Source organism: Desmodus rotundus, chromosome 12, assembly GCF_022682495.2.
Source record: "Desmodus rotundus isolate HL8 chromosome 12, HLdesRot8A.1, whole genome shotgun sequence".
NCBI classification, from domain to species: Eukaryota; Metazoa; Chordata; class Mammalia; order Chiroptera; family Phyllostomidae; genus Desmodus; species Desmodus rotundus.
In genome coordinates, this window is record NC_071398.1 from 78,568,169 (window position 1) to 78,693,116 (window position 124,948).

Consider the following 124,948-nt stretch of genomic DNA (forward strand, 5'->3'; position numbering starts at 1 on the left):
CTAGACAGGGGGAGGGTAAGAATAGTATGGGAAATGGAGAAGCTAAAGAACTTACAAGTACGACCCATGGACATTAACTAGGGGGAGGGGGATGCTGCTTTGAGGGGAATAAAGGGGAGGGAAAAACGGGACAACTGTAATAGCATAATCAATAAAATATACTTTAAAAACAGAAAACAAGACAGGCCCCGGTTGGTGTGGACCAGCGGGTTGAGCATATGCCTGTGAACCAAAGCGTCACCGGTTCGATTCCCAGTCAGGGCACATGCCTGGTTTGCAGGCCAGGTCCCCAGTTGGGGGGCAGTCAATCTGATGTTTCTCTCCCTCTTTTTCTCCCTTCCTTTCCTTCTCTCTAAAAAATAAATAAAAATAAAATTTTAAAACAAAAGACAAGAAAACAGTATGTCAAAATACAATAAATTTTTTAAAATGAAAAAAAATTGTTATATAAAAAAAGAATACATGTCAAGAAGTACAGGATTTTTTATTTTTTAAATATATTTTATTGATTATGCTATTACAGTTGTCCTATTTTCCCCCTTCATTCCCCTCCACCCTGCACACCCCCTCCCACCCACAGTCCCCCCGCTTTTCATTTATGTCCATGGGTCCTACATATGAGTCATTTGGCTTCTCCATTTCCTATACTTTTCTTAACCTCCCCCTATTTTCTACCTACCATTTATGTTACTTATTCTCGAAGTACAGGAGTTTTAAAAAATATTTTATTTATTTATTTTTAGGTAGAAGGGGAGGGAGGGAGAAAGAGAGGGAGAGAAACATCAATGTGAAGTTGCCTCTCTCGTGCCCCCTACCTGGCCTGCAACCCAGGCATGTGTCCTGACTGGGAATCGAACCGGTGACCCTTTGGTTCACTTTCTGGCTGGCACTCAATCCACTGAGCCACCCCAGCAAGGGCAGTACAGGAGGTTTGTTTTTAGGAGGGTGAAACGATTTTGTATGACACTGTAATGGTGGGTGTGTGACACTGCATTTACCAAAACCCATAGAACTTTGTAATACAAAGAGTACAACTTAATGTATGCAAACTAAAAACATAGATATCATTTAGGAAGTCAGGAGGTCCCAGGATGAAATGAAGAATGTAGCCAGAGAATCTAACACAAATGTACGAAACAACTTCTCTGAGCTAAGCAACTTGGAAATGAGTGCAAACTGTAAGACTAAAGACAAAAGGAGCCATCCACAAACACTGCAGTCTGCTTGATACAGTCAATCCTGTGTCTAGGTGACATATGTCCCATGTGGACAACTGTGACACCCCTATACACACGTACATGGGATTGAACAGTTAAGTTGAAGTTGATGGCGGGCGCCAGGTTTCTCGCTGTTGGAGTGGGAGTTTACAGGTAAACAGGATGAAGCTGGAATGACCTATGTAGTAATGGGTCGGAGGTAGAAACATGGTAATGAACTCATGTTTAGCTTAATGCAGATACAGATATTTACAAGTAGGACTATTTATAGATACGGGTTAGTCCACACATGTTTCCGTGCTTTGTCAGCTGAGAGAGCCTAGGTGTAATGACATCTAGTGGCAGCAAGCACACCTAGTACCCAGATCTGGGTTTCTAATGTCATTCTTCAATAAAAGGAACCAGGGCTCCTTCAAGAAATGGCTGCTTTTAGGACTCGGGCAGGGAATATACAAGCTATGGCTGGCCCACCTTGTAGTGTGGAAAGGAAGGAAGTGATTTTTAAAAAAATTACAGCCCTGGCCCGTGTGGCTCAGATGGTTGGAGTGTCACCCCATAACTTAAAGGTTGTGGGTTCGATCCCCAATCCCCAGTCTGGGTGTGTCCCAGAGGCAACCAATTGATGCTTCTCTCTGGCACTGATGCTTTTCTGTCTCCCCTCTTCTCTCCCTCCCTCTCTCTCTAAAAGTGATGAATAAATATCCACGGGTGAGGATAAAAAAAGTTACAATGATGGGGGCATGTCAAAGGAACAGAGGAATCACCGAAGGAGCTCCCAATGGCCAAAGATGGGACAATTCGAGCAACAAAATAAATAAAGTATTATAGTATAGGATCATAATACAAAGTATAAAATAAATTCATATTAATCTGTGCTGATATAAATAAATAATTGAATAAATAAAAGGTTGACGAGAGACAGATCTGTGCAGAAAATTTCCAAAACACTAATGTAAATATTCTGTCCTCAAGAGGGTGGAGTATAAGTCCCGATTCTCAAGTGTGGGCTGCACATGTCTTCCAAAGCATGTGGTGTGTCAAGGAGGGGCAGAGTGTAGAGTGGACTCTACATCAGCCAGGCAACTAAGGTCAGAGATAAGTCATCCTGATAGAATGTACTCTTGAGATGATGTGATGAAAATGGCATTTTACCTCTGTTCTCTTTCTTTTTAAAACCCTTGACCTGAGTCTAATCACGAGAAAACATCAGACAAATCTCAACTGAGGGACAGTCCACAAAATACCTAACCAGTGTGCTCTGAAACTGTCAAGGTCATCAAAAACAAGGAAAGTGTCACCCTGACTTGCGTGGCTCAGTGGTATGGGTCCTCCTGCAAACCAATAGATCGTCAGTTCAATTCCTGGTCAGGGCACATGCCTCGGTTGTGGTTCATATTCAATCCATTGCCACTTACAGAGTGCCCTTCCAGCTTGCTTATGCCCATCTGAGGCCCCTCGATCTGGCAGCAAGGCTCTGCTTCTGGGTTCCTGCCATCAGCCAAAAATCAGCTTGTCACTTCCTTTTCAGCTTAGCCAGATACTCTTTTGGTTGCCTTCTTGTTGCAGATCCCAAAAGAGAGGTCAGTAGGAAGCTTGAGCTCTTTTTTAAAAATATTTATTTATTTATTTTTAAAGAGAGGGGACAGGAGGGAGAGAGGGAGAGAAATAGCGGTGTGTGATTGCTTCTCACGCATCCCTTACTGGGGACCCACCGCAAAACCCAGGCATGTGCCCTGATTGGGAATTGAACCAGTGACCCTTATGGTTCACAGGCCAGCATTCAATCCACTGAGCCACACCAGCTGGGGCTCTGTCTTAAATATTAAGAAACAGGTTGTGACTCTTCCCAAAAGTGGCCAGCAGTAACCTCTGAAAAATAGTTCACTATTCACTTGACCCAGAAACCTCCCCCAAAATCATGAAAATCAAGAGGTTCAAATCTTCATGTTCACTGTAAGAACACTTGTGACACTGCCCAGGCCATCAAGGGTATGCATATTTGAAAAGTCACCAAGCATCTGCCCTGGCTGGTGTGGCTCAGTGGATTGAGTGCCAACCTGTGAACCAAAGGGTTGCTGGTTTGATTCCCAGTCAGGGCACATGCCTGGGTTGTGGGCCAGGTCCCCAGTCTGGGGTGTGTGAGAGGCAACCACACATTGATACACATTGATATTTCTCTCCCTCTCTTCCTCTCTCTAAAAGTAAGTAAATAAAATCTTTTTTTTTTTTAAATAAGTCACCAAGTAGCTGAAGGATGTCACTTTAGAGAAGCATTGTGTGACACTCTCATTGCAGTGGTGGAGTTGGAGGTGGTAGGTGTGCCCAGGCCAAACAATGGGGCTGGACACAGGGTTAGGGGCCCAAAAAGAATGCTAAATTTTTGCTGTACATGCTTAAAATGCAGAGAGTAATGCTGAACTTAAGGGTTTAGATACAGATTCTCTGGTCACTGAGCACATCCAGGTGAACAAAGCTCTCAAGATGCGGCGCGGAACTTACAGAGCTCATGGGAGGATTAACCGGTACACAAGCTCTCCCAGCCACATTGGGGTGACCCCTCCTGAAAAGACCAGCTTGTTCCTAAACCATAAGAGGAAGTTGCACAGAAGAAAAACATATCCCAGAAGAAACTGAAGAAACAAAAACGTATGGGCCAGGAGTAAATTCAGCATAAAATAAATATTAATAAAGGATTAAAGAAAAAGAAAGAAAGAAACACGGCATGAAACCAACAGCACAGAGTGGGCACCCTAGGCAGCCTTTCTCCGGCTCCGTGTGCCTCCGCTCCTGGCACACAGCTCCCGCACGTCCCACAAAGTTCTACTCAATCTCTTGGTTTGGGGTCCCCTTGAGGATGGCAGAAAGCAGTTGTATTCTTTCGGAAGTCTTTCAACAGCAACATTTCCCTTAGCCACAGAGTCTCCATATCTCTCCTCTAGTCAGAGTAGATGCCAACAGAGACTGTAGACAGAGATGACGGACCTCCATGCCTTGTCTGGGACTTTCTGATCCACAGTGGAATACAGCGTCAGGGTCCCAGGGGCAAAATGGTCTATTGACACAGCTTTCTCCTGGGTTCTCTCTGGTTCTAGAGAAAGAAAGAAAAAAGCAATCTATACTAATTCCAAAGGGTTTTTCTAGGCAATTCACTTGGATGTAGGTCATTTTAGTGAAAATGTTTGCTAATGTTTACACTTGGGTCTGGGTATCGGTCATATTTTGTTGGGTGTCATGTCCTTCCCAAATGTCCAAAGTCCACACGTGCTTCCCAAGGCACCAAGAGCCAGTATTTCAGAGGCACACTAACTGCTTTGCAAGAAAACATTGTAACTAAAGTGAAGACCTCTTATTTATCAAAAGGACATCATTAAGATGATTAAAAGACAAACCACAGACTGGGAAACCACATGCCAGCTTCTTTCCCATCACTTAGGACAGTGTCAAAATAATCTGTTTGTATAGCCCCTCCCAACCCTAATTCCGGCAGAGTATAAACTCTTCCATGTCAAGTGTTGCGTCTTATATGTATTTGTTTACCCAGAAACTAGCATAGTGCTGGTGAGAGTATGTAGTTAATAAACATTTTTGAACTTTAATAACTTGCACTGGTCAGAAGTCTGAAAATGAGAAAGGGGGCAGGAGGGAATGATCTGTTTGGCCAAAGAAGGGAGAAGGGATGTCAGTGAAGGGCCGAGTACCAGACAAAGGAATTGCATTGAATTCCATCAACAATGGAAGCAACTGAATGTTTTGTTTGTTTGTTTGTTTGTGTTTGAGGGGTCACTAGGTTCTAAACTGCAGGAGGACAGACACCACATCTTTTATCTCCCACAGTGACTCTCGCAGTGCTTGACACATAATCTGCACTCAGAAAACGAATGCAAAATGTATCAATAAATGAACAAGTGCCTCCCATGGATGGGGTAGAGGCAGAAGAGTCAACATGTAAATGGGTATGGTAAGGATGAGGACATTTCCTTTCTAAATCCACAGGGGCTATCTTATAGGGTGTCTAGACTGCGTGCTGAAGGCAGATTCCTTTTTGATGCAGCTGCGTCGGAGAACCAAGAACACCCACACTTCACATTTTTCTAATCCTGGGGAAATTACTTGGAAAACAATGCCTTGGAAATGAATGAAAATTTCTGCCATCAGGTGTTTCTTGAGCACCCCCTGTATGCTCAGCACCTGGTTGTATGTAGGGCCTTGGGTAAGTGTACTCTAGAGAAATAGCACCTCATCATCAAGGTAGATTTTTCAGGCCAGAAACAATGGGAAAAAAACCATACTAAGTGTTAGATCTAGGCAGGCCTAGGAGGAATGAAAATCACCAGGCAAGAAAATGGCACCGTGGGAAGCTGCCTGCAGACCCTACCCAGGAAGATTAGGGTCTGGGGTCCGCTTATCCGGCACAACAGGATGCAGCTTTCACCCAGCAACCAGCCCTAGCCAATCAGACTCTAATACCCCAACCGCAGGTTTTTGCGTTTAAAAACCCTGATCTAAGAACAACCGAGTGAGTCTCAACCTCCCTTGGTTGGCCCCACTTTCCTCTTAACCTCCCTTGGTTGGCTCTACTTTCCCTCTTATTCCCGCTAATAAACCCTGCTCTCCTTAGCTCGCTGCGTGTCTCCGGTTTCTTGAGCAACTCCGACCTAACACTAAGCTGTGGTGCTGTGAAAGAGCAATGTTGTCTGGCAAAGCCAAGGAAGGCTCCTCAAATGGGATGGGGATGGATGGAATTTGCATAAGGAAACAGAGGCATTTCAAGGAAGCCACACAGAAGGTTGGAAAAGAGCAGATTGGTGGTTGCATGTAGAGAAGTTATTTTTCACACCTGGAGTATCTTCTGTATGCTCAGGCATGACACTAAGCAATGGAAAAACAAACAACCTGACGTGGCTCAGTGGATTGCGTGTCAGCCTGTGAACCAGAGGGTCTCTGGTTCGATTCCCAGTTGGGGCACATGCCTGGGTTGCAGGCCAGGTCCCCAGTGTGGGGCACACAAGAGGCAACCACACATTGATGTTTCGCTCCCTCTCTTTCTGTCTCCTTTCCCCTCTCTAAAAATATATAAATAGATCCTGGCTGGTGTGGCTCAGAGGATTGAGTGCCAGCCTGTGAACCAAAGTGTTGCCGGTTCGACATGCCTGGGTTGTGGGCCAGGTCCCCAGTGAGGAACTTGCAAGAGGCAACCATACACTGATGTTTCTCTCCCTCCCTTCCCCTCTCTCTAAAAATAAACAAATAAAATTTTAAAAAATATATAAATAAAATCTTAAAAAAGGAAAACAGACAACCTGTCCTCAGGGAGCTCTAGTCTGGGAGGTGGGAATGGAGGAAGATCCAAAAACAAATACAAGTCATAAGTATAAGACTGTAAGCCCCCAGAAAGTAGAAACCTTATCTGTCCTGCTCATCACTAAATCCTCAGTGCTGAGGGCAGTGCCAAGCACAAATTAGGTGCTCAATAAATGCAGGCTGAATGAAGAAAAGCTACAATGGAGATATAGAAAGAGTAGTATTGAGAGTTACCATTTATTGAGCACATACATGTGCCAGACAATATGCTGAGGGTTTTACACACATTATCTTATGTGATCCTCCAACATTTTGAGAGTATTATAATTATCTCATTTTAAATATTTGGGAACCAAGGCTTTATACAAGTAACGCTTGCCTCAAGGTTACCTAATCAGCAAGTGACAGAACTGGAACTTGAATTCATGACTTCCTAAATACACAGTCCAACATTTGCACCTGGAGTCTGTTGTTCAAAATGCTGTTTGGGGAAGTTTGTCTGAAAAGTGCAGGGAAAGATCTCAGATAGGGAGACTACTGCATACAGTTATGAGTATGAACTAAAGTCGTTATAGTGGGAATGGAGAAGAAAGGATTAACTATTTTGGCACCTCAAAGGGCTTGGTGCCTTACTGGATGTAGGGGATGACTAAGTGTCTTGCCTGGAAACAGAAAGAATGATGGTAACCCTGAGAGAAATAGCTTTTTTCAAATTCCTAGATCGACAGTACACTCTACAATCTAGATACTCGATCAAAATCTCTTGGTGTGTCAGTTCCGCAAAGCACCTGGTGAGGCGCTGGTCGCAAACGGTAAGGGCGAGACAGCTTGAAAACACACTGAAGAGGGCAGAATAATGACAGCGTTGGAGGACGCACAAACAGACAAGCTGGTCTTAGGTGCCTCGCACCTCCGAGGCCTGCGAGCACTACAAAGGGAAAGGTGGGGCTTGTCCCAAGAACTACAACTCCCAGAAGGCATCGGGCGGAGCACTAAGGTTTCTGGCCAGAGCTTATTTCCGGTCTTTTGGATGCTGACGCTCTCTTCCGGTTTTGTTTTACGCTCCCCCCCGCCCCCGGCCGCCCCACGGGAGAAAGGCTTTTGGGATGTTCACGGTGAGTCCAGTGGATTCAGGAGTGCGAGCAGGAGAGGGGATAGTCTCATCTCCGCACGTCAGCCAGCGGCTGAGGGTAGCTCCGACAGGGGCGGGGGAGAGGGCGAGCGGAGGGCCGACGTGTAATTTTGGCGAGAGGGGGCAGAGGGCAGAACGGACTGAGCCCCGGGAGGGACCCAGAAAGGGATGTGGGGATGGAGAGAATGGGACCCGGGGGGAAGGATGGAGGGTGGGATGCAGGTGCGTAGGGGAGGACCCCGCGAGCGCGCGGTGGGGTCTCAGTGGGGGTGGGGGGTGGGGGTGAGGGCCACGTTCCAGAAGGCAGCAGCCGAGGGAGACTCCTGTGTAAGGCAAAGCTGGAGGCTGCTGCAGGTCTGAAATGGGCAGAAATGGGGCACCACAAGCAGAGCCCTATTTTAGCCACGTGGTGTCATCTCAGAAGACCCTACCAGTTGGGGAGTGCCCCGGGGCCCTGGTAGAAAGAGAGTAGCGGTGTGCTGGTGCTTAGATCGATTTTCCGAGGGATTGCAGGGTCATAGAGTCTAGCAGATAGTCCAGTAGCTTACAGACTGCTCTGTGCAAGGGCCTGTTGCTTTGATAAGAACGAGGAGCTTCGATAGACTTTGTCATGGAGGACTATCAGGGAGATTTTGATTTTACACGTTTGGGCTGAATGCTCACTTTGCTTCTTTCTTCACAGATGAGGCTGCTGGCATTTGTGGTGGTTCTCTTTGCCGTCACTCAAGCAGAGGAAGGAGCCAGGCTTTTGGCCTCCAAATCACTGCTGAACAGATATGCCGTGGAAGGGAGAGACCTGACTTTGCAGTACAACATCTACAATGTTGGCTCCAGGTGGGAGGCTCTGGGGCTGCAGGCTGGGTACTCCTCAGGCTTCTTCGGTTTCCCAGCTGAGAACAGGGACTGGTAGTGGTTTATCTTCAGGAGACCTCCCGTGACATATCATAGGTGAATGAACATTCGGCTGGACTTGATTTTGGAAGAGGAGGACATTCTTACCTAAGTTCAAAAAACCGCCTTCCACGTTTTTGAGTTGGGAGAGTTTTAGGGTGGGAAAGAAGCAAGAATTGTGAAACAGGGAGAGGAAGATGAGAAGGCGTAAAATGTATGATCCTTTGTTACCTCGGGTTTAAAGTTGCAGCTGCCTTTGTTTCATTAGCCTATACACATTTTTGTTGCCCTGAATTGGATTTTCCATATGTGTCTTGCTCCTCTTCCCCTACCCCCAACACACACATGGAGAAATTCAGGCAAGAATGGGTTGGGGCCCATTTCTTCCCAAATACTTGAGTATTTTGGTGCTTTAAGGCGTAGAATCTAGTCCTTGACCTGGATTCTTCAGTGCAAGAAACCTAATTTACTATCTGTGTGACTCATGTCTGTCTCTGTAGTTCTGAATTTCTAGGACAGGCAGGTGGATGGGGTTGCTGGTTGCTTTCATTTTCGTATCCATGACGTCGTAACCTTCCCATTGCCTCTGTCTTCCAGTGCTGCGTTAGATGTGGAACTCTCTGATGATTCCTTCCCTCCGGAGGACTTTGGCATTGTCTCCGGAATGCTCAATGTCAAGTGGGACCGGATCGCCCCGTATCCTCCTGACACTGGGTGATGGAGACTGGAGTGGGGGAGGGAACAGTGCCAGCAGAGCAGCAGGGTCACTTCGAACAGTCCAGGTGTGCGTGGCCGTTTTTCTGTCTCTCTTTGGATGACATGGGGCAAGAGGTGCTGGTGACAGTTGCGGGAGTGTGATTTAGAGGAGACCTGAGGCTCTGGACAGGTTAGAAGGCCCTAAAACATACTCTGTTGGGAAGATATAGACATGTACCGTGTTTTGCTATGTATAGTGAGCACCCATGTCTTTGGCCCAAACTTTCAGGAAAAAAAAACTTGTTTTAACTTTTCAATACAATTATTTATTTATGTATATTTAGATACTTGGTTTTTAGTATTATAAAGGAATTTTAGCATTTTTTTTGAACATATTATGGTACAAGAGATTTTCTGTAACAAATAATTAGAAAACACAAGAACAAATATAAGGCATTTCAGACATCAACCCATGTATAATGTGCACCCATATTCTTCCCTCAAAAATTTGGGCCAGAAAGTGCACATTATACATGGCAAATAGATGTTTGTGCTGTGGCAAAGATGAGTAAGGTGCTTTTAAAAGGAATTCAGCTGGATGCCAATGTGGAGGGCCTGGTGACCTTTTAAGTCTCTCTTTAGTCAGCTGGTCTCTTATTCTGGCCCGCCAGTTATTTCCTGAGTGTTTTGAATTAGACTTTTTTCCCTCGTGATTTAAAGTATGTTTAGATTTTCTGATGAGGGTAAGTGTTCTCTTTGTGGTTTTTTGTTTATTTTTATTTTGTACTTTCAAGAATTTCCTTCAGTTACAGTCAAAGATTTTCTGTGAGCTTAATTAAGTGACTAATTTTTCATCCATAACATATACTGGTTTGAAAGTTTACTTCAAAAACCTTGATACTGAGTACATTATGGACCTAAAGCTTGGCCAAAAAGGCATCATGTTATATCACACACTTTAGGCTTAGAAAAACGTGTGTGTTTATCATTCTTACGGAGCATTGCAAGTATGAAATCGCCACATGTGTTGGCAACTTTGTGTGTGTGAATGGTGCATTGAGTTTACAAGTTGAAAGGTAGTTACAACTTTAGCTTCATTTTTTTCCCTTCCTTAACTCTTGGGCCAGTGCTAGCAACGTCTCCCACACCGTTGTCCTGCGCCCTCTCAAGGCTGGTTATTTCAACTTCACCTCAGCCACTGTTACTTACCTGGCCCAGGAGGATGGGCCCGTGGTGGTGAGTTGCCCAGATGCTTAGCTGCAGCGTGCGCTCAGATCTGCCTTTGAAAATTCTTGCAGAAAATTTTCAAAGCAGCCACTAAATTCTGAGAAACATAAGAAGGACCAGAAACTTGGGATATTGTCCTTAGGAAGTGTGTTTCAAATTGTAACGTTCCAAAATAAAGCAGTTGAAATGGATGGGAAGGGAATACTGTAGCATTCCCTTCCCCTTCCTTCCTTTTGCTTAGCTTGTAATCTGGAATGTGTCATTTACTGCCCAGTTTATGGCTGTCCTTGCCCTTCCAATTCATCTCCTGTGTTGTCAGATTATTTCCTATCTTCACTGTTTCTGTGTCTTTCCTTTGCTTCGAACCCTCCTCCTCAATGAGTCCAGGCCAACATTTCCGCCTCTCATTGCATGCCTTCCAGTAGTCCAGCTGTCCTCTGCCTCTCCAGCTTTCTCTTCCACTCAACCCAAGGTGACCCTCTGCCCCAGGTCGGCAGGCTCCTTCCCGTACTGCCTGCTCCTCTCAGCGCTCTTCGTTCCACCTGGCCGTTGTTCTCTGTCTGAAGTATTCTGCTCCGTTATCTGAAGCCTTCTCAAGACCTAGCTTCGAGCTCCAAGTCCTTGATCATGTCTTCTGCTTTACAGTTCACATTGCTCTTTCCTACGCATTCTTTCAGTAAACATTCAGCTCATGCAACTAAACTTCTGTAGCTCTTACGTTGTATGCCACTTGAACATGTAATTATTTACTGTCTTTAGTAGTTCTCTCTCTCATGTGTAGTTCTTTTCCCCACCCTCACCTCCCAGTTTAATGTAAACTCCTTGAAGCCAGGACTTCGTCTTAGATTTCTGTTTCCCACGTGTAATAGAAACACAGCAGTAAACAACCTTTGACTGATGTGAAGGTCAACAGACATTTATCGAGCCCCTGCAATACGCTAGACTCTAGGGAATACCAACATTAAGACTGTCCCAGCCCTCTAAAAGCTTAGGTCATGAATTCATAAAGGCCTGACAGCCGTGCAGATGGGCCATAGGCTACTTAGTACACGGTAGGAAAGGGACTTGTTTTTTAAAGATTTTACTTATTTTTACAGAGAGGGGAAGGGAAGGAGGAAAAGAGGGAGAGAAACACCGATGTGAGAAAAAGATTGATCAGTTGCCTCTCTTACTCCCCTAGCTGGGGAACCTGGCCCACAACCCAGGCATATGACCAGGAATAAGCTGCTGGCCTTTGGTTCGGGGGACGACTCCAAACCCACTGAGACACAGCAGTCAGGGCAGGAAGGGACTTTGAGCAGAGTCAACCAGAGAACTAAAAGAAATCCGACATTCTCTAACATTCAGTGCAGTTTCTGAATTTTATTTTTTTATAAACCATGTGGAACCATATTTTTATAATCCTAGTTACATTTCCACATCTTGTGTCACTTCTGCTTTCAGAACCAACTTCAGAAATAGTCATGGGGCCCTGGCTGGTGTGGATCAGTGGATGGAGCACCGGCCTGCGAACCAAAGGGTCGCCAGTTCCATTCCCAGTCAGGGCACATGCCTGGGTTGCAGGCCACATCCCCAGTAGGGGGCACGAGAGAGGCAACCACACATTGATGTTTCTCTTCCTCCCTTCCCCTCTTAAAAAAAAAAAGTCACGGGGATGTAAAGTATAACTCTTCCCTAGTTATAGGGAATATAACTAGGTGTGGTGCCAGGTGGGTACTGGAAACATCAGGAGAAACACGGTAAAGTGTAAAGTACACGACTGTCTAACCACTATGCTGTACACCTGAAACTAGTAATATTGAATGTGAACTGTAATTGGAAAAAAAAAGGAACCAACTTCAGTACTCTGTGGTTCTGCAGAGTATTCGATGGGTTAAAACACACAAAAGTGAAGGCTCGGCTGCCACTTTAGGACAGAGTTGTTTGCAGTGTGCTCCAAAGTCTTGGCCTCCTCTCCAACGCAAAGGAATGTGGACCAGACTCAGCCCCTCTAGTAATGTACATCTGGGTAGGGCTCTACTTTCCAGAACCCTCCTCATTTCATTTGAGCCTCATGGCACTCAGCTTAGAAGAGTATTTCCACTGGAGGGATGAGGAAATGATTGCCAAGGGCAAGTCGTTCCATTATGTACTTGGCCCTGCAGAGGGGCCAGTGGTGGTGAGCAGCTCTTCGCAGAGTCTGAGACTAGGAAGGATTTGGTTTGAATTTGAGCTGCTCCCCTGGCCTGCCTTGTTTAGTAAACGTTCATCATGTGTTTCTCAAGTCTCGGCTCCTAATTTCCTCCTCTTTACAACACAGTAAGACTCATCCAGTTCTCTTTAGTTTAAAAGCTTTTCCTCTTCTCGAAGCTCTAAAAATACAATGCTGAGAACCGGGTTGGTCGGAACTACCCTTTCTCAGATGAGAAAGCGTGGGACTTGTCTTGATGCCCTCCTTTTGTGCTTTTCAGGTCGGCTTTACCAGCGCACCTGGACAGGGCGGAATCCTGGCTCAGCGGGAGTTCGATAGGCGGTTCTCACCTCACTTTGTAAGCTGTGCGGTGTTGTCTGGGATGAGAGTGCCCTTCTGGTTCTGGGACCTCTTACCCTTATTAGAAGATTTGTTTAATTGGTTGGTTCTTGCCATACCTGTTTTTTGGTGTCTGATACAGCCATCAAATATCCTGATTTAACTATGATTAGAGATTTTTGGTAATGAGATCACAGTTGCCAGAACCAAAACACTGCTTTTGTCCTCTACTCAGCTTTGAGTAGAGCCCCATCTTGGAGTCCCAGTCTATTTGGAGATTTAAAACAAATATCTGCTTGAATTCAAGAGTTGTGGAGCATTGGGAAGGTGAAGTAGGAACTTTGCTGTGGTCTGGCCCAGGAGAGAATTTTTGAAGATTTATATAAAGTACTGAATGAGGAAATTCATTTACTCATTCATTCATTCAGTAATTATGAAGTTCCTAATTATGTGCTCAGTTTGGTACTTTGCTTTGAGAAAGAATGGTGACCAAGACACAGTCCCTTCCATTAAAGATCTTAGGGGCTGCCAGGTGACTCAGAACAAGTCAGTGGGGAAAAGTGCTGTGACAGAGATCATACACAACGTGCTGGAGGAGCATGCAGCAGGAACATCGAACCTGGTCTCTACAGGTCAGGGAGGGCTTTCTGGAGGAGGTGATGTTTAACAAATCAAAGAGGAGACTAGGAAGGATGGACATTGTAGGAAGAGGGAGCAGCTCAGAGTGAGAAAAAGCATGGTGAATCCAGGAGTGGTAAGTTCTGTAATGAGCCTGGGGGGTAGACGGGGGTGGGGGGATGGGAAGAGGGGCTGGAGGCAAAATTGGGGTTAGATCACAGGAGGCCTGACTGTCAGGGCAAGACCTGGCCCTCTCCCTCAGGTATTGTCTGGGAGAGAAAAGCTTCTCTTCCAGTCTGGGTTGGGTCAGGTGAGGCTTTGGTCTCAGAGTTTGAAAGATAGGTTTGTCTTCAGAGAGGCATTCTCTCTCAGGCGCGGTCAGAGAGGAACCTTCCTGTCAAGGTTTTTGCCAGATACTGAGGTGGGCTACCGCCTTTCTCATTGGAGCCCTCCCCCCTGGTCCTCTTCTGTGCCCTACTCTAAGTTTCTAAGCAAGGCCTTTGTTGTCTTCTACAGCTGGACTGGGCAGCCTTTGGGGTCATGACCCTCCCCTCCATTGGGGTGCCCCTGCTGCTGTGGTATTCCAGCAAGAGGAAATACGACACTCCCAAAACCAAGAAGAACTGAGTGGGGTTTTCATGGCCCTCCCTTCCCAAGAAATCCAGGTGCTTTCCAGACTCCAAAGGGTATCTGAGATGCAGTTGCCTCCCTGAGCCCTGGGCCACCTTCTCCTGGATCCTGCCCTGCTCTCACCAGAGTGACGGACTAGGCCTAGGAGTCATTGAGAGCCTCCTTGGTTCCCTCGAAGCCATACAAACAAGAATGCCTTGAGCCGAGAGGGCCCTCCAATGTGCCACTGAGGCAGCCCGTGGCATTACTGCTGGTGGTGTGAACCCTCAGGGGTGCAGAAGGGTGCATTCAGAGACTGCATGACACCACCCCCATCTCCTGCTCTCCCCTCCCTGAAGAGGATAGAAGATAAAATGAAGGCTGTGGGACTCCTGGAGGTTACCCAGTCTCTGGGTTAGGGAAGTGCTTACCAAACGGGTTTTCTAATAAAACAAATGCCACACTGACTTCGTCCCTTTTCTCAACAGCTGGGTAAACGCAGGTCATCAGGCTCAAGAGCCGAGGCTCCTGGGTGGTGAGGGTTGTGGGTCCTGTTCCCATGGAGATGTCTGTCCCTTTCTGAGCACCTTTGCTTTCATTTCTAGTTCCCTCTCTATTCTCACCGGTCACCACATACTACCCTAAAAGTCCTAAACCTTTCTTGACTGTTAGCTCTTCACCTCAAGGAGGTAGGATGGGGAAGCTGTTCTCTTGCTGGGGAGATTCTGGTCTGATTTATTTACTGACTTGAGAAGCTATCTCTTACACCTGATTGTACTCCTGTTAAGCTTGACTTTAATTGGTTTTAGAGAGAAACGTCGATTCTTTGTTCCACTTATTTATACATTTATTGGTTGTTTTTTTGTATGTGCCCTGACCAAGGATCGAACCTGCAACCTTGGCATACAGGGACTATGCCCTAACCCTGAATTTATTTTTTTAAATTTTTAAAAATTTTTATTCAGTTACAATTGTCTGCATTTTCTCCCCACCCTTCCACCCCACCCAAGCCAATCCCACCTCCCTCCCCCACCTCTACCCTCCCCCTTGATTTTGTCCTTGTGTCCTTTATAGTAGCTCCTATAGACCCCTCTCCCCACTATCCCCTCCCCACTCCCCTCTGGCTATTGTTAGATTGTTCTTAATTTCAACGTCTCTCTGGTTATATTTTGTTTGCTTTTTTCTTTTGTTGATTATGTTCCAGTTAAAGTGAGATGGTATCACCGCCTGGCTTATTTCACTTAGCATAATGCTGTCCAGTTCCATCCATGCTGTTGCAAAGGGTATAAGCTCCTTTCTGTCTGCTGCGTAGAATTCCATTGTGTAAATGTACCATAGTTTTTTGATCCACTCATTTGCTGATGGGCACTTAGGTTGCTTCCAGCACTTGGCTATTGTAAATTGTGCAGCTATGAACATTGGGGTGCATAGGTTCTTGAATTTATTTTTTAAAAGATTTTATTTATTTTTAGAGAAAGGGCAAGGGAGGGAGAAAAATACCAATCTCGCAAACCGCCAACTGGGAACCTGGCCACAACCCAGACATGTTCCCTGACCAGGAATCAAGCCAGCAACCTTTCAGTTTGCAGGTTGGTGCTCAATCCACTGAGCCACATCCGCCAGGGCTGAATATATTTTTAATGCCTCTGCTTTGAGCTCTGGCCAGGCAGAAGCACCTGGATGCCCTGAGTTGTCCCCTAAGCATGGTCTATGGGAAGGCAGTGGTTTCTGCTGCAGCAGCAGAGGGGAGAAGGCACTCTGAGCTGACTCTGGCCAACCCAGGAATGCCGTGGTCCGAGAACAGCCTCCCAGGCAGGGGAGAAGCCCAACAAACACCCGCTTTGTTCCTGCTACCGAGTTTCCCAGTTTAGATTCTGTTGGGGATGAGGAAGGGAGGTTGCTGCCCAACCGGTTTAACCTTTCCTTTGCCCAGCAGTGGAGCCTCTGGGCCCCAGGAAGGATGAAAAGGACATGGAGACAACGGGAGACTCCAAATGGAGTATCTCTCCACCAGCTCACATCCCTCCTTCACGGGCTGCGGCTGGGACACCCCCGGACCGGCCAGGTGAGAGTGCAAGGAGGGTGTATTTGCTCTGTGTTTCTAGTGGAGACCTGGAACTTGCTCGGGAGAATGGGGGAGAAAGCAATGGGTCAGAAGCTTGGGGTTGCGAAGTGTAGGGACGGAAAAGGGAGCTAGTTTGATATGTATCCTCTTGCTCTCTCAGGCTATGAAGTATTAATCTTTGGAGGAGGGAGCACGCTTTCCCTTCTGTGTGGCCTCCACTGAAACAGAGTGAGCTAACCTGTAGGAGGAGGTGTTCTGCTTTAGAGGACAGGATAAACTCTATAACCAGAAGGTGATGGAAGAGTTTTCTTCCTCAGTCCAACCCAGAGGTGCTCCTTTCCCAAAAGCTGCGGCAATCCTTCCCTTCCCTTGCAGAACTCAGCATTTGTTGTCCTGGCCCTTGTTAGAATGGAGGAGACTGGGGAGGGGGTGGGGGGAGGCCGGACAGGTAACAACAGAAGCATTGTGAAGGCAGCTAGTGTCACAGGCACCTTGAAAAGCAGCCAGAACCAGATACTTCCTCTCTGAAGAGATCCGCTTCCACTGGTCGGGATGGAATTTGAGCTTCCCCTAAGTAGTGGGCTTGGAGAATGTTAAGAGCCTCTAAAATCTATAGACGGACTTAGCTGGAAGAGTTGGCTTTATGATTGAACTCTGGTAACTTCTTGAGGTAATGGAACGGGAGCAGGAGTGGCAGACAGCAGTCCTTTGCTCTCATGGAAACCACCCTAGGAAGGAGGGAACTCTGATCTCCAGATTGCCTGCAGATCTGCAAGGGAGAAGGAAAGTAAGCCCTGGCCCCATGTCCTTCCTGGAGGTTGGATACCCAAACGGAGGGGCTCCTCCCTAACAGGCAATACCGAGAGTAACCCAGCTGCCAACACATTCCAGATCCCACCTGGGAAACCAGCCGTCAATTTCTCCCACATCGACCACACTTTCAGCTGGCACCTGCTCACCCACAAACCCAGCCCTGGTACCAGGAGGAACCAGGTGCCCAGGTCTTCACCTCCTTCACATACTAGGCCTTGGGGCTCTACCTGAAGAATCAATGGGAAACAGGTGTAAGAATTTCCAAGAAACTGGAGTAATGCATCGGCTCAGGGTGGTGGAAACGGCACTGACCACAGACGGCGGCAGAGCTGGGCGTCCCCACCCCTGTCCACCACTCACTGGCCTCAGGTAAATCACGCTCCTCCCAGAGGCTGTGTCTGAGCAATCACGAGCTGGTTTACTGAGAGGATTTCTGAGGAACCCCCATGCCAGTAAAGTGAGGCAGGTGTTTCCCCTGTTCCCTTGAAGTGAGAAGCTCCCCCTGTCACCCATCATGTGATTTGGGGCCTAGCTAGGCAGAAAAGGTGCACGGTTTTCACATCTGGCAGCACTGCCCTCCTTTCACCCCAGAGTAAGAGTTTTAGAGCGAACCCTCTCATTTAGTGGGTCAGGAAAGGCACAGACAGAGTGGAGTGGCTTGTCCAAGGCACACGGCCAGTGGCAGCTAGCTTATGTACTGAGCCACCAGCACAGGCCCGGTGCCTGCACATCACCCTGTGCGTGTGCCTCACTGAATGCCCATTTTACAGACAAGACGAGGACACCAGGCGAACAGGTCACTTCTCCAAGGCCCCATAACTAGGGAGCTGGCAGAGCCACGCAAGGCCTTCCCACTCCAGGGGGGCCGGCAGGAGGAGGACTCCTCTTTACCTCAGGAAGTCCAATGTCTGCCCAGCTTTCCTCTGCCCTAGGGAAGAAGTGAGGGTGAGTCAGTCTCCCCAAGCTGTTATCAAGGAATGGGTGGGGAATGGGCCAGATATCCGGTGCCTGGTATCCACCACAGGGCGGAAGCGGGAAGGGAGTGGGAGCCGTGTGTATGCTGAGCTGCCTGGTCACCATGGACTTGTGGGCAGGAGGGAGGGCCCTCCTCAGATGTAGCTGCCCCTGTTCAAGCTCCTCCCTGTATGTATTTCATCACAGAAAATACAATCTTTCCTCCTCTACCCCCCCGCTGTAACCTGCCTCTTAAAGGGACTGACTGACAAGCAGTTTTGAAGACAAATTTGAAAGAAGGCAAAGGGCCTCCCTGACCCCATCAGAACCTTGCAGTTAAGTGTCCAGCTGTGGATCTTTCCCTGAGATGTCCCCTTTCCCCCCTCATCTTCACCCTGTCCCAACTGGAGGGAGGGTGAAGGTTCCCTAGGATATCAGGTTCCCACATACTCTCCCCTCAGCGTGACCCCAGCTCGGCTCCCTCTACCTGTTTCCACATGAGTCTGAAACCCAAAACGCCCTTTGTCCAGGGAATGCTGGGCATGGGGAACCCAGGAAGCCTCCAGACCAGCGATGGCACCCAAGGGGTTAAAGGCCCGGGAGCACAGCACTGTCGAAGGTGTTTGAAGTAGGGCGGGGAGGGAAGTGCTGGAGGGGTTTAAGTGGCAGCTGGTCTGGACTGGAATGAGTCCCCCCTGTCTCCTATGCAAACTTCTGGATCATGAGCCCTTCCCATAAAAGGACCAAAAGAGAGGCACCCCCATCAAGGTGCTGGACTGGATTCTTAGAGGCACTACCTGAAGCAAGACTTTTTCCCATATCGAAGTCACCAGCTGAGGGCAGGGACAAGTTCCCCATCTTTGGGACATCTCCCAGGTCTGGTGAGTTTCCTCCTTCCCTAGTCTTGGGGCCTTACCCTATAAATCCCTATAAATGGGTATTCCCCCAGAAGCAGAGATCTTCGAGTAACCCCTGCACCCCAGGAAGGGGCAGAGCAGTTTGTAGCTTCTCTACCAGCCCCCTGCTTTCAGCTCCCATTTTTAATTAGGGGACTGTGTGTGTGTGTGTGTGCACGCGTGCAAATAGGGAATCACAATTATGGCCAACAACACTTAACTATTTGTGCGACAAGTGATGCTAAACTGTTCATATACATTCTGAATCTTCCCAACCCTATGTGTTTGACATACTATAATCGTTATATTAAAGACGCAGTTTAGAGAAGTTAAATAGCTAACCTTGTCAAATGAGGTAAGTGCAGGACTGGTGTTCAGACTCAGGTTCCTCTGACACCAAAGTAGATGATGTTGTCTTCTGGTGTCGTTTCTTACTAAGGAGGTATGGACAGGAAGATGGCTCTGGGATTTTTAAACCTTGATATCCTAATTCGTTCAGGGTCCCCTTCCTCCAGTACCTACCATTGTCCCTTTATCCCTGCGGGTTAATTATGAGATTTAAAAGGCCACCAACTCATACCTGGAGCCAGGAACTTCCTGATCCCAATGACCCATCCATCAGATTCAAGATTCCCTGCTCTGCACGCTACACTTAGCTGTCCCCTGGGATCTGATGGGTTAATTCCCTGAGACACAGTGGCCAAAGTCTTCTCAGGTGTGTCCCTCTGAACCTCAGACCCTCTCTTGCCCCACCTTTCTGGCACAGTACCCATAACACGTGCCAAGAAACCGGCAGGAGGAAGTAGAAGAGTACTGATTGGTCTCTCCCTCTCTTCTGTAGTCCCCACACGTCAAGGGCTTCCCTGGGTCCCAACAAGCATTAAGGTCCAGCAGAAAGAAAGGAGGTGATTTTGCAAACCTAAGTTCGGTTTGCAAACCAATTAAAAAAAAAAATGGTCACACTCGGAAACCCAAAACAGCAAAATTTCTGGATAATTTGTCAGCCTAACGTTTATCAAAGGGGTGGGGCTATTTGGGGCGGTTGTTTGAGATGCCTGGCTGCTGGCTGAGTAGAAGATGTGCTTAGGTCAGGGGCTGGGGATGCCTGACTCTGTAGCTTCGAGCTTCGGAATTAAGTCGTAACAATAAAATCAATAACTCTGCCCCATTGGCCCCGGAAGCAGGTGGGTGCCTCTCAGAAGTCAGCCTGGAAGCTGGTGTGGGCAGATGGCTTTTGCCTGGACTTAGCCCAGTCCCACTAAGAGACGGCTCACACGCGCCCCCATGGTGTTTGCGCAAAGACCCTTCCGGGTGCTCTTCTCCGGTCTGACACCTGAAGGAATGAATCCTCTCTCTGCCCTTTGCCTTTCTTTCTTTTTTTTTTTTTTTTTTGACAGTTAACAGGAAAGTCAGAGAAGAAAAGTGAGTGCCAGGATACCCGTGTTCAAGACATGTCCAAATTTCAAGTGTCTCACACTGAGAAACGTAGTAATGGTATAGCCAAATCAGGGTGAGGAGGGAGGTATCAGAGACCTGGGTGCTGTGACCACTGTAGAATGGGGTGTCCAGGGTCCAGGGCAGGAAGGAGCTGTGGTTCCTGGGACCTTCTTTGCCTGAGGATAGGAGAAGTCCTGATTTAGCCCCCTTTGCAGAGGCTCTTGGATTAATGGTTTACGGGAAAAAAGCAAGGTAGGTTAAATTTTGAACCATCAAAGGGTTTTCTGTGACCCTGTCCTCCCAAGGCCTAGGAGATCAGGAGGAGAGACAGCAGGCCTCTCCCCTCCATTCTTTATTATCTGCTTCTTTGGGTCTTCCACGTTTTTGCCCCTCTTCAGGAGATTCAGGACCCCAGAGCCAGACCCAAGAGGCCCCCACGCTACGGAAGGGCTGTGTGGTTGCCAGCAGCAGTTACTGTCCCCAGTGTTTGCTGGCAGGGAACACAGGCAGAGAAGCCTGCCTGCCCCCATAGCCTCATTCAGATTTGTAAGGGAGCAGAGGAAGTAGAAAGAACAACTTTAACTTCTTTGGAGGCCCCATCTAATTTGTTAAGAAGTTTCTTCTTTTCTTTTGGCGGGGGGGTGGGGGGGGTTGGTGAATAACAATATTGCCAGATTTCTTTCAAAACTAGCCACTTGTACTCTTTGATGGCTTCTCTTCTGGTTTCAGAAAAGAATTCAGGCCTGGCTGATGTGGCTCAGTGGATTGAGCATAGGCTCCGAACCAAAGGGTCACTGGTTTGATTCCCAGTCAGGGCACATACCTGGGTTGCAGGCCAGGTCCCCAGTGGGGGCCATGTGAGAGGCACCCACACATTGATGTTTTTCTCCCTCCCTTCCCCTCTCTCTAAAAATAAATTTTAAATCTTAAAAAGAAAAGAAAAGAACTCAGGCCCTATAGTGTGATGAATTTGCTTTGAAAACTCAGCACAGCACCCACCCCCCCCACCCCCCACCCCCCCCACCCCCCGCGGTAGCCCTGTGACCTTGAGCAGGTTACTTTACCTTTCTGCCCTGCCCATTTCTTCTAATGAAAAGTAGGGATAATGAGGTGTTTAGAAATGGTGAGGACCCCACAAGCTGATGTGGGCACTTACGGGTTAACTTCCCCTGTAGGCTGCAGAGGCTGTTTAGGAAGTGGGTAGATTGGGGTCTTCAATGTCCCTTCTCCCCCAGCTTGTGGCAGAATGACTGGTTGGGTGCAGGGAGCCTTGAGGTCTGTCTTTGATCTCTTTTTCCTCCTCCCTGAGGTTTAGAGACCCAGTTGCTCTAAATCAGGAGTCTGCAAACTTTTTCTGCAAAGACCCAGGTAATAAATGTTCTAGGCTTAGTGGGCCACAGGTCTCTGTTGCAACTAGCCGTTTTGCTGTCGTGCTGCAAAGATAGCCCGGGAGCAGCTCTAAGAGGATGAGCGTTGCTGCGTTCCAGAGGGACTCTATGAGCACTGACCTTTGAATTTCGTATCATCCTCATGGGTCACACAGTAGTATCCTTCTTTTGATTTTTTCCAACCACTTAAAAAAGATAGCAGGACAGTCTGGCCCATGGGCTGCAGTCTATCCACCCCTGCTTCAAAGTGCTAGGGCCACTCTATCCCTCCCTGCTGTTTGGAGAGGACAGCTTCATCAGGGTTCATCAGGGGCCCAAAGGACTGAAAAGCTGTTTCTTCTTCTTCTTTTTTAAGATTTTACTTATTTATTTTAGATGGGAGGGGAGAGAAACATCAATGTGTGGTTGCTTTTCATGCACGCCCCCCACTGGGGACATGGCCTGGCCCGCAACCCAGACATGTGCCCCAAATGAGAATGGAACCATCGACCGTTTGGTTTGCAGGCCGGTGCTCAATCCACTGAGCCACACCAGCCAGGACAGAAAAGCTGTTTCTTGTTGCTCCGTCTTGCTTTGGTTGTGTGCACTCTATTTCTATCAGGAGTTATTTATGATAATTAGTTCCCAACACAATTGTGACTTGTTGGCCTATGGGTTATTTATTCTTTCTCTCTTATAAGAGAGGATGGTGGAGAAACCATCATATACCTATTCAGCTTCTGTTTTGGGCCTTCCTTTCTCCAGTTCTCTGTTTCTCTATGCCCCTGATAAAAAAACAAACCAAAACAACAACAAAAAAACCCCCAATAATAGTAGCATTTATTAAGTACCTAATATGGTGCAAGAACAATCTTGGTTGTATAACATATATTAGCATTTTAAGTCTGTCAACATCCTTATAACCTTGGTATTATCATTGTCATTTAAAAAAAACCACTTATCTGTAGAGAGAGGGGAAGACAAAGAGAAATAGAGGGTGAGAAACATTGGTGTGAATGAGCAACATCAATCAGTAGCCTCTCCTACGCACCCTGACTGGGACACTACCCGTAACCCGGGCACGTGCCCTGAATGGGAATTGAACCATCCACCTTTCGCTTTGCAGGACGGCACCCAACCAGCTGAGCCACACTGGTTAGGACTCATCCTGTTTTACAGGTGATTCTGAAGCTCAAAAACATTAAGCAAGTTCCCAAGTCATGTGGCTTTTGAAGGTGGCAGAACTAGTGAATCTGATGGGCTTCAAATCCACTATAACATCATACAAAAATAAAAAATTAAAAAAATATATATATGGTCTCAGAGTTTTGAATAACGGATGTCTCTCTCTATTAAAATGTTATTTGCTCCCACCTCACCACCTAGAATCAGTTGGTGGAGGTTACACACTCAGAGGTGGGGCAGAGACACGGAGGGTCTGTGCTAGTGGGGAAACCATCTAATCCAGGAGCAGGAACATAAGTAAAACGGCCTTTTTAAAGAAAAATTGATTTCAAAGAGAGAGGAAGGGAGAAAGAAACACCGACTTGTTTATGCATTTATTGGTTGATTCTTGTACACGTCCTCACCAGGAACTGAACCTGCAACCTTGACGCAGCAGGACAATGCTCTAACCAACTGAGCTAGTTGACCAGGACTTCAAGAGGCTTCTTAGAGCTCTTCTTGCTTTCTTCCCCTACCCATTTCAGGCTTTGGTTCCCAGACCTGTGGTATTTCAGCACCTTCTGTCTCTCTGCTCAGCAGAAACAATGATGTGATGTGATCCCATTCGGGAGCTAAATAAAACCAGTGTGTGAGACCCAGCCCTCCCTGGCTGCTCCCTTGTACAATTTCCTGAGCTCAAGAGGATAGGGGAAGGCAGAAGGGGAGCTGGGGGAGTCAACACAAGAAGAGGAGGGAAGCCCTGGTCAGGTAGCCACGTGGTCAGAGTGTTGTCCCAATAGGCCAAGGTTGCGGGTTCAGTTTCTGGTCAGGACACATACTAGAATCAACCATTAAATGCATAAGTAAGTGGAACTACAAATTGATGTTTCTCTCTTTCTGCCTCCCTCTCTCTAAAATCAATTTTTAAAAACTTTTTTTTTTTTTAAAGAAGAAGCTATAGTCAGTGTGGCTCAGCTGGTTGGAGCACCCTCTTGTAAACCGAAAGGTTGTGGGTTCCGTTCTGGTCAGGGGACATACCTACGTTGCAGGTTTGGTCCCAGTGCATATGAGTGGCAGCTGATCAATGTTTCTCTTTCACATCAGTGTTTCTCTCCCTCCCTTCTCCCCTCTCTAACATCAATAAGCATGTCCTCAGGTGAGGAAAAACAAATTAAATAAATGAATGAATAAGAAGAGGAACACAGCAGTGGAGGCCCCAGCTTGAATTTCAGGAAATGGAGGAGGGGATATCTCTGGGAAGGAATTGAGAGAACCTTATCTCTTTGCAGAATAGAATAAAATTATTGACATTATATGGAGGGGTTGAACTTAGGAAACACGAAAAACTTTCTGAGAAATGGAATGAAGATATGAAGGAGAAGGAGCGGAATGGATTCCATTTTCCCAGAGGGCAGAGACTGTGAATGAAATGGCAAAGATGCTGGAAAAGGGGGGATCTTTCAGAAGAGGCCAGAATCCCGTTGTTCTGAGGTGGAGGAAGAAGGGTGAGATCTCAGATCGTAAAGATCTCAGGATTGGATCTGTCCACCAACCAGGCCAGGGTAGCAGGGTACCATCTCCAGCAGGTGGCATCTCTGGGGATAGAGGCAAAGGAAAAAGCTTCAGGTCACTGCGCGTCATTAATCTTGCCAAATCCAGCCTTGTGGGCAGAACTGGGGCACGGATAACAGATAGAGACTGGGTACAAGCGGTGTAGCTCAAGCAGTGTTTCCTCTTTCATGAGGTCACTGAATGCCAGACCCCCTCAGTGCCCCTCAATTTCTGTCCTGTTCCCAGTCCCCACTCCACAATTCCTAGTGAGCACTGCCAGTTGCTACTCTTCCCTCCACTCCTGCTTCTCACAATCCTTTTGGTGAACCCCCCTCTCTCCCCAAATCTTAGCTTTGGAAACCACTGCCTGGCAGGGACTGGCACTCGGGCTCTGTCCTGCTCCCTGCAGATCTGCACATCCTGTTTACAGATGGCAGGGGGCCCAAGTCTACAGACAAGGAGAGAGAGGGTCCCTCCCGATGGCTGCTGAGGGGTGCCCTCTTCATTGCTCCCAGATGTTGCGATCATGGATGGGCAAAGGGGTTTCCTAGGCCTGTTTTTATCCTCGAATCTGCCCATCAGGGCAGCAGAATGCTACTGCAGAGGCCTGAGAACTTGTCTCCTCCCCCCTGTGGGAGACAGGTGGAGTGCCTTCTCAGCAGTCCTGGTGGGCATGGGGGAAGTGCACAGACTGAAGTGAGAGGCAAAAGTAGATTGAAGGAACGATTTTTCAACAAGCTGGAGGCTCCTAGGTGGGTGTGGTAATCAGATAACGTGAGGAGGCTTGACACCCTCCTAGAAAGCCTGGGAGGAGGCAGTTTTCTGCTTCCCTGGTTCCTGGTCCTCCTGGGTACACCCACCATCTCGGCAGCCGGGGGTGGTCCTGGGAGAAGGGGAACCTGGGACACTCATTTTAAGAAGAAGGCCCAGAGTGACTGGACCTGGAAGTGAGGTGTTCAGAGGTTGCAGTAAATGTGAGCTCCTTCCCCACCCCTTCACCACCTTTGCACTCTGGTATTTGGTACTTCTTCCTGGAATGGGCTTATCATTTTCAACTTTAGGAGCACCTGAGGGTTCTTATCTTTGAGACACCCTGTGGCAAGCCCTGGTGGCGGCCAGAAGTGTTGCGCAGCGTGAACAGTGCCTGCCTGGGAAAGAGAAGGAACTGCCTCATGTTTGAATTTGAAGCCCTTCTCGCTGCTCCATGGGAGACGTCATAACAGTGCTCTTACTCCCCATATAACCAGCTCTAGAAGAAATCCTAACACTCTCTTACTCGTGAGCCTTTTCTCCCTACTGTTTTATCTGTCTAGACTCCTCTCTCTCCAACTTGGTCAGTCCTAACCACTCCACCCCTCCAGGCCCGTCTCAAAGGCTGTCACCTTCCTTCTGTCTCCCTTTCCTGAGTCCTCCAACCGGAGGACATTCATTCCTTTGATAGCACAAGGCCTTTTGTTGAAACTTCTCTTGTGGCATTTGGCATCCTCTGGCCCGTTAGTCATTTGTGATTTGTGCTTTCGTCTGTGTTCACACGTGCGCAAGCGCATGCGTGCCACTCACTTGAAGGTAGGAACAATATTTAATTCTCTTTGCTCAGCTTAGTTTTCTGCCGCAGAGGTGCTCACCAAAGATATAGTAGTGAGTGACCCAGGGTGTCATTATGAACGGGAAAGGCCACTAGGCTGGGACTCAGAAAGCCCAAGTCCTGGACTGGGCCGTACACATCCCTGCTGTGGTCCTGAGCCAGACGCTCTCCAATTCTCTGCCTTGGTAATGGGAGGGTGACTCAGCGCTCTAGGCCTGGCTGACTGTGACACCTTTCTAGTTCTAAGGCTCCAGAGTTCTAGAACCCTGCTCACCCTTCTCTGTCTTCTTGACTCAGACTGGCCTGCGTGTGCCCCCCATGAACAGAGACGCCCCAGAGGTGTCCATCACAGGTGGAGACCTGGTGTCCCAAGACCACATTCACTGCTGCCTGTCTGTGGTTGAATCCAGAGAGCAGCTGGAGGAAGAGGAGGAAGAGGAGGAAGAGGAGGGGGGGAAAAAGGAGAGAGATGGCTTCCACGCTGTGCCCCTCCGAAGATCGGGAGCATTCTATTCCCGTAGCCACAGCTACGACCCCTTCAAAAGACATAGTTGGGGGCCAGACAGGGAGCACCAGGATCCACTGAGCAGGTAAATCCGCAGGGCCTCCTGTCCCTACTTCCCTAAGTCCTAGACCTGGTTGGAAAATAATGACAGGGGTTAAAGAGACGCGGCTTCCTGGTTCCTTCCCTGAAGGCTTAGAACCCAGACCTATGGTGAGCGCTTGGGGAAGATGGACCCTGCCTTTCAAAGTGTGGCTTTCCCTCATGCTTCTAGCTCCTCCTTTCTACCTGGTCTCAAGGGCAGTGGGCCGGAAATAGAGAGGGGGAGCTACAGAGTTGGGGTGAGCGTCAGGACTCTTGGGTCTTGTTCCCTCCACCTCCTACTTTGGGTTCCAAAGAACATACAGTGGTGCGGTGCTGGAAGGGATTCAGGGATCATATGGCCCAATCTGCTCATTTTACAGATGGGGAAACTGAGGTCCAGAGAACTGGGAGGTTTCTTGAAAGAACTGGTCCCAGGATCGGGGCACTGAACTCACCCCTTTCCCAAACTGCTGCCTACTTGCTACAGGCTGAGGCAGAGGGCAGAGGGCAGAGGGCAGTGGTGGTGATGTGTGTTTCAGGAGCAAACCGCAGGCCCTGGGCTGTGCAGGCCCCCAGGAGGCTCCATTACTGCAGAGCCAAGAGGACCTGCACACCTTTCTGTCCTTGTCCGAGATGTCTTGGACATGTCAGTGCCACCCTCAGTGGGGGGAGCGCGGTCTTGCTCAGAGGGCAGCGTATGCTTCGCAGATGGGAAGAAAGGGACCCCTCTCTTCCTCTCTCCTGGAAAATCCCTGACCACTTCCTCAAAGACAGAGGAACTCAGAAAGAGAAGGCCTGGGGGTCAGCATAAAGAGTTCAGTGTGGGTGGCTATTCTGAGGGCCTGCTAGCGACGCAAAGGCCCTGTCTCTCTGCCTTGGCGATGGTCTTGCACACGGTTCTTTAGCTCTGGTGAGTGGACTAATCTCTTCTGGCTCTCGGGCAGGGCTGGCTGAGTGGGTGAGGGGAGAGGACCCTGTGCCTCGTCCATGAACTGGCTTGGACGGAAACTCTAGTGAAAAGCCTTGGCTTATGGCACCTTCCTAAGAGCAGCCTGTTGAAGACAGATGCCCTGGGTACCCCTTATGTGGTACCAACTGTACCACAGGTCTTCCGGGTGTTACCTTTTCCTATCAGGCATTAATTATGCCCCATGGGTAGAGAGAAGGGATCCCTGGTCACACCATTTAGATGAATAGGGACAAAAGCTGGCTTTAGAAAGCACGCAAGGAATGAGAATCCAGCTTGCTCTTTGCCTACCCTGAACACTAGCTTTCTTCTGGAGGGCAGTACTGCCTTTTGACCACCAGAGGCCACCCTTGCCTGCCGCCAGCTCTGCAAGCACAGCCCCAGAGGGAAGGAGGCCAGTTCGGGTCTGGGCTGCACCAGTGCCAACAGGAAGGGCTGGGCTGGGCTGGGGGGCAAGCAACAGGGCTGGGCTGAGGCGGTGTTCCTCTCTGGTGCCCGTCACTGGCCACTGGATACAGAGGGCAGTGGTGGCAATGTGTGTTTCAGGAGCAAACTGCAGGCCCTGGGATGCGCAGGCCCCCAGAAGGCTCCCTCACTGCAGAGCCAAGAGGACCTGGACACATTTCTGGAACTGCAGCACCAAAGTGGCCAATCTTCCGGTGTGGTATGGACAGACAAATCCCCAGGAAGCCCCCCACCTCCTCCCCTTACCTGTCCAGCCCTCACTCTGCGCCTCTTCTGTTCTGCCAGCTGCCGGGTCTCTGTGCCCAGGCATCACTCCAACTGCAGATCATCCCACCCAGTCTGAGTCTATTGTCTGTGCCCCTCCGTCTGCTCCCTGGGTCTGCGTGCTCAGGCCCCCACTCTGGGTCTCCTGTCTCTGCCTCTTTTCTCTTAGACTCTCTGTTCCTTCCTTCCTGGGTCTGCGTCTCTATGTTGATGTGGGAATCTCTGTTCATCTCTTATTAAAAGGCCCCTGTTCTCCTAGTTGTTACAACCACTTCTCAGATTTGAAGCTGAACTTATTATGGGATGCAACTAGGCATCTGGTACCTGAAGGACAGTAGTTCTCTAGCAAGATAATCAGAGGATTATTGGATGAGAAATAGAGATTGCCCAGCCTTCTGGCTAAAGGGTACACAGCTGAGGGATTTCAAAACAAGACCCGTGGACCACTGAGGGTACACAAGAGCTTTAAAGATACCCCTTGGTTGGCCAGCTAAGGGTCCCTGAGTACACAGAAATGTCTCAAGCTTGGTGACTGAAAGGCTTCCTCTCTTTGAGCTCTTCTATTAGCTGGCCAGGGGAACCAATCCCAGCCTGTTCTGGGTGCCTGTGCTTTGGGGGAGAGGCTGAGAGAAGGAGAATGTTACATGTTGCAGCCCCCAGGGGAGCAGCAGGACCCGTCCTGCCCGTTACCCACTTGTCTCCACGAGCATCTCTGCCTGGCTTCCTCACCTCCCTTTCAATAGGATGTGGTAGAAAGAACAAGATTTCAGAATCAAACTGACTCCTAATTCTTCACTTACCAGCTGAACAATTTATTTCATCTTTCTGAAAGTCAGGATAATAAAAACAATCTTTTAAAGTTGTGATTATTACATGAAAAACAATTGTCGAAGTACAGAGGCTGGCGCACAGCATAAGTGTGAGAAATGAGTTTCTTTTTCCTCTTCTCTCCTGCATTCCTTCATACTGCTTTCCCCCTTTCCTGCCTTTCTCTTCTCCTGCCTACTTCCTCCCTACTGGGTACTATGTGTTTACCTCTTTCCCCCCTTTCCCCAGTGTTTCTCTCTGCCTTCCTGCTTTGATTCCCCTCCTCTCTCCATCTAGTTTTTAAGCAATCTGCTTAGATTTCTCCTCGTCTGTATGTTTGGGGTTTTTGTTTCTTCTTGCAATAGCAAGTGCGTTTAAGTCCTCCACCAGTCTACCGACGGAAAGTCTGAGACTCATTAAGCTAGTCTGGGGCTTGCAGACTGAGGACCCACAAGCCAAGACTAGCTCCAAAATTTATTTTGTTTGGCTAGCAGGGTGTTTACACTTTTAAAAATTCAGATGTCCTGAAATGGGACCTGTGTTCTCCAGTTTGCCAGAGTTGCTAATACTCTCTATTGTGTTTTTCATTTGCTTTTTATTTTTATTTTTTAAAAGATTTTATTTATTTTTAGAGAGAGGAGAAGGGAGGGAGAAAGAGGAAGAGAAACACTGATGTGCAAGAGATACATGGATCGATTACCCCTTGCACCCCGCTAACTGGGGATCTGGCCTGCAACCCGGGCATGTGCCCTTGACTGGAAATCCAACCTGTGACCCTTTGGTTCGCAGCCTGCGCTTAACCTGCTGAGTCACAACAGCCAGGGCAACTTCGAGATTTTGAATGGAGTTACATTAAATCTAAAGATTACTTTGGGGAAATTTGACGTCTACAACATTGCTTCTTCTTACTCATGTTTTCATGGTATACGTCTCCATTTCATGTCTTTCGTTAGTGTTACAGTTTTTTTCCATTGAGATATTGCAGATATATGTTAGATTTATTCTTAGGTATATTATATTTCTTTTGGCAAGAATTTTAGCCATTCTTGTGGATGTCTTAGAGGTATCTCATTGTGGTTTTAATTTGCATGTCCCAGTTGAAAAATTTTGTTATACCTTTTTATATTCTTTTAAAAAATATAGTTTTTAAAGATTTTAATTTGTTTTTAGAGAGAGGGAAGGGAGTGAGAAAGAGAGAGAAACATCGATGCACAAGAGATACATCACTCGGCCGTCTCTCACAGGCCCCGCAACCCAGGCACGTGCTCTGACTGGGAATCGAATGCTTTGGTTTGCAGGCCGGTGCTCAGTTCACTGAGCCGCACCAGCCAGGGCCTTTCTTATCCTTCCAGGCCGTCTGAACATCTTCTTTTGTGAAAAGTCTATTCAGGTCTTTTACCTAAATTTTAAAACAGCTTATCTTTTTCTTATTGATTTATAGAGTTCTTTATATATTCTGGATTTGAGTTCTTTGTCAAATATGTGTACTATGAATATTTCTTCCCAGGCTTTGACTTGCATTTTTACTTTAATAGCGTATTTTAATGAGCATGAGTTTTGACTTAGATAAAGTTCTGTCTATTAATTTTTGATAAAGTTTAAGTGCTGATGTTTAAGTAGGCAAGATTTCTTAAACGTGATCAAAAGCACTCGATCATGTTTAAGAAATCTTGCCTACTCCAAGAATGTGAAGATTTTTCTCCAATATTTCCCTTTAGAAGCCTTCACATTTAGCTCTATGAGCTGTCTGGGTTCTTGTATGTGCTGGAAACCAGGTTTTGTGGTGGTTTTCCTATATAAATATTTAGTTGCTCCAATAAAAAAATCCTTATTTTTCTCATTGAATTGCTAAAGTGCCTTGGTTGAAAATCAAGTGACTATATTTGTGTGAGTCTATTTCTGGGCTTTGCTCTCTGTCGCATTGATATGTTTGTCTGTCCTTATGCCAATATCACATCGCCTTAATTAATGTAGCTTAAATGTAAGCCTTACAAATGTAGTAGCGTAAGTCCTTCACTTATTATTTTTTAAAAGATTGTCTTGGCTATTGGAGGTCCTGTGCATTTCTATGTGAAATTTAGAATCAGTTCGTCAACTTCTAAAAAACAACATTCATGCTAGATTTTGATTGAGATTGTATTGAAGTCAAAGATTATTTTAGGACAAATTCACACCCTTCTAATATTGAATCTTCCTATCCTTAAAAATAATATATTTATGGAGTTAGGCTTTCTAAAAATATATATATGCCTTTTAATAAAATATTAGTTTTCTTCATACAGGTCTTGTCAATATTTATTAAATTCATTTCTATAGTTTTTGTTGCAATTATAAATGCTTTCTTATGTGTAAATCACATTTGTGGTTTATTGAAATGAAATTGGATTAATTACAGTCATTCATTTTTGTAAGCAGACAATTATGTTATCTTTACATAAGCTTTGTTTCTTTTTTTCCCAATATTTAATCCTTTCATTTCTTTCTTTCTTTCTTCTTCTTCTTTTTTTTTTGCCCCACTATGCTGTCTAGGACTCTAAGGCAGTGCGGAATAGAAATGGTAGTAACGCGGGCAGGGGGTAGGTAGAGGTGGGACGAAAAGAGACCTTGCTTGAGACGACTGGGTGCGCGAGGCAGGGTGCAGATGATGTTTTACTGAGTTGTGCACTTGAAACTTGTATGGTTTTGCAAACCAATGTCACCCCCAATAAATTCAATTTTAAAAAATGACGATAATAGGTATCCTTTGTCTTGTTTTTGATTTTAGAGGGAGTTTGTCTTATGTTTCACTACGGGAATTGATTTTTGACTGTGGATTTTTGAAAGATACTCTTGATCAGGTTAAGGAAGATTCTTTCTATTCCTAACTGCCAAGGCTTTGATTTTACAATGAGTGAATATTGAATTTTATCTAATGCTTTCCTGCCTGTACTGAGATGGCTGTGTTTTATTCTCCTTTAATATGTCATTGAGGTGCCCTGGCTGGTGTGGCTCAGCTCCTTGGAGCATCATCCTGTAAACCAAAAGTCATGGGTTCAATTCTAGGTCAGAGCCCAAGCAAGAAGAAGCCAATCCATGTTCCTCTCTCTCTTGGTTTTCTCTCACATCAGTGTTTCTCTCTTCTCCTCTCTCCCTCCCTTCCCCTTTCTCTAGAATCAATGAGCATGTCCTCTGGTGAGGATAAAAAAAAGGTCATTGAGGAAAATTACATGGAAAGATTTTTCTTATAGGAAACCACCCTCGTATCCTTAGGATAAATCTGACTTTGTCGTGTTGGGTTAACTTTTTTTTACGTTGCTGGATTTCTTTTGTGGATCGATTACCCACTGCTGCATAACAAATCAGCCCTAAACTTAGTGTTCTGAAACATTAGCCTTTTTTTTCTTCACAATTTTGTGGATGAGTAATTTGGACTGAGTTCAGCTGGGTATTCTGCTGCTGGTTTCACTTGGGCTCACTCGTGCGACTGCAGTTTTCTGGTGGCCTGAATAGGGCTGATGGTCAAGGACGGCCATACTCGTGCCTGTCGGTTAGCAAGCTGCTAGTTTTGATACCTTGGTTCTTACCACATAGTCTCTCCGGGAGGCTTAGGCTTAGGCTTGTTCATGTGGAAATAGTATTCCCAGTGAACAAGAGTGAAAATTTTAAGGTTTCTCAAGCCTCAACAATCACATAATGCCATGTCTGCCGCCATCTATTCATCACAGTAAGTCACAAGCCAGCCCAGAATGAAAAAGTGGAGAAATAGACTCCTCCTTGATGGGAGCAGCTGCAAACAGGACATTTAAAATCTATTACAGTTTGCTATGAGCTATTTGCTATTTTGTTTGGGAATTTTGTGCTTATGTTCATAAGAAGGATAAGCCCATAATTTTCCTTTGTTGTATTATCTGTGTGTAGTTTAAGAATCAAGGTTATACTCACGTTATAGAAAGAGTTAAAGAGTTTTTGTTTTTTAGGCTTTGGAAGAGTTTGTAACCCTAAAAAACAAAAACTCTTTAACTCTATCTGTAAGATTTCAGTGACCTATTCCTTAAAAGATCTGTCCCTTGCCTATAAACCTGGTTTGGGCCTGGTGTGTTTTATTTATAGAAAGATTAACTACTGATTCCATTTCTTTATTAGGACCATTCAGACGTTCTATTTCATCTGCCTATCTATCTATCTATCATCTATCTCTCTCTCTCTCTATCTATCTATCATCTCTTAAAGAATTTGTCTTGACTGCCTGCTACTTGAACTGGAGTCTCAGCTTCTCACCTTCCTCCTTGAACATGAGCTTCAGCACATGCTTCAGCTTTTCCACAAACTCCTGGACCCTGGGCTCCGTGCAGTCTTTCAGCCACCGGGTACCGGCTGGCCAGCAGCATGGCCAGCATCTATGCAGGCATGGGGGGCTCTGGCTCCTAGATCTCTGTGTCCCACTCCACCAGCAGGCAGGGCAGCTGGAGATCTAGGTGCTTGGCTGTGGAGATGGCCGGGACTCTGGTGGGCACAGGGGCATCCAGAGCGAGAAGGAAACTATGCAGTGCCTGAATGACTGCCTGGCCACTTACCTGGAGAGGGTGAGAAGCCTGGAGACTGATAACTGGAGACTGGAGATCAAAATCCAGGGACACCTGGAGAAGAAGGGACCCCAGGTCAGATACTGGGGGCATTATTTCAAGACCATTGAGGACCTGAGGGCTTAAATTTTTGCAAGTTCTGTGGACAATATCCACCTTTCTGCTGAGGACTTCAGAGTCAAGTATGAGATGGCGCTTGCCACACGCCAGTCTGTGGAGAGTGACATCAATTGGCTCCAAAAGATCATTGATGTCACCAATGACACCAATGTCACTCAGCTGCACCTGGAGACAGAGAATGAGGATCTCAAGGAGGAGCTGCTCTTCAAGAAGAAGAACCATGAGGAGGAAGTACGTGGTCTTTAAAGCCAGATTGCCGACTCTGGGTTGACTGTGGAGTTAGACACCCCCAAATCTCAGGACCTCAGCAAGTTCATGATGGACGCCCAGGCCCAGTATGATGAGCTGCCTCAGAAGAACTGAGAGGAGCAAGGCAAGTACTGGTCCCAGCAGACTGAGGAGCACACCACTGTGATTGCCCCGCAGACCGCTGAGATAGGAGCTGCTGAGGTGACATTCGCTGAGCCACGACACACCAGTCCTTAGAGATTAACCTGGACTCAGTGAGAAATCTGAAGGCCAGTTTGGAGAACAGCTCAAAGGAAGTGGAGACACGCTATGCCAGGCAGATGGAGCAGCTCAGCAGGGTCCTGCTGTACCTGCAGTCAGAGCTGGCCCAGACCTGGCCAGAGGGGCAGCGCCAGGCCGAGGAGTACTGAGATCTGCTGAACATCAAGGTCAAGTCGGAGACTGAGATTGTCACTACCACTGCCTGCTGGAAGAAGGGGAAGACTTCAATCTCGGTGACATGCTGGACAACAGCCAGACCATACAGTCATTCCAAAAGACCACCACCTGCGGGACTGTGGATGGAAAAGAGGTTAACGACACCAAAGTTCTGAGGTGTTAAAGGCAGCAGAAGTGGGGCACCCCTTGGAGGTGTGCAGGAAGCCAATAAAAAGTTCAGTGATCACCCTGGCCAGGTGGCTTGGTTGGTTGGACTGCCATCCCATACACCAAAAGTTTGTGGGTTCCAGTCTGGGTCAGGGCACATGCCTAGGTTGCAGGTTTGATCCTTAGTCCCTGGTTGGGGTACACACGGGAGGCAACTGATGGATGTTTCTCTCTCACATTGACATATCCCTTTATCTCTCTCTCTCCTCCTCTCCCCTGCTTCCTGTCTCTCTAAAATCAATAAATGTATCCTTGGGTGATGATTTTAAAAAGAAGTTGGAGATCATTAAGAAAAAGAATTTGTCTTGTGTGCATTTTCAAAATTACTGGCATTAAGTTGTAGGTAGTATTTCCTTTTTTTAATCTTTAAAAAATATTTTATTCCTTTATTTTTAGAGAGAGGGGAAGGGAGGGAGAAAGAAAGGGAGAGAAGCATCAGTGTGTGGTTGCCTCACGTGCTCCCCCTACTGGGGACCTAGCCTGCAACCCAGGCATGTACCCTGACTGGGAATCCAACCAGCAAGTCTTTGGTTTGCAGCCGGAGCTCAATCCACTGAGCCATACCAGCCAGGGCTCCATTTTCTTTTATCTGTCTCTTTTTTTCTCTTTATTATTCTTATTGCCTATTTTACTTGCCTAAAAAACAACTCAGCTTTATTTATCTTATTTTATCTGTTTACTACTTCACTGATTTCTGCTTTATCTTTATTATATCCTTCCTTCTCTTTTCTTTGGGTTTGTTTGGTTGTTATTCTTCTAACTTTTAAAAAAGATTTCATTTATTCATTTTTAGAGAGAGGGGGAGACAAGGAGAAAGAGAGGGAGAGAAACAATGTGTGGCTGCTTCTTGTGCACCCCATGCCGGGTACCTGGCCCGCAACCCAGGCATGTGCCCCAACTGGGAATCAAACCGGTGACCTTTTGGTTTGCAGCCTGTGCTCAGTCCACTGAGCTACACCAGCCAGGGCTATTCTTCTAACTTTTTAAGTTGGCATAGCTCATTAATTTTTGAGTTTAAAATTTTTTCAGTATAGGCATTTTACGGCTACAAATTACCCTTGAAATACCACTTTGGCCGTCTCCCACAGGTTTTGTTCTGCAATATTTTCTTTCGTTTTTTAAAAAAGTTTATTTATTGATTTGAGAGGAGAGAGAGAGAGAGAGAGGGAGAGGGAGAGAAAGGAAAACTGATCTGTTGTTTCTCTTATGCATTCACTGGTTGATTCTTGTATGTTTCCTGACCAACCAGGAATTGAACCCGTGACCTTGGCATATCAGGACAACACTGTAACCGACTGAGTGACCTGGCCAGAGCTGTTCTGTATTATTTTCATTATTGTTGTTATAAGCTATCTTTAAATTTCCATTATAATTTGACCAGTAAGTTTATTTAAAGGGGTATTTAAAAATATCCTTTTTAAAAAATTTTGTTTGTTTTTTACCCTGGCTGGTGTAGCTCAGGGGATTGAGTGTGGGCTGAGAACCAAAGAGTCACCGGTTTGATTCCCAGTCAGGGTACATACCTGGGTTGCAGGCCAGGTCCCCAGTGGGGAGCACGTGAGAGGCAACCACACACTGATGTTTCTCTCCCTCTCTTTCTCCGTCCCTTTTCCTGTCTCTAACAATAAATAAATAAAATCTTTTAAAAAATTTGTTGTCTGTCTTTGATGTATTGACTTTAAAATATATTTTTATAAGTAACAGTTTGGAGAAATTTAGGAGAATATCAAAAGGGTAAAGGGGTTCAAAGACGTGGTGGCGGAAGGAGATTTGGCTTTGGGCGGCAAACACACAGTGTAACACACAGGTGACATGTCAGAATCGTACACTTGGAACCTGTGTAATTTTATAACCATTGTCACCCCAATACATTTAATTTTTAAAAAAGAATACATTTGCATTGTTACGCAACACACACATACACGCATATATGAAACAAAGAAGTTCCGTGATCCCGTGCCTTCACTCTCCTCACGCCATGCACTCTGGTATTTTCCTCTTCCATTCAGTTCCACTTCATTATTTTTCTTTTTGCAATTTTTTAAAGTATATTTTATTGATTATGCTATTACAGTTGTCCCATTTTTTCTCCCCTGTATTCCCCTCTTCCCTGCACACTCCCCCCACATTCCCCCATCCCCTATAGTTCATGTACATGTGTTGTACATATAAATTCTTTGGCTTCTACATTTCCTACACTATTCTTACCCTCCCCCTGTCTATTTTCTACCTACCATTTATGCTACTTATTCGCTGTACCTTTCCCCCCTCTCTCCTGTTCCCACTCCCCCGCTGGTAACCCTCCATGTGATTTCCATTTCTGTGATTCTGTTCCTGTTCTAGTTGTTTGCTTAGTTTGTTTTAGTTTTATTTTATTTTTTTTTTTAGGTTCAGTTGTTGATAGTTCTGTTTGTTGTCATTTTACTGTTCATGGTTTTGATATTCTTTTTCTTAGATAATTTCCTTTAATATTTCATATAATAAGGGCTTGGTGATGATAAACTCCTTTAACTTGACCTTACCTGAGAAGCACTTTATCTGCCCTTCCATTCTAAATGATAGTTTTTCTGGATAGAGTAATCTTAGATGTAGGTCCTTGCCTTTCATGGTTTTGAATACTTCTTCCCAGCCCCTTCTTGCCTGAAAGGTTTCCTTTGAGAAACCAGCTGAAAGTCTTGTGGGCACTCTTTTATAGGTAACTGTCTCCTTTCCTCTTGCTGCTTTTAAGATTCTCTCCTTATTTTTAGTCTTGGCTAATGAAATTATGATGTGCTTTGGTGTGTGTTTCATAGGGTCCAACTTCTTTGGGACTCTCTGAGCTTCCTGGACTTCCTGGAAGTCTATTTCCTTTGCCAGATTGGGGAAGTTCTCCTTCATTATTTTTAAAAATAAGTTTTCCATTTCTTGTTCTTCCTCTTTTCCTTCTAGCACCCCTATGATTTGGATGTTGGAACATTTAAAGTTGTCCTGGAGGTTCCTAAGCTTCTCCTCACTTTTTTGAATTCTTATTTCTTTGTTCTGTTCTGGTTGAATGTTATTTCTTCCTTCTGCTCCAAATTGTTGATTTGAGTCCCAGTTTCCTTCCCTTCACTATTGGTTCCCTGTATGTTTTTCTTCATCTCACTTTGCATAGCCTTCATTTTTTCCTCTATTTTGCAACCATACTCAATTGTTTCTGTGAGCATCCTAATTACCAGTGTTTTGAACTCTGCATCTGATAGGTTGGCTATCTCTTCATTGCTTAGTTCTATTTTGGGAGCTTTGATCTGTTCTTTCATTTGGCCATATTTCTTTGTCTTGGCACTTATTTGGTTGTAAGGGGAGGAACCCTAGGTATTCGATAGAGTGGGGCAACCTACATCTCTGTGTTGTGGTGCTGTATGTGGGGGAGGGGTCATAGAGGGGAAAAATGCTGCTTGCTCAGCTCTTGCCCTGCTTTCATCACTTCTCCCACTACCCACAAGCAAATTGGGCCCTTCTGGTGCAGATTCCCCAGTGGGTGGGTTTGTGTACATTCTAGGACCCTGTGGGTCTCTCCAATGAACTTCCCTGTAATTTTGGGAGTTTCTCCCACTGCTGAAACCCCCACAGGTTTTTATAGCCAGAGGTTTTGAGGCTTTCTTTTCCCACACTGGAACCCTGGGTTGTGTGGTCTGTCTCACTCCCCAGTTGTTCATCCCGGTTTATCTGCACACAAATGTGGAACTGCCTGCTCTGCCAGCCACTGCCTCAGCTACCTTGTCCTCCAGGGGCAGCCTTGCCACGTGTCCTCTCTACCCTGGTTGCCTGTTTCCACTCCTCCTACAGGTCTGGATGAATGTTTCTTCTTTATCTCCTTGGTTGTTGGACTTCCATACAGTTTGATTTTTTGGCAGTTCTGGTTGTTTTTTGTTTTTAAATTTGTTTTTGTGCTTTTTTAGTTGTGCCAGGTGACAAAGTCTATCAACCTATGCCTCCATCTTGGCCGGAAGTTGGTATTTTAAGATTTCTAAATCAGAGATTTTTCAAAACTTTAAAAAATTTTGAAATGTTACATACAGAAAAGCATATAAAACTTACATGTACAATGTAATGAATAGTTGGGAAGCAAACACTAATGTAACCAGCGAGTAAAAAAAAAAAAAAGAGTTTCACCAATATCCAGACACCCCTAACAACCCCCCTTTACAACTCTTTTTCCTAGCAGAGATGATTACTTTCTTGCCTTTTGAGATTGATTTTCCTCATAGATTTACCACCTTTATATGCATATGTCAACAATATCAATTAGTTTTGCCTGTTTTAAACTTTATAGGAATGTAATCATACAGCATGTAAATCTTTCGTGTCTGGATTCTTTCACTCTGCATTATGTTTGTGAGCTTCATCCATATTGTTGGGGGAGCTGTGGTTGGCTCATTTTTATTGTTAAATAGTATTTTGATGTATAAATATATCACAGATTCTTTATCTGTCCTATTGGAAAGGGACTTCTGGGTTGTTTCCTATGATCTCTTTGACACAGATTATTTGAATTATTAAAATTTGCCTTTGACCTGACATGTAGCCAGTTTTGTAATACTCCATGTAGGTTTGGGAAAAAAAGTATTTTCTAATGGTTGGGTGGGTGGTTTATAAATATTTTTATTCCTTATTATCTTAAACTCAGACAGGCTCAGTTTTTTTTCATTATCTCTCTGGCCTTCATAGATTGAGTTTGTCACCTCTGTAAACTGTTCAGGGACAATCTTTTCTAAGATGTTTTCTATATTAAGGAAGCCTGCTCAGAGTAGTGACTGGTAACTAGCAGGAGGAACTTCCCAACTATTTCAAGTGGAATATCCCAGGTACGGGTCCTGATGAGGGGTAAGAGGCCTGAGGCCCTGAAGAAGGGTCAGGCTGTAAGGGAAAGTGAAAAGATGGGGGAAGATGGATGAAGCCTAACCCTGTGTGAGGATTCTTGATGTGATTCTAGGGTCAGGGTTCCTGTCATCCGTCTGCTGGCCCTTTGGACCACTCAGCCACTGGCATGCTTTCCAAGTCTGTATCCATGAGTAGCATCAATTGCTTCTTGGGCAGCTCAGACCCAGCTGGTGAGTCAAAGTGGGGAGCAAAGCAGGGGTAGCCCTTTCTCCTGTCTGTCTCAGCACCACTCCTCAGGTCCCGCTGTGTAGGGTTCAGCTGTCCTAGGTTGTGTCTAACTACTATTTGGAAACCCCAAAATGCCTTTATTTAAGTGAGAGATCTGAATTCAGGACTCTGGCATTCTGACACTCTTCTTCCAATGAAGGAGAACATAGGACAGCCTGAAGCTCTCCAACTTTCCTTATTGCCAGAGATAGGACAGTTAACTGCAGTGGACCTTGTCTTCAAGATGAGGCATTTAGAGCTCAGTGCAAAACCTGTGTTCGCCCCATTCACCAAAACCAGGACTGAGACGATTGGGTCCACAGCCCCATTCTCCACGTAACCCTTGTGCTTTGTTTCTCTGGCTCCCAAGTTCTTTAGCTCTGCTCAGACCCCGCCCTCCCTCGCTATTCCCCAGAGCTTGCCCTGCAGAATGGCGTCACCTGCACCTGCAGCTTGGGAACCTGATCCAGGTGGAGGGGGTGGGGGCAGCAGCCCTGGACGCCTTTGTCAGGCTTCAGCCGGACACTTCTCATCTCCTTTTGTGTTGGCAGGGAATTTATCCCAGTCCTCTGCTGCAGCCGACCTTAGCCAAAGGTGAGTTTGGGGAGACTTGGAGCCCTTCGAAGACCTAGTTGGGGGAGGAGCAATGCTTCCTAAAAGACTGCTCCCCTTAACATTTCTGATCTAAGACGAATACCCTTCTCCCTGAATTGCATATAATTGATCCCCTTCTCAATGGCCAGGGAAGGCACCAGAAGGTTCCTCTTAGCCCATGGGATGGGGAAGAAATTAAGGAAAGAAAAGGAGTATTCAGACCCCAGGGTGTCAGTTAAATAAAAGACAGTGGGAGTTGTTTGCTGTTGTCAGTGCCGCAAAGCTGAGCAGGCAGATGGGCTGTTGGACAGCCTTAGGGAAAGACAGTGACCTAGGACCAAGGATCCGCTTTGGATGGCTCAGATGATTGACCAACAGGGAGTGGCTCCAAGGAGAGCCCCGAGGGGAGAGGTCAGGGGCTGAAGGCATAGTTCAGGAATCTGGGTAGAGACTGGGACATTTCAGTAACTACAGTTGTCAATAAGCATGCAAAATCAGCACCTGTTTATTTGGGTTTATTTGGCTTTTACAGATGAAGCCTGATTAGAGTTGGTCAGACCTCTAAGATGGTGTGGTTGTATGAACTATGAACGGGCCCTTTAAGATATCAAGCTCTGATTTGTGGTCCTGAAAATCTCCAGCTGACACATCCTCCTGGCTCTGGGCTTGGGATTAGCTCATGGGATGGGGCTGATGAAATCCCAGGAAATTCAGTCCTTATTGGCTTTAGGCCCAGAGGCCCTTTCTGAACAGCAGAGAGGGAATAGCAGAGAGGGTCGTAAACAGGGCTCTTGTTTTACTGGGGAAAATGCCACCCCAGAGGGCCCCCATCCCATACCACTTCCGTTGGGAGCAGCATGAGAGAGGAGATTGGGACTGGATTAAGTAGGGGGTTGGGGTGAGGGTGGCTCTGCATTTATCTGGGAGGAGCCTAGAGTTTTCCTCATAAATAGAGTGGCCCGGGGAAACCATAGTGTCCACATCCAAGAAGTCCTGGGAGGTAGGGGATGGGAGTACCTTCCTCTCCAAGTCTTTCCTCTCTCTTCCTCACCCTTTCTCTGAGTATTTCCCCTCATCCCCTCTCTCTCTCTTTCTCCTTATCATGGCACCTTTACTCACCATCTCTCTGAGAGTATTTCTTCACCTTTTCCTTCTCTTTCCGCAGCTGTAGCCAACTGGAAAGGGGCTCAGGGAGCTGGGCAGGCTCCTCCCTGCGACGGACCTTCAGCTTCCTCTTGGGCATGACCGGAAAGGCCAAGGTAGGAGTCAGCTGGGGAAGTAGGAGGCCTGGGACCCACTGCCTCCCCAGTTCCCTTCTTCCTCGCTCTACCATCTGCTCGCTCCCCAGCTCCCCCTGGTAGACAGAGACTCAGGGCAATGTTCAAGTTTCAAGGGAACATATGCCGTCTCTCCCTATATTCTAGTAAATCACCTTTCTTCTGTTTCCCCCATGTCTGCAGCTTAGCAGCCAGCTGTGGACACCTGGAAGAGACAGCCAGGAGCCTCAGCAGCTGTAGAGTGCAGTGGGCTAGCCCTCCCTTTCTTTAGCACTCACATAGCTAAGAGATGGGCAGCAGAAATCATAACCACTGAGCATAGTAATAATTACAGCAGTACTTTTCACTTCTTCATACAGTCTTAAGGTTTGCAAAGTGCTTTTCACACTCATAATTTCATGGGTGGGTACAGCAACAGCAGGAGTTGGAATTAGACTATAGGCAGAGGGGCAGCCAGGGAAGTAGAGGGTATGAAAGCACACGCATCCTGTCCATGTAAGGCCAGGACGCTGGGCAGGTAAAGGCACATTTCTCTCTTCCTTATTACCAACCTCTGGGCTCCGGTAAAACCAGGAACTCTGCCTGCTGCTCGAATTCATTCCACTTTCTCCATTTACTGGCAGAATGAGCCACCCCTCTTGCTCTGGTGCCCCCCCCCCCAATCATGCATGTACTTTCCACCCCAGGGCGGCTCCCGAGCATTGAGAGACACCCCAGAGAAGGCATCTCATATTCACCTGGAAGAATCATGGGAGTCTCACCAGGAAGGTTGTCCAGGCTCCTCCCAGCCCCACCCACAGTGCCAGGGCTGTCTCCTCTGCCAGCCTGTTAGCCAAGATTCCCCTTCCTCTGGGTGGACAGGGATGACAGAGATAAAACCAGGTCATTAGCACCTTCTCTCTACAGGCCAATGTCGGGGGAGTTGAGGCTTGAGACCTCCTAGTCTTGAGAAGAGGAGGAGTAGCTGGAGAACCCTAAAGCTGGGGTCGGGGGAGGGCAGGTGGGCAGCGGGGCCTGCCTTCTACCATGGGGGAGCAGAGCTCTCCAGAGAACAAAGCATATTCAAGGCTTTGGGTCTGAGTCCCATCTCCCCACAGGCTGTCTGGCTCAGTTCAGGATAGGAGAGTCTGCTGGCAGAATCACCCTCTTTTCTTGGGGTGGGAATGGTAGGGGAGTGGTACTGCCCAGGGGCCACCCAGGTCCCAGTCGGTCTGCATTTGTCCACCCTTGGCCTAACAGTTTGGTGAAGGGCTGAGTAACCTGGTGTAGGGGGATGTGGGCAGAGACTTTAGAGCCCAGACAAGAAGCAGGAAAGAGCCAGAGTAAGTCAGGACATCGTCCCACTCGACCTTTCCACGCCAGCATCTTTGGTCCTGGCCTCTTGTTCTCCTCTCCATCATCTCCTGGCCCATTTTCCTTCCATGCTTGTGAATGTGTGTGCCTGCCTCACCACATCTCTTCTTCCCCTTCCTCCCAGCTCAGGACAGGGGCCATAAGCAGGTACACGTCAGGGGTGGGGCTGGAGAGAAGTTCGGTCAAGCAGTGAGAGAAGGAAGGGCTCATTTCTTCCTGTCTGATTAGCATTGTAGAGTGGACAAGACACTTTTCCAGAGGTCATTCTATTTGATTCTTGTAACACTCTGGGAAAGATAAACATTTTAACCTCCATTTTTAAAGACAAGATAACTCCGAGGCTAAGTTACTTGCCCCAGATCCCATAGCTGGTAAGAGATGGAGCTGTATTGCAAACCTAGAGCTGTAACTATATAATGTTACCTCTGCCTGTGAGTAAAGCTAACGTAATAAGTTATCCCCTCTCTTCCCTTCTTCCACCATCTTCTGATGGATGGCCACTGGAGTCAGTTATGTCCTAATCATCCCCTCCCAGAATGTACAAGGTCCAGAGTAATGAGAAAAGCAGGCATCCTCCTGGGCACTGAAGTGCTTGGGCCCGGGCATCCCTGTGGCTCTATCTGTTCACTTATTGGTCATGACTCTGACTCTAACAATGAGGTTCTTCCCTGGGATGGGTTCCTTGCCCCTGAAATGTGGGGGACACATCTGTTAAGTTAAATGAGCTAAAGAAGGTGGTGGCCACTTTTAGGTTCCAGCAGAAATTAGGGTTGGGTTTTATTTTGTGTATCTAAAAAGATAATTTCTGAATATCTGGGAGATATCACTGGATAGGAGTAGAGGCGGCTGGGGTAAAAGTGGTTTGGGTGGAGGGGCAAGGGATGCCGAGGAGAAAGGGAAAGTGCTCACCATTCCAGAGGACGCAGAGAATGGAAATTAAGTCAAGCTGCAGGTCTAGCTCACAAAAGCCCAGGAGATTTGTTTTGTTTTTTTAACTTGAGAATTTTTTTTTAAAGGTCTTATTTATTTATTTTTAGAGAGAGGGGAAGAGAAGGAGAAAGAGAGGGAGAGAAAATCAATGTGTGGTTGCCTCTCACGCACCCCCTACCAGGGACCTGCCCTGCAACCCAGGCATGTGCTCTGACTCGGTATTTAACAGGCAACGCTTTGGTTCACAGGCCCACACTCAATCCACTGAGTCACACCAGCCAGGGCAGCCCAGATGTTTTAAAAGGTAGACTGGTTTCCTTTTTCCAATCCCCATCTCCTCTTCTGTGCTACTCATCTCCTAAGATGGAGAAGAGCACAGGGAAAGTAGACTGAAGACTGGAGTGGAAGACAGGAAAGAGTTGGAAGGTTAGGTAGGCCCTCTTTATACAGAGACCTCTTAAGTTTAATTTAGGGAATGAGAGATCCCTCAAATAACTTTGGGATTCAGGTCTCAGGTTTATTGGGTACTCAGACTGGAGTTGGCCCTTTAAGGTTCTATCCATAGCTTGCAGAACCCTCCCACCTCAAGGCCTGGGAGAAAAGCTGAGGTCCCAGCCCACCTCTAGTCTCTGGGCCCCCAGTGGTGGAGCCATGAAGCCAGGGTTCTGGCTTCTGATTGTTTTTAAATTTAGTACATTCTTCAGCCTTGGCTGCCCTCTGGGTTGGGGGTAGGTAAGCCTGGGGCTCTGTGCCTGGGAGCCTCTGGATGGCTGGTTTGGGGGAGTTCCTAGGGCCTTCCAAGAGGTCTCCCCAGCAGGTGCACTCCTGGAGGAATCAGTCTCTCTCACCATCCTGGGGAAGTCCTTTCTGCTTTCTTCTTTCCATCCATTGTAGAACAGGCATGGTGCTTTCTGCTCCTTTTTTTCTGGTCTTTGCTATATAAGGATCCTAACAGGGGAATGGGTGAAGAAGGAGGTGAAGGAGTTGCTAGGCAGGAGGGGAAGTCAGAGGAGCAGTGTGGGGGTGGTGCTGGGGGTGAGGAGCCCAACCAGCTCAGCCAGTGGTGAGGCAGTAGAGCCCAAAATAGTGGCAGAAGCTAAAATTGGCACCTACAAGAGGGCTGAGTTGGGCTTGAAACCTGCAGCCTGGCCCTGCTGCCCAGCCAGCTGGGCCAGGAAGCCACTAAATCTGGGTTGGGCTCCCTTTCCCTCCCTCTTCCCCCTCACCTTTAGGTACCACAATTGGGCAAAACTCTGCAAACATGGGATACTCTGTCTCAGGCCATTCTGTGCTTCTGGTTTCCCCGGAGAAATGGGAGACCTTGGAGGCAGAAAGGAGCTGCGACGTGAGTGGGTATAGCTAGCGAGTGGAGGAGGAATTTTCCTAGGAGCAGGAAGTTCACCAAAGGTGGAGGTTGCCTCAAGGGCTGGGCAAAGAGTCCAGAAAGAGCCTGCCCCACCCACCTCCCTGTGGAGAGATTGGCCTCGCCCCAACTGCCCCAAGTGATCGGGCAGGCTTGTTTCTGGTCTGCTGGTTCTGGCCTAATTTGCAAGAGAGAAGTAGTTAGACCCAAGGAAGGACTTCCTCAGCTTCTTAGCTTTTAGTAAAGGTGGCGAATTCCTGTCGGGGCCCCACAAAGTATTTCTCTTTGGCAAAGTGGAGGCCAACGGACAGGGACAGAGTGAGGTCAGGAACATCCCAGAGGGGCGCGGCATGCGGGAGAATTCTCTCCTCTCCCCGTCTGTCCTCTGGAAGTAAATCCTCTCCTTAACGCCTTCTAAAGACCCTTTGACTTCCTCGCTTTCTCCTGCTTGTTTTGATGGGCTTGAGGGCCGGGAAGGAACTGGTTGCCGGTTCCCTGGAGAGCTGGGGGCGGCTGGAATCCTCTGGCATGCGGGTCTGTAAGTCCTGCAGACTGGGAGGAAGGGTGAAGGAGGACCCGGGCTGGGGTGAGGGCTGCGGGGCTGGGCAGCGGTGGCTCTTTGGAAGACCAGAGCTCAGAGGCCGGTCTCTGGGGCTACAGGACGGCCCAAGCGCTGGAGGGAGCCCTCAACTTGCTTGCACAGAACCGCTCTACTCCTCCGAGCTGTCCCTGCACCGACCAAGCAGTTAGTCCCGCGGGTACCCGCCCTGCTCCGCCCCGCCTCCCCCTTCCTGCGCCCGGGCAGGGGGGTGGAGACTCGGGTTTGAGGAACTGGCGCGGGTGCCGCGAGGGGAGTCAGACTTCCTGTCCCCAGAGCGACGTGTGCTGGGCAGCCCGTTCCCTCCTCCCCCACAATAGCTGGACGCCTGGGTCCCTAGTGCCCCTCCGGCAACCCCCCATCGGGGGATTATGTCTCGGATCGAATCCCTCACGCGAGCGCGTATCGACCGGAGCAAAGAGCTGGCGAGTAAGGTGGGCTTTACAATCCCTCTCCTCTGCCCACTACCCCAGGGTGCCCTTCGACCCCCTCCCGCAGGCACCCTCCCCCCGACCCCCCCCACCTCCCGCCGGTCTCCCGCACGGATATCAGCGGAGCATCTGCCAGGCAGGCTGCGGGCCGGGTGGGTGGGGACTGTAAGTGGGGAGGGGTGGGGGGCAGCAGACCCGACCCTACCGCGGCTAGGGTCCTGGGAGAGAGCGGACCCGATGTTGGTGGCCTCCGATCCGGTCGGCGGGATCGGGTGTTTGGGGCCTGGGCATTTGAGGTCGTAGGAAAGAAAGTTGCTCTGGTAAGGGACGGAGTGGGAGGGAGGGGTGTGTGTCAGGTTGGGGGTGCCAAGGGCTCTGTGGCACCCTTTCCTCCTGGCTCCCATCGGCTGGCTCTCGACCTCCCCACACCCTGCAGTCGCTGGCTTGGTCGTTCCCCCTTTGTCCCCGCCATCCGGTGGAGGGGGCGGGAGGGGGTGGTTTCCCGGGCTTCCTCCCACCATCACCTCCGAAGCCACCCCTCCTAGACAAAAGTCAGCTCCTCCTTGCAAATGGACTTTCCAGCTGTGATTCAGTTCTCTCTGGTAGGCGGGTGGCTGGGGTCAGGGAAGGCTTAGTTTTCCGCAAGCCCGTTGCTCTCAGGTGAAGGGAGCAGAGGTCTTTGTGTAGCTGCTATCCTTTCCTTCATCCTTAGGGGCCCTGAGCACCTCTGTACCTGCAACACAGGATCCCCCATCCCTACCGGCCCCACCAGCTTCTGAACTCCTTGTTTTAACAACCCCAAACAACCTGAAACCATTAGGCTGACCCACTGGGCACTGTGCCCTCTCTGTCCCTCCTGCCCCTCCCGCCTGCCAGCTCCCTCATCTCTTCCTTTGGGCATGTTCACCTACCATTTTCAGAGTCTGGGAGTATAATTTATCGTCTCCCCCACCCCTATCTGACCACTCCTTTCCAAGTATCCTTTATCCCTGTCTGTGTACCCAGGCCCCCTCCCAAAGGCCATTACTACCCCACGGGCCCAGGAAGTGATTCAGCTGACTTGTAGGTGAATAAGTGAGAGATGGGAGGAAGGTGGTGCATGCGGACAGCATCTCCCAGCCACTTGGGGCACCCACACTGGAGCCATTCTAGGAAAGGCCAGGGTGCAGCCCATAACTGGTTTAATCTCTGGCTTCTCGCCCACCTCAGGACCCTGGTGCCCTGCCCAGGGCTCCCACCATATGCTGGTCACTACCAGCAACTTCAGGCAAGGAAGCAGAACCCTTTGGAGCCCTCAAGGATGGTGGAAATCCACCCACTCCTAGCTCCTAGCCTGCCTACCTGTCTTGAGGCTAACTTGGGAAAGGTTTCATCCTAGAACTTTTCCTTAGGGGGTTGGGATAAGCTTCTGCTAACAGGAAAGCAGCTTGGGATTCAAGTAGGGCCTGAGACAAACTGACGACTGGGGAGGGCTGAAGTGTGGGGGAACAGTGGGATGGCAGGCAGGCTCTTCTCAACCCTGTGCCAGGCCAGGCCCCAGCTCTGAAAGTCTGTTTATTTTTCAACGGTTTGAGCTGAGACCCTGGAGTAGAGCCAAGGGGGGTGGAGAGGTTTTTGAAACCACGGAAATTTGGTTCCACCCTGAAAAGGAAAGTCACAGGGGAGCCAGCGGGAGACAGACCTGGAGAGAGAGGCTATAGACAGGGGTTCTGGGAAGATACTGGGGATCCTTTTTCTGTTATTGGGAGGGGCTGGGGTACCAGACACCTGGATCCTCAAGCTGGTTTTGTTGGTTTGTTTCGGGGGTCTTGCCACTCTGCTCTTTCTAACCTGGGGTGGCCATAGCAGGGGAGTGTTGGGGATCTGGTGGGGCCCGAGGGGTGGGTGGCTGAGTGGGTGGACTTTTGAGGGCAAAAAGGCCACTGGAGGAGAGTGGTTGTCAGTTTGGGCTGATCGGAAGGGGAGGGCCACCTCCGGAAAGCTGTGGTTACAGAGGGGGGAGTTGGTTCTTAGCCAACAAGCCCTGGATCCCCTCTCCCCCTCCCCCATGCACACCAGCTGTCTCTTTTCTTTTTATACTGTGGTGGGAAGTGCAGGGGGGCCTGTGGAAATGAGATTATTTGAGGAAGATGGTCTCTCCTGCTACCTTTTGGGGGGGGGCTCAGAGCTAAGCCTTGACCCCCATTTCTTTCCTTATTCCTTAATACCTCCTTGTAGAAGAAGAAATTGAAGTCAAACCTTTTTTCCTTCCCACCCTCACAGAGCCTTTCTGTGTGGCTCCCCCTCCTCATGCTTCTGTTTTCCTTTCAGTCCATTTTTATTCTTTCAGGCTGTCTTCAGCCCTCCACCCCCTCTGTTCTCTCTACTCTACTTCCTACCTCCACAGGCCCAAATCCAGAGATCCCCTCTCTCTCTTTAGCACCCCCACCCCGTCCTTCCTTTTCTCCTCCCCCAAACCCTAACCTTTATTCCTCTCACAGAACAAAGGGCCTTTTCCTGCCTAGGAGCAAGCAGGGGCCAGAGGTCCAGAGATGGCTGTGGAGGCTGGGGGGTCCCCTTGGAATCTCTAGGACCCCAGCATTGGAGTGTGGTGAGCAGGTGGAGTAGGAAAGGAGAGAGGCCATTTCTTTGTCCTGAATAATGGAGAGGTGGCTGGCTTTGTGTGCAGGACTGGGAGTGGAGCCGCAGAGGAAGGCTGGGTGAGCCCAGGAGAGAGCTGAGGGGGGTGGCAGTTTGGGGGGAAGTTGGAGAGTTTGGGATCCCCAGGAAGCTGAAGCTTTTGGGGTCATAGGAAAAGATTCTAGGGGTCATGGAGGTGAGGGAAAGAGCTGAGGGGGAGGGGAGAAGCAAGGATGGGGGAAGGGAGCCGAAAGCTTAGGGAAGTCACTGAGCGCAGTGACGACAGAGAAGTTGGATGAGCCTAGAGAGGAACCTTCTGGGGCTGACCAAAGGATTTAAAGAGGGGTCTGATCTCGGTTCCCCTGGCTTCCCTGGATCCCTCACCTTGGAATCAGGGAGGGGACAGGTCTGAATGTTTGAGTCCCATGCATGCACATGACCTGTGTTGGGGTATATATGTGTGTGTCTGTCTGTCCATCCCCAGATGTTCTGAGTTACTGCTCTGAATGGTGGTCGCCAAAGCAGGACATGAGAAAACTGTTCCATTCTTAGCTTCAGTCTCTGTCGTCCAGGAGCTCGAGTGAGCAGATCGTTCCAAGTTCCGGGGCTGATAAGAGAAATGGCTGAGAGGAGCTGGCTGGGCCTTTCTGGGTTTGTTTATGTCTCTTGGGGGAGGGGGCCTGCAGACCGCAGCTGCCCCCCTCCCAGCTCCACCGGCCTGCCTTGTGCCAGGAGGGCAGGGAGCCCTGGCACGGCTATTGTTCGCTTGCACAAATGCCTGTCTGTCTGCATCACTCCCCCACCCCTCCACTGGGCTCCCTCTCCTCACCCGACAGGTGTGGCGGGGTTGGGGGCAGGCTGGGGTCCAGGATGCCTGGGTCTCAGGGTCTCTAGCCTGATTTTATTCCCAATAGCCCTTAGCACCCCTCTTCTGCTTCACCAGTGTGCCCACCCCCATTGCCCAGTGTCTCATCCTCATTCATCAAGCAAGCATTTATTAGGAGCCTTTGTGTGCTCAGCGATATTTTTGCGTGTTGTGTGTCTGGCTTCAGCGTCCGTGTTTCAGTTGGCTGCCTTCTCCTGAGCCTTCTTTATCTTGTCCTTGGAAGCTCATAAAGGACAGAGCCTTGCGGAGACCATCCTAGCCCTCCTCTCAGTCCCATGGCAGGACTGCTGCTCATTTCCCAGCCCTGTAGCTCATCCCCGTGACTCATGGCCCTCGCGGCCTACGACTCTGCACTCCTACTGGCCAGAGGCTGAGCCACAGATGATTCAAATCCCGGTCAAACTCTCCAGGGCCTCTGGTTGCCATACAGAGGACCTAGACAGAGGCCTTCCCATCTTGAGGAAGGGGCAGCTGCCAGTTGCAGCCGGAGCAGGGACAATTTTGAGTAGCCCGTGGCTCCCCTAGAGCTCTTGGTTTGGACACACACGATGCAGGAGCAAGGGCAGCTGAGAGCTTAGGCTTTGCCTTGGAGAGGCCCTGGCGCCTCCTGGCGCCCCCTGCCGCCCCCTGCCGCCCCCTGGGAGGGCGGGATGCCCAGGTCCAGGCTTTGGCAGAGCCTTGTCCTTCATTTATGTTACTGTTTTCCTCTTCTCTCATCTGGGGAGACAAAGTCAGACAAGTGGGGAGACTGCCTCTGCCTTGGGTTTGGGGGCCACCAGCCACAATGCCCTCTGCCATTTACCCTGTCTGTCTTTCTCCAAAAGTGGCCAAGATCTGGGAGGACAGTGCAGGAAGGTTTGGGTTGGCCGCCTTCTGGCCCCCAGGTCTAAGCTCAGAGGAAGTAGGAGGAGGGGCGGAGCCATCAGGAGGAGGGGCGGAGCCATCAGGAGGAGGGAGGAAGGAGAACTGAGGGCCCTTAGGAAAGGAGTGAGGGTGCTGCTGGGAGCCTTTGTCTGGGTGTCCATCCATCTATCTGTCTGTCTATCCATCCACCTATGCTTCCTTGCTTCCTTTCTGTCCTTTCCAAACCTGTATTGAGGGCCTGTTGTGTACCATCCATTGTCCTGGTTGCTTCATTCACTTTATCTTTGATGTAGCTGTGGTGTGGATGGAGGCTGTGTAGCAAGAAGGACCTGCCCTGAGGGTTTCTGAGAAAGAATGACTGTAGACCCTGACCAGCAGGGTGTTGAATTCAGCAGGAAGGGCCTCTGAGGTGCTGGGTGTTGTGGAATCTGGTGGGGGGGGGGGCGGGGGTGATGGGCCCTTGGTGGACAGGTTGGGGCATGGAGGTGAAGGGCTGTCTTGGTGGCGGGTGAGTAAATGGGGGACCAATATGATTATCTTCAGAATACCTGGAAAAGAGTAGGACCAAGAACCAAACAAACCAATTCAGTCCTTCTCCGGAGCAGGCACCCCTGGTGAGCAGGCCCTGTGTCTTCCTGTCTTCACCAGCCTGAGCCCTGGGGCGGGCACAGTCTGCCTCCAGGACAATAGTGCTGGGCAGTGCCAGGGCCGCTCACTGCTGGGCAGTGCCTGTGTTGGGATGTGCTGTTGCTGTGGCTGCTGCCCGCTGCTGGCCCACTCAGAGAGGGGGTCACTTGGAGAGAGGGTGAGTGTTGGGAGGTCGAGAAGCCTGGACACAGAGTACCTAGGTTGTCTACTGGGGCACTGAAGCCAGAGAGGGAGGACCACTATGGACCCCCTCCTTGGCAGCCCCAGGCCTCTCCGTCCCTGCTCCGCCTCCTCTGGGGGGAGTGCTCCTGGAGGCCTAGGGTTGGGGGGCAGGGGTCCAGGGAGGGCAGGGAGAGTGGTGGCCGCGTTAGGGTAGATCTGTAGCACTGCCCATGCTGGAGTTGACCTTGATTTAGATCTTACTTTAAAAAATATGATTATTATATCAATACTCATGTATTTGTTTGCTTGCTTTTAAGTCCAACATAACAAGTGCTCAGACTTTTTGTTTGTGTCCTAGAGAAAACTGGGCGGGCAGGTGAGGAGGGGAGGTTTGAGTGTGTGTGGCAGGGAGAAAGGAACATTTGGCCTTGTTCTTTGAGGTTCTGTAAGGTTATTATTATTCGGAGAAGGGTTTGATCTAGTAAAGAGCAAGACAGATGGAGGCTGGACCAAAAGGAGAATCTTCTAGTAGTCCAGGTATCTGGGTTCCAGAATAGAAAAAGGGGGGTGCCCTGGCTGGTGTGGCTCAGTGCATTGAGTGCGGGCCTGCGAACAAAAAGGTCGCTGGTTCGGTCGGGGCACATATCTGGGTTGTGGACCAGATACCCCAGTTGGCGGGTATGCAAGAGGCAACCACACATTGATGTTCTCTTTCTTTCTCCCTCCCTTTCCCTCTGTCTAAAAATAAATAAAATCTTTGAAAAAGAGAAAGAAGAAAGGAGGCTTAGAATATTGGAGGCTAGAGTTAGAGGCTGGTCAGCCTTCTTAACCAGGCCCAGGAGGAGGAGCGGGGAGGGAGAGGGCCAAGAGCAGTGGAGGGGAAGCCAGGGTGAGAAAGGGAAGGCAGAGGTGGAGGAGTAGAGAAGGGAAGGTATGGGGTGGGGAGGAGAGCAGGAGATAGGAGGAGAAAGAGGAGGAGAGGAGAAAAATGGATGATCTGGGTGGGGAGTGACTTAAGAACTCTCAGGAGGGGGGGCAGGGGAGGGAAGAATTCTGGGCCACCCAGTCTGGAGGCTGAGCTAGGGCACTGTGGCCCAGTGCCCCCTGGCCCCAGTGGTGTTGACTCAGTCCCTCTACACTTCCCTTTTCTACCATAAGCACCAGACCAGTGCGTCCGTGGCCCTCCACAACCTCTTAACTACTAGTGTGCCTGGACTGAGAGGCAGGACTGGGCCCCTAAGGTCCATCTTGAGAACTCTTCCTGGAGTTCTAATTCTCTGTCTCAGGCCCCACCCGTGTCCTCCAATTTCAGGCTTGTACCCTTGGCTTCAGCCACATGATCCATTTGTTGGTTCTGAGAAGCCAAGAAACCTTAGAGGGTGGTCTTGTTGGCACCTATTCCTGCTCAACTTCCTCTTAAGAATGGAGGGAAAATTCCAGAATCTGAGGTGACCGCCACAGAAGGCCCTGGAATAGGTGGGAAGGATGATATCCCATCTTCTCACCTTCTCAGGCTTTCAGGGAAGTCAGGGGCTTACAGAGGGACAAAAAGAGGTGCAGAGGTCGGAGCAGAGCAGGAGAAGAGAGCTGAGATGGGAGCAGCGCACCTCTGAGGTTTTGAGGAAGGGTGCACAGTGGGCCCCATCTTGGGAGACCAGAGCCGGAGAAACTGATGTTGCAGCTGGAGGACGGAGGGTGGTTGCCGGAAGGTACTTCTGGGATGGAGGAAACTCATTGGGTGAGGAGGAATAGAAGGAGCTACCCTAGGTTTTGGAGGGTTGTATGAGAGAGGGAAAAGCTACACTGCAGGAGAGACTTCCTGCCAGAAGTGACACCCAGCCAGCTGGGTTTCCTTCCTTAAACCACCAGAGGAGGAGAGGGGGAGTGACCCAAGGCCAAAACCAGGCTCCTCCTCCTCCCTCAGGGTGAGCAGAGAACTCGCTGCCTCCTGCCTCCTGCCTCCTGCCTCGAGGCTCCCGTACCTTGAGTGTGTGTGGAAGACTCAGAGCTTTGGGACCCTGCCTCTGGGTTGAAGGTGGTAGTGGAGGCATGCTGCCCCTTTCCTCCGATCTAATAAGGGAATCTCCTGCCCCCCCACTGTGACTGCCTCAGAGACAGACAGCGACTCCAACCCCAACTCCAGTTGTCATGGTGATAAGAAGAGCTAACTCCCATAGATCTGAAAGCTCTGGTGAGCTGGCACCCTCTGCTTCGCCTGCTCTCCCTTTCTCTCTGCGCATATTCCCCTGGCACAGAGAAGAGAGCACAGCAGCTTGGGGGCGAGCGGAGCTAGGGCTGGGAGGTAGAGTGAGGACGCCGAGGTCTAGAGCTGGGGAGATGAGTGGCAACAGGAGGCAGCCCAGCCGCAGGGGCCAGGTAGGCCAGGGGCCAGCCAGGCCCTCGGGGCTGGCCTGGTCAGGCCTGGACGGCTGCGGCGGGCTCTGCTTCCAGCAGTGGTGTCTTTCCGGCGTCTTCCCTGGCCTGTCTCTCTGGACCTCTCGGGCACTCTGGCGTTTTCCAGCTCACTTACTATCTCTCTCACCCCTTCCACAGACCCGGGAAAAGGAAAAGATGAAGGAAGCCAAGGATGCCCGCTATACCAACGGGCACCTCTTCACCACCATCTCCGTTTCGGGCATGACCATGTGCTATGCCTGTAACAAGAGCATCACAGCCAAGGAGGCCCTCATCTGCCCAAGTAAGTTGGCCCCGAATGTCACTTTGACTTGGTGCCCACTGACCCTAATCTTCCCATCTGTCCTTTCCGCCCTGGATCCATAGGGGTCGCTTTCCACTCAGAGTCCCAGCAGGGACCCAATGCCGGGGCCAGATGCTTGATCCCTCGCTCCCTTCCTCTCGAGGACGGGCAGTGGCTGTCGGAATACAGCATGAGCAGGACTATCTGGGAGCAGAGGCTGGGATGGCTCCCTGTGCAGCTGTCATCCTCTGGGTGTGTCTGGCTCCCTGAACAGCTGCTGAGGGTTAGGGGGACTGATTGGAGAAGAAGCAAGAATGTATGTGAGGGCAGGTGGGGGGAGGATAGGAGAGCTGGGTGGCAAGCTACCGACTTTGCAGCTGTCTCTGCCTATCTTCCGGCAGAACTGGACATTGAGGGCTTCAGGGACCCTCTGCCCCTCCCTTTCTGTTCACTGTGGGTGGAGCATGAAATCTCTAAATCTCTGGGAGATTTAGAAAAAGAGGGCTTAGGACCCTCTGTTTCACATTCGAGACTAACTGACACGCCGTGGGAAGAGGGCACACAGCAAGGGTGTGTGTGTTCCGGGGGGGTGAGGGTTAGGACTCCTGACCTGCACCCACACAGGGTAGCCCTGCATTTCAGAAGTACAGTTTTTCCTTCCCCGATGCCTGTGTGCCCATACAGAGGGTTCCTGCCCTGTTCCATCCCCCACCCCCAGTTTATGGCCAAGAGCTGCTTGTGATGAGAGCAGGGCTGAGGTGTCGTGAGCTGCTGCTGAAAAGTGAGACTGCAGTTCTAGCCTCTGAGTCCCTCAGGGACTGGGAAAGGAACCCCAAGAAAGAACCAGTGAGGCCTCCCTACTTTCTTGTTGCTCAACTTAGACTTAGGAGGATGAGGAGGGAACCCCAATCTAGAGCCCTCTAGAGACCTGACAAAATTCCCCATCCAGAGCTTGTTGCCAGGGAAACCGGTGGGGCGGGCAGCCAGTAAGTGCTATTTTCAGAGCAGGTGGAAAGCGGAGGTTCACTCCAGAGACACTGGGTGTGGGGGGTGTCGGAGAAGGGAGCTCCAGGGGGATGGGGGCACCCCTGTCCCCACTTCTGTCTGCCCTTCTGCCCTCCCCCGCTTGCCTTGTATTTGTGGAAGTGAGCGAGGTGCTGGGTATTGTCTGAAGGAGTTAGCAGAGTTTCCGGTGTTGTTGGAAGGGGGAGGGGAAGCCGGAGAGGGCCAAGGGCGGAGGGCATGTCAGGGGAAAGGGACAGCCAGTGATCCCAGTGCCTAGGCTTGGCTGCTGCTCCTCTCCTCTCCTCTCCTGTCTTCCCCTCTCTTCCCCCGTGGCGAGGTGTGTTGTGCTGATAGGGGAGGAGCAGGTGGAGTGTGAGAGCTCTGGGTTCACCTTAGCTGGGGAACACCACTCCCTGGGCCTGGAAGCTGGAAGGCGGATTGACTGGAGGCAGAGCAAGCTGAGCAGTGCAGAAGGCGAGCAGTGGAGAGGAAGGGAGGGGTGGGGCTGGGCCTGTGCCCGCTCACCACTGGGCCCATTAGCCCTCACACTGATCAGGTATAGCCGGTGTTCTCGGGCAGATGTGGGGTCTGACAGAGAGAGCACAGCCTTTGGACTCAATCTCAGTTGAAATACCAGCTGTACCTCAAGCTGTATGACCTCTGGCAGATGATCTAACCTCTCTAGGACAGGTTCCTCATCTCTGGAATGAGGATAACTGAGTCTGCCTTCAAGGGTTGTGAGGACCAAGTAAATGGGGAATATCTACTGGATGCTCGGGGAATGTTAATTTTCTCCCTCGGCCCCTAGCCCCCATCCCAGCTGCTCCTGTGCCATCTTCTGTCCCGTGGGCGTCCTCTCTTCCATCTGCCATTCTCAACCACCTTTGTGCATCTAGAGCTCATCTCTGGCAGCCAGTAATCCCTCCTTCCCTGCAGTTTGCCCCTCAGGTCACCTTCGAGGCAGGACTGCCCACTGCCCTGACTGCGTCACTGTGGTCAGCACGTGCGCCTCCTCACTTCACTTCCTGCTTTAAGGAAGGGGGAGGCGGGAGGAGAGGGCTCGGGTGCGGTGATGTTTGAGAAGTCTGGGCAGGGGGGACGGTCTGAGACTGTGTGGCCAGGGGGAGATGGGTGTCTGCATTTGGGTGTGTCCCCTCCTGCACCACCCGGCCCTCCCTTCACCCTCTTTACCCCACCCTCCCAGCCTGCAATGTGACTATCCACAACCGCTGTAAAGACACCCTCGCCAACTGTACCAAGGTCAAGCAGAAGGTGAGATGGCAGGGAGGGCCGAGGGCTGGGGGAGAGGGTAGTGAGTATGCGGTGCCCTCATACCTTTTTCATTCATTTCCTACCCTGTGTTCCTTAACCCCTGTCCTTGCCATGGGCAGCCCAGACCCTCACCCGCAGACCTCAGGCCCTCAGCGGGCCAGCCTGTGGCTGGAGGCATATCTCCCCAGCACTGGGCTCAGCCACCCCGACGCCCTCAGGGGGCCAGCTGCCCAACTCCTGCCCTGTGCCCGTGGGGGTGACTCCCGGGTGACAGCTGTCCTTGGTATCTCTCTCTTGCTCTGTCTCACAGCAACAGAAAGCTGCGCTGCTGAAGAACAATACTGCCTTGCAGTCTGTTTCGCTCCGCAGTAAGAGTGAGTAGTGAGGGAGTGCAGGAGCCCCCCCGTGGGGCCCTGGACCCAAGCCTTTCTGCCCATGGGCTCTGCTGCCCCTTTGGGGTTGCTCCCTGGCTCAGCACCTTCCTCCCCTTAACTGGAAGCAGATGGTGAGATGTCCAGACTCTTGGGCTTAGGGGGCAAGGCAGAAGAACAGGAGAATCCAAAGGGGGGTGAGGGCTTGGGATGGCTGGTCATTTGAGCCTGGTCACCCTGCTTTATTATTATTATTTGCACTGCATTTGGGTGTTCGTGGCAGCTGTCAGGTGTCAGTTCAGATAGTTTTGGTAGGACAGGAAGAGCATGGTGCTTAGTCAAAAAGACCAGAATCTGAGTCCCTGCTCAGCCACTGGCTGAGTCACCTTAGAGAAGTCTTGTAACTTTTCTGAGCTTCAGTTTGCTCATAGGCATATTGCGGGGAAGAGATAAGACAAGAAAAACTCTTTGTGTATTAAAAGTATTGCACAAATGTGAGGTGACATGACGATGATTGTCTTCCTTTGGCTAGAGTGGGCTACGGGCAGGGTGGGAGAGGAGGCCTCACCTCTAGTCTGGAGCCTGGGGGGCCTGACACCTGGGAAGGCACCAAGTTTGATATTTGCCCGCTTTGTATCCCCGGACAGCCACCACTCGGGAGCGGCCGAGCTCTGCCATCTATCCCTCCGACAGCTTCCGGCAGTCCTTGCTTGGTTCCCGCCGTGGCCGCTCCTCCTTGTCTTTAGCCAAGAGTGTTTCTACTACCAACATTGCTGGGTGAGCCTCTGCTTGGGGAAGGGGGAGCCAGGCAGGCAGAGAGTGTGGCAGTGGAGACCGGAGGGGCTGAGAGGTCCTTGCTGTCTATATCCCTGGGTTCAGAATCATAGACAGACAGGTACGGAGAACTCAGGGTGATTGCCTGTTGGATCCTGGCCGTGGCTCCGCTCCTGGGAAGGGCTCTTACCTGCGTTGGGGTGATGCGGTCGGCCCCCACTTCCCTCAGACACTTCAATGATGAGTCTCCGCTGGGGCTGCGCCGGATCCTCTCCCAGTCCACAGACTCCCTCAACATGCGGAACCGAACCCTGTCCGTAGAGTCGCTCATTGATGAAGGTGACTGCGCGGGGCCTGGGGGATGCCTGGTGGGGAGGAGCTGGTGGGCAGCCTGGGAACAGGGCTCGAGGAAGATCTGGGATCTCGGGGATTGGCTCTGAGTTGTTCCCCCCGCTGACGGTCAGGTGCAGAGGTGATCTACAATGAGCTGATGAGTGACTTTGAGATGGATGAGAAGGACTTTGCAGCTGATTCCTGGAGCCTCGCTGTGGACAGCAGCTTCCTGCAGCAGCACAAAAAGGAGGTGATGAAGCAGCAGGATGTCATCTATGGTGAGCAAGACCTCCCCGAGATTCTCTTCCTTCGCCAGGCCCTGCCAGTGCCGTTCCTCTGCCAGCCCCCAGCCCCAAGACCCTTCCCTCTTACTCCACTGCCCTCCGAGGCTCTACCCTTATCCCTTCATTCAGGTCAGTTCCTAGTCTTTACTCTGTGTCCGTTCCATGCCCGACACCATGCTAGGGCCTGGGAGACCCAGACATGCAGAGGACACGTGGTTCTCGCCCTAAAACCGCTTACCACTTGAGAAGACAGTCGTCAGGGTAAAAGTGGTTAGAAAGTGCTCTAAGGCCAGTCACGCTCGCCCTCTCAGGACTGCACCCCACACTGTTCTTCCGTCTCTGGGGGGTTGGGAGCATCTCCCAAACTCTTAAGGGTCCCCACGAGACTTGCAACCAGGGGAGCAATGGCAGCGACAGCTCATCCTGGGCTAACGCCCTGAATCTGTCTCCAAGGCCCCTTGCTCTGACTTTCCAGTGAGCAAAAGCAGCCCCTTCTAGGCTCTCCTATTGCTTCTTCTAAGCTAAGCCCTTGCTTGTTTTACTGTCCTGAGCTTTAATAAATGTACTTTCAAAATCAAAAAAGAAAAAAAAGTAGTAAATGATCTAAGGTCATAATAATGCAGAATGTTAACCTGGAAGGAACCTTGAAAACCTCACAGAGAGCTCCGAGGCCCCCAGCCTAGGTCCCTCCAATTGTGGCCAAGCAAGACAGAGGTCAGACGTCCTGCTGTCCACACAGAGTTAATCCAGACGGAGCTGCACCACGTGCGGACGTTGAAAATCATGACCCGCCTCTTCCGCACGGGGATGCTGGAAGAGCTACAGCTGGAGCCAGGAGTGGTCCAGGGCCTGTTCCCCTGTGCGGATGAGCTCAGTGACATCCATACCCGCTTCCTTAGCCAGCTGTTAGACCGCCGACGTCAGGCCCTGTGCCCTGGCAGCACACGGAACTTCGTCATTCCTCGCTTGGGTGACCTCCTCATCAGCCAGGTGAGAAAAGGGAGGGCCCATGGGCTACACGCATGGGAGGAAGTTTGACTAGAGTGGGCATTTCTTGCCTCCAAGCTCTAGGGGGTGGAGCCAGGGAGATCTGGAGAGGCAGGAAGCCAGCCTATTTGGCCAGAGACCAGAGGGTATCAGGGGATAAGGAATGGCTTTGGGGGATATGCTGACCCAGCCTTGCTCCCCCAACTTACAGTTCTCAGGTGCCAGTGCAGAGCAGATGCGGAAGACCTACTCAGAATTCTGTAGCCGCCACACCAAGGCCTTAAAGCTCTATAAGGAGCTATATGCCCGAGACAAACGCTTCCAGCAGTTCATCCGGGTAAGCAAACCTCTCCAGGACACAAACTCGGCCTCCCTTATTCATGGGGTGCATGTGTGTGCTGCGCCCACATGCAGACTAGGTGTTCACCAGCCTCTCTGGACCATGCGCTCGTGGTGCCCCTCGTGGCGCCCTCGTGGTGCCCTCGTGGCAGTCGAGCAAGAGCTCTTCACTACTTGGTCTGATTGTCCTCACAGCAAACCTGTGGCATCGTATCCTCATTTTCCCGATGCACTCACCTGAGCCAGCATGAGGTCGATGGCCAAGTTAGGGCTAGCACCAGAGCGTAGGCTCCCAAGTTCAGCGTTCTCCACGTGGCCCTTCCCTCTGGCCCACTCTGGCCCTGAGCCCTGCCTCTGCCCTTGTAGAAAGTGACCCGCTTGGCTGTGCTGAAGCGGCATGGGGTACAGGAGTGCATCCTGCTGGTGACCCAGCGCATCACCAAGTACCCAGTGCTCATCAGCCGGATCCTGCAGCATTCCCATGGTGAGAGGGAGAGGACGGGGTGAGGGCTGTCTGGGATATGAAAAGGCTTGGGATGACAAGAGAAGAGATAGGGACAGATGTGGAACCCTGGGCAGCCTCTGACGGTGGGATTGAGACTAGATGGGAATTGGGGCTGAGGTGAAGCTGCCTGGCTGAGCCATCCCTCACTCCGACTTCGGTGCCAGGGCTTGAGGAAGAGCGCCGGGACCTAACGACAGCTCTGGGGCTGGTGAAGGAGCTGCTGTCCAATGTGGACCAGGACGTGCATGAGCTGGAGAAGGGAGCCCGCCTGCAGGAGATCTATACCCGCATGGACCCCCGGGCCCAGACACCGGTGCCTGGCAAGGGCCCCTTTGGCCGAGAGGAGCTTCTGCGGCGCAAGCTTATCCATGATGGTTGCCTGCTCTGGAAGACAGCGACTGGCCGCTTCAAAGGTCAGTGGTCACCTTGGCAGACCAAGCAAGAGTTTGCAGTCAGAGATTGAGAGAGAGAGAGAGAGACCAGCCCTTAGATCTCTCTGTGTAGCCTTATACCCAGGGTGAGGCCTGGTGGGAGGAAAAAGCATGGTCTTTGTTTCAGTGAAAGTCTGCACTCTGGGTTTAACTTCATGCACCGCACAGGGGTTTCCTTGTCAGTATTTATTCATTTCTTTGGTCCTTTCATGCCCAGAGAGCTGCCAATTTTGATGAGGAACACAGAGAAACTCCAGGACCATAGGACAGGCTTGGGCAGCTGGCTCTATCCACTGGAGTCCCAGCCACCAGGCTGGGGAATGGGCAGGAGCTTTGGAGACAGAGCTGGGAAGGCCCACAGGTGGGGGGGGGAGCCCAGCAAAGGATGGACAGATGAGAAGACAGAAGAGCCAGGGGGTGTGTTGGGGGCACCAGCAGACTTTCCAAGGCTCTCTTCCCGAATGGCACTGACCAAGTCTTTCCTACCTAAATCAGGGGGAGGCAGTAGCAGGCTCAGCTTGGGGTGAGGAATGGGCCCTGAGGTCGTGTGCCCTGAGGCCGGAGCCTGGCCAAGCCCCTGTCCCACGGTGGAATCACCATGCACTTGGGGATGGCAGTCTTCTTCACCAGCCTCTTTCCTTCATCCCTTTCTCTCCTTCCCATCTGTCCCTCACGGCAGCTAAGAATATAAGCCTTGAGGGGGAGGTCAAAACTAGCAAGACTGGAGATCTTTATTTCTGAAGCATTTAGCAGAAACCCTTCCTTTCTGTGTGCCCACAGTTCAGTATGATCTCCAAGGGAGTAGGGTGAATGTGTGTTTTCTTGACCATGACATCTGAGTTTTATGGACTTGACCTTTGTTTCCTGTGCAGTCTGAAAGTGCAGGACCTCATAGGGTCTGAGAGCTTGGAACTTGGGGCAGAGGAGGAAAGTGAAGGGGGCTGCTGGGGTGGGAGGAGATGGCATTGTTCAACTATGGGAGAGGGGCGAGGAGCCCAAACTCCCCTGCCTCCCCAGCACAGAAAGAGAAGTGGGGGTATGCTGGGCATGGGGATTGAGGTCTGATAACCCCACGGTCCTAGGTTAGCTAGGGTTAGAAACAGGGCTGAAAAGTTGAAAGAGGGCAGCCCCTCCTGCTCTGGGAATCATTTTCATTCTCAGCTTCAGAGGGTTTGCAGAGCCTCTAGAGCCAAGCAATGGGCATGGTAGGGGCCTGTGGGCCCCAGGTCAAGAAGCCTGCCTCAGTTGGGTAAAGAGGGCCGTCTTCACAGGTGTTGGTTAATCTCATGGTCTCTTCTAGCCCAAGAAGCTGTTTTACTTGGCACGTGCATCCTTTTCTCCCTTGGCTTTCCGAGCTGTAAGAGTGGGGAGGTGCGAGGTCTGCACAGGTGGAGGGAGCAACCAAAGGGAAGAGAGGCCAGGAAGGGGGATCAGGAGCTCTGAGCAGAGAGGGTCGGCCTGGTCCTTGAGCAAGAGGGAACCGCTGCTCAGACCCTCTCATGCTGACTGCTCTCCCCACCTTTGTCCCCCTGCCAGATGTGCTGATGCTGCTGATGACAGATGTGTTGGTGTTTCTCCAAGAGAAGGACCAGAAGTACATCTTTCCTACCCTGGTGAGGCCTTCCGCCTCCTTTCTCAGCACAGACTGGTGTTTCAGGCCCTTTTTGGTTTCCTACCTGAGTCCGAAAAACCCTGGGGTCCTCTGGAGTCCGATCGCTATGATTGTACCCGTTATTATGATAAAATAAGAAGAAATAGGAAAAGTAACGGGGAGTGTTACTGTGTGCAGGCACTTTCACACTGGTGAGAAAGGCCAATTAATATCCCCTTTTTGTAAATGGGCTGGTGTGGCTCAGTGGATCGAGAGCAGGCCTGTGAACAAAAGGGTTGCCAGTTCGATTCCCAGTCAGGGAACACGCCTGGGTGGTGGGCCAGGTCCCTAGTAGAGGGTGCATGAGAGGCAACCACACATTGATGTTTCTCTCTCTCTCTCTTTCCCTTCCCTTGTCTCTAAAAGTAAATAAATAAAATCTTTAAAAAAAAAAGTAAATTAAACTGCCAAGGGTCACACATGCTTCTAGGTCCTCTCTGGCTGGCACCAAAGTTGGGGCTCTTATCTTGTACTGTGGGCGGACTCTTCTTTCTTTTGGTTATTCCAGGACTGAAGATCATCCGAATATCCAAGGATCAGGATTCCCAAGCTTAACCCTTCCTTTCTCCTGACTGACAGGACAAGCCCTCCGTGGTATCACTGCAGAATCTCATCGTTCGGGACATTGCCAACCAGGAGAAAGGGATGTTTCTGATCAGCGCGGCGCCCCCTGAGATGTATGAGGTCCACACGGCATCGCGAGATGACCGGTGCACCTGGATCCGAGTCATTCAGCAGAGTGTGCGCCTGTGAGTATGTGTGGCCTCAGGGTGCCTGCAGCTTCCGGCCAGGCCCCAGCCCTCCCTGGGATTAGGACCTAGGGTTCAGAGGTGGAGGAGGAGGCTGGGTGGAAGACAGGATGGCCCAAGGCAGAAAAGGTCATCCTTTATGTTGTCATATATGACAACCCTGACCACCTTTCAAACGCAACATGAGCTGACAAGCAAAGGAATATTTTGAGCTGTCATATGGTGGAATAGCTGTCAGTCCGGCAGTCCAATTTCAGCTGCCTTAACATTTTGTTCTGCAGGCAGTGGGCTATTATTTGGGTTGTGTTGCATTTTACCTTTATTTTCTAAAAATGAATGAAAAAGAAATGAAAGCATTGATACTGGGGATAAGAGGAGCAAGTCTCATAAAAGCAAACTCCATGCGATAGAGGCAGGGAGGGAACTGCTCGGCCTGCTAAGGCAACTACTCTTTCACCTCGGTCGGACCTCCGTTAGATTTGCGGCGGTCGCCCAACTGCGTGTCTGTTGCGACAAAATCAGTCAGGCAAAGTACATGTAAAATGTTGAAAATGGATTCTTGACGATTAAACATCCTGATTGAATTAGAATGTTTATAATTCTTTTTTAGCTTTCAGAAAAATGGATTCTTCTCCACTTTATTATATGTAAACCTATTTTTTAATTTCTGTAATTTAGACTTTTGAACCAAATTTTCAGAAATGCATACAAAACTATGAAATTGCCTGTTTTAGCAAAACAATGCAAAATACCTGTCCCATTGACATTAGGTCCACAGTGGCTTCTTTATTAATAGTATTAATATTTGTGATTGTTAAAATTATAATTAAAATTATTCACTGTAATTTACTGAGCTTCCACCATTGTCAAAAGCACTGTTACATTATTGCATTTAATCCTAATGAAAAACCTGTAAGATAGTATCCCCATTTTTCAGATGAGGAAGTAGAAAGTTGATCACCTGGTAAAGAGTGGCGCCAGGATATCAGCCCAGTTTGCTAGATGTCAAAGGCTGGAGTTGCCCCTCTGCACTGTGCTGTCTCCAGGTGACCTTAGGAGAGGTCCATACATAGCTGCAAATGCAGATGATCAGTGCTGAGGAATGGGGAGGGTCAAGAGTGAAGGAAACCAGGGCATGTAGCTGATGGGTCTTACCAGGAAAGCCTAGCACATGTTTGGGAAGGAGGGAAGCTGGTTTCTGGTCTGTAACCTAGCTTCCTTCCACTACTCCCACCCAATCTGTTATACTTCCAGCTGCCCATCCAGGGAGGACTTCCCCCTGATTGAGACAGAGGATGAGGCTTACCTGCGGCGAATTAAGAGTAAGTCCACCCACAGAGTTTGTTAAGTAATTTATGATACATTCACACAATGGAATTATATGCAACTATTTTAATAAATGAGATGGCTCTATGAGGGCTGATGTAGGTCAATATTTAAAATATATCATTAAGAGAAAAGAGCAAGGTTTAGCCCTGGCTGGTGTGGCTTAGTGGATTCAGTGCTGGCCTGAGAACCAAAGGGTCACCGGTTCAATTCCCAGTCAGGGCACATACCTGGGTTGCTGGCCAGGTCCCCAGTGGGGGTAGTTCAAGAGGCAACTGCATATTGACGTTTCTCTCCCTCTCTTTCTCCCTTCCTTCCCTCTCTAAAAATAAATAAAATCTGTTTTTTTAAAAAAGAAAAGATCAAGGTTTAAAACAACATAAAGTATATGCTACCTTTGGCGTAAAAATGATGGGGATAAATATATGTCAGATGTATTATGTGTGTGTTTGTAATATCTCTTCAAAGATAAGATATTCCTATGGCTGCCTCTGGGAAGGGGAACTAGGAAGACCAGGATCGAGACAGTAACTTATCGTTTTATTGTAGGGCCTTATATTAGTTAGGGTGTGATCTGCATCCCAGCTATCAGGGGGCAGAGAGGAGTAAAGGAACAAGGAGTGTTTATGCCTTTCTTTTGAGTGTAGACTTGGAAGGTGCACCCATCGCCAAAATGTAGTCATGTGGCAGATTCTAGCTGCAAATTTGGTTGGGAAATGTGGCCTAACTAGGCTCCGCATGCCCGGGTGAAACTGGTGCACATTCTCTAGCTAAAGGAAGAACGGGATGAAAACTGTGGGACAACCTCCGGTTCAGGCCACAAATCTTTTTTACTTTTGTTTTTAAAACAAAAATGCCTATGTCACTTTTCCCAAAAACATCTTTTTCTTTTTCATAATTACCAAAAAATCAAAATTCAGTCCTGCTACTCTGCCCAGGCCTGGCCCCTAATCCCTAGGGCTGCCTCTGGGAGGGCGGGCTGCCGCTCCACGGCCGGCTCTTCTGTGTGCTTCCCTGTGTGCTTCCCTGTCCCTTATCCACAGTGGAGCTGCAACAGAAAGACCGGGCGCTGGTGGAGCTGCTGCAAGAGAAGGTCGGACTGTTCGCTGAGATGACGCACTTCCAGGTGGAAGACGACGGCAGCAGTGGGAGGCCCATGCCCACCCTGCCCAGGGGCCTTTTCCGCTCTGAGTCTCTCGAGTCCCCTCGTGGCGAGCGGCTGCTGCAGGATGCCATCCGTGAGGGTGAGGCAGTGCCTAGGGAAGAGTGCATACTCATCCACTCACTGTCGCAGAATGTGGGCATGTGGCTAGACCTGGATGCATACAAAGTGGATGTCAGCCCCATAGTGCCTAAGCTCCCTTGAATGCCCGCTCTGTGCCAGGTGCTGGGAAAGTCAGGGGAAGAGACGTGGTTCTTACTTCTGTCAGATACCTCTCGTGCTGCATACATTCACGTTTGATGAACTCTGCCCCGTGCGTGGCAGTGGGAGAGCCCGCCTGTGCAGGGTCATTCCCCTAGAGAGCCGCATAGCCCACCTGTATTGTGCAAGTAGCATCCCCTCCCATTCCCCACAGGGTTCTGTGTTGCCCCTGCCCTCACCTCTCACTCTTGCCCTTCAGTGGAGGGCCTGAAAGACCTGCTGGTGGGGCCCGGAGTGGAGCTGCTCTTGACGCCCCGGGAACCAGGTCTGCCCACGGAAGCAGAAAGTGGTGGTAACACAAGTCCCGGAATCACTGCCAGTGAGTGCCAGGGCAGGGAACTGATGTAGGGGCGGGAGCAGGGACCGAGTGGTCAGGGTCCTGGCGAGGTGAGCCCTGCTCGTTCTTTTCTCCTTTCAACAGACGGCGAGGCCAGAACCTTCAACGGCTCAATTGAGCTCTGTAGAGCTGACTCAGACTCCAGCCAGAAGGTGGGTCCTCAGGAGGCGTCAGGACTTGGCTAGAGGATGGGAAAGGGACAGCTGGCCTATAGATTCTTGACACAGAACTATCAGGGACAGGTACTAGATACTTGTGTGCCTGCTGACTCCCTACCCTTGCCCATTTCTGCAGGATCGGAATGGAAATCAGCTGAGATCTCCCCAGGAGGTGAGATGGGAATTTGATGGTGTAGGAGACTGAAGGGAGGAGACAGTCTGAGCAGTTGGAGCCCAGGTTGGAGGGGGTGGGGGAGAGCACATACCTTGGAGTGTCTGGAGTCTTACTGTCCCCACACCCACACTTACTCAGCTTCCGGGCCACTCTCCCGTCCTGCAGCTTGGGCCCTGTTCCCACCCTCTCCTCTATCCTCTATCCTCAGGAAGTGTTACAGCGATTGGTCAACCTTTATGGACTTCTACATGGCCTACAGGTCAGTGGGGCAGGGGCTAGAATAGGGAAGGGGAGGAGCCAGAGCAGAGCTGCTCAGGTCGGGCAGTCATTCTAACTGGCCTTTCTGCACCTTGTCCCAGCTGGAGCACCTGGTCCCAGGGGCTGAGGGTGAGGGCTAGAAGAAATGGGGTGGGGTCTGTCATATACTCATCTGTCCACCTTCCACCCCAGGCGGCTGTGGCCCAGCAGGATACTTTGATGGAAGCCCGATTCCCTGAGGGCCCTGAGCGACGAGAGAAGCTGACCCGAGCCAACTCTCGGGATGGGGAGATTGGCAGAGCTGGGGCTACCCCTGTGGCTCCTGAAAAGCAGGCCACGGAACTGGCATTACTGCAACGGCAACACGCGCTGCTGCAGGAGGAACTGCGGCGCTGCCGGCGCCTCGGTGAAGAGCGGGCAGCTGAGGCTGGCAGCCTGGAAGCCCGGCTCCGGGAGAGTGAGCAGGCCCGGGCTCTGCTGGAGCGGGAGGCTGAAGAGGCTCGTAGGCAGCTGGCCGCCTTGGGCCAGGCTGAACCCATCCCCTTGGAGGCCCCCTGGGCCCGCAGGCCTGTGGATCCTCGGCGCCGGAGCCTCCCTGCTGGGGATGCCCTATACTTGAGTTTTACTCCACCACAGGTAAGGAAGCTTGGAGCAGTGAACTGACCTTGGGTGGATATCTGGGTCCATGGGAAAACCTGAAGGGAACTGGGGATTTGAGCCCAAGTGAAATTGGGCAACAGATTTGAAGGATATTAGGATACTAGTTAGAGAGCTGGAACTTTTAGGTGGGTGCAGAAAGAAGTCAGTCAGTGATGGATCTACTGAGAGCGTTCAGTCCTGGGGCCCGGCAGGGCACATTGCCTCCAGCTGAGCAGCGCCTGCCGTCTTCACACTGCTCATTCCCTGGCCTGCCGGTTTTCCTGCCCACCGCCCGCAGCCCAGCCGAGGCCATGACCGCCTGGATTTGCCTGTGACTATTCGCTCTGTCCATCGACCCTTTGAGGATCGAGAGAGACAGGAGCTGGGCAGCCCTGAGGAGCGGCTACAAGATAGCAGTGACCCTGACACTGGCAGTGAGGAGGAAGGTAGCAGCCGTCTGTCTCCACCCCACAGTCCACGAGGTGAGATCCTGGCAGAGACATGGAATAGAAGGGGGTGCAACCTGGGTTCAGACCTTTGGGCTGTGCTTTCCAAATGGAGCCTGCATCCTGGAACATGGGAACATTTGGGAAGTTCCTAACTAACCACCGAGGTCTACAGGGACTCTTGGGATGGACTCGAGGATTTCCTGTTTTGTCCAACGGTGAATAAGTGGTGAAACTCCAGGAAGCAAAGCATGTAGGGACCACTTCTCCAATAAGTCAGTGATTCCCAAACTTTTCAAGTAGAAATAGATTTTTTAAAGTAAAAAGAAAATGTCAAAGACCTCCAAATTCTTATAGTTGGTTCAGGAAATACAAAATAACCAAAAGCTACTATAACTTCATATAGTTAATCTTAAAATAGTTTGATTTTATTAATCAAATTTTATCTTCATATACTTACAAAGTATATAAAGTACCTAGGTGTGGGCACATTACTTATTTTGTTGACAGAAGCTTTTCTCTCACCCAGGGGTTCCCAGCCTCAGCTCCTCAGCCTGCAGATGGGGAGGCTTTAGGGTAGGGGTGTTCATGGGAGCTCCTGCTCACTCGCTGACTTTGCTGTGTCCCCTTCAGATTTCACCCGAATGCAGGACATCCCAGAGGAGACCGAGAGCCGCGACGGGGAGTCTGTAGCTTCAGAGAGCTAAGGGGGCCCCTCCCTCCTTCCTGTGCCCCCCGAAGAATGTTACTGAGGGAGGCACACCTTGGGGACTCCAGCCTGCCAATGACCAGGGAACATTTGAACTGCTGATTGTCCCTACCAGCTCTTGGGATCCTTGGATACCAGGAGCCATTTAGGAAGCCGGGGGAATTAGGCCACAGTGCCCCCTGGTGGCATCCAGAAACTACACCACAGATGCCAATTTTTCATGCCTTCTTCCCTCTACTTTAGGAAAATTTATTTATTTATTGTTTATTAGTTATGGAGGGAGAGGGGAGATTAGAGGACCAGGGACATGGGAACCAAGCCATAGGGAACGGGGGCCTTGCCCTTTAACACTACTGGGGTTTACTCAGGCTGAACCATGCCGCTGCTGGGTTCTCGCCCCGACACCCTTCCGGCAACCATAGGACCCTACTGCCCCTTCGGGAAGGGCTGTGGGCAGGGCCATGTCCCTCTTCCCTCAACCTTGTACTGCTGTTCTCTCCTCTCCGTGCTCCGTGGAAGCCCTGGGAGATAAAGCCTGGCTTCCTAGAGTTGATGGAATAGAGGTTGAGGTGGCCATAGGGCCGGTTGGGGGTGAGGGAAAAACCCACAGGGGCCAGAATGTCTTTTTGTTGTTTTTTTCTTTTTTTGTACCAAAGCCAACTGCACGTGTTTTATATTTTTAACAGAAGATTGTAGGCAATTAGACATTGCAGCCTTCTATATCCACATCACCGAAGAACTTGATGGATGGGGGAATAATGACTTCTCCCCTCCTCTGTAGTAGTGGGGGACCTAGTCTGACCTCTCCCCCAGCCATTTGGAAACAAAGTTCTAGAGTGAGTTGGGAGATCTGTACAAACCCCGACCTTATCCTTCACCTCACCAACAATGACCTGAAATAGCCTGAATTTGGGGGATTTTTTCAATGGACCCCCAGTGCCCACCAGCCCCGGCCATTTGTTTGCCAATTTGATTGTAAAAAACAAGTAAAAGAAAAAGCAAGGAGAATTAAAGACCTGGGACGCTATGAAGCGCTGTCTGTGACTGCCTGCCGGCTCTGACGGCACTGTGGGGGGAAGAGCCAGGAGGCGCCCTGCGTTCCCCCGAAAGGGGCTTTTCCTCTCATAGGAGGGGCAGGTGGCCTCGAGACAGTGGACCTAACAAAAGAAACTGCTACCGACTTTTTTGTTATCATTGTTGTTATTCACAAACACAAGGATAAAGATGAAGGGGTGCTTGAGTTCCACTGGCTGTTGGGGATTCCAATACTAGAAAACTTGTCGTCATGTCATCTGCATGCTGTGCCAGAAGCTGCGTCGGCCTCTTGCCTCCTTCCCTCCCTTTTGACCAGTCCCCGTGAGCGTCTCCCCAGAGTTGTTTTCAGGTTCAGCTCCCGCTCTACCCTGGTTCTTCAGTGTTGGAGCCCTGGGGTAACTTCTCAAGATGGTTCCCCTCAGAGGAGCTGTTTGCTTGCTTTTTGGCTCTTTGACAGATTAGGTTGATTTCATTTCTCATTTTGATTTTTACTTCCTGTTTCTGGTTAATACCCTACCCTGGGGCTGTGGGGGAGGGGAGTCTAGAGTTGTAGAAATGCCAGCGTATGTGCGCATGTCTGCATGGAGGCCAAGGGGGTGAGATGAGAATGGGGCTTGAGACCTCAGGTGGAAAGAGGAGTTGGAATCCCATGGTGGGCGGTGGGACTGAGGAGCAGCCATCGCCCTCTGACCCTCTGATTCTCATCCAGTGTCAGGCCTTTACCAGGCACTTTCTCATCCATTACAAAATCTGCAGTAGGAATTGCTGTCATCTTATAGAAGGGGAATCTAGGTGCAAAAGGGTTGCCAGGTCCAGCTAGGGTCCAGGAAGAGGTCAGTCCTTACTTTCCCCCTCCCCAACTCTACCTAAGAATACCAGAGCTCCAGGTTCAAACACACCGACCTGCACGTGGCTCGGCAGCCCTCTGCTGTGCCAGCTGGGGTCCACGGCTGCACAGGTGGAGAGGATGGAAAATGACCAGCGCTGGGTGGGAGGAGGGCATTCGTGTCCAAAGACCAGTGAAAGGAACACAGCCTCCTCCCACATGCTCACAAGGGACCCAGTAAAGGATGCTGGTCAGGGCCAGAGCTTGTGTGAAAAAGCCCACAGCTCAAGTTCTGGCAGTGTCACTCCTCCTGCGGCCCCCTGACCCAAACCCCTCATCTTCGGAAACATGTCACACTGCCCCTTCTCTAATCCCATATTGGGAACTCCGTCTTAACTCTGTCCCTCCTGCAGTTTCAAAGCTCTTTGGCTTCTTGCTACCGGTAGCCAGGGCCCAACTCTGCCACAGCAATGCCTTCCCATTGGAGAGGCACTGCCCAGCCGAATCCTCCATTGCTGCACCCTCCCCTACCTCCCCGACCCCTTCTAAAGGTGAGCCTGCCTGCAATCATCTCTGGGTTGGACCTGTTTCAACTGTGTCAATACTTCGGGGCCCCACGAGGCAGAGAGGCCTCTAGAGGAGCCAATATCCAGGGCTCAGCAGAGGCAGCGCCTTTGGAGGTGCTGCGGCTGGGGTGGCAAAAGGGTACTCAGGTGGCTGAGGGTTTCCCATCCTGAATTGGCTGGGAACAGACCTGTAGTGTTAGAATCGGTTTAAACATTATCAAGAAAGGAAATTAAACATCAAGACACTAATTAAATCTCTACTCAATACGTGGTGAATTGGGTGGCTGTTTACCACCTCCTCAGCAAGCGGACAGAGCTGGTGCAGGGCGCCTGCAGGCCCAGGAGCTGCCCTCCAGAGCGGCTCCGCATGCAGGCGCTGCTCTCAGCCATTGCGGTTGACTCTTGAGTGGCTGGAATTGTTCAGGGCATGAGACACACCAGAACTTGGGGGCCGGGCGATGGAAGTGGGAGCTCCACCCCATCTTTCTGCCACCTCCTTCATTTCTAGGGGCTGCCCCCCAGAAAGTCCCTGTGACGGCCAACCTTTACTGTTGCTGGGTCTCGGGGAATCTGGAAACCAAATGGGAACCCCCTTCTCCAAAGAACACACCTTCAAGAGGGGCTTGAGGAGCCAGCTCCTCACTCAGTTCTTACGAAAAACTTTCATTTTACTCCAGAGCGTGTACAGTTCTTTCCAGATGAGCCCTGACCTGTGGTGGCTCACTTGTTGAGCCTCGTCCCACAAAGCAAAAGGTTGCTGGTTCCATTCCAGGCCAGGGCACATGCGTGGGTTGTGGGCCAGGTCCCTGGCTGGGGGTGCCTGTGAGACGTGGCCACGCAATGCTTCTCTTGCACGTCCATTTTTCTCTCCCTCCCTTTCCCTATGTCTAAAAATAAAATCTGAAAATCATTTCAGATGAGACCTCTATGGCCTCCCAGCCCCATCTCCCAGCTACCCCCTCATTTTTTCCTTTCCCCTCTCTGTCTCCACTTTACATGGAGTAGAAGGACAATGGCTAGCAGCACTCTTTCAGGCAGCAGCCCATTCTATAGATGAGAACAGGTACACAGAAAGTACCTCCAAGATCCCTTGGAGCTAGGATATGAATCCCTGTGCCTTGACTCTGAGAGACACTCGTGGGGTAGGGAATACTAGCACCACTTGCTTTCCACTTCTCCAGCCCCACCTTCAGCTTCCTCTCCTCCCCCCACCCTCTTTCTGCATCTCACCTCACCTATGCCTCACCCACATCCTTGACTTGTCCTCACTTCTCCCTCTAAATCCCGATTTAAGGGAGACACACAGGGACTCCCAGCTACCACCAGGGTTTTACACTCCAGGCTTGGCTGGTGCCAGGGATCTAGCAAGATTCCACATGTGTCATCTTCCTTCAGGTTAATTATAGCTTTTACAGCTGAGGTCTTTGCAGGTGCCAGCCTCTGTGGGCACCAGTGAGAGGGTAAGCAGGTGGAGATGGCCAGGGAAGGAGGGCATTTTGGGCCCTGGCACCAGAGAAGGACAAGAGCACACCCTGTTTGAGATGGGGCAGGGAGGACAGGCAGAGGGAGATGGGCACTGTCCTCAGGTCCGTGAGTTTAGAACCCTTGGGGAAAATTTCCTGGGGATCCTCATGGGAGGCAGAAGTGGGGCAAAGAATGCTTTTGTCTACACTGAAATGGAGCTGGAAGTGGGAGAAAAGGTCAAGGCCATTTTTGGGTGATCCAGAGGTTTATTTTAAGATCCTCTTCTTTCCTACCTCCAAATGGAGACGTAAGCTTTGTCATACCCAGCCCTGACCCGGGCCCAGGCCTCCCCCATTCCACCACACCCAGAGTGAGATCACAGATCCGACGTCCCACGAGAGCATCGCAGCCTGGCAGACAGGCCAGCCTCTCTCTAGGATGCATGGATCTTGCCCCTGGCCGGCCCCAGAAAGGGTGTTTAGCTTGCACCTTCACCCAGGTGTTCCTGTGTCCAAGGTGGCGAGCGTGGTAGAAGGGCCACTCTCCTGGGGGGTGCTCTCCACTCTGCCTACCTCCTTTAAGGCCACTGCTTCACCCAGCCAGGGCTCTGGGGCCACAGTCATGTTCGAAGATCCCTGAAGGTGTCTGCCGGGCCTCCCGCCATAGGAGACAGCACAGGGTTGAGTCGGCTGTTGCTGTGTGCCAGGCAGGTGGTGACAGGGAAGACATAGGTGTGGATGGTGTAGAAAGTGCTGTTCCAGGGCACCAGGTCAAACTTCACCAGGACACCCCAGAGAGTGACCATGTGGTTGGGGAACCAGCAGAGGAAGGAGGCCATGAGGATGCAGACGGAACAGGCCACGACCCTGCTATCTTGCCGTCACTGTTGCCGCTGTTGCAGGAAGGCCAGCGACAGCAGGTAGCTGGTGGCGGTGATGCCCAGGGGCACCATGAAGGCCAGCACCACCCTCTGCAGCTGGTAGGCCTCCAGCCAGTACATGCCGGGGAAGCGCAGCAGGCACAGACGCACGCCCCACACCTCCCCCTCGGCCCCAAAGACTGCCGTGGGCACTGTCAACAAACAGGGCAGCTGCCATGCACACTGCCAGGGTGGCCACGCGGGCCCAGAAGACCGAGAGGTGGGTGCCTGGTCCTGCCTCCATGGCCACCACCCAGTATCGGGAACTCACTATCAGTATCAGCGCCATGAGGAGGGAGATGCCGGCGTAGATGGTGAAGACAGTGGCTGTCAGGACCGTCTTGCAGAGGGCACCTCCAGAGGGCCAGTGGAGGTCCAGTGCCGATTCAGCCACCCAGAAGGGGAGAGTAAGTGCCAGCCCCAGGTCTGCAGAGCCAGGTTGAAGACAAAAGTGTCAGATGGTGGGCAAGGGGCTCGCTGAGTACAGTTACCCAGCACCCACAGCACAGCCAAATTTCCCAGTAATCCAATGGCCCCTACAAGCCCATAGGCCAGGGCAACCACAGCCCTCAGGGCTAGGAATTCGACAGGCATGGCAGCATCATCCACACTCAGCATACTGCCTGCAGAAGAGGTGTTGACCCAGGAACTGGGCAGGGGGGCAGAGGCATTGGGTGTGGACATCTCAGGGCATCAGAGGTCACAGTGCCCAGCAGCAGGGCCAGCAGGGCCAGACTGGCAGGGGACGGCAGGGGGCTCTCAGCAGGAGGCCCCAGACCTCTGAGGTTGGGGTGTAGATATGACAACCCACCCCTTGCCTGTTGGTCAGGACTGGTGGTGGGTGGGGCAGGGTGAGAGAGGGCGGGGAGATTGGTGTGTGTGCGCACGCCCATGTGTGTAGGAAGGGCTGTTGTGGCAGAGAGGGAGAAGAAAAGGGGGAATTACCACATTTTGAAGGGCAACCCCAAGCCTCCACCCCCAGAGAGAGGGAGAGAGAGGGAGAGAGAGAGCGCGCACGCGAGCAGAGGTTCTGGAGTTCCAGATCTGCTACTTACTTGCTGTGTGACTTTGGGTCAGTTACTTTACTTCCCTGAGCCTCGGTTTCCTTGCTTAAAATTTTCAGATAAAAGTCTCTGCTTCACAAGATTGATGTGATGAAACTATATCATAGGTATAAAAAAAAAAGCACTTTGTACATTGCTGTTTGAACGAATGGTTGTTTCAAAGGAAAAGTTTGGGGTGTTTGTGGCAGAAGGGAGCAGGGTACTGAGCAGTTAGCGCTAGGCCCAGGGAACAGTGCCAACTAAAACACAGGTTGGAATTCATTGCAGCAGCAAGTGACCTTGAGCCTAAGAACAGGGAAGGGAAGGGGAGAGGAAGTCACAGCTTCCTGTTCCCTCCCTGCTGGGACATGGCCTGGGAGGACCTGAGCAGACCTGGGCATGCCCTCCCTTCTGTTCCTGCTCCAGAGTATTAAGTAGTCCTGCTCACCTCCATCACTCTACTGCGTGTGCCCCTTTCCTGCTGTAGTCTGTGGAGCCAGAGGTCAGCAGCACCTGCACTCTCTTCTCCAGTCCCCAAACGTTATTTTAGAGCTGTGGTTCCTGAGATGCATTCTCACCACACCTCATCCTGTCTCCCCATGATCTCAGTCCCAACTGGAAAAGGTGCTTCACTGGGTCCTCCCCTTTGGTGCTTTGCTTTGATGGGGAAGAAGGGGTGGGAGGTAGGGTAGATAGAAGAGTGAATCTTTTTCAGATTCTAAAATATTCAACATCTTCCTGCCCTCTGCCAACTAATTACAATGTTTGATGTTCAGTTTGCTTGGAGTGAGGAGAGGGGCCCTTCAGGACAATAAGTCGGCAGTGGGTTTGATGAACCCTCTCGAAGAAACCCAGAGGTAAAGAGATGCAGATTGAGTGCCAGGATGTTTGGGTTTTTCAGCAAGGAAGGGGTGTAAAGAGGGTAGCAGAAGGGGAGTGCCCAGCCCAAGGTCAGGTTCATCCTATGGTTTACCCCCTGGCCTCATGGACTGACCATGTTTACTCTTCCACCCCTCCAAATGTCACTTTGCCAATCTAGCAGTGAAGGTGTCTACTTAATGCATTAGACTTATTTTCTCTTGCCTTGGAGAGAAGAAGCTGCCTCAGATTCCAGGGTTCACCTAGTCCTTTGAAATAGCTGGTCCTCTGATCATTTCTTTTTTCTTTTTTTAAGATTTTATTTATTTATTTTTAGAGTGACAGGAAGAGGAGGAGAAAAAGAGGGAGAGAAACATCAATGTGTGGTTGACCCTCACATGCACCATACTGGGGACCTGGCCCACAACCCAGGCATGTGCCCTGACTGGGAATCAAACTGGCAACCCTTGGGTTTGCAGCTCACACTTAATCCACTGAGCTACACCAGCCAGGTCTTTTTCTTTTTTTCTCTTTTCCCTCTTTCCCTTTCCTTCTCTTTTTTCTTCCTTTCCTCTCCTTTCTTTTCCTTTCCTTTCCTTTTCTCTCCCATTCCTCCCTCCCTCCTTCCTTTTTTTTCTTTCTTTTTCCTCCCTTCCTTCCTTCCTTTCCTCCCTCTATCTTTTCTTTCCTTCTTTCTTTTTTCTTTTCTTTTTTTCTTTCTTTCTTTCTTTCTTTCTTTCTTTCTTTCTTTCTTCTTTCTTTCTTCTTCTCTCTCCCCCCTCTCTCTTTCTTTCTCTCTTTCTCTCTTTTTCTACCTTTCTACCTTTATTAATGTCTAATCTAAATCCTTTCCCTTGCTCTATCAGCACTGGGGACCCCCCCCACCATTTGTGGTTATGTAGAGAAATGATGCCACCAGCTGGCCAAGATAAGAACTTCACTTTAGGCCCTTGCATTTGATAAAAATTAATAAAATAAGGTTTCTTGTCTCATAAAATATAATAAACTTTTTGAGATGAATGGGATCTTTAAGATCATCTAGTTCAAGTTATCATTTTATAGGGAGTGAAAGTGACGTGCCCAAGGCCACCAGGGAAGTGGTGGCAGAGTCAGGATTTGAATTAAAAGTCTCTTGACTCCAAAAATCTGGCTCTTTCCGTTATATCAGGAAACCCTTTAAGTATTTCCATCTATAACCTGTTCCCCTTTCTGAGCTCAAGAAGCACCAGTGCCTCCCCTTGGGAAGCTTCTAGGCTGCAGAGGGAAATAGGACGTGGACAGAGGGACAGTACAGTTTATTTATATTAGAGAGAGGGGAAGGGAGGGAGAGAGGGAGAGAAACATCAATGTGTGAGAGAAACGTGTGCAAGAGATGGACTGGCTGCCTCTTGCAGGCCCCCAACTGGGGACCTGGTCAGGGACCAGGCCTGTGCCCTGACTGGGAATTGAACTGGTGACCTTTCAGATCTCAGGCCGGCACTCAATCCATTGAGCCACACCAGCCAAGGCTCCAGATGGTTTTCATTCACAGCTGCTGGGAGATGAGGAACTGGAGTCAACAAAAGACTTCATGGTCCCTCACATTCACATACTTCACCAGCCCCATTTTCTATCTCTATAGAGCACGACGGCCTGTAGCAGGAGATTACGGTGTCTATCTGACTTCTAATGACTGGGCCTTCCCTCATTACTGAATATCCAGCCACCCTTCCCTCAGCCCACAAGTCTCTCCTCCAAACCCCTGTCCCCGCATTCCAGAGCCTAGGCAAAGAGAATGGGAGGTGGGGAGGCAGGAGGGTCTGAGTTATCTTTCCACAGAGCAAAAAGAGGAACCATTTGGTTCTCAGGCTGGCACTCAATCCACTGAGCCACACCAGCCAGGGCTCCAAAGGGCTTTTACTGCCTTTCAAAGTCAGTCTTTATTCCTTAAAGCTTTTTGCTGATATCCAGAATCTAGGTGTGTCTCTCTCAGACATGATGCTCCAATCAAACTCTGGGTTAATAAAACCACAATTGGAAACTAGAAAAAATCAGATTCCTATTGGATTTATGCAAATAAACATATTGCCATGAAAATAATAATATTCATTAAGAGTTTTTAAATTCTTAAAGGTTTAAGTAGGGAGAAAAATATAAATGTGTCAGTATTGACAATTTAGCACATTGCTCTAAGAAAACAAACAAGTTTTTAAAAATCAACAATACATTGAACAAAGTTATAAGAACAATAGTTATCAGTTCATTCAGTCCCATATTAATTTTTTATCCTGATTTTTGCCAATATGTCTACGAATCCAGTCATTTACCAGAACCCTACACATTCCCATCTATTTCAAAGGTATGATTTGAAAATTGATTCTCAGAAACTCATATGAGAGGGAACCCCCTACAAAAATGGAATTATCTTCTGGAGGGCAGACCCCTTGTACTACAGGCTTCCCCCGCTAGCTGAGTGTTCTAGGAACCCATCTGTATGGCTGTACCAGCTGGTGGTGTTGTGAGAGGCTGTGTTTAGTGTTGAGAGCTAGGCAAGAGAGCTAGGCAATTATAGGCATTGCTAAGCAGAAAACCTCTTGAAGGTCACCAGAATAGATAGGGGAGAGAAACAACATTGTCGGCCAAAGTAAAGGTAAACAATACGTGATTTGCAGAGGGCTCATTCTGAGTTATAGCCAATTAGTTAGAGGGCCATAAAACTTTAGGTGCCGGACTCATCTCGGGTCTGGACCCTTATCTTTAAACTGAGGGTACAAATTAAGTGGGACAGGTGGTTCTTATCGACAGGAGACAGGGTTTCAAAAGAAAATTTTAACATCTGGTTAATGTTCCTCCAGAGCCAAGAGCTATGCAGAGATAACAGCAACTCCCGCTTTTGTAACTTGCTTGCTTGCTTCTCACCCTATAAGAGAGCTAGCCTGTGAGCGTTCGGCGCGGCTCTCATCGGAGAGTTCGCCCCTGCGCAGGTAAAAACTTTGTTTGGCCAATAAACCATCTATAAATCTCTTAAGAGTCTGAGTCCGTCAGTTCCTGGAACGAGAGATCTCGCTCTCGCATATAACATTTAGGGTCAGTAAAATTTTTTTTGAAGATGCAACTCATTTGCCCATTTCATGATGGGTGGTTTACAAGCACGCTTGTCCACATTTTGCTCAGTGTTCAGCAGTTTTTGATCAAAAACGGCAATGACCCCTGTGCCCCACCCTCCCTATTCACCCAAGTGACTTTAGTTTTTGTTTCCCTGGATGAAAAAAGTCCTTAAAGGGAAACATTTTACTGGAGTGGACGAGGTGAAACAAAAAACAGCAGAAGCACTAAAGGCACAAAATCGATGAGTTCAAAATCTGTTTTGAGCAGTGGAGAAACATGTTGGTAGGTGTATTGCATCAAGTGGAGAGAACTTTGATGGTGACTGAAGTTTAAACATTTAAGAATAAATATACGGAGAGAGAACCAAGATGGCGGCGTAGGTAGACACACTACGCCTCCTCGCACAACCAGAACTGACAGAAAATTGAATAGCAAGGAAGTCCGACACCAAGGAGATAAAAAACAAACATTCATCCAGACCGGTAGGAGGGGCGGAGACGGGCAGCCGGGGTGGAGAGGACTCGCGTTGCTGTGGCGGGACCCAACTGGCGGAGTGTGGGACGAACGGGGCAGGCAGTCTGACTACTAGCAGGCCCCGTGGCCCCACATTCGCGCACAGATAAACCGGGAGGAAGGCGGGGATCGAAGCAGACCTTGTAACCCAGGGCTCCAGCGCGGGGAAATAAAGCCTCAAACCTCTGAGTGAAAACACCCGTGGGGGCTGGCGCGGCAGCAGGAGAAACGCAGGAGAAACTCCCAGCCTCACGGGAGAGGTCGTTGGAGAGACCCACAGGGGCCTAGAGTGTGCACAGACCCACCCACTCGGGAACCAGCACCAGAGGGGCCCAGTTTGATTGTGGGTAGCAGAGGGAGTGATTAAAATCCGGCAGAGTGGAGCAAGTGCTATTGCTCCCTCTCGGCCCCTCCCCCACGTACAACGTCACAGCACAGCGACCAGTGTTACCCCGCCCCGGGGAACACATAAAGCTCCGCCCCTTTAACTAACAGAAGCACCAAGACCAAAAAAAAAAAAAAAAAAAGGCCCAAATGACAGAAAACTTCAAAGCTCCAGAAATAATTCAACTAAGCAGCGAACAGATAGCCAACCTATCAGATGCACAGTTCAAAACACTGGTTATCAAGAAGCTCACAGAATTGGTTGAATTTGGTCAAAAACTAGATGAAAAAAATGAAGGCTATGCTGAGAGAGACAAAGGAAAATGTACAGGGAACCAATAGTGATGGGAAGGAAACTGGGACTCAAATCAATAGTTTGGACCAGAAGGAAGAAAGAAACATCCAACCAGAAAAGAATGAAGAAACAAGAATTCAGAAAAATGAGGAGAGGCTTAGGAACCTCCAGGACATCTTTAAATGTTCCAACATCCAAATTATAGGGGTGCCAGAAGAAGAGGAAGAACAAAAAATTGAAAACTTATTTGAACAAATAATGAAGAACTTCCCTAATCTGGCAAAGGAAATAGACTTCCAGGAAGTCCAGGAAGCTCAGAGAGTCCCAAAGAAGCTGGACCCAAGGAGGAACACACCAAGGCACATCATAATTACATTACCCAGGATTAAACAGAAAGAGAGAATCTTAGAAGCAGCAAGAGAAAAAGACACAGTTACCTACAAAGGAGTTCCCATAAGACAGTCAGCTGATTTCTCCAAAGAGACCTTACAGGCAAGAAGGGGCTGGAAAGAAGTATTCCAAGTCATGAAAGGCAATGACCTACATCCAAGATTGCTCTATCCAGCAAAGCTATCATTTAGAATGGAAGGGCAGATAAAGTGCTTCTCAGATAAGGTCAAGTTAAAGGAGTTCATCATCACCAAGCCTTTATTATATGAAATGTTAAAGGGACTTACCTAAGAAAAAGAAGATCAAAAATAGGAACAGTAAGAATGACAGCAAACTCACAGTTATTAACAACCACACCTAAAACAAAAACAAAAGCAAACTAAGCAAACAACTAGAAGAGGAACAGAACCACAGAAATGGAGCTCACATGGAGGGTTATCAACAGGGGAGTGGGAGGGGGAGAGGGGGGGAAAGGTACAGAGAATAAGTAGCATAAATGATAGGTGGAAAATAGACAGGGGGAGGGTAAGAATAGTATAGGAAATGTAGAAGCCAAAGAAATTATAAGTATGACCCATGGACATGAACTATAGGGGGGAATGTGGGAGGGAGGGGGTGGGTAGGATGGAGTGGAGTGAGGAGGGGGAATTGGACAACTGTAATAGCATAATCAATAAATATATTTTTAAAAAGAAGTAATATATTTATTTAGAGATAAGAAGATAACTAAATAATTTGTTACATATGCTAAAAATTTGTGGAAGTATGTCAGGGGACTGCTGTTTTTGTAAACAAATTTATGAGCATATATAGCATTGATAAAAATATGCTCTAAATACAACAATTCCATTGCTGTATATGTCATGTGTATATTTAAAGTTAATTGTTTGTACTTTGAATACAAATTTTTTAAGTAATATATATTTTTAAAATATTTTATTTATTTATTTTTAGAGGGAGGTGAAAGGAGAAAGAGAGGGAGAGAAACATCAATGTGTGGTTGCCTCTCGTGTGCCCCACACTGGGGACCTGTCCTGCAACCCAGGCATAGTGCCCTGACTGGGAATCGAACCAGGGACTGTTTGGTTCACAGGCCTGCACTCAATCCATTGAGCAACACCAGCCAGGGCTTTGAATATAAATTTTTATGTAGTCATATTGATCACTCTTTTCATTCTGGGAAGGGGTCATGCACAGGATGTCTTCCCTCAGTGGGTTTATTAAAATGTTGGCCAAAATAAGTTCAAAGGAAATGGTAGATAAATACTATCCAATTTTGGCAAAATGGTGTATAAAAGAATATTCTCATAAAATGTCCAGAACATGATGTGCTACATCTTTTTTCTTCAGGGTAATTAGGTAATTAGGTACAGTATTTTAATACGGCAATTCCATTTCCAGGAATCTATGGAGAAACCGATGAGTGATGGTAGATATATGTATAATATGAAGGTTCCCTTCACTAGTATTTGTAATAATAAATGTCGGAGCCAATTTCATAACCATTCACTAGAGAATGTTGATGGCAACGGCACTGGTAAGAGCTAATGTGTATTGAACATTCGTTATATCTGAGGCACTGGGCTTTACCTGCACATCTCACTTGGCCCATTTTACACGTAGAAATGGAGGCACAGAAGAGTCTATGGACTGATTAGGCTTCCCACTCAGAGCCTGTGGTTTCACCACAGGTGTGACCCATGTTCTCTTGTTTTCCACTTTAGGGATTTCCAGTGTTCCAAACAGGCTAAGCTATAAAAATCCAACCTTGGGGAAAGTAATAAAAAATGTATGGTGGGCTCCAAAGCATACTTTTTTTTTTTAACCCAAAACAGTACTCTTTGCTAGAGGTGCCTTAGGAAGTAGAGTCTTGAGACAAGAGGAAGGGAAATTTGAGGATAAAGTGAGGATCCAAAGGAAAGATGGGAAAACAGTATTTACAGAAACGAATGTCCCTTCGTGGGCTCAAACCACCAACATTTCTTCCGTTAATGGCCCAGCACACTCACTGAGGAGGCCACTGAGGCACCATGTAGCACCTGTGGTGGATATTCATCGATCACGTTATATGTAAGTGTTTTGTACAAAGGTGGTCCGAAAGTGCGAACTTTCCGGTATAAATAGCTACCGACGCTGGAACGTAGAACAGGATCACGGCAGTTAACACTGCCGTGTGCTATATTTGAAAGTTGTTAGAATAGATCCTAAGAGTCCTCATCACAAGGAAAAAAACCTTTTTGTCTCTATTTGAGATAGTGGATATTACCCAAACTTACGTGGTAATCATTTCGGAATATACGTAAGTCATGCCATCATGCTGTACGCCTTAATCTTGAAAGTGCTGTATGTCGTTAAAACTGGAAAGAATTTCATTGAACATAATTCTTTCATTGTACTGAGGGAGAGAAGTGTTCTCTACCCACGAGCGGGAGCCCCCTCCACTCCTCTGTTTGGCCTGGACTCCCTGGCTTCCCGCAAGCACGCCCCTCCCCGGGGGCGGGTTCTGGTGCTGGAGACGAAGGCGCGTCCGGCCGGAGCTGAATGAGTGGAGGACTCCGACAATCCGACGCCTGGCCCTCAGGTAACTACCGCAGCCTCTCGGTCTGAAGTCACCTGTTTTCCAAGTCTTCGCTCCACTTCACCCGTTGTGCTCCTAGCCGGTTCCCCCAGACCCTCGCGGGGGGCAGGCGCGCGCGCACAAGCGAGAAGGACAAAATCAGCTGTGTCTCCACTGCGCTGCCCACTGTCGATGCCTTTCGATGGGGAATCCACGGGGCAGGGGCCTTGGGTTTGCCCACGATGCAGCCCCTCGCCCAGAACTGCCCGGCACCTGACAGGCCCCCAGTACATGCTCGGTAAAGGATGCATTCCGCCGCAAGATCCTGGGGAAAAGGGAGAGGACACCAAGAATTCCACCGTGAACTAAATTTCAGTCCTAGAGAATCCTCGGAATGGGAAGATGTGAAAGGTTTTTCGAAAGCGGCCATTCTTTAAAACCCTTCTTTGAAACCTGCATCAGCAGCTGCTTTAGAACCAGGTCAAGGTCCTGATGGTGGAAACTCCTGAGCACCTCCTGGAACGGCCGGGCCCCCCTCCCTGGACGGTGCGGCGCCCCAGCCTGGCCTGGGGGACGCTGGTGGCAGGGAGGGGGTGAACGCGCACAGCGAGGGGCGGCGAGGGGCAGTCTGGGGTATGAGAAAGAAAGGGCGGGAGGGCGGGGAGAGAAAAGACAGCTCGAGCCACGGGAACAAATTCCAGCCGCTAAAAGCAAAACCAGTGAGAAGACGTTGGAGCTGCTTGTGTCAATAGCACTCACCTGCAGCACCGCACGTTGTCAGTGGCACGCGGTAAAGTACAGTGGTCGGTACTCCGCGTTGCGACCTCAGCAACCTTGGCTGGAATCCGCTCAGTGACGTTGTTCTACTCACTGTTTTCCTCTTTAAACCCCCACTGACGCCAACATCGTGTGATTTCCCGCTTTGAAATTGAAGACTCAGAACAATTTTTTAAAAAGATTTTGTTTATTTTTAGACAGACAGGAAAAGGGAAAGAGAAACATCAATGTGTGGTTGCCTCTGGCGCGCCCCCTACTGGGGACCTGGCCTGCAACCCAGGCAAGTGCCCTGACTGAGAATGGAACTAGCAACCTTTTGGTTCTCAAGCTGGCACCCAATCCATTGAACCACATCGGCCAGGGTTCGACTTAGAAGAAGGAGGAGGGGGAGGGGGGAGGAGGAGGGGGGAGGGGGAGGGGGAGGAGGAGATTTTATTTATTTATTTTTAGGGAGAAGAAGAGAAACATCAACATGTGCTTGCCTCTTGGGCGTCCCTCACTGGGGACCTGGCCCACAACCCTGGCATGTGCCGTGACTCAGAATTGAACCAGCAACCCTTTGGTTTGCAGGCTGGCACTCAATCCACTGAGTCACCTCGGAACAGTTGAGTGAGGGTCTGGAGGCCCCACCTTGTGGATACTCCCAGCCTGATTAGGTGGCAGAGAGGGGAGACCCGCCTAGCCTTGGAGAAACGCTGTAAGTCAGCAGGCACAAGGTCTGCTGTGCCTGTTTTCCACAGTAAAGGAGGCAAAGACAGAACAAGGGCCTGATTAGGCTGCATGGGAGGAGAGGCGGACACGGAGACCATGGACCTGGAATCACTAAATTGAAATGATGCGTGAGGTTCTGAAGAAAAAACATCTAGCATTGCCTTGGAAAGCGAATCCTGAAAAGTTTGGGTAACTGAACTAAGAAGTAAAAGGCAAAATCCCTGCTTTTCATCCAACTTGCTCAATCCATAATGTATGACTTCTGCTGATGTTTTAAGTACTGTATAGTGACAGTGACCTTTTCGTTTGGTAAAAAATTCTCCATAAATTTTAACACATGGACATATGTTGTTGTCATCACCGTAATCAGAATACATGCATAACAGTTTCATCTCCACAAAAACATTCCTCGTGTTCTCATTGTAGTCCTATCTCCCCACAATCGAAAGCCCTGGCAACCACTGCTCCGCTCATCACTGTAGCTCTGCTTTTCTGAGAATGTCATCACAATGAGAATGTTCTTTCAAGACTGGCTTCTTTCACTCAGCGCACTGACTTTGAGGTTGGTCCGAGTTCTTGAAGTTTGTTCGTTTTTATTGCAGGGTATTCCATCTAGTGGGTATACTCCAGTTTGTCTATCAATTAGCCTGATAAAGGATATTTGATCATTCTAGTTCCAGATATTACAAATAAAGCTGCTGTGTCCTGACTGTTGTGGCTCACTGGGTTGGCATCATCCAAAAACTGAAAGGTTGCTTGTTGGATTCCAGGTCAGGGCACGTGCCTAGGCTGCGGGCCAGGTCCCCAGTTGGGGGCCCTGCAAGAGGCAACTTATCCATGTTTCTCTCTCTCTTTCTCCCTCCCTTGCCATCTCTTTGAAAATAAATAAATAAATAAATAAAATCTTAAAAGAAAAGAAAGCTGCCATTAACATGTAGAGATTTTTGTGTGAACATTCAGTTTTCATTTCTCTAAGGTAGATAGGCTGCCAGGAGTGGGCTTGTTGGGTCGTATGATAACTGTGTGCTTTATGTTATCAGAAACTGCTAAATCTCTCCCAGTTGCTATGCCATTGTACCAGTGGCTGTACCATTTTGTATTCTCATTTGTACATTCACAATGTGTGAGAATTCCAGTTGCTCCCTATCCTAGCTACTTGGCACTGGCATTCTAATAAGTGTGCGAGAGTATCTCATTGTGGCTTTAATTTACATTTCCTTAATGGTTGGTGATGTTGAACATCTTTTAATGTGCTTATATCCTCTACTTAAATGTCCATGTCTTTTGCCTATTTTTGTTGTTGTTTCCTTATTGTGAATTTTAAGATTTTTAAATATATTCTGGTCACAAGTTGTCATATTTGTGATTTACTATTTTTTTCTCTCAAACTGTAGCTTTTTATTCTCTTAACTTTTTTTTTTTTGCAAAGCAAACATTTTCATTGAAGTCCAATTTATTTATGTTTTCTTTAATGGATCACAAATTTGATGTCATACTTAAGAACACTGCCTAACCCCATGTCATGAAGCTTTACTAATATGTTTTCTATAAATTTTCTAGTTTTACATTTTATGTTTCGTCTGTGCTCCACTTTCAGTTAGTTTTGCATAAGATGTAAACATATTCTGCTTTTGTTGTTTTTCTTTACTGTTTTGTCACTTTATATATTAGTCATTTCACCTTCTATCTTCAGTAGTTCCTTCCCTCAACTTTTATTTTCCTCTTTCTTTTCCCAGGCAAAGCAGAAGATACTCATCCCAAAGGAATATGGGCAGGAGGGGATGGTGAGACTGGTGAAGGACCAGTCCTGGTCTGAGAAGGGCAGTTTTGATGGGAAAAACTGTGAAGGTAGAGGGAAAATTCCAAGCACCAGGTAGGGATGTGATGATGATCCAGGATGCCTGCTGGCAGCTGGAGATTGTTGTGAGATAGAAAGAGGAGAATAGAGCCTATTTACAAACTTCCAATTTCATTAAAAATAAAAAGCAATGACTAAATGCTCCTTGAGAAGAGGGAGAGGACCTGAATGAGGGATTAGGAGTAGAAATGTCTGGGTTGCTGTGGAGAAGCCCATTGATCACCCCCTGAAGTTTTCCTTTATACAGTCTTCTGGATAGACCTTGAGTCCCTGGGTGTGCAGTTAGCTCAGCAAAGGAAACTCCGGCCGGCCGTCCTTGACTAGATGATCTCAGCTGTCCTGAAACTCCCCAGGTCCTGCGGGCACTCAGTCTGCAGGGGGAACGAGGGGAGGAGGGTTGGGGGTAGAGGGTACCTTCCAGTCAACACTAAGAAAGACAACAAGGTCCCCTGGCTGGTGTAGCTCTGTGGATTGAGCACGGCCTGTGAACAAAAGGGTCGCTGGTTCAATTCCCAGTCAGGGCACATGCCTGGGCTGTGGACCAGGACCCCCAGTAGGGCGTACGTGAGGAGCAACCACACATTGATGTTTCTCTCCCTCTCTTTCTCCTTCCCTTCCCCTTTCTCTAAACAATGTAATTACAACCACAATCCCACCAGTATTGTGTTTTTTGGGAGACAAAGCAAAGGGAAAACAATGCTGTTTTAATCTAAAATTTACTTGGGGGATAGGCACAGGACAAATTGGGTAAAGGGAGTCAAATACATGGCAGTGGAAAGAAACTAGACTTTGGGAGTGAGCATGCATAGAGTACATAGATATTGAATTATGTTGTACGCCTGGCATTTAGTTATTAATTTAAAAATTAAATACAATTCACTTGGGGGAAAAATGCACCTGTGTGTAGGAAATGTAGAAAAATGAGAATCAGCTTGCCCTAACAGATATTAAAATACACAATACAGAAAACAGATAGCAAATCAAATGCAACATATACGATATAGGTGGCATTTGTATGGAGGGGACATTTATTAAATGCTGAAGAAAAACACTATAAATTAGACTTTTAAATGAATTTGTATTCTATTAGTCCTATCAGAATGTAAACTCAGTTGAAAAATAGCACTGTATTATATTTATTTTAATAATTGAAACGTGAAATGGGCAAAAGTCGCGAAAAAGGTCTCTCCCCGGCTAGAGGCTGGGCTTCCACGCGAATACAACTCAATTTGAGGAGATATCGGCTTAATTCCAGGACTCATGCGTATTATCCTGTAAGTTACCAACCGCCCACAACAAAAATGGATTCTCCCCGCCCCGATTTCGCTTTAAAATGAGGGTTAGTAACTATCTTTCTCCATGAAGGTCACACCCTACCAGTGTCAGACGCCGAGCGCCTAGAAATAACGAGAGCCCAATCGGAATAAACGTTTTAACCGGAACCGCTTTTCCTCCCAACCGGAAGAGACTGTGCGTAAGGGCGTTGGGGGCGGAAGTGACGGGAAGGTGGTTGCAGGGTAGTTGGCGGGTGGTTGAGCAGGACCGGTCGCCATGTCCGCGGGGAGCGCGACACATCCTGGGGCCGGCGGGTAAAGCTTCGCGGGCGAGGGAATCGCGGCGAGCAGGGGGCACAGGAGAGGCGGAGGGACCCTGGGGAGCTGCGTATAGGTAGAGGGGCGCTTAGGTGGGAAGGGCATAGGAGGGCCAGTCTGTTGAGAATGGTGGTGAGCAGGCCTGGAGATCCTGAGAAAGGCCGGCGAGGATCAGAGGGAGGAAAAAAGCAGGGATTTTTGGAAGGACGAGCCAAGGGGAAGGCGAAAAACGAGGACAAGGGGGGCAGAGTGAAGTCTTGATAGGGGTGACAGAAGAGGAGGGAAGTAGAATCTGGAAAAGGATTGAAAGAAGTGAGGATTTGGGGAAATATTGCAGTAATTTTCTATTTAAGATGGTAATTTCAAGCGATAGGAGTTTTGAAGGTATGAAGGGAACATAATAGAGGAAAAAATGGTGTGCTGAGGCATAGTAAGGGAGTAATACTATAAATGAAAGCTTTTGGGGGCCTGTTATTTTCCTTTTACTTACTGTAGGCGCCGCAGCAAATGGGACCAACCAGCTCCAGCTCCCCTTCTCTTCCTCCCACCGGCGGCCCCAGGTGGAGAGGTTACCAGCAGTGGGGGAAGCCCTGGGGGTACCACAGCTGCTCCCTCTGGAGCCTTAGATGCTGCTGCTGCTGTGGCTGCCAAGATCAATGCCATGCTCATGGCCAAAGGAAAGCTGAAACCAACTCAGAACGCTGCTGAGAAGGTATTTGCAGTTGAAGAGACTCTGCTAATTGCGATCTTAATAAGGGTTATTTCGTAATCCTGTACTGTCACAGTCATTTGTGTTAATGAAGGAGAAAACGGGACGGTAATTTAAAGATCACTTAGTTTTGGAATATATCAAATGACATTTTGTTACTTATTTTTACAAGGCAGTATTGGTTGAGCTGATTACATTTATGGACCAAATAGCTTGTTTTGGCCATGTTCACTCATTTCAGCTTAAGTTTATCTATACAATCATGAAAAGCAATGATGTAATATGTTTTTTGATACATGTGCATTTTCCCTAAATTCAGAAGAGAAGTTCAAATAAATCAAGTGAACTTTAAAATATCTCTATAAACTATAGATTCAACTTATAATTTCTGCCTAACTCAAGTGCAATTACACATGAAATAAAAGAATAATTTGTATGAGTGGTTTGTTGTTTTCACACAAATTGAAGAAATTGTTTGGTCATTTTATAAAATCCCTGGTGTAATAAGAATCTTACAGCTAGAATGGATCTGAACTTGGAATCCTTTAGTTTAATTACCATAGTGTGCAAGAATCTTCCCGCAGGATAATAAGTATATAGTGACGGTTTGTATTGCAGGAGTGTAAAATAACTTGTCCAAAGTCTGTACATGGTAGGCACCGATATCTGCTTAAAGAGTCACCTCAGACAATTGGATGTTTAGCTTTTCTTGAAAGCCTTTCGAGTTGTAGAGTTCAGTGTGCTTCAAGGCAGCCCATTTAACTGTAAATATAATTTTTAAAAATTCTTTTAGCTTAAATTTGCTATCTTTGCTACCTGTGAAGAGATGAGTTCTGTATTTGAAAATGTAATGAATGTAAGTTGATGGGTATGTTTGTGGTGACTTTCACCATGTAATTTTAAAAATTATAGTTAATAAAGGTGGGGAAAAAAGAAAATTAAATTTGTTTCAGCCTTCCAAATTGTCGGTAGATAACATCAACAGAATGTTTATCAGTAGGCCATAACCTGCCTGAATGCTTAAATATTCAAGTTCTGCGGAATCAGAACTTGTAGAGAATTGGAAGTTTATCACTCGTTGTATTCTTATGGTTTGCAAAGATTGTGGGAGTCAGTTGTCCATTTCTGAGGTGTACAAGGAAATACTAAAAGGACACTGATGAAGCTGGAATGCTACTTGTATATTAAAATTCAAAATACTGGTGTTAACCATTCAGACTCATTTTTTTTCTCTAAAAAATAGTCTTTAAAATGGTAAATGAATTCAGCAGGAGGCAGCATGGTGCATAAATACTGAATTTAGAACCAGAATACCTAGGTTTGAAACCCAGAATCCTCAGTTACTGGTTGGGTGGCTTTGACAGATGGGCCTCATTTTCCTCTTTGTAATGGAGTTGGTAAAATAAACCTGTGCAGAGTGTGGTAGCTATATAAGTTAAAATTTGAATTAAAAATAAAATTTAAAATTGAGTTCCTCAGTCACACTAGCCACATTTTGAGGGCTTAAGACATGTGGCTAGCGGTGTCCAGACTGGACTGCCAGCTGCAGAACACCTAACGTCATCACAGAAAGTTCTATTGGACAACACTGAAATGTACTTTGAAAAGAGGCCGTAAGGTTCCAATGAGATAGGATGTATGATGCGTACTGAAGTGGACTGCACAAAGGTAAGGAGATAGGTCTATTTAGCTTGCCTCCGCATTTAAAAAATGAATCTAACACAAAGAAATACACTATTTTACCTTCCTTGAGCAGATTTGCTAGATGTCAGTCTAGGGCAGCTATGGTTGGGGGAGGCTATCTTGAGAATAAAGTTTTTTAAGACAACACTCACATCCAACTATCTGCAGTTGCCTGTAATTTATTTATTTATTTATTTATTTTAAAAAGATTTTAAATTTATTTTTATTTTTAGAGAGAAGGGAAGGGAGGGAGAAAGAGATAGAGAGAAACATCAATGTGTAGTTGCCTCTCACGTGCCCCTAGGACCCGGCCTGCTACCCAGGCATGTGCCCTGATTGGGAATTGAACCAGTGACCCTTTGCTTTGCAGGTTGGCACTCAAGCCACACCAGCCAGGCCAGTTGCCTGTAATTTAAATTGAGAGAAACCAGCTCAGATTTTGGGAGCTCACTTGGTTTTTCATCCATTCTTCCTTAAGAGAGTAATGGGGTGGAGTGTTAATTCGATACAATTCAAGGACTTTGGGTATTGCAAGGATGGAGTTAGTTGGATTTGGTATGTTGTGATTGCAGTGTTGGCACAAAGGCGACTTCCCATTTCACAGATGTGATGTGTGAGTTGTGCATTGTACTTCAAACTCTGCCCTGTTTTTACTACACGCACAGCTAGCTAATTGAGCTGTAAAACATTATTTCTTGGCCCTTTAGTTTTTCTTTTGGAGATAACAATTTCTAGTCCACAGACTTTCGGTAATTATGTGATCATACAAATGCACACATGGCCAAGGTTGTAGAGAAATCTGATGGTGGCCTTTAAGTAAATTGATGGTACTTGGTGTCATTTTAGTGAGGTTTTGTTTGCTTGTTATTTCATTTATGAAAAATGACCGAGGAGTGTTTTCAAGTATGTTTGTAGGCAGGTAAAGGGAAAGGTAAGGAGGTGGCAGGACCTGGGAAAGTGTACTTATAAATTGGGCAATGAAAAGATACTAATTTCATTAAATAAGCTTTTTCATCTTAATGTCTCTTTTTATAGCTTCAGGCCCCTGGAAAAGGCCTAGCCAGCAGTAAAAGCAAGGATGACCTGGTGGTAGCTGAAGTGGAGATCAATGACGTGCCCCTCACCTGTAGGAACTTGCTGACTCGGGGACAAACTCAGGATGAGGTGCGGAGATGTTGGGCTGCTTTGGCGAGTGTGGTGGTGGGTGTGGTTCCAGAAAATGAGACTACTAAATACAGACAGACATGAATGAGTCAGACATGTATTAGTGGCTTTGGGTCACAGTCTCCAAAGTCAGGGCTGGGTTTGATTTCACTGCAGAGGGATTTCTTAGTGAAGGTAAAGACACAGATAGGTGTGAATTCCCTGGGTTGGTCTGAGTAAGAAACAATGAAACTACAATTTCAGACGCCAGAGAGAACTCATTCCTGCCTTATTGTTGGGATGAACGGATGGGGAAAATCTGTCTTGCTACCTGTCATTGAAATCAATCACCACATCATCTTTTTAATAGAATGTTTCCTTTTTAGATCAGCCGACTTAGCGGGGCTGCAGTGTCCACTCGAGGGAGGTTCATGACAACCGAGGAGAAGGCCAAAGTGGGACCAGGGTGTGTGTGCATGTCCTCTGCTTTGGGGAAGGCTGGGTATATGACTCACATTAGCTTCAGATTTTTTATTCTTAGGGAACACAGGTAAATGTTTGATTAGTAGCTACTTTGGTTAATAGATATACTTTATATGCTTTATTACAGACTTCGGGGCATCCCCAACAGATACAACAAGAGTTATTCTCTTTCCTTTTGTGCTTTAGTTTTTTATTTTACAATATTTTTATTGAAGGCAACAAATTACACAAAAGTGTAAAAGAAGATAATGATTGTTAACATTAATGTATATGTTTCCTTTTTAAAAATTTTTGTTGATGTTATCCCTGGCTGGTGTGGCTTACTGGATTCAGTGTTGGCCTGAAAACCAAAGGGTTGCTGATTCAATTCCCAGTCAGGGCACATGCCTGGGTTGCAGGCCAGGTCCCCAGTAGGGGGCGTGCAAGAGGCAACCACACTTTGATGTTGCCCTCCTTTTCTCCCTCCTTTTCTCTCTCTAAAAATAAATAAATAAAATCTTTTTTAAAAAGTTTTTTTATTGATTTTAGAGAGAGAAAGAAAAACATCAATTTATTTTTCCACTTACTGATGCATTCATTGGTTGATTCTTATATGTGCCCTGACTGGGGAATCAAACCCTCAACCTTAGTGAATCGGGATAAGGCTTTAACCTACTGAGCTACCTGGCCAGGGCTGTACATACCTCTAAACTGTTTTCCCATGGAAATACTTCCGCCAACAAATGAGCTCATACTTTGTTGTAATCTTCCTTTTTAAAAAAATGTTTTTATCAGACTCCTTAATGCTTCCCTGATGATTATAAGTTGTAGGTTATATGTATAAAGATTTCATCTCAGTTTAGTTTCATCCTTTCCAGTATTCAATTTTTGAGAGCAGGTACTCAGGCAAGACAACGTTTTTAAAAAGTATTTTATTTATTTATTTTTAGAGAGGGAGTGAAACATTGATGTGATAGAGAAACATCAATCAATTGCCTCTTGCACACCCGCAGCCAGGGACCTGGCCCACAACCCAGGCATGTGCCCGAACTGGGAATTGAACTGGCGACCTTTTGGTTTGCAGGACGATGCCCAACCCACTTAGCCACACCAGTCAGGGCAAGAGAACATTTTTGACATTGGCTTAAACTGAATATCATTAGGAGGCAAAAATTTGCCCCTCGATCCAAGGGTATATTTCAACTTTAAATGTATGGTTGCTGTTTCAAACTTGTCTTTAGACACAGTTTATTTTTTTACCTACACCTTTTTATTATGGTATGGTTATTGGTTACTTTCTGCATTATTATAATAAAATCTAAATCTAAGCCACTCGTACACTTGTGAGCTAAAGAGTATTAGTTGGTGTGGGCTTCCAAAGAAATTTATGTATATGCCACTATCACTTCGTCCCCATTAATTTGTGCAGCCATGAGTACATTTGCCCATAACCTATTAGACAACCAAAACAAAAGGAAAGTATTCTGTTCTCAAACACTGGGTTATCTCAATTGACTGGATACTAATATTCATGAACCAGTAGGAACAAATTTCATCCCTGTGTGAATAGGTTAAGTAAGCAATCTGAAAAGTTGATTCAGTCCCTACTGTTAAACCGTGCTCTTAGAAATTAGCAACAGCCATTTCCATGTACTGTGTAGTCCCTGGCACTGATCTGGAAACTTTAAATGTTACCAGTTAGTTTTGGTAACTCGTTTAGCTCCTCCTTTGGTGACGATGAACTTGGGATCATTTATATTTTTCTTTGTAGGGATCGTCCATTATATCTTCATGTTCAGGGCCAGACACGGGAATTAGTGGACAGTAAGTAATGTTTTTGGCTCATATACACTTTCTGTGAAAGGCAAAGTACAGGGCTGTGTGTAACATTGTTTATGAATTACTCGTGAATGTACATAGGGCTTTAGAGACTGGGAGCCGAACACTTGAGTCACCTATAAAATGGATTAATACTAATGGAATAATTGAGGTTTGACCTGTGTTGATCATTGGGTACTAGTCAGTTCATGCATTTCTTTGGTATAGTATCTTGACGCTCTGTTTTTCCCTAGGAGCTGTAAACCGAATCAAAGAAATTATCACCAATGGGGTGGTGAAGGCTGCCACAGGGACGAGTCCAACTTTTAATGGTGCGACAGTCACTGTCTATCACCAACCAGCGCCCATTACGCAGCTGTCTCCAGCTGTTAGCCAGAAGCCACCCTTCCAGTCAGGGGTATGTTTTGTGGAGAGATCGTTCATTAACAGCTTTGTCATTTCTATGAAAACGATATATGCCAAATATAATACAGAAAATGTGAAGGAAAGAAATAAAATTCTGAATGAAATTCCATCCTGAAAGTTACCTGCTATTAATACCATATTAGTGGATCGTTTAGGTTTCCAAGGTATAGTGGATGTGTGAGCACACATCTCTTCCTCCTGATACATGCCAGAAGGGGGATTCTGATACATCAAAGAGTATGCACATTGTACATTTGAAGTTAGTGGTTTGAATTTGCATATGTAAACTTGATGGCAACTGGAGGACTAAGAAGGCGGAGTCTGATAAAGCGAGACTCCGCTGATACAATCCTCCTAGAAAAAAGGGTTGGAGAGAGCAGCCCTCACTGGAGAATATTACAGGGCTGACTGTGCTACCCAACATTCTACTCCAGGAAACTGTCTTTGCTGTAATTTCTTAATGTATATCAATCGAGAGGAAGTGGGTATGTTTACTCAGTAATGGATTTGGATTTTCACATCTTAAATAGATTTGGCTGAACGGAGTAAGGTGTTAGTGTTGTAAGTAAGTATGTGGACTGTAGTTCTCATTTAAATTAAGCTACTTGATGGGGTTTGTTTTTATTGGCTCTTGGTAGAAATTATAGGGGGTTCTTACTCTGGAAGTGATTAAAAGTATCTGGAGAAATTAAATTCTTTTGTGTAATAATTTTCAAGATTAGGATTTAATTTTATGTATTCTCTGTTTAACCGGAGGGGTTCTGTTCTTCTACAGATGCATTACGTTCAAGATAAATTATTTGTGGGTCTGGAACACGCCGTGCCCACTTTTAATGTCAAAGAGAAAGTGGAAGGTCCAGGCTGCTCCTATTTGCAGCACATTCAGATTGAAACGGGTGCCAAAGTCTTCCTACGAGGCAAGGGTTCAGGCTGCATTGAGCCAGCATCTGGCCGAGAAGCTTTTGAGCCTATGTATATTTACATCAGGTATGGATGGGGCTGAGAACTTTCGAATCCTTGTCACCTTAGCAGTACAGGCAGCAATTATTCAGAAGGAGTAAGAGAAAAATGGGCGTAATAAGTAGTAATATGAGGAACTTACGTAAACACTAGGAGTAGTCATTTTATAATTAGTTAATAAAAACTGTTGGATTAGGAGATGGATTATCTGTTAGTATTCAAGTCCTTGGGTTTTATACGAGTCTGTGACCCTGAAATGATCTGCTGAGTCTACAGTAACTTTGACTGAAACCTGTCACAATGGTTTTCTTTCTGAGTTTATTGGGGTGACACGGGTTATAATATTTTTCAGTGTCTTAATAGCAAGAAATACTATTACTCAGAGAAAGACCAATAAAATAGTGTGGTATTGATACTAGTTTCACCTTAAAGGGCTTCTAACATTATTCTCTGTCCGTATTTTGTGATTTGTAGCTTAGATGTGTGCTGCACTGAATATATTGAGTTTGTAAAGCAGCACACAGTGTGAAAGAATCCTGTGTCCTTTACTTTTCTTCCCTTTGAATTCTTGGTTCTGAATTCTTTGCAGTCATCCCAAACCAGAAGGCCTTGCTGCTGCCAAGAAGCTCTGTGAGAACCTCTTGCAAACGGTGAGGTGTATTTGTCTGCCTGATACTCATTCGGAACAGCTGTTGCCCCTTTGGACTGTGTCTTAGCTGTTTTTCCCACCTGTGTTAGTTTTCTAGGCTGCCCCACACAGCTACCACAAATGGGGCGACCTAAAACAACGGGAATTTGTTCTCTCACAGTTCAGGAGGCCAGAAGTCCATAATCAAGGGTCGGGCAGAGCTGGTTTCTTCTGAAAACTCTGAGGGAAGACCCATCGCGCATCCCCCTTAGCTTCTTGTGACTGCCTGTAGTCCTTGGCACCCTCTGCCGCGTGTCAGCGTAACTCCGGTCTCTGCCCCCGTCTTCTCTGTGTCTCTCTTCCTCTAAGGGTAGCAGTCTTTGGATTTAAGATGCCCTTTAGTCGAGTATGGCCTCATCTTAACAATCTATAGGCAAAGACCTTGTTTCCAAATACGGTCGTATTCTGAGGTTCCAGGCAGACACGGATTTTGGGGGGAAACTACTCAAACTACTACACCACTGTAGCAATTCACATTCTGGTTACCGAAGACACTCCCCTGGCCAGGTGCGCAGTGGGCACGCATTTCTTCTTCAGCTGTTTCAGTATGGAATTTTGAACCTATAGTACATTAGTTCCATAAAATCTCAGTGTTGTCGGTTATTTAGAGTAATGCTTTCAGTCCTGGTCAAGTCATTAGGATGGGCATTCCAGATTCTTTTTGATACTAGCTTTAGCTAAAGTAAGTGTAGAACTGTAATAGTTTAAAACCAATTAGCAATGTCTTTAGGATAATTGCTTATTTGATTATCCGTTCTCTCTGTTGTATAAGCAAATAACCAAAAGGTAAACCACAGGGCTGTTTTTATAGCACCTAAAGGGAATCAGGTTTGGGGATTGAATGTCCTCCACCTTGTGTTACCTCACATTGGAAGGTGCCCTTTTGGGATGCTGCTGTTACTCTTTGCTTTTGTAAAGTAACCTGATTTACCAGCCCTTGAACCAGATAGCTTCCCTGACCACTCCCTGTCTTTTTCTTTGTTGCCACTTGAAGTTGTGGACTTAGTGAAATGCTTATAATGAAGAACGGGGGAAAGTACTGAACATTCATTAAACCAGGAGCTCCTTGAGGACAGGTCACTCAGTAAACAAAAGAATAGACAAGTTGACGTTTGAAACATCAGTGGAAATATTTCAATTCTGTATTGCTTTGGTCCTCAGATTGTATGATTAGAACCCGTGTAAATACTCAGCAGTTAGGGCTGTCCCATGCTCATTTGTTTGTCCTCCTCTTTCAGGTTCATGCTGAATACTCTAGATTTGTGAATCAGATAAATACTGCTGTACCTCTACCAGGTGTGTATGTCTTGAAGTGTTTAATTAAAAAATATTTTGCTAGTGATATTTATGAATAAAATAATGATACTTGAGGCTAGACTGACTGTGCCAGGGCACTGGTATTGTTCCCTTCACCGTAGGGTAATTTGGAAAGCCATTTGAACCTTAGTATTTTTCTTCCCTAGAGATTAAGTTTAATATTCAGCTAAAATGTCTCATTCTGCTGCAGCTGATTAAACACTTTTTTTCTTCCCCCTCAGGCTATACACAACCCTCTGCTATAAGTAGTGTCCCTCCTCAGCCACCATATTATCCATCCAATGGCTATCAGTCTGGTTACCCTGTTGTTCCCCCTCCTCAGCAGCCAATTCAGCCTCCCTATGGAGTACCAAACATAGTGCCACCAGCTGTTTCATTGGCACCTGGAGTCTTGCCAGCATTACCTACTGGAGTCCCACCTGCACCTGTGCCAACACAATACCCGATAACACAAGTGCAGCCTCCAGCTAGCACCGGACAGGTAAGATGCCAGGACATGAAACATGATACCATCGAATTAGGAAAAACGGGCAGGAAAGGGGTGGAAAGGTGGTACTATTATTCAGAAGCCATATGTAGTGTGAGGTATTGTTTTCCTGTTATTTTCCTGTGTTACTCCCACCAAAGCACCCGCATACTTGAGAATAGTGTATGCACGTGGATTCATCCTGAAGTTCACACTTAGTTTCAGGAGTCTTGCCACCTTATAATTATAAGAGCAGGAGTTGGCGAGCTTTTTGCAAAGGGCCTGATGGTAGATATTTTAGGCTTTGTGGGCCACTTGGTCTCTGTCACAAATACTGCAACTCTGCTCTTCTAGCACAAAAGCAGCCACAGACAGTACCAAACGAGCCTGCGTGGCCCTGTGCCAGTCATACTTGATTGACAGAAATAGCTAGCAGGCCAGAATCATAGTGTGCCATACTGTAGCCGTCATTTGCCTGTGCCTGGCTTTACAGTGTTAAAAAATAGTCTTCAAGGAGAAGGAGGCTGGCCTATACTACACCTTTAGATGATTGGAACAGAATTCCTAATCTTAGAAATATACCACATACACGTGTTCCTAGGCCAAGATATGTGTGAACTCGCCAAACTTAAGGACTATAAGAGCTGGTGAACCCTTGGCTGGGTGATTCAGTGGGTTAGAGTGTCGTCCTGATGCAGCGAGGTTGCGGGCTTGATCTCTGGTCAGGGCACATGCAAGAAGCAACCAACGAGTGCATAAGTAAGTGGAACAACAAATAAATGTTTCATACCAATTAATTTTTTAAAAAATAAGTACTGGTGTATATTCCTCAAACTGTAAGAAACCAGAATTTTAGGGAGAGTAGGCAGCTAGCTCATTTAGATCCATTATGTACAATCCTTAGAGGCAGAGGAGAGATGAATGAGAGCATGGTAATGGATTTATGGTGGGCCCTTGCCTGTGGGCCCCTCATTGTGTGCCCATGCCAGAGTAAATTGCAGCCTCGAACCATTGCCCAGCCTCCTCCTCTGTGGGCTGTGAGCACTGAAGGGGGTTGTACAGTGTGAAACAAAAAAGGACTTCTGGACCAAATTCTGTTGCGGTCCCTAGTCATAATCGCTTTACCTTTTATGTTTAGGCAGAGCTCTATACTGTAGTTCTCCAGCTCTGAGCTATATTCTTTTGTAATTAGAAAACAGTATAGCAGAGTGATTAGAGTGATTATTTTTGAGCTTTGTGATGTTGGAATATAACATAACCTATTCAGGCTTCGGTTTTCCTTTTATATAAAATGGGCATAATAATAACATCTCAGAGCATTGCAAAGGTTAAGTAAGATGGTCTAGGTAGTCAGTAAATATTAGCCATTTGTCATTCATAAGAGTTTTTCTTTTAGATGCGCTTGTTTAATATGTGCTGTCTTTTGATAACCCCTTGTTCCTTTTTGGAACAGCCTCTTAAAAGATTAGACAGACTTGCTCTTGACATAACTTATCCATGGAAATGGTAGATGAAGTTGCCTTTGCCACAAACATTAACAAAATTTATGGTCCAGAAAGCAAGTCACATTGATTGAAGGGCTCTATGTAAGAGAGTGTTCTTGCTCAATAACTTCTGAACTCAGTAAGTGGCTGGAGTTTTTGTTTGTTAATGGTCATGTTTGCTCCTAACAGCACAAACGCACAGCGAGTTTTTCCTGAGGGTTGAAAGCACTGTAGAGATGATCAATTTCATGTTTCCCTACCATGAAGGTGAGGGAGACTAGGTAACACTGTTAGCAAATTAGACATGAAGGAAACTCAGGACCAGAAGGTAAAAGACTCATGTGATATATGCTGATCATTGAAGTGTATTGTAATCGTTGTTTATTTTGCTAGGGATTCTCACACCATTTTTCATCTTGGTTTGTTTTTGTCCCAGAGTCCGATGAGTGGGCCTTTTATTCCTGCTGCTCCTGTCAAAACTGCCTTGCCTGCTGGCCCCCAACCCCCACCCCAGCCCCAGCCCCAACTCCCAACTCAACCCCAGGCTCAAAAGAGGAGATTCACAGAAGAGCTACCAGATGAACGAGAATCAGGACTTCTTGGATACCAGGTTAAATAAGATACCTTGTCTTACTTTCCTAATCTCATTCAATACTCTCCCTTTAAAGGAAGATAAATTCACATCAGTATTAACTGTCCTCCCAGTAGTAGGATTCCTGCTTTCTGGAATCTATTTAGATTAGTATTTTGTCCTTGGGGGATTAATTTAAAGCAAGAGTGATTCCTTACAGTGGGTTTTGTCTTTGAAGCATACAGAACTCTCCACCTAGAGAGCTCTCCTGACTAGCTTTTGGAAGGAGTTCTGTGGAATTTTGTGCTTCTCTTATTCATACTCTTGCAAGTTTCTGATAATTCTTACTTTGCTGCGCATCTCACTGAAAGCTCAATATGTGGTTATATTTAAAGCCTTGGCTTTCGGTTTACTATTCTCTAAAAGAGGGTGATATTTTTTCTTCCAGTGCTCCCCCCCAAAAAAAGTGCCAGAAATACAGTGATTCTGTGCATACACATAATTATAAACACAGTCATTCACTAAAAAGTTTTTTAAAAGATTATTAAAATATGTAGTTTTGATGCATTTTGCTTTATCAGGAGAGGCTCCATTACTTTTTACCAGAATCCTTGAAGCATTCTTTTGAAATAAACTTTGAAGTATTTCTATAGTTTATAACTAGGTTTATACAAACCAGTTAAGTCATGGATAGTGGAAAACAGATGGACATAGCATAATGAATCACAACATTCCCGACCATCTCAACAGAGAAAAGTGATCTCTACTTTGACTATAGTTATGCTCCAGATCCCAAGGAGCCATGTAGCTCAGCTCACTGCCATTTATCAGAAAGATGAGGCACTTGACAGTTACATTAAGGAGCTAAAGTCAATACAGCAGTTGTAGATTTGCTAATGCCACTGTATTTTTCTGCTCATAGCATGGACCCATTCATATGACTAATTTAGGTACAGGCTTCTCCAGTCAGACTGAGATTGAAGGTGCAGGATCGAAGCCAGCAAGTTCCTCAGGCAAAGAGCGAGAGAGGGACAGGTAAGTTAGTTGGAAAATAATTATATGAATATATCCATATGTCATTTGTTTGCACCATTAGTGTAGCATAGTGATCATTGCTACGAGCTTCCATGTTCTAAAACAAATGAAATCACTTGGATCAAACATGCTTCTGTTACAGTTGATGCAGTAGTGGAAAGTGCAGTAATAGGACTTCTCCAGTCTTAGAGGCAGTTACACTTAACTGTGAATAATTCAGTGCTTGCTTACTCAGGCATCTTCTTTTACTTTCATTGTCTGCATCTCGGCCCTTTTTTTTTTTTAAGGGTAGGCAGTAGTTACACAATCAAGCCATTTTTGCTACTTAGAGTCATACCCTGCAACGGGAGTCCAGCCTGCCGTCCATTGCTTGAATTCTCCCTTTCTCTATGATTATCAGCCCCCATGAGAGGGAGCTCACTTCTACAACAGTTCGTTCTGTTTCCGGCAAGTCTGGGCTATGTAGACAAGGCCTCATAATCTTACAGCTTGAAAATAGCTTGAAGTATAGAGGGTCAGGTAAAAAGGTTGAAATTAATGGTGAAAAGGGACACGAAACATTAACTGCAGTCTGTATTGTTACTCTTACTGGAGAATTTAAAATTGAATTTATCTGAGTGGTGTTTTGTTTTGTTTGTGGTGGTGGTGTTTTTAACAGGCAGTTGATGCCTCCGCCAGCCTTCCCAGTGACTGGAATAAAAACCGAGTCTGATGAAAGGAATGGGTCTGGGACCTTAACAGGGAGCCATGGTGAGTAAGGTATAACTGGGGGTAGGGGGGCCTTAAGCTATTAGTTTTTAACCCAATGTTCATTCAGGTGTGATTCATTTAGGTGTTTAATCCAATCTCTATAATCTAATGAGAATGCTTTTTTTTTATTTATGTGGACAGCATATAGTTACACAGACTTTTATTTTCAACCGACGTGTGTCTAGAAAAGAGTCATTCGACTTATATTTTATATATAACATCAGTGACATTAAACCCTAGGAAATACTAATGATTGGTAGGTCATTTCAAAATTTTGTTGCCTCATCTAAATACTTGGAGCTAATTTGATACAGACTTAAATATTGATTTTTTTGTGTTGAGAACTGAGCCACATCTCCCCTCAGAGTTCTCTCGGTTGGGAACGGTCAGCCTGTGGCTGCTATACAAAGTGTTGCTTCTTAGTGTCCCAGAACTCTAGACGTGCATGGGATCACTTTTGTTCCTTGCCTGTAGGCGTAATAAAAATGAACAGGAGAAAATAAATTTTTTTCTTTTCTTCTTTTCTTTAAACTCTTTAAAAGGTGAAATATCAGCCTCCAGAGACTCACTTGCTAACTTTCCTTTTTTGTTTTCTTCTTTTCTTTTTTTTTGTGTTTCTTTTTTCTTTCTCTGTTTTCTTACATGGTTCTGGTGGATTCACATTTGCTGATGCTGGTGCTGTTTTTCGTGTGACCTTCAACGCTTTTGGGTGACCACTGACCCTGTGACCTCAAAATGGTGTCCAACTAACCACTTAAAATTAACGTCTTTTTTTTAATTAACGAATTTATGGTATTATCTTTTTTTTTTTTTCTTCCCTTGCTGGGGAATGGGGTTGGGGTTTTTTTTTTTTTCCTTCATTCTAGATTATCCAGTCAAGAAGATGAAAACTACAGAGAAGGGATTTGGCTTGGTGGCTTATGCTGCAGATTCATCGGACGAAGAAGAGGAACACGGAGGTCATAAAAATGCAAGTAGTTTTCCACAGGGCTGGAGTTTGGGATATCAGTACCCGTCATCACAACCACGAGCTAAACAACAGATGCCATTCTGGATGGCCCCATAGGAAGCGGTGGAACAGAGTTTTGACCCTCGGTGACTCTTCCTTAGCAATAATGCATGCACTTGATTTAACAAGACTTTGGCCTGTACTGGGAACCATCGTGGACCTTTGCAGGAGTTAGAGATGCAGTGTCCCATTTCTTAAAAGGCTTTTGTTCTTTTTAAGATATCTTTTTTTTTTTCTTCAGTGGCATAGCATCTGTTAAAATTTACTTCGGATCACAAATTTGTCTCAAGATTTATTTTTAACAGTTTGTGAAATGTCCTTGTTCAACAAAGTATCCCAATGGGGTCATTCCAATATACATTGACCTGGTCCGGCCTTTCCAAATGCATAGCCCCTGTTCTGACATAGACAGTTTTATTTGTATTTTACTACTGTATGGTCAGTTTTGATAATAACTTGTTACAAACCAAGCCTTACTATTTATTAGTGGGGAAATGATTTTAAGACCATCCTTTCTTTTCAGTACTAAATCTGTGAACTCATCCCTATTCCATTTTTGGATTCTTTCTGTTTTGGAAAGTACAGTTTTACTAATTTAAAATTGTCAGGTATAGCTGGATCCTGGGTAGGAAAATGAAGTTGTTTTTTTTCATCGTATCTTTTTTTGGGATGATCCAAAGCTGGCACCTTCGGGCACACTTGTCTCACTCACATAGCAGTTGCTGTTTTTATTGCTCGTCTAAGCTCTTGTCTTCAACTGGGTCAAAGAAAACTACTTGATCAAAAGCTGGTCAGAACTCATCATAGAAATGAAACAGTAGTTCTGTCTCTCTCAGGACTGGTTGCAGCTAAAATAGAGAGATTTGACTGCTTGCAATAGGATGGTGGACTTAGTGACTGAAATTGCAACTGTCCTTTTTCTTGGCATTACAGGTTTTGCCAAAAGAACTTTTTTGTATCAAATATTGATGTGTGAAAGTGAAGGAGCTAGTCTGCTGAATCAGTAGTTTGAGATACGGAACTGTCATTTTTGCACATTTGAATACTTTGCAGGCTGGCTTTGTATAAACTTACCCTCTGGTTTCCTATATGTTGTAAATATTTAGACCATAATGTCATTATTAATAAATGTATAAATATTCTGCTTGTGGTTTCTCCGTTTTTTATTCCACAACCCGTCCATACACTGTAATCCGTAAACGTGTTTACTCTAGCACAGTGGCATTCCAACCCCACCAGGAAAACACGTGGACCCGGAAGTCTGCATACCGTTCTGTGAGTTTTATGACTTTCCAAAGTAAACCCTGGGAAGTCCAGGTGCAAATGTAAAGGACTATTGTGCTGGGTGTTTTCCATTTTTATATTTTAGTCTTCCTTTGTTAAATATGGCTCAAGGGACCGAGTAAATGAAACATTTTTAAAGGAAATGCAAATTATTCTTTGAAAAACATTCTGAAAAAGGAAGTAGGGTAGGCAGAAGTTTTAACAGATTTCCCTGTGTAAAGATTTCCCTCCTAGTATCTGTACCTAAATAGAGGAATATGGTGATATTGTCCTTATTTATTTCTGATTTAATTCAAGGCTAGCTGAAAATTCCAATTTTATTTCTTGTTGGTGGGTAGTCCATTTGTTTACAACAAAACAACAATTTGAATTGGTTTCATTTACATATGTTTAGAATTCAAAACCGGTCAGCTAGAACAGGGATTTTCAACAGTGCAATACCTGACTAAGGGGCACTGACCTCTTTTTCCATCGATTGTCAAACTAAAAATGACAACAGGCAACACAACAACAGCTGTCTGGTGTGAATGAGTCAAAATTACACTTCTGGGGAGAGGGCAGCTCTGCACAAAATATTTTTTGGTGTGCCACATTATTTTAGTAATTATATGTGCCATGAGATGAAAAATGTTAAAAATCAATTAGAACGTGGTTCTTGACATCTGGTCTACTGTTTCCAAGGGCCCAAGTCATAACTTCCTTTGGGGAAATTTTGCTGCTTCTGCTATTAGAAGCGCTAAACCGAATCTCAGTTCTGTTCTGGGGGAGGTTTTGGTGGGTACCCATTTCCAGCTTCCCCTTACATTTGGCCAATTAGTTGATCACAAGCAACAGACAATCCTGAATAAGTTACTTTAACGGACTCGTGTGTCTTACCACATCCTCCATCCTTTTTGCTTGTGTAAATAGGTTTAGCACGTTTTTGTGTGCATACCCGGAGCACGGTACTCTACCAAAGGCCTTTAGTGGGGAGTCACCGGAACTGGGTTAGAGGACCTGGAGGGGTCACGTCCCTCCCAGGTCGCTACGTCAGGGGGCAGCTCCGCCCTTCCGGCTGTGGCGCCATCTTCCCCAGCCACGGGAGGGGTCACGGGGCAGTACTGGCGAGTCGCCTGGAGAGAAGGAGGACGGAAGGGTGATCAGAACCAGCGTGGCCTTCACGTCCTGAAGGTACAAGCAGTGAGACTCCTCTTGTGGCGTGAGGGTGGGGGACACGATGGCGGCGGGGGTTCCCTGAGGGAGGGGCGCTTTCTGGAAGAATGAGAGGGGACGGAAACTTGGGACAACGGGTGGGCTTAAGAACCCCTGCGGCCTCAGCGGCACTCCGCCTTTGATCCCCAAACCTTAACTTCATTTTTTATTTTTTAAATTTAAAAATATATATGTTTATTGACTTTAGAGGAGAAGGGAGACAGAGAGAGAAACACATCGATGTGAGAGAGAAACAGCGAGTGGTTTGCCTCCCGGGACTGGCCGATTCTGGGGACGGGATGGAACCCGCAACCTAGGTAAGTGCCCTGGCCAGGAATCCGATCCCCAACCTTTGGGTGTGCGGGACGATGTGCCAGAAACAGCCCCCAGGCCAAGGCCCCAAACCTCAGCTTGAGCACTGGCTCCTCCTCCTCCTCACTGTGCGGTGCCCCAGTCTGAAAAGAAACTGTAAATTCCTTTGTGTCTTTCATTTTTTCTTCTGGGAAACCTGTGATGTGTCATGGGCGCGAACTGCCCTGGAGGGCCCCTGCAGCGCTCCAGCGGGGAACAGGAGTTGGGTGGGGAGGCAGGGCGCTGACAGCGGCAGGTCCTCAGGGTCGTTACCAGCCTGGGTTAAGTATTTTCTTCTTTCTTGGTAGGTGCCTTTTCCTTGGGGCAGCCCAGGAGTCTCCCGGAAGAGAATGGATTCGGGACCGCGCCCAGGTGGTAGCTGCTGTAGCAGCCCTGCGGGGCTCTCGCGGGAATACAAACTAGTGATGCTGGGTGCTGGTGGTGTAGGGAAGAGTGGTAGGTGACATTTTTCTTCCATTTTGTAAGAACTAAGGATGACAATTCTTTAGAACAGATGACTTCCACTCAAACCAAATGGGAGACTGGCCATCATGCAGCGTCGATACTTAGAATTCTCTCTGTGGATCAGGAACCTTTGGGTGGGTTTTAACTTTCATTTCTTGTTTTGCAGCCATGACCATGCAGTTTATCAGCCACCGATTCCCAGAAGATCATGACCCCACCATCGGTAAGCCGGAGTGCCACTTAGGTTTCTAAGTAAACCTCATAAAAGCGGCTTGGTGTCAGTTTTTAAAACAGTTTTTGACTTTTTATATTTTGATCCTTTCTTGGTGTTTCATTTAACAAGAGTGTCACAGCAGTTGGTAAGCAAATGAATACATTTTTTTCCTCACTTAACTCTTTGGGGACATAAGCTATCTTTAGTCTCTGTCTTTGATTGAACACTGATGGGACACTTTCTTTGTCATATTTTTATGGTTATACGATATTGCTAGATCACAGGAAAAGTTTAAAGGCCACTTAACAGAAACCTTTTGCCGTCACTTCTCTGAGGGTCTGACTTGGGACTGACTCTGTAACTATGAGTCAGCTGGTTTGAACTTCCACAAAAGGAAGCAGAAAAACAAGTAGAGCCAGTCTGCTGAACCCTTACAGTCCAGACACGCAGAGCCTGGACTTCCACTGAAGGTCTTCATTTACTTCCTTATAGCTCAAGTTTGTTAAATAGTAAGGTCTTCCTTCGTGTCTTTTATAATCCTTAATGCTCTGTTGATGGCAAAATGGTGTTAGGGTAAAAAGTAACTTTATTTTGCGTTTTTTTATTGCTTTTCTCTACAAAGACTTAAGAACATTACTGTCATTCCTAAACCATAAGGAAGCAAGTTTGATTCTAAGGGGCTATAATCTCAAGATAAAACCTGGGGGCACAGAAGGTGTGCCATACTACTGGTATTTTCAGGATGTGACACTTTGTCATGGTCGAGGGTCTCCAAGAAGGATTTCCATTGACTCAGGCGTCTGCTGCTCTGTTCTCCACAAAGGCAGTGAGTGTCTGGGCCAACCCAGCTTTGGATGTGGTCATTTTATGTAGTAGATGCTGCTGTGGATGGGGGAAAACAGAAACCGTGCTTGCTTTTTCATGAACTGTATTAAATTTAAAACATTGTTCAGGGATTCAAACTCTGGTAGGAATTCTAGGAATAAAACCAAGTTAGGGTTTAGAATAATTTACTTAGAATTCCAAAACTTTTTTTTTTTCCATTGATAATCAGCTACTCTCCTGACAATATTAACTGATTCACCAACAAATACTTAGGTCACTTTAGTTCCTTTTGTCCCAAGCACTGTGGTGGGCCCTGGGCGTAGAGTGTGAGCAAAAGGATATGGTGCCTGTTCCCACTGAGTTTATAATTGAGTGCATTTTGTTTTAAACTCGGGCTGCTAACTCCAAGAAAAAGTTTGTATTGTAACTGGTACATATTAAGTGTGTGTGTGTACATATATACATATACACAGGCACGTGTAATTAACGTATCGCAAAACTGTATTAACCTCACTACATGCGGTGCACCCTTGTATTTTCTCTTTAAAGTTTCTGCTGACTTTATTTAAGAGAATGAGTTGGGGCCAGCTCATTAAATTCATTCACAACTCACTAAGCCTAATGGATTTGTAGTTTGAGAAACATTGGTTTAGTGGGCTCCTCACTTTTGAGGAAGAGTCAGAAGCAGGGGTTCAAAAAAATGTTTTATAAGAAAATACATCAGGATTTAAGTAGCATTTGTTGGAATGAGGGACATGGAGGAACTATAGCATATGGTTAAGTATATAGGGCTTTTGAGTCAAGCAGCCCTGATTTTTAATTCTGGCTGTATTATTAACTGTATAATGTGGGGAGATTCAATTTTTAGAGTTTAATTTTTTATCTTTAAAGTGGAAATAATAATACCTCATTGGATTATTATTGAATGAGTTAATGTATATAAATTACTTAATGTAATGCCTGCCATCTAATAACCTCTTTAATCCACACCCAAGGACATGCTTATTGATTTTTACAGAGAGGGGACGGGAGGGAGAGGAACATCTATGTGAGAGAGAAATATCAATCTGTTGCCTCCCATATGCTCCCTGATCAGGGGCTGAACCTGCAACCCCAGCATGTGCCCTAACCAGGAATCAAACCCATGACCTTTCAGTTCATGGACGATGTTCCAACCAACTGAGCCATACCAGCCAGGGCTAAAACTATTTAATAAATGGTAAAGTTACTTTTTGGCCTACTATTTTTTTTAAAAAACAATCTCTCAGAATCCTTTTTTAGCTTAGAATTGTCGGTGGGCCTGGCTGGTGTGGCTAATTAGTTAGAGCATCATCCTATAGTCCAAAAGGTCATGGGTTCGATTCCTAGTCGGGATGTGTACCCAGGTTGTGGGTTCAATCCCCAGCCTGGGCGCATAAACCAATTGATGTTTCTCACATCGATGTTTCTTCTTTCTCTCTCCCTTCTCTCTCTAAAAGCAATGAAGAAAGTCTTTGGGTGAGGATTTAAAAAAATAGAATTGCAGGTAAAATCTTAAGCTTAAGCTGTGGAGAAAAAACAAACCTTAGTTGAAGACCCACTTTATGTATCTTGGTGAGAAAATGTAGCCACGTAAAGAACTCGTGTAATCTGCTTTTCTGTAATACAGATTTTACACGGATTTTAGAGGGTTGCATATTCCTGCATTTATGGATTCATAGTACATCTTTCCTCTTTCTGTAGAAGATGCTTATAAAATCCGGATCCGTATTGATGATGAGCCTGCCAATCTGGACATTTTGGATACAGCTGGACAGGTATCAAATCCCAGAATGCTATGAATAAAGACCTTTTCACTCTAGTAAAGAGGAGGAGAAGGCTTATACAGAGAATATCACTAGTTCATGTCTTTTAATTTTTCATGCACTCTCTGACTCAGGATAGCAGGTAATCCACCTATCTCTTCTTTAATCTGAAATAAAGAGCTAATACGTATGTATGTCTAGGTTGCATCAGTGCATTAATGACCCTTGTTTCCTTCTAGGCAGAGTTTACAGCCATGCGGGATCAGTATATGAGGGCAGGAGAAGGGTTTATCATCTGTTACTCTATCACCGATCGTCGAAGTTTTCATGAAGTTCGAGAGTTTAAACAGCTTATTTATCGAGTACGACGTACTGATGATACACCTGTGGTTCTTGTAGGGAACAAGTCTGATCTAAAGCAGCTGAGACAGGTGAGGATAGAGTTGAAAATGCTGTCTGTAATCTAGTGGGATTTTGTTGTTCTGTTTACAAAGTCCTCTGTCTTAAAGTAAAAATTTAAAATTAGCTTCTCTAGCCTAGGCTGGTGTGGCTCAGTGGGTTGAGTGCCGGTCTACAAACCAAAGGGTGGCCAGATCGAATCCCAGTCAGGGCACATGCCTGGGTTTTGGGCCAGGTCCTCGGTTGGGGATGTGCGAGAGACAACTGATTGATGTTTTTCTCCCTTCCTGTCTCTCTAAAAATAAGTAAGTGAAGTCTAAAAAAATAAAATAAATAAAATTAGCTTCTCCCTAACCTTGAAAATTTCCTGGTATCCTAATTTGCTATTATTTGGGTTAAAATCTGAATTTTAGAAATCAGTTTACAGGACATAATGCACAGGATAGTAATCAGGTGACACATAGAGTAATGCATTAGGCCAGCAGTCCCCAACCTTTCTGGCATCAAGGACCGGTTTTGTGGAAGACAACTGACAATGTTTCCTTGGACCAGTGTGGGGAGGATGGTTTCAGGATGATTCAAGCTCACCTCCTGCTGTGCGGCCGGTTCCTAACAGTCCCAGACCAGTGCCGGTCACTGCCCGGAGGTCGAGGACCCCTGCATTAATAGGTGAAGGGTTGGAGAGTGTTCAATTCCTAAAACATCAGAAATCAATCGGTTTATGTTGCATCAGAAGAAACTTAAGTTAGACTTTAAGGTACTTCCTGATGGTGAGGATTATGAGCTGTGGAAGGAGAGAATAACAGAAATTGCAGGGGATTTTAGACTGTGATACCTTTCAAGTTGACAATGATGTTTAAAATGTTGCTGTTTGGTGTAGAGTTTCTGAAAGTGTAGTAAAACGGGCACTTATAAGTAGTAGTGGAGGCAATGAATGGCACAAATATGTGGAAGTAGTTTGACTCTGAAAAATCTATTCAGGGATTTCTCTATAAAATGTTTATTGCCAGGCTATTTACAGTAGCAAAAAAATAGGAAAAGTCTAAATATCCAAAAGTAGGAGATATGGTATATTCATAACGACATACCGATTTTCGGTTCCTTATAGTTTTCAGTGTCCTAGTTTAAGTATATGTCTGTTTGCCTTGTGTTTTACTTTCTGAAAATGAAAAGTATGAAGAAAATTAAGATTGCATGTTTGATATAACTGGTCCCTGTTCCAAAAAGTTATCTTTAAAATAAAGTAGAAATAGATTCATGTAATTTGACAGCAGAAGGAATCCTAGAACTTACGTAATTCAGCCTCCTAACATTACAAAAGCACAGCATTCTGCTTGAACACCTCCAGAGTTGAGGAGCTCTCTTTCTGTTACGGTAACCCCTTCACTTTTGGGGGTGGTTGTAATTGTTTTCCATTGGTACCACTATAAATTTTCTCCTGTTTACATTTTTAAAGGTCACCAAGGAAGAAGGTTTGGCTTTGGCCCGCGAATTCAGCTGTCCCTTTTTTGAGACATCTGCTGCATACCGCTACTACATTGATGATGTATTCCATGCCCTTGTCCGGGAGATCCGTAGGAAAGAAAAGGAGGCGGTACTGGCCATGGAGAAAAAATCCAAACCCAAAAACAGTGTATGGAAGAGGCTAAAATCACCATTCCGGAAGAAGAAAGATTCAGTAACTTGAAGTTGTGAAGTGTTTATGTGTGAACTGCAGTGCTAATCAGAGTGGTCTGCTGAAAGTAACTGATGAAGGGGATATGCCTACTAGGAGTTTTCAGTGACATGGTATTTAATATGTTGTCTCCTAGCTAATTCTGATTTATTAACCTAGTGGAGCACTGTCTGCTTTTAAATTGTCACATTAGAATTTGATCTATCATAGTTTTGGGTTCTGTTGCTATTAATTAGTTAATGTAAATTGTTTGTATCCAGGGGAATATATATATATACCATGTGTGTTTGACTAAGCTCACAAGAAGAATTTTTTGCCACGTTCTGCTACACATTATCTTTCAACTTCAGTTTCCTGGGATTACCCCGGAGAAGGACCTGCGTGTGTCTTTTCTATTCACCTTATGCTTTCTGGAGATAGAACAAAAATCATACAGGGAAAGCGGAGCTAAAGAGATCAGTGCTAAAGGTCAGCAAAGAGCTGTGGGACTGACTCCTGTTGCCAATTATGCAGTGATGAGATTGGGGGAAATCAGGCCGTATGTTTTGGTTAGGAAAAAAGGAGGGTCAGAACAGTGTTCACAGTATGGGCCCGGCTTTTCTAAGAAATGTGCTGGGATGGGTGAGAACAAACAGAAGCATTTAAGATGTGCTGAAGGGTTCTCCTATGAGGTTCTTTTACTCTTTCTTTTGGGGTTTGGACTTTCTTTACCTTCAAAGGGAACACTTTGGGAACCATTACTACATTATTAAACTCAGTCTAAATCCTTAGTTGGAACAGCCAATGCCTTGTCCAGGTTTATTTTTTTCCCCAGAGATACACTCACGAATGTATTTACATTAATTGTTTCCTGGTGCTTTTCCTTAGTTTCTTGTGCTCTTTAGAAGAGCTAGGCCTGGCAAAATGTCTTCAGGCTGTTTGTCAGACTGACTGCATTTTCCATACAGAACAGACTTCAGTTTGAGTATTTGTACACGTGCCTCCTTGACATTGATTGACAATCACTAGACTCGGTGTTCTAAGAAAGCCTGTGGTATTTCTGTTTAGTGAGCCAGCCTGGAAGCTTTAAAATTCCCAGGTGATGAGTTTCTCATTAGAGATTTCTTTACAAGGATCTCACTAAGTTCACCTCAGGGTGTCTGAGCCTTGACAAAGCTTAGCTTAAGAGAATACCACTTTGATAATCTGCATAATTGAGAAACTATTGTCCTGGGAAGAAACAGCTTTAAATATTGGTGGTTAGTTCTCTCTTTTAGAATCAGGATTATTTTAATATCTGAACTGCTTATGTGTGGAGAACTGGTTAAGTGCAAAAGTGCTAAGAGTAACATAACATATATTGAACATTACATGTCATCAAAGCGGTGTTCTTGTCCACTTCAAACTCTTTAAGAACAGGATTTTGTGTAGTGCCTCTTAAAAAGCACACAGCTCAACTTACTGTGTCCATTTTTCATACAGACCAGAAATACAGGGTTTTTGTATTTTTCCTTATAGTCAACACTATACGTTCTAAGTTTAAAGAAAAATGATGGGTGTAAGTTTTTCAGCTTAGTGGTTCCTTTTGAAACTCCTGGGAATGTTTTTGCTACCAAATAAGTCATATTTTATGGTACTTAAGCCATTCAAAAGTAAAAGACCCAGAATTTAGATTTTGCAGGACAATCCTAGAGGAACAATGGTTCATGGAGAAGCATGAAGGTGGAAAATAGATACAGTGCAATTCCGTTTTAACAGTGTTTTACCACATTCAAACTAGCCCATAGCCTTTTAAGTTTAATGCCGTCGTTGTCATTACTAGTGACCCAGGTTGCTGTTAGTAGCATCAAGCAAGAAGTTGACAGCTATGTAATTATTTGGGATAGATAAGGTAGCAGAGGATATTGCCAGAAAGATAGATCTGTAAGGCAGAAGGGAATTTGTATTGTATACAAGAAAAATTAGGAAGTAGTGTTTTTAAGACTATCATGTCGGGGCTGTCCCTCTTGGGAGCATGCCCAAGCCTTTCTTCCTTCTCAGGTGCGCATCTCCTAAACCCTAAGGATCCCTGTGATACTCGTACCCAGGGAAGCAATGGGCAGCAGATCTCGTCTGGGGTTAGGCCCCCATTTCTCTGACTTTTCAGTAAGCCAATAGTAGCCCCTCCTTGGCTCACTTCTGTCACTGTGACTTTTAATTCCCAGTGTCTTGGCTCACTTCTTTCCTATAATGTCTCTAGGGAGCCAAAGCAGCCTCACCTAGTCTCTCCTGTTGCTTCTTCTGTCCTAGGCCCTTCCTTGTTTCACCGTCCCCAGCTTTAATAAACATGCTCAAAATTTTTTTACAAAAAGGACTATGACTGTCATATATTTGATTATTGGATTAGTTAGCCTATCAATTAGTATTGAGAATTCTCTTCATGGTGCTAAATAGTGTGAGGAATATAATATGTATAAGTCATATCTCATAGTGATCATACAGTGTCTGTAATTTATAAGCTCTAAGTAGTCAGCTTTATCACATTTGAGGGCATTAAAATCAGTTACTGCCTGAAACGTTGGAGAGGAGAATTCAGGGACAAGTTGAAAAGCACTGGAACTATTCATGTCCGTACCAGATGGGTAAATTACAGAATTTAGAAGCTAGTGTCCAGAATTATCTGTCTAGAATTCAGAAAGATAAGAGGGCTCTGAAAGGGATACATATTTTAACTTCATGATATATTAGCAAGAATTGGTCTATTGTGATGTTTGGGGAGGAGAAGGGAGAGACATTGTTCACTTACACCCTTGTGTATGAAAACAGTTTGCATGACACAATACAAAACTTGTAAACAACTTGTGGGCTTTTTCTTACCTATGTGCGGGGAGAAATGTTTGGAATCATTGCAAAGGGTCTTTAAGGAAAAAATTTAATACCATGTGATTTATATTCTGGAGAATACTGATTCAAAAAATTGTAATGTTCACCATGTACACAACAACTGTGCTGTGCCGGGGAGCATGCCATGGAGTGCTCCTTCGCTCGGGTGACCTCTTGGGTGGGGAGATGGGAAACAGTGAAAATGATAGCATCTTTGCCACCTGATCAAGGGTTAGTTGTTTCGAGTGTGTATACTAAATGTGAGAGCACAAAGAATAAATTTTTATGTGAAGGTCATTGCTTTTATCTCCACTTCTCTAAATGGGCATCAGTGTTGGTAGAGAGAACTTAGTTTGGACGTTAAAGGAATTTATTTTTGTGTCTGTGTTATTTAATACTTAGTGAGTGGGTCAGTAACTGTCAGTGTGGTTCACTATACTGAGACAGGTAACGAAGGCATGGCATTCCATTTGCTAATGTCTGGTTTGTTGAGAAGGCAGTGGAATCACAGTCAAAGTGTATATGAGCCTCTTCTGTGCACTGAGCCCTGTTTAAGAGCTGTAAGGGATTCAGAAGAGCGTAAAATAACTACTTTTGAGCTTTCATAAAATTTGCGAATATAAAAAAACTGGAGATCAATTGTAAAGTATTGTAGTATGTTAAGTGCTCCAAATTGGGAACGTTACAGGAATTCAGAGAAGGAATTAGTATGGCTGGGCGGATCAGAGGAGCTGATCCTTTAAGAAGAGGCAAATTGAGCCCTGGGTGGTGTGGCTCAGTGGATCGAGCACCGGTTCAATCCCTGGTTGAGGCACATGCCTGGTTTGCTGGCCAGGTCCCTTGAGAGGTGCAAGCAGCAGCCCATTAATGTTTCTCTCCCTCTAACCCCCTCTCTCTAAAAATAAATTTTAAAATCTTTAAAAAAGAGGCAAATTAAGGAGAAACTGAATTTAACCTGAATATAATAATGAGAAAAGATCAAAGAGATGTAACTTACAGTTTCTCATGCCTAGTCTTTATTATTTTCTTAAACGATGTTCTTACTATAAATTTAGTAAGCTCCTGACAAATAATTGGAAGTGTTGCATCTTTTCCAAACTGTCTTAAGAATGATGAGACAGAGTCCTTGCTAAGTTTGACAAACACTTGGCTTTAAAAGATAGCCCAATACTGAAAATACTGGATTTGTAGTAATCCTGGATTTTCTTGGCTTCAAATTAAAATTTGCTTTCAAATTATCCCACTTTTCATCAGTTTAGCTGGAACTGAAACTTTGTTCTGTACAAGTTCTCTGACTAAAGAAATTATTCACCTATCCTCAAAACATCTCTAAATGACCTTACTGCACAAAATAATGTGTCTTCCTTTTTTCCCCAATAAGAATTGGGTTGAAATAATTAGGTAAACCATGAATTAGAATAAGTAAAGTTGACCTCTGGTCAAGATGGAGGCATAGGTTAAACACAGCTCCCCTCCTCACACAACCACAGCAAAAATTACAACTAAACTACAAAGCAACTAACATCCAGAATTGTCAGAAAATCGAACTGTATGAAAATCTGATAACCAAGGCATACAATTGTAATTGAATAACAATAAAAATTTTAAAAAAGTAAATAAGAATTGAAAAAAAAATCTGATAACCAAGGAGTTCAAGAAGTCACATTCATTCAGACTGGCAGGAGGGGTGGAGACACGGAATGAGCAGTCCTATACCATGTGTGGTGGGTAGAAATCAGGAGGGATATCTCAGGAATGAGGGATCCCAGCCCCACACTAGACCACCTAGCCCAGGTTTCCAGTGCCAGGAAAATAAGTCCCCATAACTTCTGGCTGCAAAAACCAGCGCAGGTTGGGACAGCGCAAGAAACTGGGATTTTCAGGTGTCTCCTCTTAAAGGGTCTGCAGCAGACTTAGGACTTATGCAGACTCACTCCCTCCGGGATCCAGCACAGGGGCAGCAGCTTGAAGTGCACTACTGGCATATGGGGAGAAACTGCTGTGTCTGGCATTAGGGCAAGTGTGGGGGGACAGCTTTCTCCCAGACAAAACTCCAGAGGCCAGGCAGCTGCCATTGTACCTTCCCTTAGCCCTCCCCCACATAGAGCCACTTATCTGAGACTTCTTCAACCTGGGTTGTCCCACCCAGGCAATTACCTAAGACTCCACCCATCCAATTTACAGGTGCGATTTTCTACATTAGGCCATATTACTAGGAGTCAAAGCACCTTTACCTAATACATAGACACAAACACAGGGAGGCTGCCAAAATGGGGAGACAAATATGACCCAAATGAAAGAATAGAACAAAACTCCAGGGAAAGAACTAAACAAAATGGAAATAAGAAATCTATCAGATGCAGAGTTCAAAACGCTGGTTATTAGAATGCTCAAGGAACTCATTGGGTACTTCAGCAGCATAAAAAAAAAAACACCCAGGCAGACATAAATGCTACACTAAGTTAAATAAAGAAAAGTTTACAGGGGATCAACAGTGGAGTGGATGAAGCCAAGAATCAAATCAATGCTTTGGAACACAAGGAAGAAAAATCCAATCAGAATAGCAAGAATAAAAAAGAATTTAAAAAAAATGAGGATAGGGTAAGGAGCCTCTGGGGCAACTTCAATCGTACCAACATTTGAATTCTAGGGGTACTGGAAGGAGAAAGGAAAGAGCAAGAGATTGAAAAATCTGAAAAAATAATGAAAGAAAACTTCCTAATTTGGTGAAGGAAATAGACACACATGTCTAGATAGCTCAGAGAGTCCCAGATAAGTTGGACCCAAAGAGGACCACACTAACACACATCATAATTAAAATGCCAAAGATTAAAGATAAAGAGAGAATCTTAAAAGAAGCAAGAGAAAAGCAGAGAGTTACCTACAAAGGAGTTCCCATCAGACTCTCAGCTGATTTCTCCGAAGAAGCTTTGCAGACTAGAAGGGATTGGCAAGAAGCATTCAAAGTGATGAAAAGCAAGGACCTACAACCTATGTTACTCTATCCAGCAAAGCTATCATTTAGAATGGAAGGACAGATAAAGTGCTTTCCAGACGAGGTAAAGCTAAAGGAATTCATCATCACCAAGCCATTATTACATGAAATATTAAAGGAACTTATTTTAAAGAAGAAGATAGAAACTATGAACATTAAAATGGCAATAAATTTACAACTATCAACAACTGAATGTAAGGAAAAGACTAAGCAAACAAGCAGAACAGAAATAGAATTATAGACACAGGGATCATTTTGATGGTTACCAGTTGGGAGGGGGGAGGGGGGAGAATGGGGGAAAAGGCGCAGGAATTAAGAAGTACATATTGGTAGGTACAGAACAGGCAGGGGAAAACTAAGAACAGTATAGGAAATGGAATAGCCAAAGAACTTATACACATGACCCATGGACATGAACCAAGGTAGGGATTGCTGGAGAGAATGGAGCATCCTGGGTAAAGGAGGGCAAAGGGGGAAAAATTGGGACAACTGTAATAGCATAATCAAAATATTTTTTAAAAAAATATATAATTTCTCTCTCACACACACACACACAGCTACTTGCCCTGGCTGGTGTGGCTCAGTGGATTGAGCGCCAGCCTGTGAACCGAAATGTCGGTGGTTCAATTCCCAGTCAGGGCACATGCCTGGGTTGCAGGCAAAGTCCCCAGTTGGGAGCATGTGAAAGGCAGCTGACTGATGTTCCTCTCACACATTGATGTTTCTCTTCCTCCCTTCCTGCCTTTCTAAAGTAAATAAATAAAACCTTCATAAAAAAGAAAATAGCAACTGTATATTTTACTCAGAAGTTTTGACAAGTTTTTCCTCAGTGAAAGTTAGGAGATGAGTCTGTTACTATTCTTTCTTGGTTTCTTGGTTAACTGTTTCAATGGTGTGCTGCTCACCTGTTTGGCTAGACTGCACCCATATCCTTGAAGAAACCTGGAACTTAAGTAGCTCTTATTTGCACAAAGACTGATGAGTCGAGTTCCTAAAACATCCCCAGTTTGGAGAACATAACTGACTTGCAGCCTGTTTGGCATCACTATTTAGGATCGTGGGACCAACTATGGCCTGAAGGAGCCAGGATAGATTTTAAGAAAAATGTGGTCAGACAGCATTGAGTCAACTTGTCTGTCCAGCCTTGCAGACCTATTTTTCTTCACTGGCCAGAGCTGGTGTGTGGACAGCTTCCTCGTGCTGAAATGAGTTAACCTACCTAAAGACTCCTAACACATGGTTTTCTCCTGGGAGAATATCATTGATTGGGAAGGCAAGGCAACATAGAAACAGGCTTTGCATTGACTAATTAAAACAATATATTGACAGGTCTAGGATTAAATTTGTAGGTGGAGTTAGACCATGAAGATTTCTCAAAAGGAGTAAAAGTGACGAAACAACAGAGAAGTCAAGAATGGTGTATATAGAACAACTCTGATACAGGATTTGAGAGTGGGAAAGTCAAGACTATTATGTTACACACAGAATGGACATCCAGAGGCAAGCTTGGGGTTAAAGGATATGAGCTGGGATATAGCAAGAGACCAATAGGCAGAGATAACTGGGTAGAAAGTCAGGAAGGTCAGTCTAAAGAGTGCCTGGGTCCCAAATACCTGGTTATTCTTGTTTTTTTCTCATTTTCTCAGCTTAGCCTCTGGAAATTTTCACTTGATAGATCTCTGGTAGGAGCCAGGAATCTATTAAAACAAAACCCTCCCCAGGGGATTCTGATTGCAGCCGTGCAGGCATTCCTAGATTAGGAATCACTGAGGGAGGTGATGTTGAAGGGCCTGGGAAGATCATTGAAGGACTGTGTAAAGCGGTGACAGGTTGTAGTTAACAGGTGTGGAAAATTTCAGTGAGTATATTTCTACAGAATGGTGCAGGGATGCAGAGCAGCTGGGAATAAGCAATAAGAAAGATGCACTAATAGTTAAAAGTAAGGAAAGAAGGGACTGAGGACAAGCAAGAAAACTAAACTCATACCTTGTTATGAAGGAAATTACTGGGTCAAACAAAGGACTGATAGGTGCTTATGTTCGGGGTATTCTGAAATTTCCAATCAGCATTTTTTTTTTTTAAGGGAGAGGAAGGGAGGGAGAAAGCGAGGAATAGAAACATTAATGCAAGAAACATGGACTGGTTGCCTTTCCCCAACTGGGGACCGAGCCTACAACCCAAGCATGTGCCCCTACCAGGAATTGAACCAGTGACACTTGGTTTTGCAGGACGACCCCCAACCAACTGAACCACACTGGCCGGGGCTCCAATCAACTTTTAAACAGGAGTCGATCTTGAGACAAAATTACTGAAAATATTCAGCCTTATCTAATAGTCCTTGCTTAAAACAAAACAAAACAAACCCAAACACCTTAATGAACAGCTTTTTACTTTAGTGTGTATGTTCCCCAGCACACATGATCATATTATTAAGTCACCCAGGTTTTTTTTTTTTTTTTAACAAAAGCTGTTGGGATGAGACATGTATCATTTCCTGCCTTTCCTGGAGCTGGTTATTGATAGAGTTTATTCCAGTTTGATCTGAGCCAGGAGAAAGTCTTTAGATCCAAAAACATCCCCCACCAGATGCTTCCCTTAGTTTCCTTGCAGAGGAGTCTGTAGATGAGGGAGTGGACATAGAGAAACGTAAAGATTTACATGAAAGTGAGTGCAAATAATGTCCTCAGTTACAGTATAATCCAACATAAAATCTGCTGGCCAGGAAGGGACGCATGCATATATATTTAGTCAGAAAGAACTTACAGAGTCCCACTCAAAATTGTGACCACTCTTCCTTTCATATCCATGGACTTCTCAAGAGACTATGTGGGTCTCTTTGTAACTAATATACACCCATTACCACCACCACCAACAAACCAATAACAAAAACAAAACTCAACTCTAGACCAAACTTATTTTGAAACTCTGACTCAGAATAAGTAGGAAGAAGAGGCATTTGCTTTAGGTCTGCTTACTAGGCAGTATTTTGCTTTCATTTCCTAGCTGTTTGCTTTCATTCAACAAACCTTTAGTGAATGTCTGCTGCATGCCAGGCATTGTGTTGTGTATTGGGAATTTAACAATGAATAAAAACAAGCACACAGTTCTTGGAGTCTCAGTTCTGTTCTTTAGGCACCTCTAATTATATATGCAAAATCTCATATGAGAGATGTGGATTGAATGGTGGAAGAGTGAGAAGGGGTAAGGCACAAGTAGGAATTTCAATTGCTTAGGAAAGAATAATTAAATATTGACTTCCAGTCAAGATGGAAGCATAGGTAAACACGCTTTACCTCCTCACACGACCACAGAAAGAATTACACCTCGATCTCAAAACAAATTATACCCAGAACCATCAGAAAATTGAGTTGTATGGAAGTCTGACAACCAAGGATTTAAAGAAGCCACTTTCTTTTTTTCCACCAACTTTTCCCCCTCTATGCCCCCTCCACCCTGCCCCTCCAACCCTCCAGCATTCCCCACCCTTAGTTCATGTCCATGGGTTGTACATATAAGTTCTTTGAGACCCCTGTTTCCTATACCATTTTTTATCTCTCCCCATCTATTTTATGCCTACTAATTATGCTTCTTCTTCCCTGTACCTTTCCCCCCCATTCCTTCCTTCCCCCTCCCCACTGAAAACCCTCCATGTGATGTCCACTTCTCTGATTCTGTTCCTGTTGTAGTTGTTTGGTTAGTTTTTGTTTTCATTGTTTTTCTTTTCTTTTAGGTTCAGTTGTTGATAGTTGTGAGTTTGTTGTCATTTTATTGTTCATATATTTTATCTTTTTCTTAGATAAGTCTCTTTAATGCTTCATATAATAATGGCTTGGTGATGATAAACTCCTTTAACTTGACCTTATCTGGGAAGCACTTTATCTGCCCTTCCATTCTAAATGAAAGCTTTGCTGGATAGAGTAATCTTAGATGTAGTTCCTTGCCTTTCATGACTTCAAATACTTCTTTCCAGCCCCTTCTTGCCTGTAGGGTCTCTTTTGAGAAATCAGCTGACAGTCTTATGGGAACTCCTTTGTAGGTAACTGTCTCCTTTCTCCTTGCTGCTTTTAAGATTCTCTCCTTATCTTTAACCTTGGGTAGCTTAATGATGATGTGCCTTGGTGTGTTCCTCTTTGGGTCCAATTTCTTTGGGACTCTCTGGGCTTCCTGGACTTCCTGGAAGGCTATTTCCTTCACCAGATTGGGGAAGTTTTCCTTCAGTATTTGTTCAAATAAGTTTTCAATTTCTTGCTCTTGTTCTTCTCCTTCTACCACACCTATAATTTGGATGTTGGAATTTTTCAGGTTGTCCCAGAGGTTTGTAAGTCTCTCTTCACTTTTTTGAATTCTTGTTTCTTCATTCTGTTCCAGTTGGATGTTTATTTCTTCTTTTTGCTCCAAATCATTGATTTGAGTCCTGGTTTCTTTCTGTCACTTTTGGTTCCCTGGATATTTTGCTTTATTTCACTTTGGGTATCTTTCATTTGTTCTTTCATGTTTCGACCAAGCTCAGTCAGATCTGTGAGCATTTTAATTACCAGGGCTTTAAATTTTCCATCAGATAGGTTGGCTATGTCCTCATCACTTAGTTCTCTTTCTGGTGTTTTGCTCTGTTCTTTCATTTGGGCCATATTCCTTTGTCTCGCACACCTGTTAAATTGTAAGGGGGCGGGGCCTTAGGTATTCACCAGGACAGGGCAACCCTCTTTGCTGCGCTGCAGCACTGCCTGTGGGGGAGGGGCCAGAAAGGAAACAATGCAGCTTGCCTGCTCATCCCTAGCGCACTTTCCAATGGACTCTCCTATGAGACTGGGAGTTTCTCCCACCACAGCAACCCCTGCTATAGTCCACAGTCAGCTCTGAGTCTCAGTTTCACCTCCAGCCAGCCCCGCCTGCCCAGTCCTCTGCCTCACCTCGGTTTTTCTGAGCCCGCATGGCCTACTTGGTCTGCTGCCTTACCAGTCTGGTTGTTCTGGTTGACTGTTTCTTTAATTCCTTGGTTGTCAGAGTTTAATGCAGTTTGATTTTCTGGTGCTTCTGGTTGTTTATTGATTTTAGATTGGTTGTTATCCTCCTTCTGGTTGTGTGAGGAAGCGAAGGATTTCTACCTACGCCTCCATCTTGGCCAGAACTCGGAAACTGTCTAAATGGCAGGTGTCAGCTTGGCACTTCAGGATTTTTGTAAGCTGGGGTTGATACCACATCCTTGGATTGCATGCTGGGTTGGCACTTCCAGGAGCCTGAACCTGGGAGTCATCCCAGAGGATTCCCCGAGTGCAAAACATGCCGTCATGGGAGCTGAGATGGAGATTTGTGTGCAGTCTAAAGAAACCACTTTCAACCAATTGGGTAGGAGAGGTGGAGACATGGACACAGGTGAAGAGGTGGTAGCAGTGGAACAGGTGGTCCCACGTTCACATGTGGTAGATAAAAATCAGGAGGGATACCTTAAGAGTGAGTAATCCCAGACGCAGGCCACAACACACAGCCCAGGAATCCAGCACCAGGAAGATAAATCCCCATAACTTCTGGCTATAAAACCAGTTAGGGGTGGGGCAGTGGAATAAACTGCTGGATTTTCAGGAGACTCTGCTTGAAGAGCCTGCACAGACTTAGAATGTATGCAGACCCAGCCCCTCTGGGATTCAGCACCAGGGCAACAGCTGGAAGGTGCCAGGTACATATGGGGAGTTAAATGAAGTGACTGGAAACAGAGTGAGTGTTGGGCAAACCCTCAGAAGCCAGGCAAGCATCATTATCTCCTCTCTCAGACCTCCCCCCATACAGAGCCACAAAGCGGTGAAGTGGGTTGCCACACCCTGGAGATTACCCAGGGCTCCATCCCACACAATTTGCAGGTGCCTTTTCTGCAATAGGGCACACCACTAAGACAGGGAGTCAAAGCAGCTCTACCTAATACACAGAAACAAACACAGGGAGGCCGACAAATTGAGGAGACAAAGAAATATGGCCCCAAAGAAAGAACAAAACAAAATCCCAGAAAAAAAACTAAACAAAATGGAGATAACCAACCAATCACATGCAGAGTTCAAAACACTGGTGATCAGGATGCTCAAAGAACTCATTGAATATGGCAACAACATAAAAAAGATCCAGGAAGAAATGAAGTTTACACTAAATGAAATAAAGAAAAATCTACAGGGAACCAAGAGTGGAGGGAATGAAGCTGGGATTCAAATAAACAATTTGGAACATAAGGAAGAAGTAAGCATTCAACCAGAACAATGAGAAGAAAAAAAGAAATTTAAAAAATGAGGATAGTACCAGGACCAAATGCACAAACATCCAAATTATAGGGATGCCAGAGGAGAAGAGGAAGAGCAAGAAATTGAAAACTTATTTGAAAAAATAATGAAAGAAAACTTCCCTAATTTGGCAAAGGAAATGGATATACAAATCTAGGAAGCACAGAGAGTCCCAAACAAGTTGGACTCAAAGAGGACCACACCAAGGCACATCATAATTAAAATGCCAAAGGCTAAAGATAAAGAGAGAATATTTTTTAAGAGATTTTATTTATTTATTTTAGACAGAGGGGAAGGAAGGGAGAGAAGGAGAGAAAAAAAATCAATGTGTGGTTGCCTCTCATATGGCCCCAATGGGGGACCTAGTCTGCAACCCAGGCTTGTGCCCTGATTGGGAATCAATCCAGCGACACTTTGATTTGCAGGCCAGTGCTCAATCCACTGAGCCATGCCAGACAGTGCAAGATAAAGACAGAATCTTAAAAGCTGCAAGGGAAATGCAGAGAGATACCTACAAAGGAGTCCCCATCAGACTGTCAGCTGATTTCTCCAAAGAAACTTTGCACGCAAAAAGGGATTGGCAAGAAGCATTCAAAGTGATGAAAAGCAAGGACCTACAACCTATGTTACTCTATCCAGCAAAGCTATCATTTAGAATGGAAGGGCACATAAAGTGCTTTGCAGACAAGGTAAAGCTAAAGGAGTTCATCATCACCAAGCCATTACTTCATGAAATATTCAAGGGATTTATTTAAGAAATAAATCTATTTTGTACCTACCATTTGTGCTTCTTATTCCCTGTACCTATTCCCCCCCATCCTCCCCCCTCGCCCTCCCGGCTGATAACCCTCCACGTTATCTCCATTTCTGTGATTCTGTTCTTGTCCTAGTTGTTTGTTTAGTTCGTTTTTGGTTTTTTGTGTGTGTGTGTGGTTTTTTTTAGGTTTGGTTGTCGATAGTTCTGTTTGTTGTCATTTTACTGTTCATAGTTTTGACCTTTTTTTTCTTAGATAAGTCCCTTTAATGTTTCACATAAGGGCTTAGTGATGATGAATTCCTTCACCTTGACCTTATCTGGGAAGCACTTTATCTGCCCTTCCATTCTAAATGATAGTTTTGCTGGATAGAGTAATCTTGGATGTAGGTCCTTGCCTTTCATGACTTCAAATACTTCTTTCCAGCCCCTTCTTACCTGCAAGGTTTCTTTTGAGAAATCAGCTGATAGCCTTATGGGAACTCCTTTGTAGGTAACTGTCTCCTTTTCTCTTGCTGCTTTTAAGATTCTCTCATCTTTAATCTTGGCTAATGTAATTATGATGTGCCTTGGTGTGTGCTTCCTTGGGTCCAACTTCTTTGGGACTCTCTGAGTTTCCTGGACTTCCTGGAAGGCTATTTCCTTTGCCAGATTGGGGAAGTTCTTCTTCATTATGTTTTCAGATAAGTTTTCAATTTCTTGGTCTTCCTCTTCTCCTTCTGGCACCCCTATGATTCGGATGTTGGAAAGTTTAATGTTGTCCCAGAAGTTTTTAAGCCTCTCCTTGTTTTTTTGAATTCTTGTTTTTTCATTCTCTTCCAGTTGAATGTTTATTTCTTCCATACCTTTGATTTGAGTCCCAGTTTCCTTCCCTTTACTGTTGGTTCCCTGTACATTTTCCTTCATTTCACTTTTCATAGCCCTTACTTTTTTCTCTATTTTGGGGCCATACTGAACCATTTCTGTGAGCATCCTGATTACCAGTGTTTTGAACTGTGCATCTGATAGGTTGGCTATCTCTTCATCTCTTAGTTGTATTTTTGGAGCTTTGATCTGTTCTTTCATTTGGGCCATATATTTTTTTTCTTGGTCCACCTGTTATGTTGTAAAGGGAGGAGCCTTAGGTATTCACCAGGGTGAGGCAACTGATGTGGCTGAGTTGTGGGGTTGTATATGGGGGAGGGGTCCAAGAGGGAACAATGCCATTTGCTCAGCTCTCTGCTGGCTTTCATTCCCTTCCTCCTCTACTTACAAGCAAATTGGGCCCTTCTGGTGCTGATTCCCAGGTGGGTGGTTTTGTGTATGTTCTAGGACCCTGTGGGTCTTTGCAATGAACTCCCCTGTGATTTTGGGAGTTTCTTCCACTGCTGCAACCCCCACAGGTTTTTACAATCAGAGGTTTTGAGGCTTTATTTCCCCACGCTGGAACCCTGGGTTGAGCAGTCTGTCTCACTCCCCAGTTGTTCCTCCTGTGCAGTTCATCTGCACAGAAATGTGGGAATGCCCAGTCTGCCAGCTGCTGCCTTGCCACGAGTCCTCTCCATCCTGGCTGCCCATCTCCGTCCCTTTTACTAGTCTGGATGAATGTTTCTTCTCTAACTCCTTGGTTGTTAGACTTCCCATACAGTTTGACTTTCTGGCCGTTCTGGTTATTTTTTGTTTTAAAATTTGTTTTGGCCTCTGTTTGTTGTGCAAGGAGGCAAAGTGTATCTACTTACTCCTCCATCTTGGCCGTAAGTCTCAGTTTTCTTTTAATTAGCTTATTATATTAGTTGTGTAATTTAAAAATATTTTTGGCCCTTGCTGGGTAGCTCGGCTGGTTAGAGCATCATCCCTGAAACATCAAGGTTGTGGGTTTGGTGTCCGGTCACAGCACATACAAGAATCAATCAATGAATGCATAGGTAAGTGGAACAACAAATTGATGTTCCTCTCACAAAAAAACCAGTAAAAATGTATTTTAATTCCTTCACTGAAACTTTAGAAGAGCAGGGATTTTCTCTCCAGCTTCCTCTCTCTCTTCCCCAGGCATGTGCACAGGGAGGATTATTTACACAGAACAGAAAATATGAAAACTGAATCATTTCAGACTTTAAGGCCAGCAAAAAAT

The 124,948-nt window shown here is 46.7% G+C and overlaps 5 protein-coding genes, 2 long non-coding RNA genes and 2 other non-coding genes across 18 annotated transcripts; 6 read left to right on the top strand and 3 right to left on the bottom strand.

Moving 5' to 3' along the window:
* Nucleotides 1-7,504: 7,504 nt before the first annotated feature.
* Nucleotides 7,505-14,667, top strand: SSR2 (signal sequence receptor subunit 2). Its single transcript, XM_024574094.3, has 6 exons — nucleotides 7,505-7,633; nucleotides 8,333-8,484; nucleotides 9,139-9,237; nucleotides 10,365-10,473; nucleotides 12,915-12,992; nucleotides 14,108-14,667. The coding sequence occupies exons 1-6, from the start codon at nucleotides 7,625-7,627 to the stop codon at nucleotides 14,216-14,218; spliced, it is 558 nt and encodes a 185-aa protein (XP_024429862.3). The 5' UTR covers nucleotides 7,505-7,624; the 3' UTR covers nucleotides 14,219-14,667.
* A 4,002-nt stretch (nucleotides 14,668-18,669) lies between these two features.
* Nucleotides 18,670-69,428, top strand: ARHGEF2 (Rho/Rac guanine nucleotide exchange factor 2). Of its 9 annotated transcripts, none has more exons than XM_053914570.2 (27): nucleotides 18,670-18,913; nucleotides 26,330-26,622; nucleotides 28,132-28,249; nucleotides 39,652-39,769; nucleotides 40,358-40,400; nucleotides 41,566-41,659; nucleotides 54,085-54,229; nucleotides 56,439-56,506; nucleotides 56,817-56,880; nucleotides 57,525-57,654; nucleotides 57,881-57,990; nucleotides 58,116-58,262; nucleotides 59,008-59,258; nucleotides 59,467-59,592; nucleotides 59,961-60,078; nucleotides 60,264-60,512; nucleotides 62,067-62,143; nucleotides 62,761-62,930; nucleotides 64,185-64,252; nucleotides 65,300-65,500; nucleotides 65,879-65,998; nucleotides 66,101-66,168; nucleotides 66,311-66,346; nucleotides 66,558-66,608; nucleotides 66,800-67,243; nucleotides 67,545-67,728; nucleotides 68,326-69,428. In XM_053914570.2, the coding sequence occupies exons 2-27, from the start codon at nucleotides 26,351-26,353 to the stop codon at nucleotides 68,397-68,399; spliced, it is 3,546 nt and encodes a 1,181-aa protein (XP_053770545.1). In that variant the 5' UTR covers nucleotides 18,670-18,913; nucleotides 26,330-26,350; the 3' UTR covers nucleotides 68,400-69,428. The 9 variants fall into 9 exon arrangements, with proteins under 9 accessions (XP_053770545.1, XP_053770546.1, XP_045060549.2 ...); XM_053914571.2 differs by having other exon boundaries at nucleotides 18,670-18,908; XM_045204614.3 differs by lacking the exon at nucleotides 18,670-18,913 and adding an exon at nucleotides 20,352-20,422 and having other exon boundaries at nucleotides 58,122-58,262.
* Nucleotides 22,575-41,627, bottom strand: LOC123480873 (uncharacterized). The gene is made up of 3 exons (XR_006657009.2): nucleotides 41,520-41,627; nucleotides 33,675-33,737; nucleotides 22,575-24,491 (listed from the first exon to the last, which is right to left on the bottom strand). It is a non-coding gene; the product is annotated as an uncharacterized lncRNA (long non-coding RNA).
* Nucleotides 43,867-46,758, bottom strand: LOC123480874 (uncharacterized). The gene is made up of 3 exons (XR_006657010.2): nucleotides 46,558-46,758; nucleotides 45,187-45,875; nucleotides 43,867-44,908 (listed from the first exon to the last, which is right to left on the bottom strand). It is a non-coding gene; the product is annotated as an uncharacterized lncRNA (long non-coding RNA).
* Nucleotides 69,429-72,118: 2,690 nt separating the features above from the next.
* On the bottom strand, nucleotides 72,119-73,895 carry RXFP4 (relaxin family peptide/INSL5 receptor 4). The gene is given in 4 exon segments (XM_024572804.4): nucleotides 72,119-72,878; nucleotides 72,881-73,373; nucleotides 73,375-73,643; nucleotides 73,646-73,895. Coding segments are annotated over 4 exon segments (1,107 nt in total). The 3' UTR covers nucleotides 72,119-72,783.
* A 13,271-nt stretch (nucleotides 73,896-87,166) lies between these two features.
* KHDC4 (KH domain containing 4, pre-mRNA splicing factor) lies at nucleotides 87,167-102,939 on the top strand. 2 transcript variants are annotated; one of them, XR_006656998.3, is made up of 14 exons: nucleotides 87,167-87,273; nucleotides 87,772-87,988; nucleotides 90,704-90,832; nucleotides 91,198-91,277; nucleotides 93,045-93,097; nucleotides 93,346-93,509; nucleotides 94,293-94,504; nucleotides 95,067-95,127; nucleotides 96,404-96,461; nucleotides 96,704-96,963; nucleotides 98,869-99,042; nucleotides 99,954-100,038; nucleotides 100,697-100,788; nucleotides 101,655-101,711. XR_006656998.3 is itself a non-coding variant. In XM_024574028.3 (14 exons), the coding sequence occupies exons 1-14, from the start codon at nucleotides 87,236-87,238 to the stop codon at nucleotides 101,852-101,854; spliced, it is 1,851 nt and encodes a 616-aa protein (XP_024429796.2). In that variant the 5' UTR covers nucleotides 87,167-87,235; the 3' UTR covers nucleotides 101,855-102,939. The 2 variants fall into 2 exon arrangements, 1 of the variants encoding a protein (XP_024429796.2); XM_024574028.3 differs by having other exon boundaries at nucleotides 99,926-100,038; nucleotides 101,655-102,939.
* LOC112318484 (small Cajal body-specific RNA 4) lies at nucleotides 93,815-93,943 on the top strand. Its single transcript, XR_002976222.1, has one exon. It is a non-coding gene; the product is annotated as a small Cajal body-specific RNA 4 (non-coding RNA).
* On the top strand, nucleotides 97,876-98,012 carry LOC112318470 (small nucleolar RNA SNORA42/SNORA80 family). The gene has a single exon (XR_002976218.2). It is a non-coding gene; the product is annotated as a small nucleolar RNA SNORA42/SNORA80 family (small nucleolar RNA).
* A 1,177-nt stretch (nucleotides 102,940-104,116) lies between the features above and the next one.
* Nucleotides 104,117-113,123, top strand: RIT1 (Ras like without CAAX 1). Its single transcript, XM_024574015.3, has 7 exons — nucleotides 104,117-104,251; nucleotides 104,481-104,589; nucleotides 104,932-105,079; nucleotides 105,255-105,311; nucleotides 107,850-107,923; nucleotides 108,151-108,342; nucleotides 109,767-113,123. The coding sequence occupies exons 3-7, from the start codon at nucleotides 104,974-104,976 to the stop codon at nucleotides 109,995-109,997; spliced, it is 660 nt and encodes a 219-aa protein (XP_024429783.1). The 5' UTR covers nucleotides 104,117-104,251; nucleotides 104,481-104,589; nucleotides 104,932-104,973; the 3' UTR covers nucleotides 109,998-113,123.
* The last annotated feature ends 11,825 nt before the right edge of the window (nucleotides 113,124-124,948 follow it).

Excerpts from the sequence above, each read along its gene's own strand:
- SSR2 (XM_024574094.3), top strand. Across the intron at positions 8,485-9,138 it reads ATCTACAATGTTGGCTCCAG|TGCTGCGTTAGATGTGGAAC; the intron begins GTGGGAGGCTCT and ends TCTGTCTTCCAG. Across the intron at positions 9,238-10,364 it reads AAGTGGGACCGGATCGCCCC|TGCTAGCAACGTCTCCCACA; the intron begins GTATCCTCCTGA and ends CTCTTGGGCCAG.
- ARHGEF2 (XM_053914569.2), top strand. Across the intron at positions 57,655-57,880 it reads TCTACTACCAACATTGCTGG|ACACTTCAATGATGAGTCTC; the intron begins GTGAGCCTCTGC and ends CACTTCCCTCAG. Across the intron at positions 59,259-59,466 it reads GTGACCTCCTCATCAGCCAG|TTCTCAGGTGCCAGTGCAGA; the intron begins GTGAGAAAAGGG and ends CCCAACTTACAG.
- KHDC4 (XM_024574028.3), top strand. The coding sequence starts at position 87,236 with ATGTCCGCGGGGAGCGCGACACATCCTGGGGCCGGCGG. Across the intron at positions 91,278-93,044 it reads AAGGCCAAAGTGGGACCAGG|GGATCGTCCATTATATCTTC; the intron begins GTGTGTGTGCAT and ends TTTTCTTTGTAG. Across the intron at positions 100,789-101,654 it reads GACCTTAACAGGGAGCCATG|ATTATCCAGTCAAGAAGATG; the intron begins GTGAGTAAGGTA and ends CCTTCATTCTAG.
- RIT1 (XM_024574015.3), top strand. The coding sequence starts at position 104,974 with ATGGATTCGGGACCGCGCCCAGGTGGTAGCTGCTGTAGCAGCCCTGCG. Across the intron at positions 105,080-105,254 it reads TGGTGGTGTAGGGAAGAGTG|CCATGACCATGCAGTTTATC; the intron begins GTAGGTGACATT and ends CTTGTTTTGCAG. Across the intron at positions 107,924-108,150 it reads TTTTGGATACAGCTGGACAG|GCAGAGTTTACAGCCATGCG; the intron begins GTATCAAATCCC and ends GTTTCCTTCTAG.